The sequence below is a fragment of the Heterocephalus glaber genome, unplaced genomic scaffold, assembly GCF_053883595.1.
Source record: "Heterocephalus glaber isolate CG9 unplaced genomic scaffold, H.glaber_assembly_v1.0 deba00001729, whole genome shotgun sequence".
Classification (NCBI taxonomy): Eukaryota; Metazoa; Chordata; class Mammalia; order Rodentia; family Bathyergidae; genus Heterocephalus; species Heterocephalus glaber.
Window position 1 is genome coordinate 4,036,603 of NW_028258440.1, and position 144,179 is coordinate 4,180,781.

General features: G+C 40.7%; 1 protein-coding gene across 9 annotated transcripts; it reads right to left on the reverse strand.

The window, feature by feature from the left end:
* Window positions 1-28,389: 28,389 nt before the first annotated feature.
* Window positions 28,390-83,160, reverse strand: Arhgap36 (Rho GTPase activating protein 36). Of its 9 annotated transcripts, none has more exons than XM_087199784.1 (13): window positions 58,983-59,104; window positions 36,275-36,433; window positions 34,945-35,010; window positions 34,201-34,448; window positions 33,794-33,986; window positions 33,516-33,571; window positions 33,120-33,270; window positions 32,457-32,605; window positions 32,109-32,285; window positions 31,785-31,882; window positions 31,420-31,652; window positions 30,971-31,144; window positions 28,390-29,630 (listed from the first exon to the last, which is right to left on the reverse strand). In XM_087199784.1, exons 2-13 carry the CDS (start codon window positions 36,387-36,389, stop codon window positions 29,473-29,475), a joined length of 1,818 nt encoding a protein of 605 aa, XP_087055910.1. In that variant the 5' UTR covers window positions 36,390-36,433; window positions 58,983-59,104; the 3' UTR covers window positions 28,390-29,472. The 9 variants fall into 9 exon arrangements, with proteins under 9 accessions (XP_087055910.1, XP_021096270.1, XP_021096268.1 ...); XM_021240609.2 differs by lacking the exon at window positions 58,983-59,104 and adding an exon at window positions 83,024-83,160 and having other exon boundaries at window positions 29,282-29,630; XM_021240611.2 differs by lacking the exons at window positions 36,275-36,433; window positions 58,983-59,104 and adding an exon at window positions 36,085-36,137.
* Between the last annotated feature and the right edge of the window lie 61,019 nt (window positions 83,161-144,179).

A 144,179-nucleotide genomic window follows, 5' to 3' on the forward strand; every position in this document is an offset into this window, starting at 1 on the left:
TGTCTGCAAATAATGATAATTTGACTTCTTCGTTTCCTATTTTTATTCCTTTTATTTTTTTCTCTTGTCTAATTGATGTGGCTGATGTTTACATAACTATATTGAACAGGCGTGGTGATAATAGACATCCTTTTCTTGTTCCTGATTTTAGTGTGAAAGTTTTCAGGTTTTGACCGTTTACTATGATATTGGCTGTTGGTTTTTCATAGATGGCTTTTATCATGTTGAGATAGAGACCATCTGTTCCAATTTTCTGTAGGGTTTTTATCATGAATGGGTGTTGGATTTTGTCAAATGCTTTTTCTGCATCTATTGAGATGATCATATGGATTTTGTCCTTCATTCTATCAATATAGTGTATTACATTTATTGATTTGTATATGCTGAACCATCCCTGCATCACTGGGATGAATCCCATTTGATCAGGGTGTATGATCTTCTTGATGATCTTGTGCATTCTTTTTCCCAGTATCTTACTGAGGATTTTTCTATTGATGATCATAAGTGAGATTGGCCTATAGTTCTCCTTTTCAGTTGGGTCTTTCTCTGCTTTTCAGATCAAGGTGATACTTGCTTCCAGCAATGAATTTGAAAGTATTGCTTCCCTTTCAATTTCATTGAAGGGTTTAATGTTTAAGTAGCTCTGTTTTCCTAATATGACTATTCACTGCCATGAATTTCTCTTGTAAGACTGCCTTCATTGTTTATTTGAGCTCTCTGTTTTCCTAATATGAGTATTAACTGATATGAATTTCCCATATAAGATTGCCTTCATTGTGTCCCATAGATTCCAATATGTTGTATTATTGACATTGTCACTTAATTGTAGAAACTGTTTGATTTCTTCTTTAATTTTCTCTGTGACCCACTGGGTATTCAGAATAGTGTTGTTCAATTTCCATGTATGTATAAAATTCTCATGGTTTCTTTTGCTATTCATCTCCAATTACATCACACTATGGTCTGATAATATACAGGGGATAACTTCAATCACTTTCCACTTACTTAAACATGTTATATGAGAAAATATGTGGTCTACTTGAGAAATCGAATAGTGTATACCCAAAAAGAATGTGTATTCTGATTTTGTGGGGTGGAACACTCTGTAAACATATGTTAGGTATTTGTTCAAGAGTTTGATTGAGTTCTAGTATTTTGTCATTTGTGTTTTGTCTAGTTGATATATCTATTTGTGACAGTGGGTTATTGAGGTTCACCACTACTATTGTGTTATTGTGTATTTGATATTTCATGTCTGTTAGTATGTTTTATATAGTTGGGTGCACTAGTATTTGGTGTATGTATAATTTATGATTTTCATCTCTTCCTCTTGGATTTTTCTCTTCACAAGGATGTAGTGTACTTCTTTGTCTCTCTTAATCAGTGATGGTTTAAAATCCATTTGACCTGCAAAGAGGATAGCTACTCCTGCTTTTTTTCGAGTTCCTGTCACATGGAGTATTGTTTTCCACCCTTTAACTTTCAGTCTATGAGTTTCTTTTTGAATGAAGTGTGTTTCTTGTATGCAGCATATTGTTGGATCTTGTGTGTTGAACCATTCTGCCAGTTTGTTTCTTTTGACTGGTGAATTGAGTCCATTAGTATTTGTTTTATATAGTTGGGCACACTAGTGTTTGGTGCATCTATATTAATGATTGTCATCTCTTCCTCTTGGATTATTCCCTTTACAAGGATGTAGTGTCCTTCTTCATCTCTCTTAATCAGTATTGGTTTGAAATCTACTTGTTCTGCAAAGAGGATAGCTACTCCTGCTTTTTTTTTGGTTCCTGTCACATGGAGTATTGTTTTCCACCCTTTACCTTTCAGTCTATGAGTTTCCTTTTGAATTAAGTGTGTTTCTTGTATGCAGCATATTGTTGGATTTTGCTTCTTGACCCATTCTGCCAGTCTATTTCTTTTGATTGGTTAATTGAGACCATTAACATTGATGGTAATAACTGAAACGTATTGACTTGTCATTGCCATGATTTTTTCTTTTTGTTGGGTTCTCCCCCTTTCCATTTAATTTCTTGTCATGCCAGATGGGTTCATTCTGCTTTGCTTCCTGGGGTTGTGATCCTCAATGTCTGTTCCTAGGATATTGTGTAAAATTTTTTGGAGTGCTGGTTTGGTATTCACGAAGTTCCTAAGTTGCTCTTTGTCATGAAAGTATCTTATATCTCCATCAATTTTGAAAGATAGTTTTGCAAGATACATCAATGTGGGTTGGAGGCTGTTTTCCTTTAGAGCTTGAAATATGTCACTCCAGGATCTTCTGGACTTCATGGTTTGTGTTGCAAAGTCTGCTGTGATTCTGATGGGCTTTCCTTTGTGTGTGATTTGTTTCTTTTCTCTAACTGCTTGTAGAATTTTGTTCTTCTGAGTTTCTGGAATCTTACCTATTAAATCCCTAGGTGTAGATTTTCTTTATCATGGCTAGTTGGAGTTCTATATGCCTCACTTATCTGTATGTCAATTTCTTTTCCCCTGCTTGGGAAGTTTTCTGCCATTACTTCTGTGAACTTTTTTTATGTCATTTGCATCTCTCCTGTTTCTTCATTGACTCTGATCAGTCTTATGTTATTCTTTGCATCATCTAGCAGCTGCTGTATTGATTTCTCATGGCCCCTTATTATTTTTAAGTAATTTTTCTTTTCCTGGTTACTAATTCCAATCCTGACTTCTATATGTGATATTCTCTCCTTGCATTGGCTCATTCTGCTGCATAAACTGTCAGTGGAGTTTTTAATCTCCTAGATATCTGTTTGCATCTGTTTTATGGAATCCATTTGTTTTCTAGGCTGGGACTCCATCATATTCCTCAGCTCTATTTTTTTAATCTGTGTCTTCTCTAGTGTTATTAATTATGACTTGTACTATGGACACAATCTCTGTTGTTATCCGAGAAATTATTGCTGATTTCATTTTTTCAAGATCCTCTTTCATTGTCAGTTCAGGGAGTCCAGGTTGTTCAGTATCAGATTATTCCACCTCATTTCCCTTTGGGGTTGCCTTAGGTGATCTGAAAGTCTGGTTTTGAGACTTGTTTATGTGTCTTCTCATTTCAACAGATGCAGCCTGCTGCACCTTTATTGTGGTGACTTTTTGCTTACCCAGTGGTCTTCAATTCTCAGCAAGCCACCTACAGGCTTTTTCTCTGTTGCTCACCAGTACACTAATTCCTGGGTGACCTGCTGGATCCCTGAACTGCCCAGTTGTCTGGGTGGGGCTCTGGCTGAGGCCTGTGCATGCTTCGGATGGTATCTGGACATGCCTCTGGCTGGGCCCTAACCCACTGTGCAGCTGTTGTGTGGGAGGACCTTTGGCTGGGGGCTGTGCACCTGAGTTGCTAGTGTCTGAGCGGGCTTCTGGATGGAGTCTGCATGCATTTACCAGTGGTATCTGGGTGGGCCTCTGGATGTTGCTTGTGTACCTTTGCAGCTCTTTTACAGGAAGGCCTTTGGATGGGCCCTGTGCACCCAAGCTGCTGGGATTCTGGCAGTGCCCTGGCTGGGATCTGCCTGCACCCATGCAGCTGTGGTCCACATGGGCTTCTCACTGGGATCTGCACACACTGACAGATGGAATCTGGGTGAGCCTCTGTCTCTTGTTCTTTATTCCTTTATCTGTTGATGAACATATAGGCCACTTTCACAATTTAGATATTATTAAATGTGCTACTTAAAAGAAGTATAATTGGTACCACAAGATGAGAGTTAAAATGGAATTTTATGAAGTGGTCCATTATAATCAGAGAAACTAGAAAACACCACTGGTAAGGAATAGAAGATACTTACAAAATTGGTTAATATTAATCTAAGTATACCAACAATCATTCTAAATGTGAATAATCAAATTGTGCCACTTAAAAGACCGAATGAGTAGAAAACAAGACCCAATTGCATAGTTTATAAGAAACACACTTTAAAAGACAAAAATACGTTAAAATTTGAAGAATGGAAAAACAGGAGGTATGATCAAAATATACAATGGATCTTTAAGTAAAAAAATCTATTGCAGTAAAAAACACATTGCTATTAATTTCTCCCAAAATACTCCTGCTTACTGTGAATACCTTTATCCCCATCATTTTTGCCACTTCCTGAAGCAGTTCTGGAAGTCTTTTGTGTCTGTCTGAGCTGTGAAAAAAAACACAATGCCACCACAGAGTGCCATCCAACAGAAAGATAGTTTCATAAACACATTACAATGTGTCCTCATCCATCTTATTCACCAGGTCTGATATCATGCAACTTCTGGCTTTTCTCCAAAATCAAAATGAACAGGAAAAGTAAACATTTTGAATTAATTCAGGATACTGAGGTAGCTATGACTGAAACTAAAGTCACTCATGAAAGAGGACTTCCAGAATAGCATCAGAAAGTGGCAAGAACAATTGCTTAAGTATATTTGAAGTGAAAGGGAGTATTTTGAAGGGAATTAATGCCAGTATGTCTTTCAATGCAATAATTTCTATTTAAACATTCACCATATTTTATGTATAAACATAACTAGATTAACAATATTGGAGTCAAACAAAGCAGACTTAAGAATAATAACATTATCAGATATGAAGAGAGGCACAATGGAGAGATAAACTGGTTCATTCCTGAAAAACACATGATAGTTCTAAACGTGTATGTACTTAACAACAGTGCCAAAACACCTGGAAAACTGATGGAACTAAAAATAGAAATAGACAGATCTACAATTACATTTGGAGACTTCGACATCTGTCCCTCAGTAATTGATAGATCAAGCAGGCAGTAAATCCATAAGGATATAGATTACTTGAACAGCACTATTAGTAAAATTGGCCTATTTGATACTTACTGACTACTCCATCTGACAACAGAATTTACATTTTTTGAACATACATGGAACATTCACCAAGAGAGACCATACTCTGGAACATAAAACCAAAATGTTTTTTTATAGATGGATTGATAAATTGTGGTACATCTAGACAATGGAATATGATTCAGTGTTAAAAGGATATGATTTAAAAAGCTATAAAGAGATGTAGAAGAAACTTAAATGTATAGAACACAGTGAAAGAAGTCAATCTGAAAAGGCTATATCCTATGTTTCCAACAAAATGGCATCTTCGAAAAGACAAAACTATGAAGATAGTAAAAACTTCAGTGGCTGCCAAAGGATAGAGGGAAGGAGGGAGGGGTGAATAGGCAGAACACAAAAGAATGTCATAGTGATGAAAATAATCTGGATAATATTATAATTGCTGATAAGTGTCATTTATTTGTCCCAACCCCATAGAATGTACAACACCAAAAGCGAATGCTAATGTAAAATATAGACTTTGGGGGATAATGATGTGTCAATGTGGGTCCATCAATTGTAACAAATGTATCAGGCTGGTAAGGAATGTTGATAATGAGAAAGTTTATGAGTGTGTGTAGGAAAAGAAGGTATATGGCAAGTCTTTGTACCTTAATAACAATTTTGTTGTGATCCAAAAATTTCTCTTTAAAAAATAAGTTTTTTTAAAAAAACTCAACAAAATTTAAAATAATTGAATTCACATAATTATGTTCTTAGGTAATAATGAAATCAAAGTAGAAATCAGTAACAGAAAGATAGCTTTAAAAAAACAAAATGGGGCAGGGGATTTAGCTCAGTGGTTTTGCCACCTGCTGCACAAGTGCAAGGACGCGAGTTCTATCCCCAGTACCAAAAAAAAAAAAAAAGTTTGGAAATTGAAAAACTGACTTATAAATAACCTGTGGGTCAATAAACAGGTCTCGAGATAATTTTAAATTATTTTAAACTAAAATTAAATTAAAATTAAACTAATCAAAATTATGGAAAACAATAGAACATTGCTTATTTGGAAATTTATGACACATTAAATTCATATATTAGAAAACAATAAAATTCTCAAATCAATAACATAAGCTTCCATTTTAGCTAACTGAAGAAGACCAAAGTAAGCATAGAGCAAGTGGAAGAAATTCAATTATTAAAAATAGAGTAAAAATAGGAATGTTAAAAATGAGAAAGCCACAGAGAAAATCAATGAAACCAAAGGTATTTCTTTATTTATTAAGAATATAAGGGGGTTGTTTTTTCATCCTTTTGTTTTTGAGACAAGGTTTTACTGTGTAGTTCAGGGTAGCCTTGAACTTTCTCTGTACCTCAGACTGGTCTCGAACTCAGGGTGATCTTCCTGCCTCTGCCTCCTACGTGCTCGGACCACAGGCATGCACCACCACACCCAGCACTCAAAGGTATTCTTTGAAAAGGCCAATAAAATTTACAAATCCATAGTCAGGCTCACCAAAAATAAAAGAATGTATACACAAAAGCTTAATATCAGAAATTAGAAGGAAGTCATCACATTAAAAGATAGTAGGGGAATACTAAACACATCTCTATGCCCACACTTTTTTTCCTTAAATTCTTTTATTGGTACATTTTAGGTATACAATACATCTACATTTATCATTGGGAATGTGTACCTTTACATGATGTGTCTTGGTTCTTATTTTTTCCCTATCCCCCTGCCCTCCCTTCAACTCCCCCATCCCTGCCTACTTCCAAAGACTTTCTTTCCATTTTTCATACTTTTTCCTTTACCTTCTTTCCTTCCCACTACCCCTCGCACTTCCCCTATACTTATAGATCTTTTCTTCCTATTTCACATTATCAATTATTCATTTTAAACCTTATTTACACTTTCGATTTCTCACACCTGAGAAACTATTTGGTATTTACACATGTGTGTCCGATTGATTTCACGTAAGAGTATCACCTCAATGTGCATCCATTTAACTATAAATGTCTCTCGTTTCTCATTCTTTATGGGTGAGTAGTACTCCATTTTATTAAAAACCACATCTTCTTTATCCAGTCTCCAGTTGATGGGCGATTGGGCTGTTTTCAAGTTTTAGCTATTACAAACTGTGCCGCTATAAACATGGGTGAGCATATATCACTGTGGTATGATTCTTTTAATTCTTTTGGGAAGACGCCCAGCAGAGGAATATCTGGGTCAAATGGGACCTCTAATCCTAATTTTTTGAGGTATCTCCACATTCACTTTCACAGTGGTTGCACCAGTCTCCACTCCCACCGACAAGGGAGAAGGGTTCCTTTCTCCCCACAGCCCTGCCAGCATTTCTTATTGGCTGATTTCTTGATAGCAACCATTCTTTCTGGGGTGAGGTAGAATCTTAGTGTTATTTTCGTCTCCATCTCTGGAATGATCACTGTTGTTGAACATTTTTTCATGTTTATTTGCTGCTTTTACTTCTTTGTCTGAGAAATGTCTGTTCATTTCAGATGTCCATTTTTGAATTGGGTTTTTAAATTTGGGGGTCTGATATTTTTAAGTTCTTTATATATTCTAGATAGTAGTGTTTTGCCTGAGGTACAGATGCTAAAACATTTTTCCCGCATTATAGTGTCTCTTAGTTCTGTTGGTGAATTCTCTTGCAGTGCAGAAGCTTTTTAATAAGATGAGATCCTAGTTGTTGATTCTTTGTGCTAGTTCCCCTGCTACTGAGATTTTCTTCATAAAGTCTTTTCCTATGGCAGTTTCTGCAAAAGTTCTACCTAACATATCTTCCAGCAACTTTGATGTTTCTGTTTTAATATTTAGATCTTTAAAACATTTCAATTTTAGTTTAGTGCATGGTGATAGCTATGGGTCTAGTTTTAATCTTTGGCAGGTTGAAATCCAGTTTTTCCAACACCATTTGTTTTAAGAGGCTATCTTTCCTCCAGTGAGGATGATTGCCTCCTTTGTCAAAGATGAGGTGGCTGAGCATGTCTGGAGTTGTTTTTGTATCTTCTAATCTGTTCTTCTGGTCTTCATGTCTGTTTCTTTGCCAGTACCATGCTGTTTTTATCACAGTGGCTTTGTAGTATAGTTTCAAGTTGGGGACTGTGATACCCCCTGCCATGTCTCTGTTGCCTAGAATTGCTTTAGCTATTCTAGGTCTCTTTTGGTTCCAATCGAATTTTTGGATTGTTTTCTCTAGTTCTGTGAAATATACTGTTGGAATTTCAATCAGTATTGCATTAAATCTATATAGTAGTTTTGGAAGTATGGCCATTTTCACTATATTGGTTCTTCCTACCAAGGAACAAGGGATGTCTTTCCATCTTTTGATATCCTCATTGATCTCCTTTTTCAGAGTGCTGTAGTTTTCAATGTAGAGGTCTTTTGCTTCCTTCGTTAGATTGATTTCTAGCCATTTCATTTTTTTGGATGCTATTGTGAAGGGAATTGTTTCCCTAATTTCTCTCTCAGTGAGTCTATTATTTGCATACAAAAAAAGCTATTGATTTTTGAGTGTTGACCTTGTAACCAGCTACTCTACTGAATCTGTCAATTAAGTCTAGAAGTCTTTTGGCAGAGTTCTTTGGGTCTTCTGTGTAGAGTATCATATCATCAGCAAATAATGACAGTTTAACTTCTTCCTTTCCTATCTTTATTCTTTTTATTTCTTTCTCTTGTCTAATTGCTGTGGCTAATATTTCCAGAACTATACTGAACAGGAGTGGTGTTAGGGAACATCCTTGCCTTGTTCCTGATTTTAGCAAGAAAGTTTTCAGATTTTGACCATTTAGTATGATGTTGGCTGTTGGTTTTTCATAAATAGCCTTCATCAGGTTGAGATAAAGAGCATGCATTCCAATTTTCTGTAGGGTTTTTATCATGAATGGGTGTTGGATTTTGACAAATGCTTTTTCTGCATCTATTGAGATGATCATATGGTTTTTGTCCTTGACTCTGTTAATATAATGTATTACATTTATTGATTTATGAATGTTGAACCATCCTTGCATCCCTGGGATAAATCTGACTTGGTCAGGGTGTATGATCTTCTTGATGACCCTCTGTATTCTGTTTGCCAGTATCTTGTTGAGGATTTTTGCATCTATGTTCATTAGGGAGATTGGCCTGTAGTTCTCTTTTTTTGTTAGGTCTTTCTCTGCTTTTGGAATGAAAGTAACACTTGCTTCCAGGAATGAATTTGGAAGTATTGCTTCTCTTTCAATTTCACTGAAGAGTTTAAAGAGTAATGGTGATAGTTCTTCTCTAAATGTCTTGTAGAATTCAGCAGTAAAGCCATCAGGACCTGAGATTTTCTTCGTTGGTAAATTTTTAATTACATTTTCAATTTCACTCATTGTAATTGGGGTGTTTAGAATTTTTATATCTTCTCCATTCAACTTTAGCAATTCATATGTATTTAGGAATCTGTCCATTTCTTCTGTGTTTTCCATTTTATTAGAGTACAGCTTCTCAGAGTAGGTATTATTGATCCTCTGGATTTCTGCTGGTTCTGTTGTGACTTCACCTTCTTCGTCCTTAATTCATGCCCACATTTTTAAGCTATATTAAATGGACCAATTGCTTGAAAAAGGGCAAATATGAAAACTTACATAAAAATTAGATCAGCCTGAATATAAGTAGGTGGCCTGAATATCTAACTACCTATAAATAGAATAAATTAAATCAATAATTTAAAACCTTCTAAAAAAGGGTACATCAGTCTTACATACGTTTCTTGGTAAATTCTGTTAAACACAGAACAATTAATACTAATTCTCCACAAACTTTTTACAGAAAACATTAGAATGAGGAATATTTCCTAGTTCATTTCATGAGGCCAGCATTATCCTCATATCAAGACCAGTTAGAAAATATCACAAGAAAGAAAAGGATAATAACAAAATCTTTTGCAAAAATAGAATCCTCAATAAAATATTAGCAAGTAAAATACAGTATTATATAAAAATATTATACACAATGACCAAGTGACATTAATTCCAGGCAAGTAAAGCCGGCTCAACACTCGAAAATTAGTTAATTCATTGCTCCACAAGATAAAGAAAAGATTTTTTAAAAGGCCTATCAATTGATGCAGAAAATAATTTAACAAAATCCCAATACCCACTCATGAAAAAAATTCTCCACAAACCATGATAGAGAAGGAATTCTCTCAACTTGGAAAGAATGTGTACAAAGAGAAACTACACCTCACATTATAATTAATAAGGATAAACTAGACAATTTTCCCTAGAGTCAGGAACAAGGCAAGGGTTCCACACTCACTGCTTCTTTTGAACATGGTACTTGGTGTCCTGCCTAGTGTCATAACATAAGAAAAATATACACAAGTTGGGAAAAGAGAAGAAATACAGCGACTTTTATTCATTAATGCCACCAAAATCTATGTGGAATATCGCTTCTCGGCCTTTCGGCTAAGATCAAGGCCAAAATCTATGTGGAAAACCCCACAGGAACTTTAAAAAAGTGAGACTTAATGAAATACCCTTAGAACAAATAAGCAAGTATAGTAATCCCTAGGTTCACAAATTCTTCTGTTAGCAAAAAATTCATTTCATGAATAGAAGTATTGGGCAAAATTTTGCTCCCATTTACAAAATTCACATCGGGTGACAAACATGACAGCAGCCATCTTCCCTGCACAAACAGGAATAAGACCCCCAACACACATATGGTCATGGCTTGAGCTAGTTGAAATTGTGGTTACAGACAGACCTGTACTTACTGTGAAGCTTTTTTGGGTGATTTTTAGCACATACAGTACTGTACAGTATTATTCAATCCAGCATGGCTCCAAAGAAATTACAGAGCAAGATGGTGGTAAAAAGAAACTTCAGAGTGATAATGAAGGTGACAAAAACATGAAGAGCTGTATAAAAGGTGATGAGAATGTGCAGAGAATTAATGAAGGTAACAAGAAAAGTACAGATAAAGAATGGTAAGAAGAGTTTGAAGAAACTAACCACTGAATGAAAGAATGAAATTGTAGAAGCCTGAGCGTGGTATTCCTGTGAATGTTCTACCCTTGGAGTACAAGAGGGTGAAGTTGACAATCTCAACTATTTGAAAGAAGAAAGGTGCCATCAAAAGAGCTGATGTGGCAAAAGGAGTAGTGATGTTAACCAAGCAGAGGACACAGTGCTGGAAGAGGTGGAAAAACTTTTATTAGTGTGGTTGAATGAGAAACAGCTGGCAGGAGACAGCATTAGTGAAGCTATGGCCTGTGGAAAAGGCCAAAAATTGCACAGTAACTCACTCCAAGAAAACCCCCTACAAGTACAAGTGATGAATTAAAGTCAGGAGAAGGTGGCTTGATAAATTCCAAAAGAGAAGCGGCATCTGCGGTGTGATAAGACATGGTAAGGCTTTCATTACTGACGAGGCTGCTGCACAAGCGTACAAGAAAGATTGGAAACAGCCAAATTGTCCATCAACTGGAGGCTGGATAAAGAAGATGTGGAGGTTTTTTGTTGTTAAATTATTTTATTGGTACATTGTAGGTATACAACACAATTACATTTCTCACTGGGAATTGTACCTTTCCATAATGCATCTTGGTTCTTATTTTTTCCCCATTCCTAGCCCTCCCTTCACCCCCTCCACCCTTCCCTATTCACAAAGACTTTATTTCCATTTTTTCCATTTCTCATCATTATTCCTTCCCCTTCTTTCCTTTCCCCTGCCCCTTCCACTAACCCTACCCCTTTGGACCTTCCTATTTTACATTATCGATTATTCATTCTAAACATTGGTACATTTTAGGGATATGATATACTGACATTCATCATTGGAAATTTGCACCTTTACATAGTCTCTCTTGGTTCTTATTTTTCACCCTTGCCCAGCCCTCCCTTCAACCCCTCCATTCCTCCCTATTTACAAAGATTTTGTTCCTATTTTTCCATTTTCTCATATTAATCCCATTCCCTTCTATCCTTTCCCCTAGCCCTCCCACTTCCTTCCCCTTTACCCCTTTTCTTCCTATTTCACATGACCTATTATACATTTAGTCCTTATTTACACTTTCAGTTTCTCACACCAGAGAAACTATTCGAGATGTATACAGGTGTGTCCTGTTTATTTCACTTAAGAGTATTGCCTCAATGTGCATCCACTTAGCTATAAATGTCTCTAATTTCTCATTTTTGATGGCTGAGTAGTACTCCGTTTTATTTTAAAAAACCACATTTTCTTTATCCAGTCTCCAGTTGATGGGCATTTGGGCTGTTTCCAAGTTTTAGCTATTACAAACTGTGCTGCTATGAACATGGGTGCACATATATCACTGTGGTATGATTCTTTTAAATCTTTGGGGAAGATCCCCACCAGGGGAATAGCGGGGTCAGATGGGGCTTCCAGTCCTAGTTCTTTGAGGTATCTCCATACTGATTTCCACAATGGTTGCACCAGTCTACACTCCCACCAGCAGTGGAGCAGGGTTCCTCTTTCCCCACAGCCCCACCAGCATTTGGTATTGATTGATTTCATGAGAGCAGCCATTCTTTCTGGAGTGAAGTGGAATCTCAGCGTTGTTTTCATTTGCATCTCTCGAATGACCAGTGATGTGGAACACTTTTTCATGTATTTATTTGCTATTTCTACTTCCTTGTCTGAGAAATGTCTGTTCATTTCAGATGCCCATTTTTGGATTGGGTCTTTAAATTTGGGAGGTCTGATCTTTTTAAGTTCTTTATAGATTCGAGATGGTAGACCTTTGTCTGAGGAAGAGCAGGTGAAGATTTTTTCCCACATTGTGGGTTGTCTCTTCCCACTGCTGGTGGTTTCTCTTGCTGTGCAGATTGTTTTTAATAGGAAGAGATCCCACTTGTTGATTGTTTGTGCTAGTTCACGGACAACTGAGGTTTTGTTCATAAAATCTTTTCCTACACCAATGTCTTCAAGGGTTCTACCTAACCTCTGTTCCAACTGGTTCAGAGTTCCTATTTTAATATTTAGATCTTTAATCCATTTTGATTTTAGTTTAGTGCATGGTGAGAGATATAGGTCTAGTTTTAATCTTTAGCAAGTTGAAGCCCAATTTTTCTAGCACCATTTATTAAAGAGGCTATCTTTCCTCCAGTGAGGGTATTTGGCCCCTTTATCGAAGATGAGATGGCTGAGTGTGTCTGGCGTGGTTTCTGCATCTTCTAATCTGTTCCACTGGTCCTCAGGTCTGTTTCTTTGCCAGTACCAGGCTGTTTTTATCACAGTAGCTTTGTAGTAGAGTTGCAGGTTGGGGATTGTGATACTCCCTGCCATGTCTCTGTTACCTAGAATTGCTTTTGCTATTCTGGGTCTCTTCTTGTTCCAAATGATTGTTTGGATTGTTTTCTCAAGGTTCATGAAGTATGCTGTTGGGATCTCAATTGGAATTGCATTGAATCTATATAGCAGTTTTGGAAGTATGGCCATTTTCTCTATATTGATCCTTCCTACCCAGGAGCAGGGGATGTCTGTCCATTTTCTGATATCACCTTCAATCTCTCTTTTCAGAGTGCCATAGTTTTCAGAGAAGAGGTCTTTGATTTCTTTCCTTAGGTTGATTCCTAGGTATTTCAGTTTTTTGGATGCTATTGTGAAAGGAATTATTTGCTCTATTTCCCTCTCAGTGAGTCTGTCATTGGTGTAGAGGAAAGCTATTGACCTTTATGTGTTGACCTTGTAACCAGCTACTTGACTGAATTTGGTTATTAAGTCTAGAAGACTTTTGGTGGAGTTCTTGGAGTCTTCTATATGCAGTATCATGTCATCTGCAAATAATGACAATATGACTTCTTCATTTCCTATCTTTATTCCTTTTATTTCTTTCTCTTGTCTAATTGCCATGGCCAATGTTTCCAGCACTATATTGAACAAGAGTGGTGATAGTGGACATCCTTGTCTTGTTCCTGATTTTAGTGTGAAGGATTTCAGTTTTTGACCATTTAGTATGATATTGGCTGTTGGTTTTTCATAGACGGCTTTTATCAGTTTGAGGTAGAGAACATCTATTCCAATTATTTGTAGGGTTTTTATCATAAATGCATGTTGGATTTTGTCAAATTCTTTTTCTGCATCTATAGAGATAATCGTATGGTTTTTGTCCTTGGCTCTATTGATACAGTGTATTACATTGATTGATTTGCATATGTTGAGCCATCCCTGTATCCCTGGGATGAATCCCACTTGATCAGGGTGTATGACATTCTTGATGACCTTCTGCATTCTGTTTGCCAGTATCTTATTAAGGATTTTTGCATCTATGTTCATTAGTGAGATTGGCCTATAGTTCTCCTTTTCGGTTGGGTCTTTGTCTGCTTTGGGGATCAAGGTGATGCTTGCTTCCAGGAATGAATTTGGGAGTGTTGTTTCCCTTTCAATTTCATTGGAGACTTTAAACAGTAGTGGCAGCAGTTCCTCTCTAAATGCCTTGTAGATTTCAGCAGTGAAGCCATCAGGGCTCGGGCTTTTCTTAGTTGATAAGTTTTTAATTACGTTTTCAGTTGCACTGGTTGATATTGGGTTGTTCAGAATTTTCAGGTCTTCTTCATTCAACTTTCATAATTCATATGTATCTAGGAATCTGTCCATTTCTTCTGTGTTGTCTATCTTATCGGCATATAGGATCTGGAAGGAGGTATTGATGATCCTCTGGATTTCTGCTATGTCTGTTGTAATTTCACCCTTTTCATTACTAATAGCATGGATCTGGGCCTTTTCTTTCCTTTTTCTGATGAGGTTGGCTAAGGGTTTGTCAATTTTGTTGATTCTTTCGAAGAATTAACTCTTGGCTTCATTGATTTTTTGTATCATTCTCTTAGTCTCCATTGCATTGATTTCTCCTCTGATCTTTATAATTTCCTCCCTTGTATGAGCTCTGGGGTTGTCTGCTCTTCTTTTTCTACAAGCTTGAGGTGCAGCATCAGGTTGTTTAATTGGGCTCGTTCTGTTTTCCACATATGCATATTCATTGCTATGAATTTCCCTCATAAGACTGCTTTCATTGTGTCCCATAGATTCCGATATGTTGTATTGTCATTGTCATTGAATTGAAGGAACTGTCTGATTTCTTCTTTAATTTCCTCTGTGACCCATTAGTTATTCAGAAGTGTGTTGTTCAATTTCCACGTGTTTATGAAATTTTTTGAGTTTCTTTTGCTATGGATCTCCAATTTCATCGCACTATGGTCTGATAATATACAGGGGATAACTTCGATTCCTTTTCACTTACTTAAACATGTTCTATGTGTGAGTATGTGGTCTGATTTTGAGAATGACCCATGTGCAGCTGAGAAGAATGTGTATTCTGATTTTGTGGGGTGGAACACTCTGTAAACATCCATCTGTTAAGTTGATTTGTTCAAGAGTTCGATTGAGTTCTAAGATTTCTTTACTTACTTTTTGTCTAGTTGATCTATCTATTTGTGACAGTGGGGTGTTGAGGTCCCCCACTACAATTGTATTAGTGCATACATGACTTTTCATGTCTGTTAGTATTTGTTTTACATAGTTGTGTGCACTAGTGTTTGGTGCATAGATATTTATGATTGTCATCTCTTCCTCTTGGATTGTTCCCTTTACAAGGATGTAGTGTCCTTCTTCGTCTCTCTTAATCAGTGTTGGTTTGAAATCTACTTGATCTGCAAAGAGGATAGCTACTCCTGCTTTTTTTCGGGTTCCTGTCACATGGAGTATTGTTTTCCACCCTTTACCTTTCAGTCTATGAGTTTCCTTTTGAATTAAGTGTGTTTCTTGTATGCAGCATATTGTTGGATTTTGCTTCTTGACCCATTCTGCCAGTCTACTTCTTTTGATTGGTGAATTGAGACCATTAATATTGATGGTTATAACTGAAACATATTGACTTGTCATTGCCATGACTTTTTCTTTCTGTTGGGTTCTCCCACTTTACATTTAATTTTTTGTCATGCCAGATGGGTTCATTCTGCTTTGCTTCCTGGGGTTGTGATCCTCAATGTCTGTTCCTAGGATATTGTGTAAAATTCTTTGGAGTGCTTGTTTAGTATTCACGAAGTTCCTAAGGTGCTCTTTGTCATGAAAGTATCTTATTTCTCCATCCATTTTGAAAGATAGTTTTGCAGGGTACATCCATCTGGGTTGGAGGCTGTTTTCTTTTAGGGCTTGGAATATGTCACTCCAAGCTCTTCTTGCCTTGATGGTTTGTGTTGAGAAGTCTGCTGGGATTCTGATGGGCTTTCCTTTCTATGTGATTTTTTTTCTTTTCTCTAACTGCTTGGAGAACTTTGTTCTTCTGTTGAGTTTCTGGAATCTTAAGTATTATATGCCTATGTGTAGATTTTTTTTGATCAAGGCTATTTGGAGTCCTATATGCCTCACTTATCTGTATGTCAAGCTCTTTTCCCCTGCTTGGGAAGTTTTCTGCCATTATTTCTGTGAAGAGTTTTTTTATGTCATCTGCACTCTCTCCTGTTTCTTCATTGACTCCAATCAGTCTTATGTTATTCTTCTTTGCATCATCTAGCAGCTGCTGGATTGATTTCTCATGGTCCCTTATAATTTTGAAGCAGTTTTTCTTTTCCTGGTCACTAATTGCAATTTTATCTTCTATATCTGAAATTCTGTCCTCACATTGGCTCATTCTGCTGTATAGCCTTTCAGTGGAGTTTTTCACCTCCTGGAAATCTATTTGCATCTGTTTTATGGATTCCATTTGTTTCCTATGTTGGCATTCCATCATGTTCCTCAGTTCCTCTCTAGATTTATTAATCATGTCTTGCACTAGGAGCACAATTTCTCCTGTTATCTGAGAAATTCTTTCTGATTTCATTTTTTCCAGATCCCCTTTTGTTGCCAGTTCAGTGGGTCCAGGTTGTTGAGTATCAGAGTGCTCCATCTCATTTCCCTTTGGGGTTGCTGTAGGTGATCTGGAAGTCTGGTTTTGAGACATATTTATGTGTTTTCTCATTTCGACTGGGGGGGCTGTTGGCACCTGCCCAAAAGCCTTTTCCTCTGGGCTGGGGACAGTGGGAGGGATGGTGGTCAGGAAGCCCCTTCCTCTTGACCAGGAGCAGTGGGATGGTGGCTCAGAAGCCCCTACCTCTGGGCCAGGAGCAGCGGGAGAGATGGTGGCCCAGAAGCCCCTTCCTCTGGGCTAGGAGCAGCAGGACAGAAGGTGGCCCAAAAGCCCTTTCCTCTGGGCTGGGGGCAGTGGGAGGGATACTGGTCGGGAAGCCCCTTCCTCTTGACCAGGAACAGTGGGACTGTGGCTCAGAAGCCCTACCTCTGCGAAGGGAACGGCGGGACTCAGTACCATGGTCTGGTGGTCTGGTGTCCTCTGCGTCTTTGTAGTGTGGAACCAGGTGGCTGTACAGAGGAGCGGGATGGGGGGGTGTCCAGTGGTTTGTTGCCGGGGTACAGGCTGATTCGGCTTGTTCCATGCAACTCGCAACCTCGATAGAAGAATAATATAAGACTGATTGGAGTCAATGAAGAAACAGGAGTGAGTACAGATGACGTAAAAAATCTCCTCACAGAAATAATGGCAGAAAACTTCCCAAGCAGGGGAAAAGAGCTTGACATACAGATAAGTGAGGCATATAGGACTCCAAATAGCCTTGATCAAAAAAAATCTACACATAGGCATATAATTGTTAAGATTCCAGAAACTCAACAGAAGAACAAAGTTCTCCAAGCAGTTAGAGAAAAGAAAAAAAATCACATAGAAAGGAAAGCCCATCAGAATCCCAGCAGACTTCTCAACACAAACCATCAAGGCAAGAAGAGCTTGGAGTGACATATTCCAAGCCCTAAAAGAAAACAGCCTCCAACCCAGATTGATGTACCCTGCAAAACTATCTTTCAAAATGGATGGAGAAATAAGATACTTTCATGACAAAGAGCACCTTAGGTACTTCGTGAATACCAAACCAGCACTTCAAAGAATTTTACACAATATCCTAGGAACAGACATTGAGGATCACAACCCCAGGAAGCAAAGCAGAATGAACCCATCTGGCATGCCAAGAAATTAAATGTAAAGTGGGAGAACCCAACAAAAAGAAAAAGTCATGGCAATGACAAGTCAGTATGTTTCAGTTATAACCATCAACGTGAATGGTCTCAATTCACCCATCAAAAGAAATAGACTGGGGCCGGGTATTTAGCTCAGTGGTTTCACTGCCTGCTGTGCAAGCACGAGGACCCAAGTTCGATCCCCGGTACCAAAAAAAAAAAAAAAGAAATAGACTGGCAGAATGGGTCAAGAAGCAAAATCCAACAATATGCTGCATGCAAGAAACACACTTAATTCAAAAGGAAACTCATAGACTGAAAAATAAAGGGTGGAAAACAATACTCCATGTGACAGGAACCCGAAAAAAAGCAGGAGTAGCTATCCTCTTTGCAGATCAAGTAGATTTCAAACCAACACTGATTAAGAGAGACGAAGAAGGACACTACATCCTTGTAAAGGGAACAATCCAAGAGGAAGAGATGACAATCATAAATATCTATGCACCAAACACTAGTGCACACAACTATGTAAAACAAATACTAACAGACATGAAAAGTCATGTATGCACTAATACAATTGTAGTGGGGGACCTCAACACCCCACTGTCACAAATAGATAGATCAACTAGACAAAAAGTAAGTAAAGAAATCTTAGAACTCAATCGAACTCTTGAACAAATCAACTTAACAGATGGATGTTTACAGAGTGTTCCACCCCACAAAATCAGAATACACATTCTTCTCAGCTGCACATGGGTCATTCTCAAAATCAGACCACATACTCACACATAGAACATGTTTAAGTAAGTGAAAAGGAATCGAAGTTATCCCCTATACATTATCAGACCATAGTGCGATGAAATTGGAGATCCATAGCAAAAGAAACTCAAAAAATTTCATAAACACGTGGAAATTGAACAACACACTTCTGAATAACCAATGGATCACAGAGGAAATTAAAGAAGAAATCAGACAGTTCCTTCAATTCAATGACAATGACAATACAACATATCGGAATCTATGGGACACAATGAAAGCAGTCTTATGAGGGAAATTCATAGCAATGAATATGCATATGTGGAAAACAGAACGAGCCCAATTAAACAACCTGATGCTGCACCTCAAGCTTGTAGAAAAAGAAGAGTAGACAACCCCAGAGCTCATACAAGGGAGGAAATTATAAAGATCAGAGGAGAAATCAATGCAATGGAGACTAAGAGAATGATACAAAAAATCAATGAAGCCAAGAGTTAATTCTTCGAAAGAATCAACAAAATTGACAAACCCTTAGCCAACCTCATCAGAAAAAGGAAAGAAAAGGCCCAGATCCATGTTATTAGTAATGAAAAGGGTGAAATTACAACAGACATAGCAGAAATCCAGAGGATCATCAATACCTCCTTCCAGATCCTATATGCCGATAAGATAGACAACACAGAAGAAATGGACAGATTCCTAGATACATATGAATTATGAAAGTTGAATGAAGAAGACCTGAAAATTCTGAACAACCCAATATCAACCAGTGCAACTGAAAACGTAATTAAAAACTTATCAACTAAGAAAAGCCCGAGCCCTGATGGCTTCACTGCTGAAATCTACAAGGCATTTAGAGAGGAACTGCTGCCACTACTGTTTAAAGTCTCCAATGAAATTGAAAGGGAAACAACACTCCCAAATTCATTCCTGGAAGCAAGCATCACCTTGATCCCCAAAGCAGACAAAGACCCAACCGAAAAGGAGAACTATAGGCCAATCTCACTAATGAACATAGATGCAAAAATCCTTAATAAGATACTGGCAAACAGAATGCAGAAGGTCATCAAGAATGTCATACACCCTGATCAAGTGGGATTCATCCCAGGGATACAGGGATGGCTCAACATATGCAAATCAATCAATGTAATACACTGTATCAATAGAGCCAAGGACAAAAACCATACGATTATCTCTATAGATGCAGAAAAAGAATTTGACAAAATCCAACATGCATTTATGATAAAAACCCTACAAATAATTGGAATAGATGTTCTCTACCTCAAACTGATAAAAGCCGTCTATGAAAAACCAACAGCCAATATCATACTAAATGGTCAAAAACTGAAATCCTTCACACTAAAATCAGGAACAAGACAAGGATGTCCACTATCACCACTCTTGTTCAATATAGTGCTGGAAACATTGGCCATGGCAATTAGACAAGAGAAAGAAATAAAAGGAATAAAGATAGGAAATGAAGAAGTCATATTGTCATTATTTGCAGATGACATGATACTGCATATAGAAGACTCCAAGAACTCCACCAAAAGTCTTCTAGACTTAATAACCAAATTCAGTCAAGTAGCTGGTTACAAGGTCAACACATAAAGGTCAATAGCTTTCCTCTACACCAATGACAGACTCACTGAGAGGGAAATAGAGCAAATAATTCCTTTCACAATAGCATCCAAAAAACTGAAATACCTAGGAATCAACCTAAGGAAAGAAATCAAAGACCTCTTCTCTGAAAACTATGGCACTCTGAAAAGAGAGATTGAAGGTGATATCAGAAAATGGACAGACATCCCCTGCTCCTGGGTAGGAAGGATCAATATAGAGAAAATGGCCATACTTCCAAAACTGCTATATAGATTCAATGCAATTCCAATTGAGATCCCAACAGCATACTTCATGAACCTTGAGAAAACAATCCAAACAATCATTTGGAACAAGAAGAGACCCAGAATAGCAAAAGCAATTCTAGGTAACAGAGACATGGCAGGGAGTATCACAATCCCCAACCTGCAACTCTACTACAAAGCTACTGTGATAAAAACAGCCTGTACTGGCAAAGAAACAGACCTGAGGACCAGTGGAACAGATTAGAAGATGCAGAAACCACGCCAGACACACTCAGCCATCTCATCTTCGATAAAGGGGCCAAATACCCTCACTGGAGGAAAGATAGCCTCTTTAATAAATGGTGCTAGAAAAATTGGGCTTCAACTTGCTAAAGATTAAAACTAGACCTATATCTCTCACCATGCACTAAACTAAAATCAAAATGGATTAAAGATCTAAATATTAAAATAGGAACTCTGAACCAGTTGGAACAGAGGTTAGGTAGAACCCTTGAAGACATTGGTGTAGGAAAAGATTTTATGAACAAAACCTCAGTTGTCCGTGAACTAGCACAAACAATCAACAAGTGGGATCTCTTCCTATTAAAAACAATCTGCACAGCAAGAGAAACCACCAGCAGTGGGAAGAGACAACCCACAATGTGGGAAAAAATCTTCACCTGCTCTTCCTCAGACAAAGGTCTACCATCTCGAATCTATAAAGAACTTAAAAAGATCAGACCTCCCAAATTTAAAGACCCAATCCAAAAATGGGCATCTGAAATGAACAGACATTTCTCAGACAAGGAAGTAGAAATAGCAAATAAATACATGAAAAAGTGTTCCACATCACTGGTCATTCGAGAGATGCAAATGAAAACAACGCTGAGATTCCACTTCACTCCAGAAAGAATGGCTGCTCTCATGAAATCAATCAATACCAAATGCTGGCGGGGCTGTGGGGAAAGAGGAACCCTGCTCCACTGCTGGTGGGAGTGTAGACTGGTGCAACCATTGTGGAAATCAGTATGGAGATACCTCAAAGAACTAGAACTGGAAGTCCCATCTGACCCCGCTATTCCCCTGGTGGGGATCTTCCCCAAAGATTTAAAAGAATCATACCACAGTGATATATGTGCACCCATGTTCATAGCAGCACAGTTTGTAATAGCTAAAACTTGGAAACAGCCCAAATGCCCATCAACTGGAGACTGGATAAAGAAAATGTGGGGTTTTTTTTTATAAAATGGAGCACTATTCAGCCATCAAAAATGAGAAATTAGAGACATTTATAGCTAAGTGGATGCACATTGAGGCAATACTCTTAAGTGAAATAAATAGGACACAGATGTGTAAATACCGAATAGTTTCTCTGGTGTGAGAAACTGAAAGTGTAAATAAGGACTAAATGTATAATAGGTCATGTGAAATAGGAAGAAAAGGGGCAAAGGGGAAGGAAGTGGGAGAGCTAAGGGAAAGGATAGAAGGGAATGGGATTAATATGAGAAAATGGAAAAATAGGAACAAAAGTTTTGTAAATAGGGAGGGCTGGAGGGGTTGAAGGGAGGGCTGGGCAAGGGTGAAAAACAAGAACCAAGAGAGACTATGTAAAGGTCCAAATTTCCAATGATGAATGTCATTATATTGTATACCTAAAATGTACCAATGATTAGAATGAATAATCGATAATATAAAATAGGAAGAAAAGGTCCAAAGGGGTAGGGGTAGTGGGAGGGGCAGGGGAAAGGAAGGAAGGGAAAGGAAAAAATGATGAGAAATGGAAAAAATGGAAATAAAGTCTTTGTAAACAGGGAAGGGTGGAGGGCGTGAAGGGAGGGCTAGGAATGGGGAAAAATTAAGAACCAAGATGCATTATATAAAGGTACAATTCCCAATGAGAAATGTAATTGTGTTGTATACCTACAATGTACCAATAAAAGAATTTAATACAAAAAAAATGGTGCTTTAGCAATACACATGCAGAAGATTGAATCTAGATCCATATATTTTACCATGTACTAAACTAAAATCAAAATGAATCAAATATCTAAATGTTTTTTATTGATTTGATTGGTACATTTTAGGTACACAATACAATGACATTCATCATTAGAAATTTGCACCTTTACATAATCTCTCTTGGTTCTTATTTATTCCCCATTCCCCTGCCCTCCCTTCAACCCCTCCCCCCCCGTTTACAAAGATTTCTTTCCATTTTTTCATTTTCCCATATTAATTCCAACAGAAACACATAATCTGTTGGAAGATAGCATAGGTAAAACACTTGAAGACAGACATAGACTAGGACTTTCTGAACAGCACTCCAACTGTACGAAAAATAACATCAAGAATCAACAAATGAGATCATGTCAAGTTAAAAAGCCAAGAAAACAACCAACAAAGTAAAGAAGAGACAACCTACAGAATGGAAAATTTTTTCCAAGCTATTTCTCAGACAGAGGACTACTATCTAAAATACGTAAAGAACTAAAAAAAATTAGAACCCCCAGAATAAAAGACTCAATCAAACAATGGGCAACTGAAATAGACACTGCTCAGAAGAACAAATGGCCAATAAATACATGAGAAGTATGTTCAACAGCTCTACCATCAGACAAATGCATTTCAAAACAACACTGAGATTCCATCTTACTCCGGAAAGAATGGCCACCATCAAGAAATCAAATAAAAGCAAATGCTGGTGAGGCTGGCAGTGGGAAAAAAGGAACCCTTCTACACTGTTGGTGGGAATATAAAGTAGTACAACAACTATGGAAATCAGTATGGAGAGTCCTCAAAAATGCTAAACTAGGGGCCAGGGATTTAGCTCAGTGGTTTCGCCACTGGCTGCACAAGCGCAAGGACCCGAGTTCGATCCCTGGTACCAAAAAAAATGCTAAACTAGAAATTCTATTTGACCCAGCTATTCCCCTTCTAAGTATCTTCCTGAAAGAGTTAAAGACATCATATTACAATCATACATACATACCCATGTTTATGGTAGCATAACTCATAATAACTAAATGTTGGAAGGAACCTATATGTGCATCAACAGATGAATGGATAAAGAAAATGTGGTATTTTTACACAATGGAGTACTAGTTTTCCATAAAGAAGGATAAACTTGAGTCATTTGTAGTAAAAGGGATGCACCTGGAGACCATAATGTTAAGTTAATCAGACATACAAGCTTAAATATCACATGGTTTCTTTTATATGAGAAACCCAAAATATAAATAAAAGATCAAATAAAAGATAAGATGAAATAGGGAGATAAATCTTTTGAAAAGGAAAGGGGATCAAGAGATAGAGGGAGGGAGGGAGAATGAGAGGGGAAAGGGCCGAAAAAATAATTAAGGTGTGTTACGTACATATACCAACCCCCGTGATGAATGTCATCATTACGTACTGCAAACATGTGCCAATAAAAATTAAAATTTACAAAAAGATCTTACGGTAAAACTACAGTAGTCAATACAGCATATAATTGTCAGATCAATAGATAAACAGATCAATGAAACACAGTAAAGATTCCACACAAATATCAACTGATTCCGACTAAAGTAACTGAGTGGAGAAAGGATAGTCTTCCAACAATGATGCTGGAGCAAATGTTCTTATGAATGGATATTTCATAGAAAAGTATGTAGATGGCAAATAAACACATAAAAGGTGTTCAATCTCATTAAGAATCTGGGAAATACAAGTCAAAACTATAATAATTCATAGCTACACAACTATCAAAATGGATAATATAAAATTTATTAATAACTCTTGATGTTGAAAAGCATGAAGACCAACTTGGTCACTCATACACTGCTAGTGGGAATGTAAAGTCTTAAGTCCATTCTGAAAAAGTTTGCCAATTCCTTATTAAAAAAACATGCGATTATCAAGACCTACAAACTCAAGGCTGGATATTTATTTTAGGGAAATGATAACATATGTCCACTCAAAATTTTATACACAAATTGCTTATAGAATCCTTATCTGTAACGTCCCAAACCTTTAACAACCAAAATGTCTTTCAACAGGTAAATGGTTCAACAAGCTGTGGTACATCTATAAGATCTATACCATGAAATACTACTTTGTGATAAAAAGAGATGAAGTATTTTACCACACAACAACCTGAGTAAATCTCAAGGGTATCATGTTAAGTGAAAAAAAAGTCAAACCCAAAAGGTAACATATGTATGATTCCATTTACATATCATTCTTTTTTTTTTTTTTTTTGGTACCAGGGATTGAACTCGGGACCTTGCACTTGCCAGGCAAGTGTAGCACCATTGAGCTACATCTTCAACCCAACATATCATTCTTGAAATGACAGAAATATAGAAGTAAAAAATAAATTAGTTATCAAGATTAGGAAGAGAAGGCAGTGGGAATGAGAGGCAAGTTTGTCTATTTTGCTATAAAAGGGAAACAGGAAGGATTCTCATGGTGAGGAATCTTTCTTGTGTGTGGACTGTATCAATTTCATTGTCCTAGTAATACTACACTACAGTTCAGTAAGATGTTACCATTGAGGACACTGGGTTAAGGGTGTACTGGCCTTCTATGTATTGCTTCTTAAAACTGCATAGGAATCTACAACCATCTTAACATTTTTTTTAAAGTTTAACTGTAAAAACTCATCAAACGTCAGGAGATGATGTCACTGAGACCAAAGCGAGTAAATAGCACTGCTGAAGTTTATTGAATATATTAATAGGTTATTGATGATCACCTCTGCCACATTATTTTATTGCATTTGTGGGGAGAAGCCTGATTCATAGGGTTTGAAGAATGAATGGTATAAAAGAAAAAATTCAGAATACTCTCATCTTTTACCAAGCTTAAAGAGATAGAACCATTTGTACAATGTAATGAAGGATCAAAGAAGTTTCTAAAGATGGGACATGCTCAAGCACATGAATAACATGAGATAAGGAAGGATTCACACAGGAGAACTGCTAAGATTGTAACCAAGATGTTTTGGGGGTCATGTCAAGAGGAAAGGCTAGCGGAAGGAAGAGACAGCAATAGTAGAACAAGAATATGGACATCTAAAACTGACGGAAGGCTACACAATATGAAGTGAGAGCTAATGAAGCTGAAAAACTATTGTAGGTATAGGTCAAGGAGTTTAAATTGGTCCAAATTGTCTTTAGGAAGCAAGGGTCTATGCTGTTGCATGGGGCAAGACTGAAAGGGGGCTCTTATTTAAGGAGAGTGGTGAAGGAACTTGTAAAACAGAAAGGAAAAGAAAAGGAGAAAGAGATGGCTCAGGGCATTTGAAAGATAGCTGAGTGGCCTGAGGACTCAGCTGAAGTTGGAAATTCTGACTATTAGGAACACTGCTATGGGGGATTCAGTTCCTTTCCCCCGCAGTGGTCAGTATGGGATTGAGAATTCAAATATTTGGTGGGACATAAAACTGAGGCTAAATAGTGCAAGTGTGGTATTTGGAGGACACAGGGATGGACATACAGTTGATACTCCATATGTCATAAGATTCTGGCAGGATAAGGATAGAAGTGATTAGATAAAGAAGGGTTTGGGGCCTTGAACCTTTCAGTGAGGCCAGAGAGTAGATGATGTCAAGTCCAGCCATTGCTGGAGGTTTGGGGCTCAGTGAGATGTCAGAGTTGAGTCATTTCGAGGTGAGGCCATGCCCAATGTTGCCAAATGGCGGGAGTGGTTGAAGTGCTAAGAAGCAAGCACACAGAGAGGCATGAGGCCATGGTTTATGGCGTGCATCTCCCGTGTGGGTGTTGTTGAAGTCATCCAAAAGAGGACCTAACTTAGAGTGTCAAGTTCTTAGAGCATGGGAAAGAGTAAAAATAATGCCCACATCTATGCAGACTCTCAGGCCCAGTTTCTGGTTAATAGTCAGCAACTGGGAATGAATGTAGTAAGATCAGGAGAAAACTCAGTTCCAGGGAAGGCCAGAAAACGAAAGGAATGTGTGTTTGAAACAGAGTGCTTTCCTATTTGTTACCTGGTTGGGAAAAGTGCAGCTAAACTCCTTGTGGGTCATGTTTCACCCCACAAAGTCCTGAAAGATCTGTCTGAATCTCACCACTGCTCTCTGGCCTTGGGCAAGTTCTTTTTATCAGTCCAAGCCCTGGTAAGACTACTCATATAACAAGAAAGTTGGAATGGATGCACTCTGCATCTTCCTCTGGCTTTACAATTTGTAGATCCCAGTTACGTCAGCTGGGTCCTACCTGGGATGTCAATTTTTGTTTAATGGCTTGTCTATCTGGATAGCAAGGAAAGAAACCTGAAACTTACTTGTTGAAAGTGCAAGCTGGGTGTGGTGGCACACACCTGTAATCCTAGCACTCCAGAGGCTGAGGCAGGAGGATCAGCTCAGGTTCGAGGCCAGCCTGAGCTACATAGATAGACCTTGTCTCAAAAAAAAAAAAAGAAAAGAAAGAAAGTGCACAACCCAATCAAAAGCAAATGACCAAGGACATCACAACACATTTTTGTGTCAGAGGCAGAATCTCAAGGTCTATGGGCCAGTAAAATCTAATATTTATACAGTCCAGCTTTGAAGACTGGCTATTTTCCCACTAAGCAGCTGTGTATTGGGCATGTTATTTAACCTCTCTGTATCTCATTTACCTCAAGAATGAAATGAAGATGACAGTAACATCTATCTCATTAGGTTATTGTGAATACTAAATTAAATGATGCATGTAAAGCTTTTAACATGGTGCCAGATACTTCAGAATAACTCAATATGTGTTAGCTATCATTGAATTATTATAAAATTATTATTATAGGAGGAGCCCAGTGGTACATGTCTGCTGTCTGTAAAGCTCTAAGCAGGGAAATCTCCTATAGCCAGCTCTGTAGAAATAAATAACACACACCATTCCACTTTTGGGGCCCTGTCCTTAATATGGGAAAGTTCCAAGTGTGTCATGATACCATAACTTTTCAAGAAAAGTTGGAGGTCCATTAGTCAGATAGTAGCACATTATTTGCCTTACTCTTGTTTACCAATGTTCTAGATGTTTCTAGGTTTTCATTTTTCACAGATTCGGGGGAAATTTCTCAGTTGAGAATATCTTGCAGTTTCCCCAGTTATTTCTCTCCCTTCCCACTTATAAGACCTCCTATTAAGCTTCATTCCTTTCTCCTACTTTCCTTAACCCCTCCTTAGCCATTTGTTCACTTTAGCCCTTCCATTCTATTCATTTAATTATAGCCCTTCATCCTTTATTCCATTTACTCCCTTTTATGCCAGTTCATTCCTTCCCCATTTCCCATTTCACCTCTCCCCTTTATCCCATGTTATTTCTTCCCCTTAATTTCCCATCCTCCAGTCCCCTTCTACATCACCCCATCCCCCATATTCCACATCACCCCCTTGCTTTACCCCGTATCACACCACCTCTTCTGGAATTCTGCGTCATCTCCTCTTTATTCCACATCATTCCTTCCCTTTATCCTGGGTAATCCCCTCTACTTCATTCCATGTCTCCCCTTCACTTTATCCTGTGTCACATTACCCCTTCCCTTTATTCCATGTCATCCCTTCTTCTGTATTCCACATGACCTCTCCCATTTTTCCCATATTACCCCATCCATCCTCTTTATTCCACATCACCCTCCCCCTTTCACCCTGTCACTCTCTCCTCCTTGTTCCACACTGCCCCTCCCCTTAATCCCATGTCTCCCCTTCTTTATTCCACATTACCCCTCCCCCTTATCCCACTCCGCCCCTTTCTTATTGCACACCATCCCCTCTATTCCACATCACCCTTCCCCTTTACTCCCTGTCACCTCTTCCCCTTTATTCCACAACAACCCTCCCATTTATCCCATGTCACTTTGCCCTTCCCTTTAGCTCATGACTTCACCTCCTCTTTGTTCTGTATTACCCTCCTCCCTTTATTCCTCTTCCCTGTGTCCTTTCCCCCTCAGCTCTCCTGTCAGATTCCCAACTCACCCCAAAAATTTGAAAAGGAAAAAAAATACACAGTAACCCATGAATATGCTGCTGTCACAATACAGATGTTTATTAATGATTTAATGATTAAATGACAGAGAAGTTTTAAGAATCACAAATCTTCGAGTTTTGCGGTTGTTACCCATCATATGATCAATTTCTATCCCTCAGTACAACACATTCTTCATTCTATGGATCTTAGCAAGTGTTACCCATAAATATCAGCTGTAATTTGGATGTCATACTTAACCCATATCTGTGTGTTACCAGACCATGTCCCCAAAATTTGTACTGTCCTGCATAGAAGAACTACAGAGATGACAGATAAGAATATTTGTAATCAGGTGATTTTAGCTACTTGAAACTATTGAGTCCTTACCTAACTAGCCATTTTGCAGACATCAGCCATCTTTAAAACAAATTTGGGTACTAAAATCTAATTTTTCCTCTAACTTTTGATTAACCCTGGAAAAGCTTGTTGGACTTATACTTGAGGTTTCCCTGTTGGCATGATCTGAGCAAATCTGCACAGAATTTGGGGAGTGGCTCTTTGACAAGCTATTGGTCTAAATAATTTGGAAAAAATCCTGAGGCGGGGACATGAGTATGAGTTGGTGTGACATGGGTTAGCATTAATTGTTTGTCAGCTGTCTGTAAGCTGACCTAACGTTCTAGCATGCCTCTTGAGGGCCTTTCCAATTAAACTCTCAGGAGGAGGGTAGGAAAGTCGCAAAAAGCATGGAATCTTCCTTCAGGGAGGGAAAGAACCCCGAGATTTGTGAGCTCCTCTGGGAAAGATGTTCACTACAAATGTAATATCAATTATTGAAAAGGTTGTAGTGAAAGAAAGCCAGGATCGAGGGGTAAAAGCGATTGCAAGGTAGCACCGGAGTGCCCCAGACATAACACAGAAACAACTATGTTTTTACCTGCTGAAGAGACCTAGCATCCCCACTGAAGGGGGGCAGTGTATTTGGAACTCCCATCCTGATCCGAGCATCAAGGGGAGCTCCTTCTTACCCTCAGATGTGTGACTATCTTTAAGTTTCTCTTTAAAGTTTCCTGTGACATTCCAAGTCTACCCCCATCCTTGTCCCCTGTCCTGTGCCTTACAGAAGGAAAAATATCTAGGGAAAGAAGTAGCGGATGCCAGTTTTGGCCTTCTTTTTCCGGGGTACACGGAAGATTGGGCTTTTCTGCTCCGGAATGGGGAGGTTACCCGATCCTTCCTCGTCGTCATAGGATTGGACAGCGCCAGGGAGCACAACTGGATCCTCAAAGGAACCTGGAAAATAGTCACAATGTTAACTCCTATGTTTTTAGACTTTATTCTTTACATAGCATGCAAGCAATAAGACCCAGTTTTGACTTTCAAATAAAATACAAGGCAAGAAGGTAGGGCAGGAATGATTCTCCCCATTTAACATGTAAGAAAAGATCTTCGCACAGATCTCTAAATCTAGGACCACTGTGGAAGCTAGGGTAAGGGCTAGGTTGGGGGGGTATGGGCCCCAAGCTTAGAGTAAGTGGGCAATGCCACCAAAGAAGCCTGACTAATTTTACCAAGCAAATGAGTAACAAAGCTAGAGCGGGAAGCTTACAATACTGAGTCCAGGGGAAAAAACAGGGATTACTTATCAGTGAGTCTAGGGAAAACCTGTAGCTCATGACTTGGCCAGATTGAGATTTGTTTTTAAGGAGAGTGGTATCCACAGGTGATGCCACATCTGCATCTTCTTTAAGGAACTGAGTTGCCTTTGGATTTTGAACTTCTTTAGGGTCTACATCTTTAGGCATTGGGACGTCTTCCACATTTATAACTTCAAGATTGACAGCTAGGTCTTGTGGAGAGTCTGGAACTGTATTGAGAATGGAGACATCTTCAGTGTCTGGAGTCACAGTGCTCACTTCATCATTTTCAAAAGCATAGAGTTGGTCTTCCTGGGCATCTGGAATTTGAATTCAGGCGTCCTCAGGCTCTGGGAGCACATTGAGAGCTGAGTCTTCTAGGGCAGGGCTTTCCTCAGAACCGTGGTTTTCACCAACATCAGAGGTTTCTTCATGCAATGGAATTTCTTCATCACCCGAGGCTTCACTCACCTCTGAGGATTCTTCCTGGTCTTCAATTTCATCAAAATTGGAGACATATTCAGGGCTTGTGTCCACATGAAGTGTAAGGACCTCTTTGGGCTTGGGGGTCTTCCTCAGAGCCAGCAAATCTATTGACTTCCAGAGCATCTTCATGATTGGGAATGTCTTCAGAATCTGAAGTTTCTTCACTATTTGGGATGCTGTCAAGATTGGGATCTTTTTCAGAGTCAGAAACTTCACTAACCTGTGGGGATTCTTCCTGATTGAGGATTTCATATGCTGCAGGGGCTTCTTCAGGACTTGGGACCACATGAAAAGCTGGGACATCTTTAAAATCAAAGTCTTCTTCAGAGTCTGAAATGCTACTGACCTCCAAAGAATCTTCATGGCCTGAGATCTCTTCAGCATTTGAAGCTTCCTCACCTGTGGCTTCATCAACAGCTGGGATCTCATCGAGACTGCAGTCTTCTTCATCATTATCTGAGACATCTGCATTGTGTGGGATTTCACCAGTGTCTAGGGCTTCTTCCTTACCTGAGATTTCCTCTGTATCTGAGCTGTCTTCATTGTTTGGGATTACATCGAGATAAGGAACTTCTGCGAGGTTAACATTTTGTTGGTCTTCATAATTGGGTCCTTCCTCAAAGTCATAGTTCAGGTTTTCACCAGCATCCAAGGTTTCTTGCACATCTGGAACTCCTTTGGGGTCTGGGACCATATCAAAATAAGGTATTCAAAATCTTAGACTTCAATGAGTTTTGAAAGTTCAACATCAAATTCTAGAATATCCTCAAGTGGAGGAAGATGATCAAAATTTAGGGTATCATCATCACCTTCACTTTCATCAATCTCTGGTATACCCCCTAGATGTGGGCCTTGAATCTTAAGGTCATTTGGGATCTCAGGACCTTGAACCCCCCACAAAAAAAAACCTACTACTTTATAGAAATATTTAAATACTAGCTCTTCATTGACTGACACACCTTTCTCAGAAGACTCATCATCCTCACGGGGCCTATATTCAGCAAGGACCTGACCCAAAGGAAGGGCCTGACCTTCAGAAAAGGACTGATCAGTATCAAGGGCATGACCTCCAGTATGGAAATGACCTTCATCAAAGGGTCTGCTTTGACCAAGGACAGCAGCACGGGCCTCAGCAGGGGAATCCACTGGGTCAGAAACCAGAGCGTCCTCTTCCATCTTGATGCGAGCACTCCTGAATGGGAAGGAATTTGAAAAAAGTAAGTTAGTTTGTACTTGGATTGGTTAATTTAAAGACAGTCTTGATTTGTAAGCTCCTATTCGTGAATGAGCTTCAGGCCAAGCATAAACAAACAAAAAAACTCACTGGATTTTCCTCAGATTCCTGCGTCTGATAAAATCAAGGGCCTCAGGGCTGGAGTTCCACACACGCTTAGCAACCTGCCTCTGAATATGGGGAGGCACCTGAGGGTTAAATTAGCAATGTTAGCCTTTATTGCATACCACCTTTCCATGTATTCTTTTCTCCATCAAGTGCTCAGGCCTGAAGGGATGTTGAACACCATATATGGGAAGAATTTCTAGATGGGGGAATTTTGTGACTGCCTGCTTTGGTTGTCCACATACAACTTTTCCTTGTCTTGTGAACAGATGAGAAATGTGTGAAATGTGTATCCAAAACCTCCCCTACCTGGAAGAGAACATCCCAGTTATCAATCATGGCATGGACCACATTGACAGAAGCAACGTAGTGGTCAGTCCTCAGTTGTGTTTTCCTGGACTCTCTCTTGACAGGCTTTTCCTCCTTCAGGAGAACAGATCCAAACACCAGGGCCAAGTTGGTGGAAGTCATGCGGTTACCTGGAACCTAGGTAAAAGAAAGCAGAAAGCTAACTGAGCAAGGACTGGAAGTTGTGTAAACAGATATGTCTCCTTTTATGCTTCTCATTCTTCCCTCTCTTTGCCATCCTACCCACTCATACACCTTCACACACATCCCCTCCTGCAGTCCTTGATACCCTTTCCCAGGTATTTTTACCACTTGTCCATCAAGGTCAATGGAGTCCTCGGAGTACTCAGTGATTTTATGCAGGACCTTCAGCAGGCGCTCCAGGCTGTCACTGTGGCAGGGTGGCAACAGGTAGACCAGCAACTGCAGGGCAGCAAGCTGATCCTGGGGCTTCAGGGCTACAGGAAGAAAAACAGGTTGGGTCAGGGGCTAGCCTCGGCAGCAGCCCGATACCAAGGGAGATGAGTTTCTGCTTCAGAATTGCTGGTGGCTGTGGAGTACCCTGCAACTTGCTTTTGCTTATTTCTAAAGCATTTGAATTCAGGAGCCCTAAAAGCAAGAAGTGCCCTTCCCCACTCCCCATCAAAGTCAGATTTCTATACAACCTGGATTCATCTTTGCCCTGAGAGGGCACACACACCTTCAAGAAACTCTAGAGAAATTACCAAGCAACAAATTCATAAGGGACTTTTAAGACATGCAGAAAGTAACTTGGAGGGTTTTTTTTTAACTTCTTATTTTTAATTGACAAATCATATTTTTATTTATTCTGGAGAGGTGTTTTTCATTTTCTGGTGTTCATTCTGCTTCAGTTCCTTGAGGGTCTTGCAGCTTGAACTTTGTCATTAGCCCCCCCTAGATCCCCACAACATTTCCCATCCATGCGACAACAAGGGAGGGCACAGGACTCACTTGCCGTCAGGAGGAAAGACTTGCGCAGATCATCCGGCAACAGAGAGTCTTGCATGTCACGGAAAAACTCCTTGAGGACTACAGCCACATCATACACATTCTGATTTTCATCCAGCACTACATCCAGACCTTGATCAAATTCTTCACGGAGCTAGAACAAGGGAGAGAAAATATGGACCATCTGCCCTGCTTACCATAGGTTATCCCTCTTGGTCATTCCTTCAGAAAATCCCAGGCTTCGTTGGAGGTAGCTGGTAATGTGGTGGTGGGGGGTGCTAGACGGAAGACCTTGTCCCCCTCACCTGTCATGACACAGCTCTCAGGTCTGTGGGCGAGCCCCACTTCCATCTGCTTTTTCTTACTCAAGGAACAAACATGTAAACATAGTAGGTTTACCTGACGCACTTTCTCTGCAGAGCGTTCCATGGTGAAAATTCCCACTGCGCTTAGACCTGAAAGAAAAATCCAGATCTTTAACATCTTTGGCTCTCTTCCGTGTGAAATTTCCTTTTGCTTCCCTTAGGAACTGCACCGCAGCCTCCTCTGGTGTCAGAGTAATGTTATCCAAGCCCTTCCCCTCATGACTTTTTTCTCTCCCCATTTCTAGAACACCCCTCCCTTCTCTTTCATTCCCTCCCCTCTCCCTTTAGTTAACCATTTGTGGTCCCCCTTACCATGCTCTTCAATGAACCTGCAGCAAGTTTCAACCACCTGGGGGATTTGTTTTGCAATGGGATTGAGGCTCATCTCGGTTTTCGATCCCCAAAGCCTCTCTCCCATAGGAAATGAAGCCCTTGAAAGTTGCAGGGCCTCCAGCAGCAAGGACCCGTCCTCCAGCTCAGCCAAGCTATCCACAGACATGGCACCCTGTGGAGAAATCAGAGCATCTTTGGGGGGGGGGTGACCTTCCTGAGCACTGTGTGCCATTCAGACCCAGAGAGACTGTCTCTGTGGCAAGCCAAACACAGCCTTCCAACAAATTCTGCTCAGCCCCCTCCCCTGAGGACCCAACCCTTGGGCTTCTGCCCAACACCACTGGACCCCTCAGCCCCACGTCTGAAACCTGGAAGGTTTAACTCACTCGACGCCCACGGCGCGTGAACTCCCGGGGCAAAGCAGGCTCATTCCTAGGGCGATTGAAAAAGAGCCTGACGCGACCAAGCATCCTCTGCATTATGTTTCGACGACGACGAGGACCGCCGCCGATAGCCTCTCTGTTGGCTTCTTCAACTTGCATCGCGGCTGTCAGTTCAAGATGCTTGCGGCGGGTAAACTCATTCACCAGCACTTCTTCCAGGCGAACACCAAACGTCTGGAGCGATGACAGGGCTGGAGAGCCAGGGAGAGAGAATGAGAAACGTCAAAGCGCTGCAATGCTTAAGTGGTGGGGGGAGCACTTCTCTCCAAGCAACCACCCAGGGCCACCCCCCCACCCAACGCACCCCACCCAGACCAGCAGCGCCCCTCCCTGGGGAGCAAGCCAAAAAGACCCTCTAGAGGTTAGAAGAAAGGGCTCAGCTTCATTCAAATACCCGACGGACCTCAAGGTCCCTGCCTTAAGTCCTGCCGGGTGTCACCACCCAGATGCTTCAGGGTGTTCTGTCCAGGGTGCGTCCACTGGGAAAGCTCAGGCAGGTCTGAGACCGCCCCATTGCTACTGCGCCATTTCCCGAGAGCACCCCCTCTGAGGGGTTTCTGGGAGGGAGGGGGAGTGTCTTCGGGGGCAGTGGGCACCGCCCAGTCTCCAGTAGTTGCGGGGCATATTACTGTGGGGGAAGGGTGGAGCACTCATTTCTTTCCCAAAGAAAATACAAGAGACCCTCACCACCATCTTGTCCTCTTAAGACCAGAAAACTGTTCTCCAAGGTGTTTGGACGGTCAGTAGTGACAGCTAAGGAAAGAGAAAGAGAAAAGGTACGCACATTCACACACAAATAGGACTTGATAAGTGACTAAAACAGCGCAACGCCCCGATCCTCAGAAGAGGAAGGCGCTGGAAGAGGGGCAGCTCCGTCCAGCCCGCGGAAAGTGCTTTTCTTTCTCTCGGCTTCAGTTTCCCCACCTGACGACAGGATAGGTCCTATCTAATACCTAGAAGACTCCAAGAATTTAACCAACCCAGACCTGCTAAGCCTCAAGGAGCGCACCGCACATCTTGCTACGCACCAGTAGTCTCTCAACGCAACACTTAAAGCAGATATTCAGGGGCTCTGAGGTGCCCGGATAATGCAACAGGCAAGAGGAGGGGCTCTGCCCTCGGCGTCACCACGAGTGAGGGTCGCCAAGTTATTGCGGGCGCGCTCGCACCCGATTGCCGTCGGCTCCCCGCGCTGCGACGCGAGGAGCGGCGACACCTGGCAGTCCCCACGCTCCCAATCCCAATCCCGCAGCGGCGGCTGCCCGAGGGGTCTCCTCACCCTTAGTTTCACTGAGTTCAGGCCGTGCCGGTGGTACGCACCTAGCGAAACCCCGCCCCCTGCACTTTCCTACGCTGCCGGGACGCCCCTCGGCAAGCGCGACCCTCTCCCACCTCCCAGACTCGGCGGTCGGATCTGCCCCGTACCCCGTAGGTCTCCAGGTGCGCTGGAACCCGGTCCTGTGCGGCGTCCCGCGGGCTCCCTCGCAGACTACTGAGGTGGGCACCGCTCACAGCAGCGCACCTTCCGCCGACACCCCTCCACCCTCCCCCCCCCCCCCAGCCCTCCTGCTCTCCGCCTGGCTGGGCACTGGTCTCTCTCCGGGACTGTCGCTCGGTCTCTTCCAACCCCGTTGGCTCTGCCCGTCCCGGTCCTCTCTCAAGAGTGTCCCTCTGCGCCCCTGTCTCACTGTGCCCAATTCTTGTACTGCACCAGATGAGTTGGTCTCTTCACCTGTCCTCTGTCCCTCTGTCCACTTGTCTGTCACTGACATCTGCCTATCTTACTGCCCCTGGCCCCCCAACCCACCCAACTCAACTATTCTTTACCTCTTCTGCAATTCAAGGAAAAGCCTTCAACTCCCACTTTCTCGGTTCCCCAGACTCCTGAACAGTGGACCTGGTCCTAGATAAAGTGCAAGCCCCTCCCACTCTCCTGCAGCCCAAATCCGTCCCGCCCCGCCCCCGGGGGTCCACTCGCCCGAAGGCGAGGACGCCACACTCCGGGGATACAGCTCACCTCGGTTAGGTTTGAATCCAGAGAGGAAGTGCTTGGCCCTGAGTTCTTGGTAAGCAGTCTCCTGCAGCTTCAGACGCTCTAGCTCGGAGAGGCTGTGTATTGATACCACCTTCATCTGGGGGTCTGGACCGTGTCCTGGGGCTCCTCCCAGGATGCTCACTAAAAAAATGAAGGCAGACAACAAAAGCAAAGGGGCCATGATTCTGGGGTACATTTTCCTTGCTGCCTTCAGAAAAGGAATGTAGCCACCCCATTCTCGGATGGATGATTATCTAGACTGCATCATGCAATTGTCACTGGACCAACTGGAGGAAACTGGGGGGGGGGGGGGTAGAGGGAGAGGGAAAACTGGGAGGTGCCTTCACCCTCAAGCAGAGCTGCCTCTGGTTGCTTATTTTGAAAAAATCTAACTTTAAAAAAAATGAGCTCTGGACAGATAGTACAGAAAGGAGCAAAATCTAATTAGCAAAAAAGAAGAAGAAAGAAAGGAAAAGAAGAAAAGAAGCAAGATAAAAGGGGAAAAACCTTACAAGTTTTTAAAAGCACTTTGAGACAAGAATAAAATAGTATTTTCTATTAATTAATTAGAATATTGATAAAAAAATTTTCATGATAATATTGAATGTATGGGTTAGGTTAAAAGAAAAAAAGAATTTCATCTAATCTAGGAGCACTGTAAAATTATACAGCTCTTCCAGAAAACAAACTGGACATGTGGGTCTGGAGCCAAAATTCGTCCCCGGGCCCTTTGCCCCAGTAATGCCCCTTCTAGGAATCTATCTTAATGAAATCTTCCTATGCACAGGAAAAACCATATGAACATGAGTCATAACAGCAAAAAATTAAGGGAATAAAGCTAACCCAACAATGAGATTAGTTATATAAATTATGTAATGACCAAAGTATGGAGAATTATGCAATTCTAAAGTGATGGTTACAAAAAACTTTTTAAGAACAAATACAGAATACAGAATTGTATTATGATTACAATGATGTGAAGAAACACATGCATAAAAATAGAAGACTCAAGGAAATATACCCAAATACTAACAGCCTCAGTATTAAGTGGTAGTATTTTCTTTGCCTATTGTCTTTTCTGTTTACCAAGATTGTGCAACTTAATTATATTACTTTTCAAGCAGAAAAAATCAACTTGCACCAAAACAAACATTATTTTAACACCATTTCCAAAGAGACTCCCTATAGAGAATTGGTGATCAGAGTAAAGTTTATCTTACTATGATGGCAAACCTGTTTTATATGGCTTTCTCCGTGGTCTCCACTATCTCATACTGCTCTTAGGTTCCACATCATCCCCCATAGGGATCTCCCTGCCCCCTACACAGCATCCTTTACTAAACATCCTCTGTTACTCATTTGTTTTTCCATCCGTTCATTAAAAGAAAAAAAAAGAAATCTGTATTAATTGCCCACTTTGTGCCAAGTGCTAAAGATTCAAAGGATGAGCAAGATAATACTACTCCTTTTATAAAAGATTTAACAGTACAGTGAAGGAGATACACAGGCTAGCAACAATTTACAAAACCTTGTGATAAGTCAGTCAATGAAGATATAAACAAAGTACTGTGAGACCAGAAAGGAGAAAACGTCTAAGTCTACCTGGAGACAAGGAAGGGATTGCATCCAGAGGGAGAGAACCGTTTATGCAAAGGCAAAGAGATGAGAGAGAAGTTGTCATCTTCAGGCAGCAAAAAGGGATGGAAGGAGATAAGTCTGGGTGGGCAGGAGTGAGGTCAGAAATGGCCCTGTATGCCACAGTGGTACAGAGAAAAACTCATGGAAAGCCATGAAAAGCTTGGTTTGGATAGAGAGCTTGAAGGATGTAAATCAGCCAAGAGGCAGGGTGTGTTAATCCAAGTCAGTGACACCAAGGAGAACTGATAGGATTTAGGGGAGAAATTTAATTGTAAAGGAAAGAATTTAGGATAGCTCCCAAGTTTATGGTTTGGGTATGCTGGTTCCTAACAAAGAAGATAATTTGGGGCATGAGGATCTAAACCTTTAGACAATAGTAAAGGAGGGAGTCACGTGCTACTTTTCTGATCTCCTCTGTCCCATGGAGTTTTATAATAATAGTATATTATTTGAGAAGAATTTAGATCTCAAAAATTTGGTAATGTAGTTTTGATAGAAGGTAGGTAAGGGTTTATCATGCAATAATCAAACTAAATGATTTGTCCAAGAAATTCTTTGTCCAAGAAAATCCTCCACTTTGAATTTTATCTCCAAAATTCTATTTTGTCCATTTTCCTTAATGGCCAAGTCACAGATATCCAAAAAATGCCTGCCGGATAACTGAGATACAGCATAATAAGGGAGGAAGGTCTTTCTGTGACTTTCAGGCTAAGCTAAAAGAAAATGTCTAGCATGGATTTTTAAAGCTTCTTCAACTGCAAAGCACCATCCTCTGGATCCAAAGTGAGCAACTAAACCCAGCCACCAAACTGCAACCAAAAGATGACCATTTTAACCACAGGCATATATATATATATCTCCAACAGTAGCAGACTAAACCTCTATCAATCCCCACTCACAACAGCAGGTCTAGAACCTATTATTTAAGGGTCTCATCCTGGCACACACAGCCTATATCTGACTTCATTCTTCTAACATCACTCTTCCTCTCCCCTTACCCCAACCCTAACATTCCATACTTGTCTTGGAGTTTCAGCTATTTCTGCATCTGGAGGCTTTTCAGATCTGATCACCCCAAGAGCAGAGCTGGTTCTTCCCTCAGAAAACAGGATGAAAATTAATCCCTCCCTTCCTCAAAAAAATAAGGTGGGAACAAACAGTAAAACCTCAAATCAACACCAGCCCCAAAAAGGAGAGAGAGGAAAAAAAGTCTTTGAGAGATGAGTCAGCCTAGATGCTTACAATTCCGAAGGAAATCAAAGGCCTTAGAATAAACCGTTTGTCATTGCTTCCCTGGTTGAACATACAGGGCTAAACTTAAGAACAATCGTAAGCTGCGTTTCTGCCGGCAAAATTGACACTGTCTTGTTTGCCTCCAACCCTCTCAAGAAACCAGTAGGACATAAGACAGAAGCAGAGATAGAAAGACCCAGTCAAAAGGCAGGTGGGTGAGGTTGGAAAGGGGATGACAGGGCAGGCTTCAACACTGGGGAGAGGCACACAACAGACTCTAGAGGTCTGAATACTCTACTTGTCCTTAGGCCTGAATTTCCAAGCTGAACACAGAAGTAGGCTCCCCATAGGGAAGGAGGTGCCTAGAGACCTCTCTTGCTTCAGAGCGCCTTTCTTTCCCCTTCAGTAAGCCAAGGTACCAGCCCAAAGTGACCATGGGATCAAAAAATATTCAAGAAGGAATAGGAAAGCAAAGCAGGTAAGTTTTAGCCTAGAATTCAAGACATTTGTAAAAACAATTTTCTTTTGACAAGTATCTGTACCAGGCACTGGAGTTACAGCCAAACAGAACAGAGTTCAAAGCCAGGCTTTATGATTTCTTAGCTATATGACCTTAAGAACATCAGTTGAATTTTCTGAGCCTCAGTGGCTGACTTGTGAAATGGGGAAATGACATACTGCCTATTTCTGTGGTTCTGTGAGAACTGAGTGGGTAATGTTTCTGTGGTATGTAGTGTTGGCTTTTAATAAGCATGTTCATATTGAAGGTTCTTTGCAGAAGGCCCGAGATTCAGGAAATATCAGGCTTCAAAAATAATTAGATAAAATTAGAGTTTCTATCAGCACATTGAACAACCTACTCTGTTCAATCTCTACTAAATTTGAATTGCTTTAACACAAGTAAAGATATCGGGGAGACTACTTGGAATAGATCTTTCTTCTTCATTATTCGATTTCTTCCTGGTCAAATATTTTTTTCAAAAATCACTTGATGAAATTTATAAAAACTAATTGCATAATTCAATTTTTCCAATTTTATTATTCAGTTTAGTAAAGTGTCTACTCTGCCCACATCTAGTTCTCTTTCAAACCATCCAGTTTTTCATTGCCACTAACAAAACAACATATAATTTTATGTAGATCAGAAAGGAGTTAAGAAATCAGCAGGTTCCAAAAGGGAAGATTTGAACAAAGACCAGAGGGACACCAGAATCAAGTCCCCAACAATACATAGAGGAAAAACACACTTGGGTGGCATCAGGCCCATTCTTCACATTCTCCTGCAATGCATGGCACAGATGGAGAAACAAATTAATGTTACAGAGGTCACCGGCTTTGACACTGCAAGGAAGAAAGAAGTGTTCTCAGCTAGGCATAAATCCATAGCCTTCACAATTTGGAGGATTAATCACCCCCCTTTCTGATCCAATAGTTAGGAATGGTGCAGTGCTTGCTAGTAAACACGTATGAGAAAACAGCAAGGACTGCACTGATGCCATGGATTGAATCCCTATAAATTCAGCCCTTTGGCACCACCAGATTTTAGCTTCTGGCCACCAAGAGACCTTTGGAGTTTGAGAAATTGGCAGTGCATGGGGCTGGGTGCCCAGGAGGCATTGCATCTATGTTATTCAAATGCCTATGAGCAGAGGGAAGATGGATAAAGACATCCCCACTGATACCTTACAACATGGGACAGAGATACAGGTCTCTAGATGGAAGCATTTGGGCACCCATGTGGTCTGCTAACACATTGCCTCAGTGCTGCATTAATGAGTTAGCCTGTAAGTTGTTATCCTGTAACCTCTCTCAGCACAGGCTGCAGATGCAGTGAACAAAATGACTCATTTTATCCTATGAAGTGGTGATACCCTAAGGTAATTAAATCTGGGGACAGCTGTCTTCAATACATGCAGTCAGCCCATCAGGCCACTGCACAGAGCATAAACTGGAGATAGTACTGCTAAAATATCTTGAAAAAAAAATCCTTGGCTTAAAAAAATGTTTCAGAAACTACTTAGAATGTTAGACTGGTTCATAGATAGAAGGAACTTTAGCCATCACCTCATCTAATACTACACTTCAGAAAACCAAGGCTCAGAGAGGGCAGGGATTTTCCCAAGGCCACACAGCAATTTGACAAAAGAGTCTGGACAAGAACCCAGTTCTTCTCAGTCTCGAGACATTTTCTACTGCCTCATCCGTCCTGCTCTTAATAGCTGCAAGAGCCTGCATTGCTAAATAATGAAATCAAATGAATGCACACATAATCAAAGCCTAATTCCACAAAGCCAGGGGAGGTCATATCTAAAGGCAAGCAGCCACCACAAATTACAACATTTTTGTAAAATAAAAACAGTCGTCACCCCATTCAATGCAGGATGCCCTCCTAAAACATTATTGACTAAAGAAACAACTTAAGCTCAGGGTGGTGAAAGGCAATCTTTATGCTATGAACATTCCAAAGGATTGTGTAAACAAGGCAATGTGACATCAAATACAACACAACAGAGCTATCCTCACTGTTATCTGCAATATGTGTCAGTGCACATAATAGTACTGATATCACAAACTGTATCACATATATCATTTCCCCCTTTTAGTTGCTGATTCAATTAAATTGTAGTGGAAGGAGTAAAAAATAAGCTGTTCTATCAATAGGAAGTAAAAAATTGAGTCCCTAATTTGCCTTGTGCTTTTCATTTGCTCAAAAACTTTCCATATGTTCATACCCAAGCACACAGTAGGTGTTTGTAAGTGTTCACTGAGTGAATCATAAGATTATAAACTCTGGGGGCTTGAGAGAACATAAAGGTCTTATAAGCAAAACAGCTATTTATGATTCATGAATCCATGAATCATGCCACTTTATTCTCATAACCCCTAGAAAGGAGGTAGATTGGAGATTATCCCCCCTCCCTGCTCCTTTTACAGAAAACAACAAACTAGGGCTCTGGAGTGGCTGTGACCCAGCTAAAGTTGGACCAAAGTGCTATGAAGGAGCATTATCTGCTGTCCCTATCTATGCCTGGCCAAGCTTGGCCCTTCAAACCATTTCATAGCACTTCTTAGCATTCATCATTAACATCTGCTGCTTGGAACTGGGAAAGTCAAAGTTCAGCTACCTTTTTTTCTAAAGAGGTGGCTGGAATTTTGGGTCCTATTATGTATGCTTGTTCTGTGACATTCTTTGAAAATAGGGATCCAGAAATGGAATTATAAATGATAGATAGACAGATAGGAAAATATATATACCCATATTTGAAAAAGACTATTATGCAAGGTAGAGGAGAAGAGGGAGTAGAAAAGAAAGGCACCAAAAGCCCTCTGTATACATGGTACCATATTTCTCACCCTAGCCCACACCCAGTTTGAAAGCTTGGTGTCCCAGAAAACTCCTGAGATTATAGACTAGAACCCAGACTCAAAGCCCAGCCTTAGCCCATGTAAGTTCACATACTTACCAACTATGTGACTTGGAGTAAATAACCTTGGTTCTCTGAGTCTCAAACCCACAACCTTATGAAGTAAGAATCATGATACCTGTTAGGTGAGGCTGTAGTGATGAGGGTTTTTTTAAAGGTAGAATGAAACAATCTTCCAAAAGGTACAGTCCTGTACCAAGGTGAGGAATTATGCCTCCCTAAAAAATACCTGGGAGTCAAACTTGAGAGGAAAACTGAGCAGGACTGTACAATGAGGCAGATAGTGCCCCTGCAGAAGAACGTCCTGCTCCAGCCTTTGAAAATGAAGATGGATACTAGTGCGCTGTTGGAAGGAAGCACACTTTCAGAGGGGATAAGATGAACTATTTCTTCATTAGGTCTTTTATGATCAGAGATGCAAGCAGCTAATTTCGAGGTATGGGAAGGGGGTCGTCTAGTCTCTGAGATGTAGAAAATAACTAACTGGCTCACTAAAGAAGCCATCCAGGCTCAGGGTAGTGGGGAGAAGCAGAGAGCCATGTGGAATAGAAAGCCACAGTTCCTGTCCTTGGGATCTTAGAGCCTAGCGGAAGGTCACATAAATGTCAAATGTCTCAGGGACTGTCAAGAAAGGCCCACGGGTCTAAAATCATCCTTCCTTGCACAAATTTGAAAATATCTCTTCTTCTTTGTTTCTGTAAGGAATATGGAGAATTGACTATTCCCTCAGCCCTGGGAGCAGTGTTCAGACCCTTACTCAATTGCAGGATAAAGTATGCATCGAGCAAATTCCAACTCCTTCTACCCACCTTTTGAACTCCTTGCCCCTCCCTCCAAAGCTTCTATCTTTGAGACACACTCCCTTACACACACACACACACACACCCCAATAGCCCCCTTTAATACATTCATTACAAGAGAGGATAAGAGGAAAATGAGACCCAGTTAAAGGGAAGGCCATCAAGCATTCACTCTGTAGCCTCTACAGTGTGGACCTGAGAAAGAAAACAGCAGTGAGGACACTTTTCCCCAAAAACATCTGGACAGAGGTCCTGTCAAGGAAATCTTCAGAGTAAAGAAGTTCTCAGAGTCCTGGCTGGGAGCTTCTCCTCCCTCCTCCCCACCCCCACTCGCTTCTCCTTTGATTATATCCTTTCCACCAAATATCCAATTTTCTGTCAGTTTTCTTTCTCAAAATCCTAAGTGGCTGTCATAGGGAATAGGGACTGTGGGAGATGTTTTTCTCCCTGCAGTTTTCATGATAGCAATAGTATTTTAAAACTCCATTCAAATAACCATATTTCTAAAGTAACAATGTCTAATTGTCCACACTCCCTCAAAATTACACCACTATCTTGACTATGAAGGGGTAAAAAGGCACTAGACCAGGAGTCAGGAGCCCCTCTTGGTTACTAAGCAGGTAGGTGGCCTTGGGCAAGTCAGTGAGCATCTCCAAGCATGAAACACAACCAGCATAATTTACTATTGCCCTGTTTATCTAACAACACTGTAGATGCTCAGCCTCTCTGAGTCTGCAGAGACCTTGATTATTCTAAGGGACTTATGAAACTCCTGGATACAGGGCCACACAGCCACTACCTGCTGTTCAAAAGAGAGCACCCCCCCTAAGGGGGGAGCAGAGTGCAGTGTGGGGGGGGGGGATCTGAGCAGGTTTCCTGCACTGCCCTGGGCCAGCCCCAGCCCCGATGCTGGCCCTTGACCCTAGGCTAAGGATGTGGCCCGTGGAGTGCAGATTCTGCACCCTCCTCCTGGGTTGGGGGTGGGGGGTCTGGACCTCAGGCTGCCACTGCTGGAGATCTTGGTTTTCAGGCTGACCTGGGTAGCACTGCTCAAGTCCCAGTTCCGAGTCCTGCCCCTACGCAGCTCAAGGGAGTGCAGAATCCGCAAAGTTGAACAAAGCAGGGCATCCAGCACAAACTATTCTCTGCTGCCTGCACCCCCCAGACAAGAATCTGAAAAAGTCCATTTTTTTGTGCAAACTTTGTGCATACTTTGTGCATACTCTAAGTTTGAGCCATCAGTTCGAAAAGCTGGGCAACCTGTTCAGCACTCTCAGGCTTCCTCTCCCTCCCTCACATCGGGCCCTCCGAGTGGAGTGCCCTCACCCACCCCCTTTCACCCCCGCAGTGGGCAGCACTCAGGACCCTGGTACCCAGCCCCTGGACTACCTCTTGGTGACTCTCCTGGTCCGGCCAGAGAATAAGAGGCTTCCAGAGACCTGCTAGTCAATCCGGCATTGTGGACGCGACTAGTCTTGAGAGGAGCTGCTGGTACTGTGAGCATTTGGCTCTTCCTCTCAAATTGCCCCACTCCTTGCTTTCAGTGGTGGAGTAGGGCCTGATTCATAGCAATTTTCTATGCAGCAGCCAGCTCAGTGCCTTCTGCATACCTGTTTGCTGAATTTCCTGGGCTACTCCCACTGTTTCTCATTGTACCCCACAATCTTCTTTCCTCTTATTCAAAACAAGTTGTCTCTTCAAGACTGAGCCCAATGGTCCCTTCTTTCTGGGTGCTTCAAATGACCCTTCCCCTGCCCATGCCACACATTTTCCCATTCCATTTGAAGGAAAGGCAGAAGTGGAGGATGAGATGCTTTAAAAATGTACCCAAAAGGAGAGCTAATTAGTACCAGAGCCAAGGTAAAAACCCAGAGCTCCTGGGTCTCAACTCAGCATGCTTTTTGCTATATTGTATTGCTTCCCTTCTGCCCTGACGTGGATGGCATTCCAGGATAAGGACATCCTTTTCTGGCCCTTTGCACTCAAGGACCATACCAGGGAACAAACCTTTCCACACCTTGCCTCTCCTTTCCTGCTCCTTGTTTCCTATTTTTGTCCAGGGCATGTGCTCACACAAACTCAGGAACAAAGACGTCATTTAGCTTAATAAGTACCAAGAGCAAACAGTAGCTGACTCCACAAAGTCCTCCACTGACTTGAGTGGCAGTGACCTCAGTAATCCCCCACAACCCCACTCTCTACACACTACTATCATCATTTCCTGTCTTTTGTGTGTATCTAGAACCTGAGGAAGTCTGAAGGCTATCCTCTTAAAACTTCTTCCAAAAATACTCTCTTCCAATCATACATACAAATCTCCATTCAGTCAAGCAAAAATATACCATTTACAAGAGCTAAATATTCTCTTCTGATGCAACAAGGGCAATATGGGGGGATATCAAGTAGGAGAATTGCAAATATATGATTGCTCCCCTCCCAATTCCAATTTCCTCATCACCTGGGCCAAGTAAGTGGACAAAGGGAGAATGTTATTATCAAAGGGAGATAAGAATGGAGAAAAGAGAGAAGAGTAAAAAATGTCAAGGATTGGCTGAGCCCAGCAAGAGGGAAAGAGGAAGCAGAGTCTAGGCAAAAGAAAAAAGGAAGAGAAGGGACAGAAAAGGTGAGAGGGCAGCTGTGGGCTCCAGGTACACAGAGCCACTATGGAGGTCCAGGAAGATATGGACTCACTCATAAAAGGCTCAGAGATGTGGCTCTGAAGGGCCTAGATTGAAATGAGACCCAGAAACCCAGTGTTAAATTCTCTTACCCTCTTTAGAGTCAAAGCTTCTGGCTCTGGCAGTAGCCCTGGTGGCACTGTTTGGAATTTAAATACCATCAGCTGCCCACCATCACTAGGAGGAGTATGCCCTTGCCTCGCCCAGCTAAATAAATCTTACCCCACACAGGAGTGTAATTTTTTTTTTGGTGGCACTAGGGATTAAACTCTGGGCCCTGTGCTTGCCAGGCAGGTGTGGCACCACTGAGCTACATCGCCAGCCCCTCACAGGAGAGTAATTTGAGTGTTCAGGATTGGTGGTTCTTGTACTGAAAGAGGATATCTTCTTCTCTTGTTGGAAATGGGCTGGGTGCTGCCCCTTTGTACATTCTAGAGCATCTGATCAAGAGAGGGGGAGAGGCCTCTCTCTCTCTCTCTCTCTCTCTCTCTCTCTCTCTCTCTCTCCCTCCCTCCTTCCCTCCCTCCCTCCCACCCTACATTCTTCTGCAGCCCCTCCTTTGGCCCTGGAATCTCTGTTACCCTTCCTCACTGCATCCTGCAGTGGTACTTGCTTTTTAAGGTGCAATTTTAGACTGATGGACCAGGGAAAGATTTGAGCTGGGGAGGTGGGTGTATCACAGGAGGTGAAAAAAAATCCACCCAGGTAGATGCAACATACTGGTGTTCAGGGCAGCTGGAAAAGCATGATTTGAACCTAAGTGCATAGAAAGGCCATTTAAGCAGATGGCTGGCAGGTTGCTGGCTTGTATTACAGCGATTGCCTTCGTAACATAAAGACTCAAAGACATCATGATCTATTAGTGAACAAGTGAATCACTGAACATCACTAAGCCTCAGTCTTCTCAACTGCAAATTAGGGAAATAAATGCCTACTCCATAGCACTCCAGAGATGAATGTGTAAAATAACATAGGTAAAGTACTGAGCAGTTGCCTTGCCACTGAATCCCAGAGAGGGAAAAGTGTTTGCCCAGGGTGACAAAGTAAGTAGCAGAGTTTATTGGACCCTAGGTCTCCCAAGGCCCCTAGACTAAAGAAGGAGTGTTTTCCACTCTACTTTCTTTTCTAAGAAGGCTATCAGGGCCACCCTTGGGAACACAGTGGAGGTGGAAGTAGGGAGGTGTGTTAGGGGCTGACATTAGGCATGTGGATATAGCTACTCTGCCCCTTAGCCCCACCCTCAAATGACCAAGACTTAGGCTCCTGCCTCCTCTCCCTTCTCATCGTCACTCAGGTAATCTCCCCATGCCACCTTGGACTGATTCATTGCCACTTTAGCGCCACTACTGCTGCCCAGCTCTGAGGTGGTGATTCACTCTCTAGCTGGCCAGGGCCTCTGCCCTCCAGGAAAGAGGCTTTCTTCTTAATTGACTGCAGAAGCCTCACTGGCATTGAAACAATGCCCGTCCATGCAGGTTTAGAGATAAAGGGCTTGAAGGAGGAATAGAACAGCCTTTTGTCCAAAGCCAAGGCCCTCCACCCACACAGTGCCTGGGCTGTTGCTTTTGAAGTTCCCTCTTCAGCTTCCTAATAATCCCTGTGTACCCTCAGACCTTAGTGTTGTCCAAGGGATTTCACCCAGGCTGTCTCTTTGCTGCATTATACTGACCATTTTGTGGGTCTGGCATTGCACTAGGTGCTGGCAGGATGTGAGGTAACAGGAGACATCCCTGGCACCCAATGAGTGTTTGATACAAGTTTCCAAATATTGACGTGACACCTGGTAAGGGAGTAGTTAGCAGCAGGGAAGGTGAGTTAGGAAGTCTCTGTGAAGGGTGCAGGTGAAAGGCAGAAAAGCTCCACTCTTGAGGGCTTCTGGGAGTGGAGTTATGACCTGGAACTTCTTGGGGTCCATGAGTGCCATTACTAAATCGTCACCTGTCCAAGCATTTCCCTTAGACACAGCACACTGCCTACAAAATGGAAAATTAACTGAACCTTTGCCCATCCTTTGTCTTTCTGACCTGGATTGAGGGCATCAGCTGGTGGCCAAGTCTCTGATCCCCTTTCCCCAAAAGCCTGTATTTTTATCTTTTTAATGAGGGCAAGCGAGGGGGGGGGATAGATTTTTTTTTCCTTTTCTATCTAAACTGGGAGAACTACTTCGTATACTTCGTATTTAAGTACTTAAACCTCACATCTATCCCGTGAACTACGCTAGTGACTTGCTGAGGTAGACAGCTAGGAAATGGCAAAGCGGGATTCGAACCTCTGATATCTCCGAAGCCCGCAGGCTTTGCACAGTACTTTATACAATGTGACTCCGCCTAGTGAGAGGGGAAGAGCTCTTCTGTTCTCCGTGCAGTCCCTCTCCATGGAAGGACGCAAGCAGAGGACGGGAGCCAGAGTCTTCTGGCCCCACAGCATTCTGGAATAATCCCTGCAGCCCGCTCCAGGTGGGAGTTTCCAGGCAAGGGGGGGGGGGGGGTGCTGTGCCTCCAGTGGTGCAAAGCACCTTCAGCCTTCATGCCGCCCCCGGCCACCGGTGACTCCCGGTCTGAAGTCGCCCTTCTGCGCACGTCTGTGTGCTGAGAAAATAGCTCAGTCTTCCTGAGAACCGTCACCGCCTGGTGCCAGGCTGCAAATAGTCTTGCCAGATTGGTGATGTAACAGGGAGGACGGAACATTGACAGCGTCCTACTGTGTGTCAGGCGCGGAGTCAGTGATTTCTAAGAGCCCTTTCCTTTCACGTTTAAAAGAAAAAAGAGTTGCTATTCGAAATAGTGAGCTCTCCATTAAAAAGAAGTCTTCACGCTTGACTAGAACAGGTTTCGAAGAAAGCTTGTATGCAGACCCCAACTCCTTACTTGAAACCAATAAATCTCTAAACCCCTTCAGAGTCGCCCGCTTCGCTTTCTGGGGATGGGGAGAGAGAAGCACACCCCGGGGGGGAGGGTGCAGAGGTCGGGCCACCGAAGGGGCAGGGGGAGGGTGCGGGAGGAGGAGCCTCAGGCGGGGTCCGCTGTAGTAATCTGAGTCTGGGTCCCCGCGGAATCCTCCAGCCCGCCAGCGGATTCCCCGGACCTTCCCGCTTTCCAGGGGCCCTACTGGACCCTGCCCGGACCCAACTTACTCCCTTTACCTGGGACTGGGGAACTGAGAGGTCAAAGGGAAAAGAGCATCTGTGTTCGCCCCGCCTTGCCCGCCCACCCTCTCTCCTTTCTTCCCCGCCTCCACTCCGCGCCCCCTTCTCTTCCGCCCAGAGAAGGAGGGGGCGGGCTGTGTGTGTGTGTATGTATGCATGTACGCGTGTGTGCGCCGCGCGGGTGCAGTACCTCTGGGTGTGTTCGGTGTGTGTCCGGGTGTGTTTGGGGGTGTGTGGGGGGGGGTGCTTGGTGTGGTGTGCATTGGGTTTTCGCCGACAATTAGCATGTGCTTGTGCGGTGTTTGTGTGTGCATTCTTGTAGGTTGTATGTTTCTGCTCGATTATAGTGTGACTATGAGGGTTCGATCTGAGTGTGGGTGTGTTCAATGTGTGTTTCTGCCGGGGTTTGTGGTCGTGCTGTGGTGAATGTATACAGTATGCAGTGTGTTTGTGTGTGTGAGTGTGTGCTTGCTGAAGCTTGTGTGCATATGTATATTTGGTGTGTGCTTACTCTTGGATGCGGTGTGTCAATGTGGGTTTACAAGTGGTGTTTGCTGTGATGTGTACTGTGTGTGTTTGTGAACAAGGTATCTGTAAGTCTACTTAAGGTGCTTGTGTTCAGATTTATGTTCTATGAGAACTCGGTGTGTCTTTTAATTGTTATGCTTAGGTGTGTAGTGTAAATGCCTGTGGGACCGGCATGGCATATGGCTTGGATGGAGGGTTGACTACAGTGTGTGTCTCAGAGGAGCTGGCGTGAGTATATGGGTGCAGTGGGGCAGTGGGTGAAAGCACCAGGTTATCTAAAAAAAACCCAAAGAACAACTGGTGACTTAGCTCCTGGTTTGGGGGCGGGGCGGATGGAACGCCATCGAACCTGGACTGGGACCAGGAAGAAGGTAGGGGGCTGCGACCCCTGCAGGGACCCCTCGCTGACGCTGACCTCGTCTCCTCGGTGGAGGCCCCCGTTTGCAGTGTGCTGTGTCCGCAAGAGTCAAGTTCCGCTGGGGCAGGGTGTGAACTTAACTGGCTGATTAGAGGAACGAAGAGGAGGGCTCCGCTTGGCCAGGTAGGGTGCGCCTAGCTCGCGGTACAGGGGCTGGTGGGAGTAAGCTGGAAAGGTTGTTGGTCACTGACCTGACGCCCCAACCACCACTGGGACAGGAGATCCAAGTTTGTACTCAGTTGAACCAAACTATTTGTCCAAGGCCTGGCTGGGCTCTTTCACACCTCCTTGACCTGGTATGAGCAAATCCAGTTGCCTGGAAGCCCTTTCCCTTGGGCCTCATGGCAAACTCTTATTTTTGTAAGACCTAACTCAAGACTGACAAACTTTTTCTGCTTTTCTGCCCTCCTTCTTCCCAGTTGAGGGCTCCCTCCTGAGACACTAAAACTACACCCTTCGTACTTTTCATGACATGGTCATGCTTAAGAGCAATTATATGACCCTCCTTTTAAACTCTCAGGTGCTACAGAGAATGTCTGATATTAAATAGGAAGAATAACAATAGTAGCCATTATAATAATATTAGCATTTATTAAGCATTTACTATGTACCAGGCAATGTGCTAAGTGCTCTTACACGCATTAGCTCCTTGAGTCCTCACAAGGAGGCTGTGAGGTACAGCTATAATTATCACTATATTACACTTCACACATCAGGCTCAGAGTAGTTAGGTAATTTCCCCGAGGTCACACAGACCGTAGGAAGCAGAGCTGGTGTTTTAATTCAGGTCTGCCATGCTCCTTAAACCCTTCTTCTGTATTAGACAGCCTCACTAAGAGTCTCCTGATTCCTGCTAGACATTGAAGTCTCTATCAAACAGTATCACTTCCCAACAAATCTTTCTTTTGAGTGTACTGACAGCACCAAGAGTACTCAGCATAATTACTTTCTCTGCCTTCCAGACAGTTGATATCTTCTCCACCGAATTACCTGCTTTGTGGACACCTCAAAATTTTAATTACTCTAGGCACACAAGGACTTCACTAGCTCCAGTTCTGTAAGGTCTCCTTGGGCTGGTGCTGAAAGAAAGAGCTGGGAATGAGCATTTTTAAATCATAGCATGGTGGAATTGGGTATGGAAAGGAACAGGGGTAAGGGGTCAGGAAGGATTAAGGGAAAGATTTCTCAGTAGCACCCCCAACCCATTTTACAATATCTCCACCAGAAGTTGGTATGCAATAAATTTCAAGTAGACCAGTCATCTCCATATCAAATTGCACAAAGAAAAACAAGGAGAGCTCCCCTCAGAAAAGATTGTTGAGTGCATCCCAGTTTGTCTTATTCATGGGGAGAGGGGAGGGACAATTTGCTTGCCTAATGAGCCTCATGCTGCTGCTCAAATGCCTTCCAAGCAGACTCATCTGAGAAATTCAAATTAAAACAATACATTGCATTTGGGGAAACACATTTATGGGGGGCATAGTGTTAGCCCAGTCACAGCAAAAGGACTTCTTGAAGCACTGGCTCCCAGCTCACCCCCCAGGGAACCATCCTAGACTGCTGCAAAGAGGTCAGGGGGTGGAAAGAGATGGACAATTCAACAGTGGTGAGTCACTTTGCCACTTTTCAGGGGTAAAGTGAGAAGCATGATTTAAATTGCCACTGTTATCATTGTGCCCTTTCAGATGGTACAAATGAGACTAGTGTGTGGATGAAAAGCAGTTGGAACATCCATAAAGCTTACCCCCAGCTGGGTCTGGGTCAGCACCTCATCTTGAGTGGGCAGGAAAAGCATTGCCTGAAGTATTATGTAGTGAGAATGCCTCCTTTTGGGGGAGAAAAAGGGGATATAGAGGCCAGTGTAAGTTGTGCCAGACACAGACTACCTGAAACCTTTGGTTTTATGGCATTTTAGTCTGTGCAAGGAGTTCATGCAAATTTTTGTCACCTCCCACCCTCTGGCCTCAGCCGCACATTGTTCCGGAGCCAGTGTGACACCTCCTCACTTTCCTCTGAATCTACCAGCTTCACTTACACTTCCTCCTGGCTACTCAGGTGATGCCTTTCCTTCCTTTCATTCTCCACACACACACACACTCCTACACACACACAAACACACAGATACATCTCTGGATTACTTGCCTAAACCCTGGCAAGTCCCACTTGCATTTATAGTATCTTTCTCTTTCACTCCACTTCAGTGTTTTTGCCTATGAAATGGGGACAAGCTGAAGAAGGCAAAATCTCCAGGCCAAGGATCCCAAGATGCAGATCTGGGGCAGAGGCATTAACATCTTTACCCCACCCCCACCCCAGACCTCAGTAAATGGTGGAAGAGGATGGGCTATAGAATCACTGTCAATATAATCACTACAGTGGAATGAACACACACACACACACACACACACACACAACTTTCCTGGGATCTTAAACTTGCTACCATGAGTCAGTCAGTGACTCCCTCAACTCTGGAGTTCAGGAAATGTGTCTCCATAACAGGAGACTTATATGGGGAATTGAAAAGATGGAAAGCACTTTAACAGCTCCCTGCTCCTTATTGTCCAATATAAATAGAGACTTGCTTGCTTGTATCCTAAAACCCAGACTCTATAGGGACAGGCCACCAAAATGTGCATTTTACTGATGAGAGAAATAGTGGTCTCCGCCGGAGAGTAAAGCCCTTGAAGATCAGAGTTTTTGTCTTTTCCTTGGAGATTGTGAAAGACCACAGGCTTGAAATGAAATAGCTTTGAATTGGTATCTCCACTCCATCAGATCACTAACTTGCTGTGTGCTCTTGGGAAGGTTACTTTTCTGAGCCTCAGTTTTCTCAACTGTAAAATGGAGATATCAAAGCCTACCTTAGAATTGCTCAGATGACTGAAGGCAGTAAACCATGGAAAGTGCCAGCCAAATGCTTAACAGGCATAGTAAGTGTTCAAGAAAAGCTGGGTTAATTCCCTCCATCCCACCTGTTTTCCCCCTCTCATTAGCACCCATAGTATCTTAACCAGGTTGTTCAGGGAGTGGAGCTGACAGATTTAGCTGCCAATTTTCCTCATTACTGATTTGTCTGACACTCTTGAAATGGTCCTTCTTTTAGGATGATGTTTTGATCAGCCTAATGCAGCCCCGGAAGAAATGGAACTTACATCCAATTCTCACTCTGTAGTTTCTCCTGGCAGTGTTAATGAGGCCAAGGTTCCAGGGTAGTACTCTGCATCGAAAAATCTGAAACTTTCTGCTCAGTGTCCAGACTTGCTCCACCCTATCCCCAATCCTGCCTCCTAAATATGTGCTATTGTGCTAACAAACAAAACGAATGTTTCTTGCTAAGATTGCCCTATGATTTATGTTCCTCCCCCATCACCTCGACCTTAGAAACTAAGAAGGCTCCTAAAGCCACCCAATTACTAGCAGCTACCAAGGTTGGGAGGTAGACAGGATAGTGGGGGCAGAGGGTGGCTCTTCTGAGATACACTATGCAGCACCTAAATCACATCTCGGATAAGTTCTTATTTATTCATAGCTAAAGGAAAACAAAATCTGCCCTTTATCAAATTAGGGAAGAGAAAGAAGACCCCAGTCTGTGCCCCTTCCTGAACCTACCCAAAGCAGTTGCTTCCCTCTAGAGACAAAAGCAAGACACTATAAGCGAAAACTGCTGCGTTTGAGCCAGGAATGATGGGGGGAAGATTAAGTAGCCAGGGCTCCCAGGAAGGGGAAATAATCCAGGGAAGGATGAAGAGACTACAGAGTAGAAAGGTACTGAGATTCAGGGAGTAAGAAGCTCTGACAGGCCGGCCTTCCCAGTCTCTGGAAAACACCTTTTACTCCTTCCTCTCCAGCCCTGCCCTTCATCCTGCATGCTACCTACCCTCCCTCACCAACTCTAGACTCCATTCTGCAAGATAATCTAGTAGTGAGTCCTTCTGATGATTTAAGGAGTTTAGAAAAGCTTCTCCAGTTCTTAAGCCTGTCTGCTTCTTAAAAGATCCTGGAGCCTTTACTTGAGAAGGAAAATGGGAGAGGTAAAAATTGTGAATCAGCCACATCGTACAGAGAACAAGTGGAGCAGGGGTTCAGGATAAGTGTAGACCTTAATAAGCAGGGACCTACCAGCTGCTGGATATTGGGTGCCCACCCTGAGGTTTCTCAAGAGGTGTATATTAGAGACGTGACAGTAGCTGCCAAGGCTCATCAAACATGCCATCTACCTACTTCTGCAGTTACATGTGAGAACAAATGACACTGCCAGAAGGGAACAGAAATCATTTCCCAGTGACTCACAGCACAAGCTCTGAGGACACAGGTGGTGTTTCCATTGTGTCTTCCTGTTAAAATGTGCCCTTTTTCACAGAAGGAAATCTATAGGTAATCAAATAGGTCTAAGACCAGAATTTGGACCTAGGTAAAGTGTCATTAATGACATCATATTGCCCACACAGTAAATATCTGTTGTGCGTCAGCAGAGCTCTTGGAGCTTTGCAAAGTTCTCATCTTTAATCTTATTCAAATTTTACAAAAGGAATTGTAATCAATTGTAATCATTGCTCAGTCACTGTGTGATAGTGAGCAAGTTACTAAGCTTCCGCTAGCTTTTGTCTCGAAAATAGAGATGATAATAATAACTCAGAGAGTCGTTATGAAGATAAAATGGGGTAGTTTCTGTAAAGTGATTAATAGTTTAAAGTAGTATTTGGAGGTAAAACAAAACATAACTTTTGATATCTGAGCCATAAAAAGCATTTAAATAATGGTATCTACAGTAACAACAATAATAGCTATTTCGGTATTATTATTTATAACCCAGAAATGTAGGCATTTTTATAGTATCTTAAGAGAGGTTAGGTAACCCACTCATAGCAATATCCTAAATGCAGGCCTTGGATTCAAAGGAGTTGTGCTTCTTCCCACCTAGGATTAGGGGACATTTCATGATCACTGGGAAGTTTATGTTGGGCAGGCCTGATCAAGTCATTATATTTAAACTAAAATGTGAAGGAAAAATCCTTAGATTATGTATAATAGGATTCTAGATCACTGTACAGATTAATTGTGTAGTATGGGTCTTTCGTTAGACATTTAAAACCGTTTTTAAGTTTGTTTTTTGTTTTGAGACAGAGTCTCACTGTGTAATCCAGGCTGGCCTCAAACTCACAGTGATCCTGCTGCCCCAGCCTCCCAAGTGCTGGGATGATAGGTGTGCACCACCATGCCTGGCTCGAAATTTTAAGAATTTAAGAACAAAATTTATACAGATTTTGGAAAACAGAAAAAAAAAACTATTATCTCACTACCTTCACTGAATCTCTAACTTTACTTTGTTGCTGGATTTTCTTCCAATCTTTCAAAAATGCATGTTTGACACAGTTATAATTATACCATTTTCTATGGTGTTATATGTTCTTGCTATACAAGATTTTTATGCTAGTATACTATCTAACTAGTGGATATGTCACAGAATTTATTTAACTATTTCTGTTTTGTTGGACAGTGAGGCTGTTTTAGTGGGAAAGTGTGAGCACAAAGGCATGATGTTGCTTTCACCACTGGTATAATCACCCTCAGGGATCTGGTGTCCTGCTTCGTCAATGCTCTGTGTGCTTTCCATCATTTGATATTTAAGTTTAATGAATGTCAGCTCTCCTACTGGACCTTGAGGTACATTTGCAAAAGGATAATTTTCTGCTAGTTTTCATCACACAAATTCTGTATTTCATCCTTGTGGTGGGTAAAACGTAGTCTAACCTGGGAACCTAAGCTCTAGTAGAACATCAGCCTTTTTCTCCATTTCTCCATAAGGAATGTCTTAAAGTGCAAACCTTGGGAAGTCCTACCATTGGTGAATGTGGGTGCTTGTCTGAACCCCTGACCAGAAGAGTAGCATCCCTCATTGGCAGTCTTGTCCTAGCTCTGGAAAATGATCCAGTTGCAGCTCAACTGGGCTTGGCCTCAGCAAATCGATTGGGTCCCATCTCCAAGAAAAGATCAAATTTGTGTGTAAAGTGGGCCCCAGGGCCCCTTCAGCTTTAGAGTTCAGCTGCTTTACAGAAGTCTAATTGTTTGCAGCCAAATCCGATGCCAAGAGTGAACAGGGGAGAGAATTTAAAGTGGGTCAATCATGCTGTCCCTTTCCCTGGGAAAGAAGGCCTTTCTGGGCCCCCTTCCTCTCAGACCTCAATGATGCCACTCCTAAATTCCCCCACATGGTTGCCCATTGCTATTATCACCCTCAAAAGATTGCTCTGACATACCAACTATCTCCAGGAGAAGGGAGATGGGGTAAAAATACATGTAGAGTATTTCCCCCACTCTGCTCAACAAATGCTACTTCCCAACACTGTAACTTCTGAGGGTTTCTGAGAGGCATTTGAAGAGAGACACTAAGAACAATTATAGCCTCACAAAATAGCAATACTTATCCACACAAGTAACACTGCATTTCTAAAGGGGAGTACAATGAAGTGGGCTCTCACCTGATTGAAAGTTGCATACAGATTGATTTAAAATGATGTGTGACTTAGATAAGATCATACATATAGGGGACTGAGCCTAAGGACCCAGAATTCAGGCTATACTTTACATATATCAGCTGCTATTGTATGAATAATAGAGCTGGTGTAGGCAGTGGAGGCTATATAGGGGGACAGATCTCACCAAGACTGGAAATACAGCAGCAAATATAAAGTGTTACACTTGTGTTCAAACACAAACTAAATACCGAATGAAGAGTCTGTAAAGTACTAGGGTCTACTTCTTTTTTAAAAACTGCCTTTAGTTGAAAGTAATTCTGATGTAAATAATGTCTTTGTATGATTTGTGTGACATGTGTGTGGGATCCGTGAGTGGTGCATGCATGTGTGACATGAGTATATTGTGTTTGTATATGGAAACTTTGCAATTCATGTAAACCAGAAGTATTTGCTCATGGCTTGCACATGGGCATTCGTGGGTGTGGGATGTATTTATGGCTATGTATACGCATACCTTGGGTGTGGCATGCGCTTCCAAAAGAGGGAAAGTCAGCCATCCAGGAGTATATTTATAGGGACACAGCTGGAAATCTTCATTTGGCCAGGTCACTGGGCATTTATAACTTCAAGCCTATTCAAAGAAGAGTAGCTAGATGTGATTAGGGGCCTTGCAGCCATGTCACATGTTAAATGAAGAACCAAAGAGGCATGGACCAGATAAGAACAGGGGTAAGTGGGGAATGGGGGAATGGGAAGATTGGCACTGTTTCCTGGGAAGGGGGAGCATGAAGGTCAGTGCTGAGGCCAGAAGGTGGAAGATCCCTGGATTAGACATTGCTGTGCTTAGATGCAGGTGGGCATCCTTGTGTGATACGGACTCCTCCCATGGACTGATTCATAAAGGAGACTTCATATCCTGGATGTCATGGGCATTCCAGGGCAACTTTGTAGGCCAGGCAGGAGTGGAATGATTCCCCTATGTCCTTTTCAAAGATAGGGTGTTCAAACTGCAAGGCCTTAAAAAGCATCTTATAAAACTCCTTTTTTTTCCTCTGTACGAGGATCACATAAATTTAATTTGCAAAAGAAAAAATTAAACTCCCTGTACCTATGCAGATTTCTTCCCTTCTCAGAGAGCTTGTGGCCTCCCAGAGACTGTGCTTGAACTGGCTGGGCAGGCTGCAGTCTCTTAGCAGGAGCTCAGACTCCGGGGATGGTTCTCAGTGGGCGCTGGGGCTAGCAAGACCTAAAATCAAGTCTGTGCTGAATAAAGTTGCTGAGGCTCCTCCTCTCTCTGCCTCCCCTCCCTTGCCTGTGAGGGAGCAGAGGAAAGAAGAGACAACACAGGTTTGGTCTATGGCTGATGACCAATGACGCACTCTCACCAATATAGATTTTGGAGGTGGAGACTATGGAAAAACAGGTGGCTGTGGGGGCAGGTGGCAGCCTGGAGGGAGTGGAGCCTATCAAGGGGGAGCAAAGGGCAGTGTGGGTCCTAGTGAAGCTGGAAAAGAACGTAACAGTCTCCTGAAATTTTAAAGAGGAAAAGTAATCAGTTTCCAGAATCTGCTTTATAGAAGCAGTTCCAGAAAACGGTTGCAATGTGACCCACATACTTATACCCATGCCATGGTCGCTGCGCCCTTGTCCTCTCTCTATTCCGGAGAAAAAGGGGAACCAAGCATTGATCACAAGCAGGCAAGGCACAAGCCAGACTAAGAACCCCAGGTCACCGCCACCGGGCAGTTAGGGGCAGTGAGCAGTTAGCAGAACCTAAGCTGTCCTAGATCCCTGCCAACTCCTTGGGTGACCTTGCGCAAGCCTTTCCGGTCTCAGGGCTTCAATGTCATCATCTCTTGGATGGAGGGGTTGAATTCGACGGATGCGTGCTGATATTCTGTAGTTGGGATTGGGACAATAGGACAACCTTCAGGGCAAAAGGAACTCCTGCCTCCTTATTCAGGGGCCCTGGGCCCTGGCTGCCCTGCCACGAACATTCATCCTAGGGCCTTTTGAGCCTTTGGATTGTGGGACGGTGCTCCTGTGCGTCTAGCCCCAAAACTCTGGCTGCCCCTGCAGGCGGCGGAGCCAGGACTCCGCCCCCGCTCTCGCCCGGCGTCCCGCTGAACCATTAGCGCTATTACTCTGGGTACCCGGCAAAGCTGGTGATTTATGCGGGTCCTCGACGGGGCAGTCCCTTGGGCCAGGAACAATTAGCTAAAAGCCAGCGGGAAGGGAGGCTAGGGGGCAAGGAGCCAAGCCTCAGGGCGCCCAGCTGGGGCTGCAGCCACTGGCCGCCCGGAGCCGAGCCGAGCACTCCAGCCCCCCGACTCCGCGGGCCCCACTCACCACGGCGGGGGCGGGGCTCAAAGGCCGACGCGAAAAGGCAGTCCAGTATCCACGCCAAGACCCACTCCGAGCGCCCGCAGCCTCGCAGCTAACCTCCGTGCTGTCCCGCGCACCGCGGCTCTAAGTAGCCCCGGTGACCACGCCCTGGGCCGCACCCTGCACCCAGCTCTGAGTGTCTTGGTCACCGGACACCTCGAGCCTGTCACTGAGAGGGCAGGGCCTCAGGGGAGCCCCCCTCCCGCCGGAGGGAAGCACCGCTGGTCCCGCAGCCCCTTCCCCCAGCAGAGAGGCCAAGACCCAGCTCCAGCCCAGAGAAGCTCTGACTCTTGAGTGCGGGACCCTGCCCCTACCCTAGGAAGTCCAGAGTCTGAGGGGAGGAGACGCCATCTCAGCATTGGTGAGCCCCAAAACTGAGAGGGAGGGAAGGTTCCTCGCCTGCCCCCGACCCATTCGCCCGACACACAAGCGCTTCTGTACCCCAGACGGTACAACTTGAGGGCGAGGTGGTGCACCCGTCCCAGGGACCTTCAGACCGGAGAGAGACCATACTAGCCCTAGGAAATCCTGGGTTTTAGCTAAAATATCATCTCACCCCCCAGGAGGCCTAATTTAATTGGGAAGTGGTGCTTACCCCAGGACCCCTGAATCTGAAGGGGAGGCTCTGCCTCAGTCCTTCGAAACTTGCTCACCCCTACCCCCAATGCCCATCTTAAGAGAGGCATCAACTGAGCTGTGAGCAGCTCCAGGTCTGATTTTAAGCTCTGTCCTAGAGGACCAGAAATGTGAGTGAGAAATGATTTTTGCCAGGCAAGGGACCCTGAATCTAACAGTGATTTTTATTTCTCCTGCCCTGGGACTCTCTCAGGAAAGAAGGGATGCCCTCTTGCCTGAGAACCTTTGTTTTAAGGGATTTGGCCCCCAAATGAGGTAGAATACAATGTCAACTATATAGAAAGTGAGGTGCTCACTTCCCTGTTGCTGCTGACTTACAGATTCCACTGCCTATGCTTTTCTCCAAAGCATTGACAGGGAATGGAAACCACCACTTATTTTTAGAAAAAATTTGCTATTTGATATTGCAGTGAGGGGTGGTACTGTGCTGGATTTTCTAACACTTTTATGGCTTTGTATTTTTTAATTTCAAATTCATATGAGGGCACATGCCACAACCAATTCAGTGTTTATAGCTTCTGGTAGAGGAAAGCCAACCCTGCCCCCCAAATCCTGGGTAGAAATCACCACCAGAGACCGACCACATTGGGCATCAAGGGCTTTGAAAGGAAATTTTCTTTTTCTCTTCAAGTCCAGGGGCCCAAATTAATTTTTCCCCAATTCTTCATTGATAGCTGTACAGACATAATCATCATGTTTTTCTCTACTGGGAAAATGGGGCTCTGACGATCATAATGCTAGTGAGGTGGGAGAAAGAAATATAGAAAATCCTCTTTCAACAGCTCCATTGCAGGCCTGAGGAGTGCAAGCTGTAGCCATGGGTCTTTGGGGAGAGAAGCTATTACATTTGTTTTCCTAACCACGGATATTAACATTACATGGCAAAGGGGGTGCATAAAATGGAAAAATCGCCTTGCTTTGGCATACAATTCTTAGCAAAGTAGAGCTATAGGCAAGAGTTTAAAGGGCTTGCAATCATTTTTCTTCCTTTCTGGGAAACATGCTCCCTCCCTTTTGGACCAATTTCTAAATCATTTCTAGTTTTCTAAAAGCAATCAAAGACAACAAACATTCACCAGACCTGCTTTTACCAATTTCTGCTGTACAAATAAATACCCAGTCATCGAAGCCAAAGAAGTCTGACATCTAGAAATGTCCAGCTTCAGGAGCTGGATATTGAAGTCTCAGCCTTACCTCTTCCCAGAGCTTATCCAGGACCAGCTGTGGTAATGCTTCCAGAGTAGCTCTTCCTGAGGCAGAAACCTATGGTAGCTCTCTATATTTGTTGCCTTTTTCTCAAGAGGTGTACTATGGTAGAGGAACAAGGCTAGAGGTGCTTATAAACCTGAATTGGAAGCTCAATTGTGCTATATAATAGTATGTAATCTTGGGCAAGTTACTTTAACTTCACTAAGGTTCAGTTTCCTCATCTGATAATGGGGATATTAATAGTTATGAACAGCCTTGTGCAAAACAAAGCATATACTCTTTTGGGGAAAAAAATAATTCTAAATAGATAGGTAGTTAGAGAGATAGCCAAGCTGACAGTTCTTCTTTATCCCTTTTCTTTGACTTGTCTACTGTATCACTTAATTACTTAATATTAAAGTTCCCTTTGCAAATCTTTAAATGTCACACAATAGAGGAATGCATTCATCCATCAATTCTTTAATTCATTCAACAAATATTTATCAAGTGTCCTCTAGGTGCCAGATGTTGAGCTATGCAAATAATGTTGACTCATTGAATGAATTATTATGCAATTATTTTCAAATGTATAATTGGGAAGATTGTATGAGAACGTGAAGATACACTTATGATACTTTTAAATGGAAAAAAGTCTGGATTCAAAATGTATACACACTGTAATACAGACAGTACAAATAAATAATATGCCTATACATAGAACAAAGAGACTAAAAGAAAACACACCAGAATTTTAATCATGATTGTATTTAGGAAATTCAATTATAGGCAATTTTAACTTTTATTATTTTCATATTTTCCAGTTTTTCTTTAGTAATCATATTATTTCCTAGAGTTAGAAAATACTACTTATAGAAAACTTTGTCTCTGCTGAACAAATGACTAAGCTAGTTAGAATGACTGGGCCCTGTAGGTTTGGGTTGTGCTGGTAGCACAGGGTACTTGGGCATGGCTTTGGTGACTCAGAAAAAAACTGAGGAATCTAGCCTACGAGTAAAATGCAGAACTCACTTCTTGTGCAGGGACACATAACAAGTTACAGCATCTCTTTTCCAAGGATACAAGAGGTCCTTAGCATCCTCATCAGAAACCTACTATGGGGCTGGGGATTTAGCTCAGTGGTTTCGCCGCCTACCATGCAAGCGCAAGGGCCGGAGTTTGATCCCCGGCACCAAAAAAAAAAAAAAAGAAAAAGAAACCTACTAGCCTGGACTTGCAACCCCTCATGCCAACGAGCTGATAATGGGGCACAATGGGCATCTTTGCTCTCACCCTGTCAGCCTAGTCTAAAGCTCTACAGCTAGCTGACTGCCTAATAAGAACCTCCTGTTGTAACTCCAACTGAGTAAGAGCCAACTTGCTCCTAACTTAACTCACTGTGTACTATAAGTTCTGTAGCCACTTTCCTTTCCGTTCCTTTCCCTGAAGACTAAGAGTGACTGGCACACAGGCAAACAATCTCTAATTAAATGGAACACTAAATCTTGAAGGTCTTTCAACCTCATAACTGATGGGTTTTTTGCAAGGCATGATCCATTGGACCAGGTGCATCAGAATCTCTTGGGATGTGCTATAACAATGCACATTCCATTCTCCCACTCCAGTCCTACTGAATAAAACTTTCCCAGAAAAAAAAAAAAAACTTTCCCAGTATGAGTACCAAATAACAGCATTTTTAAAAGACTCTCTGCTGGGGCTTTTATGTCCACTATAGTTAGAGAAACTCTGATAGAGAGGAAAGAAGTCCTTCCCTGTAAACCTTTCCATCACTGTTTCTTCCCATTGCACCTCAGTTACAAGGAACATTGGGGCAACCACCTGGAGAGATCGATCACCCTAACTCAACTCTACTTTCTTAGGGTAAGTGGGTAGCACAAGAAATTGACCAAATTTTGAAACCTAACTCCAGGTAGGGTCTAGGTTTATTCAAAATGAGCAAATTCCATACAGAGTATACATTTGGACTTTCTGAGAATTTTGCATATATGACTACATGGCACTTCCCAGTCAAATTATTTTATTTGAGCACACTATTTGTTGGGTTCCTTGCATGAAGAAAGAGGCAGATCACAGTAGAAAAGAACAGAGTATTTCAAGGTAAAAATATGGAGTGAGGCTGAATTGCTGGCTGACCTGCTTAGTGAATGTGAACAGATCAGCTTCCCAACCTCAGCTTCTACAAAATGGGATTCTCAATCCCACTGACCACCTCCCTTTACAGGTTGTCTACAGGTCTCAGCATTTTCAGGAAGGAAATAACAAAGTCATCTATCTATTCCTTGGTCTGTGGAGGAAATTAACAGATTGTCTCCCAATACCTCCTTATGAGAACTCCTATCAGAAGGTCCACATAGCATGCACAGAGAACATATGTACTCACGTAAAGCCTAGTTCCTCAAGACTCTGCCTTCCAGCTTTTTATTTGAGAAGAATTTATCTGAGCTCATGATGAATCTACCAGTGAAGTCATGGGGGATTATTGTGGAAGTATGAGGGCCTCTTCATAACCCAGAAGGGCCTCAGTTTCTTCATTTCTCAAGTGGAATTGTACAAGGTAAGTTGGAAGTCCCTTTCCAACTGTTTAATAGCACTCTTAGGGTACACTATTCGCCTAGCACTTTGTTTTTCCCTAGCTCTCTTACTTCCAAACTTTTTTATATCACCAAGGCCTAACAAAGCCCTTGCACAATTTTCATGAGGTAGAAATGGAGAGAAGTATTCCCATTTTTTAAGTCAGAAAAGTAAAACAAAGTAAGGAACTAGTCCAAAGGCACCCAAGGGAGGAGAGATGAGCTGAGACCAGCCTCCAGATCCCCCACTCTGTTTTTTTCCAGTACTCCTTGCTAGATCCCAGGAGCTGTCTGTCAGTGTGCTGACACCACTCAGGAAAATGCAAGTTTTATCCTGACATCAGAAAGACAGAGCTACGATTACACTTCAGTCCCCAAGGAGGCAGAGAAATTGCTTTTAGTTGACAAGTGCATCTCCCACACACATACCCCTCTGGTTGAATGAAAAGAAAAAATCAAGTTAAAACTCCCAAATGCTGACTTAATTTTGTAAAGCATTTTGTTCTTTGAGGTAGGGGGTAGGCAGGATAAGAGAATTTTGCAACTCTACAAGTCTCGACAGGGTGGGGCAGGAAGAATAGTAGAAACTGAGGGAGCACACAAAAAAATGTCAAAAAGAAGAAAAAGTGAGGAGATAATGTTTTGCTTTTGTGCCATAATCAATGAAAGAAAATGGAGTTATCTGACCAAAAAAAAACTGGAGAGAACTGTAGTGTTTTTAATGCCATTTAAAAACTGCAAGAGATTCAAGTCAATGAAATTTCCATGCTAGATGAAAATTTTGTGGCTTCCAGTAACAAGTGGTTGAAGGATGAGCAGTGTATAGGGGTATCACCCACTTCCATGTGTTACCAGAGACTGCCAACCTTGGGACCAGAGAGGCATTGCTCCAGGACTTTACTAGCTCTGAAGATCATCTCTACAAATCAGTTGTCATTTTGTGTTTATTGTGGCAGCTCCCAAAGTGCTCTCATACATATTTTCACATCCGAACCTCATACAGCTTTGGGAAGCTGGCAGAATAGATATTATTTTATTTCATAGATGAAGAAGCTGAAGTTTGACAAAAGGAAATGACTTATACAAGGTCGTTGCATTTAAGAAAAAAAAGCACCTGTACTTGAACCATTATTTGTGACTCCTTCTCTTGTGCTGAACTCCTTCTCAAACTACAGATACCCTATCTGGTCTTTAGACCTCATATACCTTTAGTCCCAGAGACTGCAGACTTTTCCTCTGATGAGAATTCCAAAGCACTTATGAAGACTGAAAATCTTCCCAGTTAAGAATATTCTTATTTTGGGGATATGCATTCCAAAGTGTTTAGGATTAAAAGATTCGTTTCTGCAATATACTTCCAAATGGACAAAGAGAGAGAGAGAGACAGAGACAGAGACAGAGGCAGAGAGACACAGAGAGACAGAGAGACACAGAGGGACAGCTCTGTGAACACAGAGAACATAAATGTAGCAAATTGCTAACAAGGGTTTGTGCATTTTAAATTTAAATTTATTTTAGTCGGTACATAAAAATGTAAAAGTTGTACATATTTGTGGGGTACCATGTTATATTTTAATACATGTATATACACTGTGCAATGTTCGAATGGGGGTAAGCATATCCATCTCCTTACTTATTTCTTTGTTATAAAAGCATTCAAAGTTAGTTCCTCTAACCTTTTCAAATGTACAGTACATCATAGTTATCTTTAATCATCTGACTGTAGAATGACACAACGGAACATCTTACTCTTGTTTAACTATAAATTAGCACCCATTCACCAACCTTTGCCAAGCCCTCCCTTCCCTCCATACTCCTCAGCCTGTAGTGATCAGCATTCTGCCCTTAACTTTCATGTTTTAATATTCTGTACAACTATTTATTATGTCATTCTTTTAACTGCAAAAAAGTTTGATAATACAAAGTTGAGTGAAATCTCCCGCTAGGCAGCCACCTCACCTGGCTGAGTTAAAATCTGGGTTCCAATGGTGCATCCTCTCCAACAGGGCTCCATTTCAGGAGTCCAACAGCCCCAAGTGCAAAGAGGGGCGAACTAAGCAGGAAGGGAAGGCTAGACCTAAGAGGTCTTGATATCTTAGATGGACTTGGGTGTCAGAAAATGGCTGCATGTACAGAGTGGGAGTTTAAGGTGAAGGGTTTAGGGACAAAGCATCTAAATTAGAGACCTACTTAGAAAGCGAGTCCCCAAACAAATTCCAAATAGAACTGGAAGTTTTCCAAAGGTAGTGGATTTTTTAAAAAATCAATTTGCTTATCAGGGCTAGAAGTGTCATTAGAGGTAATCTAGTCAAACTTCCTCACATCACAAGGGAGACACCAAGATCCGGAAAAGGGAAAGTGACTTACCCAGCATCTCCTAGCAAGTTAGTGGCTGCAATGGGACTGGAAGCCAGATATCCAGCCTCCTAGTCCAGGGCTCCATCCATTATGTCACACTGTCGTCCCTCCTTGAGTTCCAGAGTTCTTGAAAGGTCATCTGCCCACCCTAGGGCTTGCTCTCTTCAGACCAGCATTGCACTTGGGAGATCTACAGTCAGCCATAGTCCCTGCCGCTAGGAGCAGAGCCAAGCGCCTGAAGATGGCACCTGTCACATCCCATTGGAATGAATGACCTCCCTCTGAAACTGAGAAACGTCAGGCAGAATTTGGGAGTGGCACCTTGAGTGCAGAGTCATTCTGGCTCTAGCGGCTGGTGTGCCATGGACATTGGAGGCAGAGGAAATCACAGAAAATCTTCTGAGCACTGTTTACTGGGGAGTTTTCCACCTCTCTTGGACCCCAAGTGATTTATTGATTACTTTAGGGGCAGCCACTCTGGCTCATTGGTTTAGCTGCCGTTACCCCCTGGGGTGAGCAGCCTGCCTGCTGCTTCCCCTGGCCTGTCTGCTCACAGGATTGGTTCATGGGACAGCTTAGCTGGACCCTTTCGAGCCTGTCGGGAATAATGGCATTTGACTGTAGATCATGAGAAATCACATCAGAAGCTCCGGGTGGGGGGATGGAGCCAGCTGGAGGAGGGCAGAGGAGAGGGAGGGAGAAGCACAAAGGTGGGGGAAGATAAAGGAGGGAGAAGGAGGAGAGGAAATCGAAAGGAAGGAATTCTCTTGCACACCAACTACTGACATTTCTGAGTCTGTAGCTTCTCTCATTTTGAATCATCTCCTTCGTTAATTGGCATTTGTCAATGCAAATAAGTCTTTATCCACTATAACTCAATCCTGGGATAAGCTAAGCCTTTAACAGAGATGCTAGGCTAGCTTCAGTCTGAGTTTCCACTAGCTAGCAAGTTGTTTGCCCTCTGTCTCTGTGTTTTCCTGTCCCAGGCACCTTAGAGGTTTGTATGTGAACACCAGAACTGCCCTAAGGATAAATGATGCTGAGGACTGTCTTTATCCTGTGTGCATCTTTGGGTCTGGCACCTGCCTATCCCCTTTCCCCCCTTGGCTTCTCGGGCCCAACATCCTCTCCTACTTACAAGCTCCTAGGGGTTATACTTGACCTGCTCTTCCACCCTCTAGATTCCAGAAAACTTGACAAACTAGAAGCTAAGGGGCAATGTAGGGAGCGGCCATGAGAAATAGATCTGCTGAGGCCAAGAAACCAGCCATGCTGCAGAAGGGGGCTATAGCTGGGGCCAGGTCAAGTAGCTGGAAGGTCATCTGAGGCATCCAGGAAGTTGTGTGCGCCTATCAGAGAGCTGAAGACAAGGCTAAATTCACCAATTAGAGAAAGCATTTATCCATATTACAGAACTCTGGGCCCCTAAGGCTTTAACAAATAACAGGAAACTTCAAGTTTCTAAGTGACTGTGGACCCTGACTGTCTTCAAGGCCAGCTCTGCGGTGGAAATTTCAGCAAGAGGGAAGGACAGAAAGTGCCACCAATTTATCATTCAAATTACACACATTACTGCCCTCAGAGAATGTCTTTCAAGTCTGCTCAATGGTAGTGAGATGCCTTCTAAATGAAGCTGAAATGTGGTGATGATAGTGTCCAAGACCAGGTACAAGGACCGAATGCAGAAACATGGTCCCATTGTTGTTTTGTGGGTTTTTTTGTATTAAATTCTTTTATTGGTACATTGTAGGTATACAAAACAATTACATTTCTCATTGGGAATTGTACCTTTACATAATGCATCTTGGTTCTTATTTTTTCCACATTCCTAGCCCTCCCTTCACGCCCTCCACCCTTCCCTATTTACAAACACTTTATTTCCATTTTTTCCATTTCTCAGCATTTTTTCCTTTCCCTTCTTTCCTTTCTCCTGCCCCTCCCACTACCCCTACCCCTTTGGACCTTTTCTTCCTATTTTACATTATCGATTATTCATTCTAATCATTGGTACATTTTAGGTATACAATATAATGACATTCATCATTGGAAATTTTCACCTTTACATAGTCTCTCTTGGTTCTTATTTTTCACCCTTGCCCAGCCCTCCCTTCAACCCCTCCAGTCCTCCCTATTTACAAAGATTTTGTTCCTATTTTTCCATTTTCTCATATTAATCCCATTCCCTTCTGTCCTTTCCCTTAGCCCTCCCACTTCCTTCCCCTTTGCCCCTTTTCTTCCTATTTCACATTACCTATTATACATTTAGTCCTTATTTACACTTTCAGTTTCTCACACCAGAGAAACTATTCGGGATTTATACATGTGTGTCCTATTTATTTCACTTAAGAGTATTGCCTCAATGTGCATCCACTTAGCTATAAATGTCTCTAATTTCTCATTTTTGATGGCTGAGTAGTACTCCATTTTATTAAAACACATTTTCTTTATCCAGTCTCCAGTTGATGGGCACTTGGGCTGTTTCCAAGTTTTAGCTATTACAAACTGTGCTACTATGAACATGGGTGCACATATATCACTGTGGTATGATTCTTTTAATTCTTTGGGGAAGATCCCCAGCAGTGGAATAGCAGGGTCAGATGGGATTTCCAGTCCTATTTCTTTGAGGTATCTCCATACTGATTTCCACAATGGTTGCACCAGTCTACACTCCCACCAGCAGTGGAGCAGGGTTCCTCTTTCCCCACAGCCCCACCAGCATTTGTTATTGGTTGATTTCATGATAGCAGCCATTCTTTCTGGAGTGAAGTGGAATCTCAGCATTGTTTTCCTTTGCATCTCTCAAATGACCAGTGATGTTGAACATTTTTTCATGTATTTATTTGCTATTTCTACTTCTTTGTGTGAGAAATGTCTGTTCATTTCAGATGCCCATTTTTGGATTGGGTCTTTAAATTAGGGAGGTCTGATCTTTTTAAGTTCTTTATAGATTCGAGATAGTAGACCTTTGTCTGAGGAAGAGCAGGTGAAGATTTTTTCCCACATTATGGATTGTCTCTTCACACTGCTGGTGGTTTCTCTTGCTGTGCAGAAGCTTTTTAATAAGAAGAGATCCCATTTGTTGATTGCTTGTGCTAGTTCAAGGGCAACTGAGGTTTTGTTCATGACAGAACGAGCCCAATTAAACAACCTGATGCTGAACCTCAAGCTTCTAGAGAAAGAAGAGCAGGACAACCTCAGAGCTCATACAAGGGAGGAAATTATAAAGATCAGAGGAGAAATCAATGCAATGGAGACTAAGAGAATGATACAAAAAAATCAATGAAGCCAAGAGTTGGTTCTTTGAAAGAATCAACAAAATTGATAAACCTTTAGCCAACCTTGTCAGAAAAAGGAAAAAAAAGGCCCAAATCCATGCAAGTAGGAATGAAAAGGGTGAAACTACAACAGACCCAGCAGAAATCCAGAGGATCATCAATACCTACTTCCAGAACCTATACGCCAATAAGATGGACAACACAGAAGAAATGGACAGATTCCTAGATACATATGAATTACCAAAGTTGAACGAAGAAGACCTAAACATTCTGAACAACCCAATATCAACCAATGAAATAGAAAATGTAATTAAAAACTTATCAACTAAGAAAAGCCCGGGCCCTGATGGCTTCACTGCTGAATTCTACAAGACATTTAGAGAGGAACTGCTGCTGCTACCATTGAAACTCTTCAATGAAATTGAAAGGGAAGGAATACTCCCAAATTCCTTCCTGGAAGCAGGCATCACCTTGATCCCCAAAGCAGAGAAAGACCCAACCAAAAAGGAGAACTATAGGCCAATCTCACTAATGAACATAGATGCAAAACTCCTTAATAAGATACTGGCAAATAGAATGCAGAAGATCACCAAGAAGATCATACACCCTGATCAAGTGGGATTCATCCCAGGGATGCAGGGATGGTTCAATATACAAAAATCAATTAATGTAATACACTATATCAATAGAGCCAAGGTCCCACTGTTTTATTGTCCTTCTCTCCCCCACACCCAAAGGGTGAAGAATCAATCTTGTCTGAGGTCGGCCCTTGTCACTGATGTTCGAGAGCTCAACCCCTATTGCTGCTGCTACCTGGGCCACCAGAGATACCTGTACCTTCAGCCTCTGCCCTCCTCCCCTCTGACTATGTGCATTTTAACCTCTCCCAAATCTTTCCCTGACTTTGGGGCTATAAGGCTTTTCCAATGTGTGGTCTCTGCCATCCACTCACTATTTTACCTCTTCCCACTCTGTACCAGCTATGGAAGGCCCTTGTAGCTTCCTAAGTCTAGATGCAGTGGCTCCCTCACAGTTCTGTCCTCCTGGTAGCATTTGCTGCGCCATGGTGCCTTTCTCCGTATTGACAGAAAGCCCGTCTTCTCTCAATGGAACCTCCCATGTCTCATCTCTCAGATTTCTTCTTGTGCCTGTTCAATAAGCTGCTTATTCGTTCTCTCTTTCCCTATGGGCTTATTTTCCCCATTGGCCCTCAGAGCCACTGAAATGCTTCTATAGCATAATGGCTTTCCTCTCCCGCCAAGTGCTGTTCTAGCTATCATCCAGCTTTCCACTCTCAGTCTCAGGCTTTTTATCCAATTTTTATTTTTTCTTACCACATGTTTGCAGCACGAAATCCCTTGTGGGGAGGTGGCCCAAGTACATAACACATCTGGATTCTTTTTGCTTTCCTGCTCCCCTCCCCCCTCCATCTCTTGGTCTCCCTTCCCTTTTACAAAAGATCTATCTCCCTATTTCATATTATCTATCTTTTGTTTTGCTCTCTATTTATATTTTGAGTTTCTCATATAAGAGAAATCATGTGCTATTTAAGCTTGTGTGTCTGATTTATTTCACTTAACATTATAGTCTCAAGGTGCATCCATTTTCCTACAAATGACTCAAGTGTATCCTTCTTCATGGCAGAGTAGTACTCCAGAGTGCATAAATACTCAGCCTTAATCTTGAGTGCCTTCAAAGTGGGGTCTAGAGTGTTCTCCTCACTTTTCCCTGTATACTCCTTTCTCTGTCCACAGTAAGATGGCTCCTGCCCCTGAACACATATATAGGCACACTCAACTCTTCTCTGTACAAATCAATATCCTTTTGGAGACCTAATCCAAGGGACACATATTTGTCCTAATTTGATCTACCTTCTCTGCAGAATCCCACGCCATGAATCTCTTTATTGAAACTCTCCTTTCTCTTGACTCTGAAGACACTGTACTGCAGTAGGATTCTTACTTCCTATTTCTCTTCCCCTCTCTGTGTTCTTCTCTGGTACCCCAAATGGGAGCATCCCTCAAGGTCTTGTCCTTAATGCTCAATTCTTGGATGGGGGAGCTTAATCTCTCTAATGGTCTTTATCTCTCTGGATCACTCACAGTACCTATAGTACACATTTAATTAATGTTAATTTAATTGACTAACATTTGTTAATTGCACAGTGCCTGAGAAATAACAAATCTTCTGTTCCGCCTATTACTGGGTTTTACAGTTTGCAAGCATTTCCTGTGTATTTACTTAACTTCATCCTCATAATAATCCTGTGAAGTTGATTCTTTCTTATTCCTATTTTTAAAGATGAAAGCAGTGGAATGGAGCTGACATTTGTTTTCCGCCTATTCTATGCCAAGTGCTTTATACACATTTTAATTTAATTTTCACAAAAGCACTATGAAGTAGGTGTTCTTAGCCACATTCTACAGATGGAAAAACTGAAACTCAGAGAGGAGTCTAAGATCACAAGGAGTATATAATTTGCTTCCTCTGTGTTTCATTGTTCTGTAAATTTGATCATATGAAATCTAGTGAGCAATACTGGAGAACCATATAAAAGGTATTATAGAGTGATTTTATAATTATTGTTTATGTATAAGCTTTTTTGGTTTGTATTTCTGTGAAATTTAATGTCAGGCATATAAAGAGCTGAAAAGGAAAATAAAGCCTTTCTATTTCTAAACATTCTCTGCTTTTCCTGTTGCACATTATGATAAGAAGAAATGATTATTGAGTGCTTACCATGTGCCAGGCATTACTCTTAGTGATTCACATGTATGCTTTCATTAATGTTCAATATAACCCTATGAGACAGGGGTTATTATTGTACCCCAATCTGCACATAAGGTAATTGCACTTCATAGAAAATAAGTGATTTGTTCAGCGACCCCCAGTTACTTTGTAAAGTAATTGAAGTTTTAAGTCAGGTTGGTCTGACTCCAAAGTGAATGTTTTCTCAGCTGCCTTTCTGAAAGAATGGGGAAACCAAGGCTCAGAAAAGCTGAGTGAAGTCAAGTCTCCCAACTATTTTCTCACTTTGCTCCAGCTGCTTGCATCTCTTTGTTGAAGGGACTGCTTTTTGTTGTCAGTAATCTTTATTTGTCTGTGGTCTGTCTCCTCAACTGCATTGTCAGCTGGGCCAAACCTCGTTAGATCCCCCACAGAGTGTTCTCACTAAATACTTGTCAATTGATAAGCATGGGGCTTTCTTCAGTGGAGAGAATTATTAATAAACAATCAGACTTTGACAAACCCCTTCTTGTCTCCAAAGGAGTTGAGCCCTTGGTGCTTAGGAGATGTATCAGTTCCTCGCCTTCCTGCAGCTTGAGGTCAGGAGCCCACACTCCTGCCTCTGCACAGCATCCATTCTCCAGGGAGCCTCAATAGCATCAGAATCATTTCACTGAAGGCTAAATTATGTGTGTGACTCTGGGGGGGGTGAGGTCCCAGGAAAGGAGGAGAAGACTGTGGGCTGAGATTCTGCCTGCAGGTGGACCCTGGGGATGTTTCTCACCATCTGAGATGATGAGTCAACCTCTAGGAGCCACACTCTGTAAAACAAGGTCTAAAGACTGATTGTTACTGCTATTATTAGGAATATTAATAATCACTCTTATATTTGTACAGTGAACTTCCATTTATGCAAAAATCTTCTGCCCAAGATTTTTTTTTTTTTTTTTTTGGTACCAGGGATCGAACTTGGGTCCTTGTGCTTGCACAGCAGGCCGTGAAACCACTGGGCTAAATCCCCGGCTGATTTTATTATTTTTAGTTTGTGCTGGCCTTCTGGAAAAAAAAAAGAAAAAAACCTTTTAGGCTTCAATATTCCCCCAAAGAAACAATTCTCTGTCCAGCTTTTGGAGTAGGAAACCGCCCCAGAGAAACAGAGATAGCTGAGTATCTGAGAAGGGGAATCTTCACTGGCTAGAATTTAAAGCCAGCAATTGATCCCGCTGAGCAATAAAACATGTTGGAGGTCTGAAGATAGATGCCCAAATGCTTTTCTTCTCTTTTCCGGTTTCCAGAGCCAGCAGGACCTGCTACTCCAGGCAGAGGCCTTAGGTCCTCCCACCATCAGAATTCCAGGTTCCTCCCCCCCAGCAATGGCCTCAGGGACACTTCTGTGTAAGCTAGCTCATCAATTATCTCTTCTCCTCCAGACCAATTTTCTCATGCATTTGTATGAGTTCACTTAGCATCCTGCAAAGAGGCAGGCAGTAGTAATAACCATAGCTAACAGTCATGGAGCTTTTACTATGTGCCAAACACTATCATAATCACTTTACCTGCATAATCTCTCTTCATCCTCATAATGGTACTCTGAGGAAGGGTTATGAAGATCCCCATTTTATGGAGAAAAATGTTCAGGTTCTGAATAAGCAAGCAATCTGTCCAAGGCCACATATCTAACTAAGGCAGAACCAGGATTCAAACCCAGGTCTGTCTATGAACCCCTCCTGTATATTGTCTCTTGATGTTGGGATACATTTCCTAGACACCAACAGTGAGAATCAAAGATTGGAAGGCCATGTGGTGTTCAGAGGAAAGAGTCTCAGGAAGTCAGAAAATAGTTTTCCTCCCATTTCTGCCAGTAACAGGCTAGAGCACTCTTGGGAGTCATGTGAACTCCCCTGCTTCTGAATCTACAAGTAGGGTCCACAGGGTGTGAGATTCAAGAGAGAAGGTTAATCTCCTTCAAATTTATAGAGTTTAAAAGCACCATGCAAATGCAAAGTGTTCCTTATCATAATCTTTAACATTATTATTCCAACCTATTCATCTACCAATGAACCTAGGATAGAGTCCTGGCTCTGTCCCTGGATTCTGGTGCCATTTAAGTGCCAAGACAAATGGTCTCAGGGAGTCAGGGGTGATCCATTATCCAGATATGGATTATTTCTCAGGAGTAAATCGTTAGCCCTGTCGGGCTGCTGATGAATTCTCCCACTGCACCTGGGGGCTCATTGCTCTGCAAGGGACGTGCGGGGAATGCAAGCAGCTGGAGTTGCAGTGTGACTCTGCAGATGGGGTTCTGGGGGCAGGGAACAAGCATGGGAGCATTAGGTTCCAGGGAGCAGCAACAGTTCCACCCACCTGTAAGGGACAAGACTGCTAATGAACTACCCGCCCACAGCCCAGCACAGGGCAGAAAGGGGAACTCCTGCCCTTTCCTGCAGCTTGAAGCATGTTTGGGGAGAACAAAGCACAAAAGAGACAGACATATTTGTACAGCAGGAGCTACTGTCAGAGACACAAGAAGGATGGGCAACAGAAAGATAAACAGAAAAAAAATTGGAGAAAGACAGGGATAATAAAAGAGGAACAGGGAAAAAAGAGGAAAGCTGAATGAAATAAAAGAGCACAGAAGAGTCACCAGAGTAAGATGAATAGAACAAAAAGAGAACCTAAGCAGAAAGATGGAAAAACAAAATCAGATCCAGAAAGAATTTTTTTAAAGAAAGAAAGGAAATTATATGGAGAAAGATAAATTTAGAGAGAAAACAAATAGCAACAGAAGAAAAGGGGAGAAATTAGTAAAATAAAAAAAGAGACATAGAGAAACAGAAAAAAATAGAACCATCAGAGACAGACACAGTGAAAGAAAAAGGAATAGGGATGGAAGGATGATGAACAATAAAAATTAAGAAATTTGAGAAAGATGGAGGAAGAGAGTGCAGTCTATAAAGGGATCCGATGTGTTTTCTCCCCTTTTTGTGTTTTTTTTTCTTTGGCTGTAGGGCACACATGGCTTCAAAGTGAAGTGATACATCATTTTTTTAAAGTGGAACTGGGAGTTGAACCCAGAGCCCTCACACCAAGACACATCCCCAGCCACATATGATATATAATTAAGACAAGGCCTTGCCGTGTTGCTCAGGCATTCTTGTAAGGTAAAGCACTGAAGGCAGAAAAAGAAAAAGAAAGACAGAGACAATCACCTAGTGAAATAAAGACCACAGACGTGGAGATCTATACACATAAAAGAACACATGCGCACATGTATGCACACGCACACACACACACACACACACACACACTGCCAGACACATTTGGAGGCAAACGGGCACATGAAGGTAGCCCAGCTGGCTGCATCAGTGCTAAAAGATTTGATACATACCCACAGCAGACAGGTGTCAGCAAAGCCGACCTGACTGAACACCAGGAGGGGAAAAGGCAATAACTGATAAGGAACTAGATATACTGCTGCAGAAGGTGACAGTGGCTCAAGAAAAGGTGGACATATGAAGAGACAAGTACCACAGCCAGGGTGGGAGGAGAAGGTGCAGACTTAGCGCTGTTCCTCTTCTCTAGTCTTCATGAAGTAGCCTAATAAAGGGCATTTACCTCCCTGTGTCCACTGCCCTTGGGACTTCCCTCTGGGCTTTCACAACAGTTTGTAACAATGTGTTTATTTAAATAAACTAACTTCTATTAGTTACCTCATCACCCCATGGGGAGGGGCAGATGTCCTGTGCCAGTTTAAATGACTCTTCAAAGGTCCCTTCGGACATAAGCAGAAATGGTGAACTCTCAGGCCCTGTGGCTAAGACAGAGTTGGAGCCTGCCGGGACTCCTGCTCCAAGACTAGGACCTTTCCCCTTATCATGTTGTGGCTCTTCTTAACTTCATGGACTTGCCTTTTCTCCTCTGCAGTTTGAGGCAGATGAGAGGGGGAGGTCAAGCCCAGGGACCTATGCCCCCACTTGAAGGAGAAGAGTATTATAACATTTCCCTGGATGAAAAGTGTTTCTCACTAAAGATCAGTTTGAAAACCTACGGGTTACATAGAGCCAGATGAATTCTAAGGGTCCTTCCAGTCCTGACATTCTGAAATTCTATGACTAAGAGGTAATTCACTCAAATCTAAACCCATAGTAATTGGACAGAACTTGATTGAATTTTCTGGGCAAACATGGCGTCACTGTCTGCCCCAATAAATATTTAGCGGTGGCCCCAGTGTATTGATTTTGTGCAGTATCAATATTTCCTTGGCGTAGTTTCTAACACTAACTATAGACCCAGGATAATGTGTAACACGCAGGCTCAAAAGGCTCTCCCAGGAGAGCCACAGGTGGCAGTTGGTGAGACACAGACTGTGCCACCCCCTCTGGCTCATGCTGGGCACAGTGGGGAAGTGAGACAACTCCCTTGTAAAGGGGTGTACTGTTTGGTAGGTAGCTGTGGTTGGCCTAAAAGCTCAGGGATGCTGTAGCCAAATGATCATGAAAAGAACCTAAGTGTTCAGGGCTTGCTTTATGCAGCTCTACTTTGGAAATGAGTAACATCTGCCACCCTACTTATTCTTTCATTCATTCAACAGTGAGTGCTTTCTCAGTGCCTAGTTCTGTGTTGGAGCTATGGATAAAGACATGAACAAGATAGAGTCAAATGTCTCTCACATACCTCATCTGTGAAATCAGAATTGTGGTACATTTGGGGAGGCAGTATACAAAGTAAATAAATCAAGTAATATTGATGCCATGCAGCATCAACAAAGTTAGGCTATGGATAAATATTTATGAGAAAAAATAATTTGGTAGGAATATTAGTGTACATGGACACTTTTAATTATTCCCACTGGCCAAACTGATGAATCAGAGACCTTTTTTGTATGCAGTACTCAAGATGCACAGAAGTCTTATAATTAGTCCCGGTAAAATAACTTGATTGTTTCCTAAGTACAATTCTGAAACATACAAATTAACTTAATACTTTCTGATGATCTTTTAGTTACACATTCTCAGTGACAAGGTTTCATTTGTTGATAATGGTTTGAGAGCCTTGTGTTTTAGAGAGAATTAAAGCATTTACTGGAAGAGAGGGAAGATTAATTCCTCTCCTTGATTTTGCCATAGCATTAACCCTGTCATTCCTAATCAGAGATATATCTGTGTAAGTCGGTCGGTTTGTTCTTCTGGTCATTCATTCATGTGCTTATTTAGTCTGTCATACAGCCACCAGCCATATACCAAGCACCTTTTGTGACTTATGCCCTGAGCCAGGTATGGGGATATTGAAAAGGTTCAGGCATAACCCTGCCCTTGAAGGGCTCATGCTTCACAAGAGAGACCAACCGATGACTTGAGGGCTTTATGATGAGTGCCGCAACAGAGATGTGGACAAAGGGAAGCTGAGAAGAACTGAGGCCATTGGGGGCAGTCGAAGAAGCTTTAATGGATGAAGTGACCCATGGTAGGGCATGGTGAGGGAGGTCTGAAGCACAATCCTGCTCAGCACTGTGGGGCTACACAGAGCCATCCTCATTCCCCAAGCTCTTTGTAAAAAATCAGCAGAACATATTTGTAAAAGCCACAGAGCTATACAACAAGCAGATCAGTTTGTGGCTGGGATTAGCCCAATAGTTTGCTTTGGTTTAACTGCTTCAAATTAGCATGAAATATAACATTCCTTTTTAAAAAACGCAATGGGAGAGAAGCCTGATCAGAGACTGGTTCCTATCCCCTAATTCTAGTTTTTTGACATCAGTCTTTCCCCACATATCCATCACCCCCTACCTAGTAGAAATTCTTCTTTTACAGGAGCAAAAAGAGTTTGAGTGATACTGGGTGCTGTGGTGCTTTTCAAATTATTCACATTCCAAAAGAGCCTTAATGATTTCCAAGATAATTGGTTGTAGAAATAAGTCCTTCTAAAAACCCAGCAATAGAACGTTCGTGATGCCACAGGATGATTCAGAGCATTTGGCCTTAATTACTTTGATTGACCGCCAGGATTTAATATATGAATATTACATTCCGATCTTCAATTTAATTTCTTGTGTAAATGGATTGTGGCAGAATCCTGTAGTCCTGGAACTGGCACATAATTCAGCGTGGGAGACACTATCTTAACTCATCTCATTACTCAAGCCATTTGTTGTCCTTCAGGCTTTGACAGCCACGGGATGGGAAAGTAGAAAGGTGATGTGATCTCTCAACCTGGATCCAGACAGACATGAGCCATAGTCTCTACCGATTACGTTGTTACACAGACACAGGCAGCACTTATTTTCAGAAGGAGAAAAATACTCCAGTCAGTGTTCAGCTATGCTCTGATCTTTCTGAGCATAGTGGAGTGGAAAAGGCTGGGATATCCATGCAAGAGACCTGAGGGCTAGTTCTAGCATAGCCACAAACTTGCAGTATGGTCTTAGGCAAGTCCCTTAGTTTCTTTGAGCTTCCAATTCCGCATCACTGAAGAGAGAACTGTATAATCTCCTAGTTCTTTCCAGAGTGAAGTTTTCTTGACCTATTAGTGGCACATGGAAAATCTAAATAATAAGCAGGCCTCCCCCAAAGAGTAAGGTTTGAAGAAATGAAGGAAGAAAGAGAAAGGGAGATCAATGGAGAGAGGGAAAAGGAAGGAAAGTTAGAGGCCAGAACTCTGCAGCCTTAGTGAGGAGCCTCCCACTGTCTGGGCAAGCTTGTTAAGGCAGAACAGGGGTCATTTGAACCTGGGAAGCCTGCTGAAAATTAGGCTGACAAAATGAGACTCAATGATTATTAAATGAGAAGGCTTAGTACTGGAGAATTTATTTGTATCACCTATTTATTTTTTGAAAAGAGCTTGTGTCTAAAATCTGTAAAGAACTCCTACAAGTGAATAAGAAAAACACAGTTTGCAAGGAAAAAAGGGACAAAAGATTTAAATAGGAATTGTGCAAAAGAATATATACAAAAGGCAAATAAATATATGAAAAGATGCTCGACTTCATTAGTCATGAGAGAATTACACATTAAATTACAGTGAGATACCACTGCACACCCACTAAGATAATTAAAAAATTTAAATCTGGCGATTCTTAGTGTTGATAGGGATTTGGCCAGTGGAAGAGTGTAAATTGGTACTCTTAGGAAAACTGGCAGTATCTACCAGAGTAGGGTATATGCAGATCTTATGATTCAATAATTCCACTACTAACAGAAATGCAGGCACATATACACCAAAAGTCAAACAAAACTATCAATAGTAATGTTAGCCTTAACTGTCCCAACCTGGAAATGGTCTGAATACCCATCTACAGTAGAATGGGAAAATAACTTGTGGCATATTCACAAAAATGAATATTATATAGCAATGAGAATGAATAACATAACCCTCAGGTAACACCATGGATGACTCACAAACATAACATCAAGTGAAAGAAGCCATACACCAAAGGACACCATACTGAATGATTATATTAAAGTCAGTAACTGACAAAACTGTAGTGATTATGAATGCATGCTAAGATGTACAAAGGTAAATAAAAGGAGAAAATTGATTTATATAAAAATCAGAATACTGTAGTTGTTACCTTTTAGGAGGGAAGAAAGGAGTCGTGATTAGGAAAGGGAGCGTGAGTTGAACATCAATTGTGCTGGTAATTTTCTATTTTTTTGAACTGAGTAACAGTTAATACAGGTGTTGCATTGAATAAGTTCTACATTTATTATTTATACACTTTTTCTGTGTGGAAGATTTTTAATTTTTTCCAAAACTCTTTTAAAAATATAGAGGTAGGAAAAAGCCAAAGAAATCATTGTCTCAGACTATCCATCCTTTCAGGACCCCACTCCTGTCTAATCTGATTCTAGACTTTAGGCAAAGAGAGGGCAGAGATTATTTCTCAGTCTTCTCTCTATCTATCTGCCATTATATTTTATCTTTAAAGCCAGCCTGGCCCAAACTTACACCTAATAGGTGTCAGCCAATTGACTGGAGTAATAGACACCATGTCCCTTCTGTACCTAGACCCTTTTCATTTCCCTTATTCTCAAACTGTTCTTGTTCTGTGTCAGTTCTGTCATTCTCCTAAGCTTATTTTGTCTTCTATTTGCAGCCTGGTTCATGCCCTTTGGATTAATGGCTGAATGTCCCAGCTGGATTTTCTTGGCTGGAACCTCAACAATCCCTCCCCTCTAAAGGTTTGAACACCTACTCCCTGCACTCTGAGACTTGCTCTGTTCCTGACCAACTCTGGTAGGATATCCACCAGATTTTCAGTGCTAAAGTGCCTTGTATAAAGTTCTGGGGGCCACATATGTTTTATAATTTGGAGTTTTATTTATCAAGATAATCATGTACGTTTGCCTGTATCATATTATACCTTTAGCAGATTATGGCATAGCTCCCTGTAGTCAAATACATTAATATTTCTTTCATGAAATATATGAATATTCATACTAAGTAGGATAAAAGCTATCAATATTTTGATATAAGTTAAAATAAGTTTACTATCAAACCTATAAGAAAGCTTTTGGTTTTCAGAGTTTTGTGGCTTAAGAAGTGAAAATAAGAAATTGATGGTTCATAGTAGAAGCCCAATGTTCATTTGGTAAATGGATGGAATTATGGAGGGATACAGTGCATTACATGTGCTTATTCTCCCCAATAGGTGACCAAGTGCATTTAAAAAGAGTGCTCATAGCATTAACCAAGGGTACATAATTATGAGTATGTTAGATTCCACTGCTTGCAAGAGGAACACTATTACAAAAATTCACCACATAGGTCTGCTACCAAATCACGAATGGGCTACCTTGGATAAGATGGTCATCTCAGGGCCAATCACTGGCTACTCTTTTGCATAATACAGCCAGTCTTTCTCCCTGACTATGGGTGAAGTAGGCCAAAGTGGATGGGAAAGGTGGACATGGCAGGTACCTATGGCTCTGGTGTTGGGTCTAGCATGAAAGGAATGGATGGGCTGTGTGCATCTCTTCTAGGTGGTCTTCTTTCAATAGTATTGCTCTTAGCCTGGCTTTGCAAAGGTGTTGAGTGGCAATCAGTTTGAGATCCCCTTCCCAGCAAGTACTCAAGAGTCATGAGTTTATATTGCTAGTTAAGGGTAGAGCTAGGTGTTTTTTACTTCCAGCCACCTGGAGGCAGAGGTACTGTGTCCTATCATTCTGGGGTGTTCCAGAGGCAAAAAGCAGAAAGTTTCATAGGAGGCTAGCAAGGGACTAGACCATGAGTCAAAGCCAAACCTTCAGGCTTTCCCACCCAGGAAACTCCAAGGAATCATGGGAAAACTCAGCAAGAGAAAATCATGCAGCCACTTTCAGCACCAATACCTAGAGGGGAAAACCAGTGGAGCAGGTGGGTTTCAGGAAGGTTAGGAGGTTCAGCCTGAGAGATCCAGGACACTGTGCTGTTTTCTCCTAGAGAGTGGAGACTGTGAGTTACCAGCATGTATCACCCACACAAGTGCCCGAGGCTTTTCAACCTTAAAAACAAGGTAACAGACTTACATGAGCTCTATGATTTCTTCCTGTTCTACTTTTCTGCACCTATGAATCTATGATTATATTTCAAATAATGCTTATTTTTTCCCATAAGAGTAATAATGCTCCTTGATAAAAATTTGGCAAATCAGATGAACACATAAAAGGTTAAAGTCACCCATCACCCCACCTCTTACACACTTGAGTGTATTTCCTTCCTGCCTGCTTGCTTTTATTTTCCATCTCTTTATAAAATTGTGATCACAGATTTTTATACCTTGAGTTACACTCGTGAGCATATTGGGATCATTTCTCAGGTCATTACAAAAGGTACAAGTCTACTCTAATTTGGATGCCCACCAGATATTGTGGGGCACACATAGCAAGTATAAAATATGTATCTTGCCCTTATGGAACTTACAGGCTGCCTGAGAAGATGAGGCTGATATAAATGAAACCAATGGTGAGAAATGCAAAATGGAATATAGTTAAATGTCCTTTAGGGGGATAGGCTGAAAGAACAGTGAGAATACAAAGGAGGAAGAGATTGATGTGGGCAGCACCAAAAAGGGTAGTCTCCCTGAGAAGACAGGACATAAATTGGCATTTAAAAGATAAGAAGAAGAAGAAGAAGAGGAGGAGGAGGAGGAGGAGGAAGAGGAGGAGGAGGAGGAGGGAGAGGGAGAGGGAGAGGGAGAAGGAGGAGAAGGAGAAGAAGAAGAAGGAGGAGGAGGAGGAGGAAGAGGAGGAGGAGGAGGAGGGAGAGGGAGAGGGAGAAGGAGGAGAAGGAGAAGAAGAAGAAGAAGGAGGAGGAGGAGGAGGAGGAGGAGAGAAAGAGAAAGAGAGAAGCTGAAGCGTCAAGGAAACAGAAGCAATGAGGGGAAGCTGGATTGAGAAACCAAAATCCCTTTATCCTTTTTGTTGTTGTTGTTGATGATATAGAGCTACCCCAGGGCCAGGATTTCAGAACTTTCCAAACGTTCATCTTACATATGAACAAATAAACCCAGATCTCTAACCTAAAGAGAGTTTGAAGGATAAATCCACGAAGAAAAAAAGCACTCATATTAATGTGGCAATAGCTTAGGGTCAAACCTTTTGCCATTTAGTAATTGACTTGCTTCTTTGCTGCATCTTGAACAATAATGGCTCAAACATCACGATGCTAGTGACTAGAGGCCCTAGTTGGATGGTTTCCTAAGTAAACAGCTGGTTACATGGCTGCAGAGCCCTGGCCACAGTCAATTCACTACTGGATTGGTAGTCACGAGAAGAGAGTAAACAATGAGAGAAAGCCCACAGTGCAAGCCTCCTTCTTCATCTATTGAAGATACCGTTAAAAATATGTTGGGAAAGTTAATAAGCTACATTTATGCTCTGAAGATCTCCTCAGTGGAAACAAGAGTTTCCCAGAGGCAGAAATCCTGTGGTTTAAGGAATAGAAAGGCACATGAAATACTATAGCTCACAATTCATTTGTGATGATTCAGAAATGCCCTTGCTAGTGGTCAAGAGACCTGCCACTCATGAGCTGTATGACTTTGACCAAATTCCGTTACCTCTCAGAGTTCACTTCAGTTCTCTTCTTCAACTGCAAAGTGAGAACAATCAGAGTTCCCTTTGGGCACCAGGATTTTATGAACCTATGATTTCTTTGGACCATCACAGCCTCTCAGGTTTCGGGAATCCTCTACAACAATGCAAATAACTCTGAGAAAAAGCTACATCTTACCCCATGTTGCCAGTCACCACCATACCTGGGAATTGAAGTCCTGTGGGGGAATTGGATCAGGAAAGCAAGCAGGCCCAGCCCGAGGGGAAAGGCCCAGAAAGGAGAAGTGGATGGACCCTCACGAAGTCACCAGTTAAGCAGAGGGAGGCGCTTGATACTTCCTCCTCTATCTGCCTCTCCCCTGAGTGCCCAGAAGCAGGCTGTGCCCAGCTGCATGTCTACGTAGGTGCTGGCTCCCCACAGGGTGATCTGGCTGCCAGCATTCTGTTCCAAGCCAATGAGAGAGTCCTGAAGTGAGGTGCCCTGGGGCCAATCATAGGTGGAAGTTTCTCTTTAATGGCTACAGAAACTGTATCTTTGGATTCATTTCATTGGTTCAGGCCAACTGAAGGCTCTCCAGACTCTCATCCAATGCTGAGCCATAAGCCAACAGAAGTGGGCCCAGCTACTGGATCTTGTTTCTATCTGGGGCTGATGGGTAGCCCTGCCTCAAGGGCTTGTCTCACCACTGTCATCCGGACTGGAAACTTTGGCCATGAACACAGAAGATATAAGCAGTGGGACCTAATCAAGGCAGCCTAATGAGAGGAAGGCATGCTGGGGTCCAGGAGTCTTGCCTGGGTCCAGCCCCTGCAGGTGAGTGCAGGTGATCCAGCAAAGGGACAGCATAAGCAGGTAGAACTAGTGGCAGTGGGTGCTGTGAAGCTGAGAGCAGATCCTGAGAAGTGGAGCTCTTTACTTACTTCCCACAAGCCTCTGAATCTGAGTGATTTCCAAAACCTTACAGTCCCCTCTCTACTCTTACCTTGTAGTTTCAGTCACAGCCAGAGAAGGATTCCTCCCAAAAGAGTGAAAGAAGTCTGTTGGGGAAGATGTGCTGGCTCCAAAATGGGATCTGCATTCCCTCCATTAGGCTGCCCACAGTACTCAGAGATGCATTGGTGACTTTGAACTCCAAAGACACATTGATCTCCTGGTCTTTGCTTCTAAATATCTCACACTACAATCTGACTAGCTCCTCATATGCTTCGAGGAAAGCTAGTATTATGGGTTCAACCATGACAGTTGACCCAATTATTAGTCCTGCCCAAAGACAAAGTTCCTAACCTGTGGAGCTATCTAAACAGTCTGTACACAGGAAGTAGAGTGAGAGAACAATGACTGGGAGGGGAGGGGCTCAATGAAAGGCCTTCCCTATTTCTGGAGAGATTTAATCTTTCATGAAACATTTGCTGGGTGCTGTCTATGAGGCAGGCACTGTACTGGGTGCTAAGAGGACAGAGAAGAATCAGATTCATACTACCAAGGCAGAGTCAAAGGGAGGATGTGTTTTGAGCATTGACCACGTTCAATTCCTTTAATGACTGATCTGCTGTAACAGTTGGCTTTGTAATACTCCAAAAGCGGCCCTTAATAAAACTGGTACAAAAAATCTGTCTTCAATGCTCCCCTATTAAAACTTTTAGAAAAGAATTTGCTCCAGATTATGTTGGTCACTTCTCAGTTCCCTCCTCAAAATAGAGTTTGGACTCAGGCATGTGAAGCTCTTTCCTAATTTAATAGACCAGCTAAGAGTCTGTAATACTAGTCATTTACTCCTTAGTATAAATTTAAATATCTGTGATCCTTTTTCCTGGATTTAGCTGCATTTGAGGCTTTGTCTCCAATTGTGGAATGAAAAAGGCTTTGTCATTTAGTAAAGGCATTGCAGGGATCTGTCTACAAGAAGGAAAAGTATTTGTGGGAAGGGATCAAGGAGGAAAGGGATCCTAATAAACCTGTTAAATAATCCTAACATCTTCTTTCCTCAGGCTGTAGGACACTGCATTCAGTTGAGGCTAATCCCAACAGACTACTTGGTTATTGATAAAAGAATAATTAGAAATAATCCTTCTTTGGGGCTTACAGAGCTGGAACACCAAGGAACAGAGTGCAACAGTGATCATGAAAAGCCTCATAAAAAGCTCCGAGCACCTATTTCATGGGCTCAGGATCCAGGGACTGCAATGGCATTTGTCCAATTTCTCTTCCCTCCTGCCTGTTTCAGATTCCTTTGGAGCCCAGATCTCAGTCCTACTGGCCACCGATATTTTAAATGGTACAATTCAGGAAAAGGGACAATTCAGAAATGCGCATCGTTCCTTAAGTGCGTTTAATTGTAAAAGACACTTAATCAATTGGAGCTCCTGTCTGAACATGGTAGCTCACAGAGGTAAAGCAAATCTTTTATATTTCACTCTAAACCAAAATAAGAAGCCAAGGGAGGGGGAGTGGGTGGGATCAATGAATCTAATCAATGGTCTATATTAATGTTTTTGATATACTAGTGCTGATTTGCAGCTCTCCAGGTGCCAAATGGCATCTGGGAAACATGACTCCATCCCCCACTTGATGTAATAATTAGATTGCATAAATGGCTCCTCTGCACTCACTGCCAGCCCAAGAGACAAATGTTATTTTTGAGCCCGTCAGTCCCCTCCCCTGTTAAAGTTTCACCCTGCATCAGCAGTTGTACTGTGGAGGTCATTGAAAACCACCCAAACAAGTGAAAAACTGGCAAGGGTGAATTTCAGGAGTGGATTATACTGAACTGTGTCCCATTAGGGTATGCATGGTCAGGACCTGGGATGTACAGGAACAGATCCACCACTGAACATGCCACCAGGCCAGAAGCACAGAAAACTAGTAGCGCCTCCTGCACGACTTTGCTTTTCTCTATTCCAGTCCGTAAGGAGGCAAACCAAGGGGCTGAGGAGAGCTTGGCAAGGGAATGCATTAGTCATTTGGCATTAGTCCTTATTCCAGGCTAAATAACAACCCCCACCCAATCTATGTTTTAATGATCAGAACCTGCAAATATTACCGTCTATACGACTTTGCAGATGCTATGAAATGAAGGTTCATAAAATGGAGAGATTAGCTTGGGTTGTCCATGCAATTGCAGGGGTCCATATGAGGCCCAGTCAGTGGGAGATTCCACATAGAAGAAGGGGAGAAGGCAATGTAATCACAGAAGTAGAGATTGCAATAATACAGCCACAAACCAAGGAGTGTCAGCTGCTACCACAACCTAGAAGAGGCAAAGAACATATTTTCCCCTAGAGCCTCTGGAGGGAGGTTGGCCCTGCAAACACCTTGATCTTGTCCCAGTAAAACTGCTAAGAGACTTCTGGCCTGCAAACTGTGAGATAATAAATTTCCATTGCATTAAGCCACAAAGTTTATGTTCATTGGTTACAATGGCCCTAAGAAACTAATATGGTCCTCCAATACTATGCTCAGATCACGAGCAGAATGATATCTTTCCTGTTGTAGTCCAAATCCACTTCTAGCTAAAATACACCATTCTTTTACCACAATGCAGTATCTGGCAATAGGAATTCAAAATAAACACGTGCATGTCAACATTTTGAAATTAGGGGCAACTTTTTCTTGCTGCTACATTGTAAAGAGTACATAATGCCCTTGTTTTCCATTAGACCTTTTGCATGAATTTATATATCCAATTACCTCCAGCCACCAGGCAAGCCTTGAGGGGACAGGGAGGGACACTGAGCAGGTAGGGAAATACAGTAAATATGCCTAAATTGAAACCACAATTGGACTCAAATCAAATCTCTTTTAGTAATAACACTAAGTAGGGCCTTTAGGAAAACAAGTCATGGCAGAACTAACTTAATTTACTCCTCTGATAAGGTTATAAGGCTTGTAGATCAGGAGAATGTTGTAGACAGGATGCATCTGGATTTTGACAAGGCTTTTGACTTGGGGTCTCAAGAGCTCTTTGTAGACCAAGTGAAGAAATACAGACTGCAGGTGAGACTCCAGAGCTAGCAAGTGGCTGCTGATAATGTAGATCAAGTCCTCCAGTGACAGGTCATAGGTCTCTACATCAGTTCCAGTCAAGTCACCATTCTTATCCAAGGGCATACATGAAAATCAAGACAGATGAGATGTTGCCTGAGGAGGGAGGATGCTGGGAAGCTAGAGGGTCCAGCTAACAAATTGGATGTGAGAGTTGGGATCCAAAACAATCTCAGTAGGCTGGAACATGAGCTGACCTCTGTGAAACAAAATAACCAGTATGAGGTATCCAAAATGCACTTGTAGAAACATACATTTATATACTGAACAGTTGTCAGGATACAGAAAGCAGAGGGGTCAGCAGGCAGTATGCTCGATGAGTCAGAAGAATGGTGAGGTTAGCAGAAGGAAAAAAAAAGCTAAACGTGGCCAGAATGTGCCTTTCCAGAAACAGGAGAGAACAGGCCATGCTCCCATTTGATTATTCCTCACAATTGGGCCATGTTGGGATTCAATTCCTTTTTCCCCAATTTAAGGTTTGAACCCAGGGTCTTTGCACTGAGCTATATCCTCAGACCTTTTTTATTTTTTGTTTTTGAGACAGGTCTATCTAATTCACTACATTGCTCAGGCTGGGCTTGAACTTTGGGTCCTCCGCATGTGCCACCACGACGGACTCAGATTAAAAAGGAAGGGTAGATGTTGATCAAACAGCACAAACTTTCAGTTAGACAGGAAGAATAAGTTCTTTAGATCTATCGTACAGCAATGTGACTGTCGTTAATAAAAACGCATACTTGAAAATTGACTAGAGATCTTTAAAAAATATTTTATTAGTGCATATGAGTTTTATAAAACATTGAGTTCCAATGTGGATTTCCACACCTGTGTATAACATTTTAGCATGCCCATCCCCTCTATTGCCCTTCCTTATACCCCCAACTGTTACCCTTGCCCCTTATTCTTTGCCTCTTGTTTCATAGGCACTGAGAGATCTTAAATAGCCTCAGCACATACACAAAAATTAAGTATGTGATGTGATGGGGATGTTAATTAGCTTGATTTAGTCATTTTGAAATGTATACATATATCAAACAATCATAATGTATGCTGTAAATATATGTATATACAATTTTTATTTATCAATTATACCTTAATAAACTTGAAAGAAAAAAACCAAAAATCTCACCAACGTAGATAAAGTAAAAATTGACCATCTCACTTCCCCTCAACACTTGACCCTAAGGTCATTGTTCTTAACAGAGTCATGAATATCCTTCCAAACTTGTTTTTCTATTGAATTCTTTATTGTATACACTTTCTTAATATAAATGAAAGTATGATATACATATTTACTGGTCTTGCTTTTCATTTAAAAATACATTGTGGGCATTTTCCCATGTCAGTGATGATAAGGGCTAGTAATTATTGAGCATTTTCCATGTGCTAAACATAATTCTAAAACTATATTTTCTTTTATTTACAATTCACAATAACTCCCATGAGATGGGCACCATTATTATTCTCATTGTAGAGAAAAGAAATCAGGTTCAGAGAACTCTCCCAAGATCACACAAGTATTAAATGACACAGGTTAGATTCGAGTTCAGGACTCTCTGGTTCCAGAGCCTGTGCTCTTAACATCTACACCAAGCTGCTTCTGAACACTTTGAAGACTAATTCATTTTTATAGTTTAGCATAGAGATTTATTGTGTCTGTGTCATAATTTATTTAGCTAATCTTGTATTTATGGGAATATAAGAATGTTTCCTTATCAAAGGATATTTTAGCCTTTTAATACACTAATATTCATTATGAATCTCCCAAGAGTAGGACATAGTGAGCAACATGTCTAAAGCTTCCTTAACCGTAGAATCCTCTTTTTTTCATAGAATATTTGAGGAACTGACACACTGGAGATAAAACAAAAATTTTGGTGTGCAACTGCATCATCTGAGATGTTTTTCAAATGCAGACTGCTGGGCCACAACTGAAGTGTTTCTGATGTAGGCATTTCAAAGACTACACATTGAAAAATACTGCTGTGTGCTATGGGATTAGTCTTTGCTGTAAAAAATTAATATGAGTAGCTACATGACCACAGTTGTTGACAGACCAAAGGCTGGAAGAAAGGATCACTCTTTCCCTTCCTCCTTGGGGTAATTATCACTCATGCCAGTGTTCAAGGAAGCATTAGCCTGGGGTTCTGAGTGATCTAAGTTCCCAGGAGTCTAGGCCAACACCAGTAGCCATCACCCCATTCCACCTCCTTTGATCACTTACCAGTCCAATTATTTAAGTATAGGATGATCAAAATTGCAAATTTTTTCAATAATTTTTATAAGATAATATAACAGGTAATATAAGAACAATTTTATCAGACTTATTCAATGCAAGAGTCGAGGTTGAAATGATACCTGCAAAAGTCAGTAGGTAAATGAACACTCTGCCCAAGTGACATTTGGGGTAAACTGTTAAGTGGTTAATAAAGAACTGTGCCAATAATGAAAATATAAGTTCATAACAGGTGAGAATTTCTAGAGGGTTTCTTCCATATAGATTTGAACTCTTACTACTGAGTCCTCTTCCTTAGGAATGGTAAGTTTCTAGTCCAAACAATTTAAAACCAAAAATTAAACCAAGGGGGAAAAACATATGGGAGAAAAATTGTTGTTTCTGTTTTTAAAACTGTGAGCTTAGATAAGTACAAGATGATCTGTTCATGTTCCCAAGTTGTATTTAATATCATCAAATCCCTTTTACCTTTGTAGAATACTGCTTAAGGGTCAACTGAGATCAGATTGGAGACAGGAGAGAGAGGACCAAGGGGGAAATATGATGGGGGCATAGTTAGACTTCCCAAAGGAGTTGTTTGTAGGGAGGCTATTGGAAATGCTCGTCTCAAGTGAGTAAACAGGAACCTACCACAGAAGGAGCCAGAGCTGCTTCTTGCTGTCCAACTGCAAGCCTTGCACTTGAGATCCTCTCCACAAATCACATGGTGAAACTGCCAAAACACCTTTACCTTTGGAATCTCAAAGCATCCTCACTTCAGCTGCAAGAGGCTATTGGGACATTGTTACAATGGGAGTTTTGAAGGCTACAGGGGCTTGGAAGTGGCTATGCATAGTGGTAGGAAGGGAACTACAGAAATCACCATGCAGTGGAACACATATTGGAATACACACAATTTTATATTTACAGAATCTTAAGCCATTTATATTGCATAAGGAAACATGGATCCAATATCGACAGTTACCTCTGGAAGGTTAGATTATGGGTGAACTATGTTTTCTTCTTTACACTTATCTAGGCTACTCTCTCCCCTCAAATGTTCTACAGAGAGCATTGTTATTTCTATATGCAGGCAAAAAGGTAAATATTAAAGAAAAATAACATCCTAAAGTTCAAGTTCTAACTCTACCACTTGTACAAGTTGCTTCACTTTCTGAGACTCATTTTCCACAACTGAATTCGGGGTCCTAATGTTAAGTGAAAATATTAGCTGAGAGGAGAGGAGAGGAGGGGAGGGGAGGGGAGGGAACAGAACCGGACAGGTCAGGACAGGAGAAGAGAGAGAAAAGGTTCAGACTGAGATGCTTCTCTAGTTGAGATTATCTTGGAAAGCAGAAATGCTGCTTTTTACCTCAGAGATGGTTGCTATGAAAATGATTTTCAAGTTGTCAAGGGTTATTATGGAGATGAAAAGGGTTGTTGCTATTAAAGACCCTATTCCTCTCTCAGACATATGCATGTGAATGGGCATGTGTACACACACACATACACACACACACACACACACAGCTTTCCCAAACTGCTTGAAAATCCACATATTGTCTCAATTTTCTCTTTCATTTTCCTGCAATATTGTCTCAACGTTCTCATTACCAACTCTAAGTAGGTTCAGTTTTCTGTTACTAGCCAGTCTGGATACTTTGGACTCCCTACCATGTCTGAGCTCTTCCATCTATATATTGTTGTGTCATTAACAAGTGTCATTTACATAATTCAAAGTCATGTCCCAGGGCTCTGCAGCAGCCAGCAGAGTGATTAAAAAGCAACCTGGTCCAACCAGGACAGGATCCGGATCTCCTTATTCATTCTGAGCCAAATTAATTGCCTCATTAGTGATAATCTTTCACCTGTGTCCAGAACTTATCTTTGCAAAGAACCTGTATGAGCCATATCTTTCTGCACCTCCAGTAGTACTCTGAGGGAGGCAAGGCACAGATGGACACTTGTGCTTACAGAGAGGGCAAATGGCCCATGCTAGTTTTTCATAGGGTGCATAAAAGACAATGTTAGGACTTGAACCCAACAGCATCCCATACCCAGGCCAGGCTCTGTCCCTTACACCATGGCATTGATTCACAATTGCACTTGGAGAAATGAAAACACAGAAAATGAGTGTGCACTTGACCAATGAGAAATTTGGCATAATATATACCAAAACCTTTTTGTTACTGTACCAATGACTTGTACTAAGACTACATTTGGATCCTAAGGGCCAGAGATGGAAAAGTTCTTTCTCTGAGATTAGCACTGGGCACTTCCACAAATCACTTATTCCTTTCTCCACCCATCCACTAATTCATTGTCATAAATATTTATTGAACATTTTATATGGTCAGACACTGTGGTTAGCACTAGCAGATAAGACACAAGCAAGGATGGGACAAATCCTCTCAGAATCCATCATCTACAGGAAGAAATTGGCAACAGATATGACTTACTCCAAATACATAGCGAAGTACAATTCACGTCATGAGGGAATAAAATGCTACAGTAGTCTAGAGGAAAATTCAGACCTGTTTGAGGTACGTGGGATGATTTCATGGTGTATGAGACCAACCTACAAATGCTAACAAGAACTTAAAGAGATAGGAAATGGGTGGGGGTGGGAGTGGGCTGCCAGGAAAAGAGAACAGCATGACATAGGCACAAAGGTAAGACATCAGATGCATTAGATAATTCTATTTTGATGGATCTGCGACTAGATATAAGAAAGGAAAGATAAGATGAAAAGAGATACTTTGGGCTACACTGTGGTAACCTTTGAATACCGTGGGCCCACCCTCAGCTTCCATCCTTCCTGGAGTCCAGCAACAGTGACTGCCCAAGGGAGAATTTGGAGAAGGCATAAAGGATAGATGCTGCTCCCTGGAATGCAAAGCTCAAGGAAAAGGAGATGATTCCTACATGGGCTCCAGAATGGGGTAAGCCACACTGAGTCTCCTTGCCAGGGTGGGTAACAATGGCAAACTGCTTTGACAGAAAATCCTTAACTTCATTCACTGAAATCTCTGCCTCATTACCTTCCCCAGTTCATCTTGACCTGTGCTAAACTTTAAACCTGTAGTGTTTTTCTCGGCCTCTCTCGCTTTAAGCCTGCTTATTCAGAATGCTGATTTCTTTCTTTTTTTTTTTTTTTTGAAGTGTCTTCTCTGCCTTTTGCTTTAATGGTACTCAGCTCCCCATAGTAATACCACTGATCTGTGTTTCTGCCCAGTCTCTTTCCTGGCTCCTCCTTAGACCACCCATTTAGAGTTGGTGTTCCCCAGAGTTAAGTCTTTGGTCTTCTTCTCAGAGGGGAATTTAAAATGTCATTCCTGTGCAACATAGTCTATATCCATGGCTGCAACTACTATGCCACTTACCTCTAAATCTTCATCTCCTCTGTTTTGATTCCCAGACTCACATATTCAGTTGACTACTAGACATCTCTACTTTGATGTTACACAGATAGCTCCAATCCCAAATCTCTTCTACGATTCTAGAAAATATAATCTCACCACACAAAATAGGTTTTTCATCTAATTTAACACAATATACTTTATCATTCAAATTAGGCATCTGCAAATTTTCCCTAGTTCTCCCCCTCATTGTCCCCCAAACATCCAATCAATTGGCAAGTCTTCATTTTCTACTACTTTCAAATTGACTGAATATGTCTGCTTCTCTTCATCCCCAACAGTGATATCTCATCCGGATTCCTAAAATAACTACTAAATTTCCTTGACCCCAAACCATGTGACACAATTCTGCTACAAGCCCCGAGTCTATACTCTTCTCAAATATCACCTCTTCCAAGAAGCATTTTCTGATCCTTCTCAACCAGTCCTTTATTCACATAGATCGTGCACAGGAAATATTGGAATTAAATAGAAACCCATAGGCAAAGAACCTTAGAAATGTTGCTATTGTTCCCTATTTCTGTAAGTAGAAATGAAGGCCAGGGAGATAAGTACTTCAAATAAGTCCTCCCGGTGAACACTGTTTTGAACACTTCTGGAGTACATGTGTGCCAAGGGATCAGGGGCTCAGGGGTTGGGAAGAACCTTGTGGGGAGCAACCATTGCTGAATAGTTTATGCTAATCCACCTCTAAACACTCTGAACATTCAAATTTTATCCTTTTTCTTTGGCTTGCTCACCAAAATGTGACCCACTGCTATAGGGATTTGGGAAATAAAATGTATCATTAATCAAAAATTATTCTTCCCCAAAATAAAATATTAGCTCTGTTGGTTACTTAATTGCATTATCAGAATGAATAGCTCATTCTCTTTTACAAGGGCTTTAAACCCTGATTGCCTAATAAGTGCAGGAATTATAGTTAATCTAGTTCAAAATTTAATTATGATGAGTCATACATCACAAAGCAAAGCACACAGGGCTAAAACCTTGGTGAAGTCATGTCCAACTGACCTTGACCCCAGGTCTACTGGCTCTTTCTAAGTGGGAAATTGGAAATACTTCTTGTTTGTGAGATACCAGGGCCATCCAAACAAGGCCCACCACAGTCTACTTCAGAGGTCTTATGGGAAAGCCTGCCTCAATAAAATCTTACCATGAGAAAGCCCAGAAACTATTCTCCTTCTGGACTCTGCTTTTCCACATATTGTCAGAGTATTATGCAGTTAGGTTTGAAGAACAATACTACACTGGATTCAGGCTGGGACAAGATATTGAAGAATTGTATGAGACATTCAGAATTTGAAGAATGCTTCTAAGTATAGTTTTGGAGATTCTCGAGATCTACAGGGACCTCAAAGGTCAATAATTTCTCCCTCTGATATGGCCATGTCCTCAAATTCTCCCACTGCTCAAAGAATTGAAGACAATCTTCTTTCGTGTTTTCTGAGTAAAAAAAAAATAATAATGATCAGCCTTCATTTGGAATTTTCCACTTCTAATAGTGTAGTTTAAGAAGTTATTATCTCTCTGTGCAGCTACTGGCACCTAAATTATTTTCTCAATGGTCATTCTAATTATTTACTTTTATACATATGCAGGTTGGACTCAATTGCATCACTTTTCATTAATGCCTGCTAAATGATATCTTTTATATTTAACCCATTATTCCAGTCTGTCTTGACTTTGGGGAACACACTCCTGCCTTCCAAAATAGCTGCTGCCTTTTCTTCTTTCTTGTCATCTGTACTATTGAAAATAATCCTTTTTTCCTGCTTGTTTAGAAGTCATTTATATTTTTTTCTCATTCATTTCAAGGGATATCAAGCTCTATATGTTTATTTACTGATAAGAGTATTTAAAGGCCAACTCATTTGTCCTTATCTCTAAGTTGACTTTCTTTTCTTAGTATTTTGGGGCTTAGGGAAAAAAGTCTTGATTTAAACCTCCGGTAATGCGAACAGGTATTAGTCATGTTCCCCTCTCCTTTGATTTGGTTATCTGTTGCTGTGTAACAAATCATTCAAAATTTCATAGCCTAAAGTAACAATTTTATTTTATTCACAATTTCATGCATCAAGAATTTGGAAAGTCTTAAGCAGGTGGTTTGTCTGTCATTCTCATAGAGTCAGCTGGAAAGGCAGAAATGGACATTCTACTCTTGATTTAGTTCTTTAACCTACAAGTTCAGGCACCTTGATCTCTCTCTCTCTCTCTCTCTCTCTCTCCCTTTCTGACGTCTTATCATCCAGAGCCCTTACACATCACTTAAGCTTGTCAAGCAATGGTGATCTCAGGTCAGTAACATGTTGGCTGGCAATCAATAAACAGGAAGTTGAAATTGCCAGACTAGTTAGGAACTATTCCAAGAACTGTTGCAGCATTTATATTGTATTTTATTGTCCATAGTATTCACAGATTCCACCTAGATTCAAAGAGGTAAAAAGATAATTAGCTCTTGATGGTGGGGTGGTATTGCATAACAACACGTAGAATGTAGGACATTGTTGTAACTATCTTTGAAAAATACAAAGTTCCATATTTTCTGTAGATTTCCACACTTAAAAGTTTCATTCTCTAAAATATATGTGGGAAAAAGTGGACAAAAAAGAAATGAACTCAAGAAAGAAAGATTCAACAAATTGGGGTATTTACCTTGACAATAGTAACATGTGGATGAAATAAGGATTTGAATTCATAAAAATCTGGATTGAATCCTATGATACCTGCCACCAATTTATAATAATGGAAAATAACTATATATCAATAGACATTTATTAAGCATTTTGCAAAGAAATGAAGGAATACAAAATGATTAAAATAATAGTTAAATCTTAAAAGAGATCGAAATACAGTAAGAAAGCCTTTCATGAACAAATATTTGCAATAGAATGTAATAAATGATATAATACCATGTACCATGTACTTTGGTAGCTCAAAGAAAGAAGTTGTTACCCCAACTGATTCAAGAACTCCTTCACAGAAAAATGAATCCTCGAGCCAGGACTGAAAGGGAAAGTTGAAGTCCGTCTTACAAAAAGGAAAAGGATATTTTTGGCAGAGAGAACATTCTAAGCAAAGGCATAGAGGTATGAAACAACATAGCTTCTTCTTCAAGAAACAGCAAGTTGTTCATCAATGATTATGTGCATAGAGGAGGTATAAAAATTTACAGTAGTGAAGTATACAAACAATCACAGGAGTCTTTATAACCTGGGTGAAGAAGTTGGAACTGTATCTTGTTGGTCATAGGGAAATCAAAGAGTGACATGATCAGATTTATGAAGGCAAAGAGACTGTTGTGATAATAAGAGGAGAAAGACTCACAGCTTGAAGCAGTGCAGGGGAAGTTTTATTTAAGAAAATCAGAACCACCTGAGTGATGTTAAGACACCGGAATTGGCGAAAGGGAAGATCTTGAATGTTTCATGTTTTGGTGACCAATTATTTTATGTGGTCTCTCACTGTGATAAAACCTACAGGAGGAGATAATAGTTTCTGTATGAGCTGAAGGGCCTTGGGGTCAGTCTGGCAAAGACGTCATATAGACTGTCAGAAACATTGGAATGTTGAATGGTCTGGGTTAAAGGTAACAATTTTCAGTAGTGATGAGAATAGAAACAGTAACTAACACCCTGGAAGTAGATAAGTGTGCAGACCACAAAGGAAAGACCCTGGAGGAGTATTTGTGTGTAAGGAATAAATGAAGAAAGGGAAAACTAAAGGGAAAAGATTATTCAATTTGAAGACATATCATTAGAAAATATTGAGAATTAAAGGCGAAGGAGAAAAATAAAAAATATTAGCATAGTCTTAGAGAGCTGCAAAGACAATTTTAATCTGCCTAATGGACACATACCTAGAGGACTCAAAGGAGAAAGGAGGACAGAAAAATATTAAAAAGAAATAACAAATGAATATATTCCAAATTAGATAAAAATTATGAACTAACAAATCTAAGAATCTCAAAAAACCCCAAGCACAAACAGCATGAAAACAGACACCAGAGCACAACACAAATTAATTGCTTTAAATTAATGGTAAAACTTGGACGTGGTGACACACTTCTGTAAATCCAGAACACTGGGAGGCTGAGACAAGAGGATTTCAAGCCTGGTCTGGGCAACTTAATAACTTAAAAAGATCCAGTCTCAAAGTAAAAAATATAAAGGTCTGGGGATGTAAATCGGTGCAAAGGCCCTGGGTTTAAATCTCAGTACCACAAAAAATAATGATAAAAGTAAAATTTTAAAGGAAGCCAGTGCAGGGGTGGAGGAATGAGAACACATTGCATAAGAAGAAATGAATATTAAAATGACAGCCAATTCTCCTTTGGAAATAATGCAAATAAAAATATATCAGAAAAATATCTTTAAAAGCACTGAAAGAAAAGCTAGACTGCTTAAATGTTTAAATTTTTTTAAAAAGTTGCTACAGTAAAAGTCACATTGCCATTAATGCCCTTCAAAATACTGCTCCTCACTTCAAGCACACATATCTCAATTATTGTCATTTTCTGAAGCAGTTCTAGAAGTCCTTTTTTGTGACGGTCTTTAGTTGTGTTGTGGCTTACTTGACATCTTGAATCCATTCAAACCATTTACCTTTCATGGTCATTTCAGCTTTGGAAAAGAGCCCGAAGTCACACTTGCCAGACCTAGTGAATAAGGTGGATGAGGGAGCACAATAATGTTTTACAAGCATGACTTTCGGTTGGATGGCCCTCAGCTTTTACAGTAATGGCAATGTCTCCTTTACTGTAATAAATTTTTAAAATTTAAACATTCTCTATATATTTTGATTATATCTCATATAAATTCATTAAAAGTAGATTTCAGACCAATAAGGGGCATTTCCCAGTGTTAAAAGGGTCAATTTATCAATGTATAATGATCTTGCATATCATTCACCTAACAGAGTTTCAAAAATATTTCATATAAAAATTAATAAAGCTTAGACAACTCCATGATTACAGTTGGAGATTTCAATACCTTTCTCTTAATAGTTGATAGAAGAAGTAGATAGAAAGCCAACGAGATTAGAGAAGACTAAAAAAGTGTTTTCAATGAAATTGACCTAAATGACATTTATAGAACATTTCATACCTAAGTGACAGAATAAATATTTTTCAAGGACATGTGAAACATTTATCATGTTAGATAATATTCTAGCTTATATAAAAGCTTGAACAACTTTTTAAAATATTAAAATCATACTAACATGCTCTCTGACAAAATAGAAATGAACTAGAAATAAGTAACAGAAAAATATCTAAAAGTCCCCCAATACTTAAAATTAATTAAAACAAATTATGGTAAGACATCAAATTTTGTAGATAGCAGCTTACAGGGTAATTTATACCATGAAAGATTATATTAAAAAGAAGAGAGGTCTCATATCACTGTTCTAAATTTCCACTTAAAAAATATAAAGTAAAACCTTTTTTTTTTTTTTTTTGTGCCGGAGATCAAATTCAGGATCTTGCATTTGCGAGGGAGGCGGTAGCACCACTGAGCTAAATCTCCGGTCCTAAAGTAAAACCAATTTAAACTCCAAGTAAATAAAAGGAAGTAAATAACAAAGATATAGGTAGAAATAAATGAAATAGAAAATAGTAAAACAATACAGAAAATCAATGAAACCTAAAGCTAGTTATTTGAATAGATCAATAAAATTGATAAATCTGAGGTCAGACTGATTAGGACATAATAAAGACACAATTGGGACTCCACTGCAAGTTATATAGATAATAAAGGCTAATAAAATATTTAAATAATTTATAGTTTGTGTTTCTCACACAAGAGAAACTGCAATATTTAAATGTGTGTGTCTGATTTATTTCACTTAAGATTATGGTCTCAAGGTGCATCCATTTACCTACAAATGCCTCACGTTTATCCTTCTTTATCGCAGAGTATTACTCCATTGTATATAATTACCACATTTTCTTTACCCATTTGCTTGGTGGTGGGCATATGAGCTGTTCCCAAGATTTAGCTATTATAAATTGTGCTTCTATAAACATGGGCATGGGCATGCAGAGGTTATATATTAGAAAGTAAGAATTTTTTCAAATGGTAATGAAACAAGAGATGAGGGGAATGGGGAGGGAAGGAAAGGAAAAGTATTTAAAGGAAAACATTGAAAGAAAATAATGGAAATAGAGCTTTCACAAATGGAGAGGGGAAGAAGGATTGGAGGGAGGGGAAGGGAAGGGAATAAAAAAAGAATTAAGATGTGTGATGTACATGTACAAATTTCCCATGATGAATGTAATCATTATGTACTGCAAATATGCACTCATAAAAATATTAAATAAATCATTTTAGATCAATAATCTCAAGAACTTAGAGGAAATGAATAAATTTCTTAGAAGGCATAAACTACCAGAGCTCACTGGAGAAGAAAAAGATACCTTAAATTTCCCAATATCTATTTAAGACATAGGATTTGTAGTTTAAAACATTTCCATAATGAAAATTCTAGACCCAGATGGATGGCTTTTCTGATAAATTCTACCAAACTTTGTAGAAAGAAATAACAGCAGTTTTACACAGACATTTTCAGAAATTCAAAGGAGAAGAAATACTTTATAATTCAGTCTGTCAGCCAGCATTATTACCTTGAGACCAAAACAAGTCAAAATCATTCCAAGTAAAGAAAGCTATAGACTAAAATCTCTTTCAAATATATACACAAAAAATCTCAGAAAATTTTAGCAAATCAAGCCCAATAATATATTTAAAAGTTATTGTATCATAAATTAAAAGACCTTATATCATTACATATTGCATCATAATGCAAAGTTGGGTTACTATTTGAAAATAAAATCATATTAACATACTAAAAAGGAAAACCCATATGATTATCTTAGTACATGCAGGAGAATGCATTCCACAAAATTCAATATCCATTCCTGATGTTAAAAAAAAAATTTATGCAAAATTGCCACAGAATATACCCTCAAATCTGGAAAAAGGCATCTATGAAAATCTGACAACTCAAAATTGCATAGTGAAAGACTATTTCCCCCCAGATCAGGAATAAGGCAAGAATGTCCACTGTCACCCCACCAATTCAGTATTTTACTGACAACCCTATTCATTGTGATAAAATGTGAAAAGTGAATAAAAGAGTACAGATTTAAAACAAAGGTATTTTATTCACAGACTACAGGATCATTTCTGTAGAAAATCATAAATTATCTGAAAAAAAAGGGAGGACAGCCTCCCTTTAGCAAGGTTGTAAGATACAAGGTCAATATTCAAAAATCAGTTTTTGGATCCTAGCAACAAACAAAAGGAAATTGAAATTTTAAAAATAGTATTTCCAATACAGCATCAAATGATATAAAATACTTAGGAATAAATTTGACAAATGATGTAAAAGACATATATACAATATTTCTGAGCAAAATTTTAAAAGACCTACATAAATAGAGAGATTTATTGTGTTTATGAATCAGGTGGCTCAATCTTGTTAAGATACCAGTTCTCTCCAAATAGATCTATAGAATCATAATAATCCCATTCAAAATTCCAGCAGACATCCCTGTAAATACTGACAAGCTGATTCTAAACATTTCCAAGGAAATTCAAAGGACCTACATGTGCCAAAAAATGAGTATAACAAAGAGTAATCAACTACCTGATTTTAAGATTTATTATAAAGGTTTAATAAATAATATAGTAAAGTATTGGTATAGAGACAGACATATATAACAATGGAGCAAAAAGAAAATCCTTATTTCACCCTATATACAAAACTTAACTCAAAATGGATCAAAGACCTAAAAGTAAGAGATAAAAATAAAAAACTTCTGGGAGAACACATAATAGAAACTCTCAGTGCCCTGGCATTTGGCAAGAGTTTTCTAAATAAAATAACCATGATGTATAAAAGCAAAATTGATCTTTGGATTTCATTAAAATTAAACTTTTGTTCCCCCCCAAAATAGTGTTCTAAAATAATAATAATAATGATAAGCCAGATTGGTAGAAAATATTTGAAAATCACATATCTGATAAAGGACTTGTATCCAGAATATATAAACAATGACTAAAACTCAATAATAAGGGCTGGGGATTTAGCTCAGTTGTTCCACTGCCTGCCTCGCAAGTACAAGGTCCTGAGTTCTATCCACAATAACAAAACAAAAAAACTTAATAATAAGAGCAGGGCATGATGGTGCACATCTATAATACCAGTACTCTGGGAGGCTGAGGCAGGAGGATCACAAATTGGTGCCCACCTGGACAACTCAGCAATTTAGCAAGATCCTGTCTCAAAAAGGGGTTAGGAGAACTAAGGATGTAGCTTGATGCAAACCCCTGGGTTCAATACCTGATGTCACCAAAAAAACCCAAAAAAATCCTCAATAATAACAACACAAATAACGAAATAAGAAATGGACAAAAGATTAGAACAGAAACTTCACAAAAGAAGAAATACGGGTGGCAAATGTGCACATGTAGTCATTAAAGAAATGTAAATCAAAACCACAAAAAGATTATCACTATGCACTCACTAAAAGGTCTAAATTGCAAAAATACGAACATATCAGTGTTGCTGAGGATGTGGAACAACTGGACCTTTCCTTTATTTCTTGTTGAAATATAAAATGATATATTCATTTTTTAAAAAAACAGTCTGGCTTTTTTTTTAAATTAAACATACACCTACCTTACAACCTACTAATTTCTCTCCTAGGTATTTATCCCAAAGAAATGAAAGCATAAGCCCATGCAATAACCCACAAGTATTCATTGCAGCTTTATTAAAAACACACTCAAACTTTAAACAGACCAAATATTCATAGACTGGTGAATGGATAAATAAATTGTGCTCTATTTGTACAATACAATGTTACTCAGCAATTTAAAAGAGCTAACTGTTGATGCACGCACAATATGGATGAGTCTCAAAATAATTATTTGAGTGAAATTAGCTAGGCAAAAAGTCCATACTGTCTGAATCCATTTATATAAAATTCTAGAAAATGCAAATTAACCTACACTGACAAAAACAGATCAATGGTTGCTTAGAGACGGTGTGAGGGATGTTTAGTATATACAAAGGGGTACCTTGAAACTTTTGTTGCTGGAAAGATATATTATCTTAGCTGTGGCGATATTTTCATAAGTGTATGTATCACAGCTCATCAAAATATATATTTTAAATATGTGTAATTTATTTTAAAAGTCAAAAAAAGTGTAGTGAATAATAAGGTTAGGACTAAAGGAAATCATGGTGAGTGCACAGTAATGGAGTGGTATAATTGAAAGCCAGATTACACTGGCTGAGAAGAGAATAGGAAGTGAGGAAGCAGAGTATAGACACCTGATTTTTAAAACTTAAAAGATGGGGACAGTTTTAACAGTAGACGAAGATGGTAATGATACCAAGAAAAGATTTCTGAAGGAAAGAGATAGTTGAGCACATGGATCACCTGAAGTAAGGGAACTAGTAGGGAGGGAAGAAATAAAGATTTAAAGAGCAAGGTTGTAGGCAAGACGGTGGGGTGATAGGATTAGATAAGGAGATACAGAACAAGAATGGAGAAACTAGAAGATGAGGGCCAGTTCTCCTGAAACCACAGGAGAAATATAAAGTGAGAGCTGATGAAGCTAAAAAGATATTTGTAGATTTGGGGACAAGGAATTGAAGGTGGTTTCAATGTCTGCTGGGAAGTAAGAATCTAAGTAATTACTGGAAAGCTAAGAGAAAGTAGAATGAAAGGGGCTCTTATTCAGTGGAATGATAAAGAAACTTAGAATACACTTGAGGGGGAAGGGAGAGAGAGATGACTTGGGGCAAAAGAGAGATGGCTGAATGGCCTGAGGAGCCAGCCCTAGCTAGAAATTTTAACAGTTAAAAGCACCAGTGGTGATGGGGGGTGCTCCTTTATCTCATGGTGATTATTATGGGATTGGAGGAATCAGATGTTTGGGGGTACAGAAAGCTGAGGCTAAGTAGTGTAGACATGATATTTGGAGTGCACGGGGATGGAGATGCAGTCAATTCTCAATATGTCCCAGCATCCTGGCTGGATAAGGAAAGAAGTGAAGAGAAAAAGAAGGTCTCAGAGCACTGAACCCTCAGCAAGGCCGAAGAGTAGATGACAAGGGGCCCAGCCATTTCAGGGAGATTTGAGGCTCTGTGGGATGTTGGAGTTAAGTCATTTAGAGCTGAAGCCATGCCCCGTGATGCCAAGTGACGGTGGTGATGGAGGTGCTGAGAAGTAAAAAGGCAGAGAGGTGCAACACATGGTGCATGGGATGGGTCTTCTGTGTTTCCCAGGTAGAGAAGAGGATTTGGAGCATTGAGGAAGTCTGTGAACTGAGGTCCTTAGAGTAAGAGGAAGAGTGGCCTTCATAAGGGTGTAGACAGGAGTATAAAAAGTGCCCTACTACACCTAAAATGTGCTTCATACTCTCATATCTAGTGGGGAAAACTTCTGCTACTGAGAAGATTCACCTTAATTTTATTAAACTGAAGAAGCAATGTTTTTCAGTGCACTTAATTTTGTTTTTCTCTTCTGCTAGTTTTTTGGTTTTGGTTTTTTGGTTTTGGTGGGTTTTGGGGTTTTGTTTTGTTTTGTTTTTTTGGTACTGGGGATCGAACTCAGGTCCTTGCTCTTGTGAGGCAGGCGGTGGATCCACTGAGCTAAATCCCTGGCCCTTCTGCTAGTTTTTTGGAAACATTGGTTTGAATACTTGGCTCATTGCACCTCAGTGGTAGAATATGTATGTATGCTTGAGTGGAAAGAGTCATTGGGTGACTTCTCTCAGACAGATGGGTGCCTCTCCACGGGAGACTGAGAAAAGAGTCACATTATGTTCCCTTGGTTCCTATTTAGAAAAGTCTCTTTCTCCCCTTTAGCCTCTCAATCTAATTTCCAGGTTTTCACCCCATCAATTCAATCTCTACTGTCATTCTTCTTATCCAGAACCATTTTTATCCATCCTAATTCCCCTGTTGGAAGAACTTTCTCTCTACCCTCAAATAACCCCTCATTTTCAGCTGTGTCCCCTTCCTTTCACTTCTACTCCTAATTCCCTTTCCTTCTAACTTTCCTCCTACTCCCTAGTACATCCGCAGTGTGCATCATGTATCTGCCCTTTCGAGCTAGCTGCTCTTAGATTGAATTGAGAGGCTTTTCTGCAGAGATTGTTTTCCTACTTATATACAACACTCAACCATTGCAATGTCTGGGAAAAAATTATACCCCCACTGTACACATCATTCTCATTCTCAAAATAAAGTAAAGCTTGGGTTTTATAATCCTGCCCCTCATTTCCATTGAGGTCATCTTGACTCCCTGCATGTCCTTCAGATGATTCTGAGGTAGGCACAGAGATTTTCTTCTTTTGTAGAATAAAAACCACATCAATAAAAGGCTACATTTTAAAGGCCAGAATGTTTTGTCATATATTTATAAGAACTAGTATTAAAACACAGTAATGGTCTCTTTAAATTTATAAATATTTTCTCATTAACCTCAACATTCATAGATTTGACTTAGTTGTAGTCCTTCATTTGTAGCACACAGTCTTTATTACTGGGACTCCCATTTCTTATTTGTTTTCTATTTCTTTTTTACTAATTTTATTGGTACATTTTCGGTATACAATATAATGATATTCATCATTGGAACTTTGTACCTTTATATGATCTATCTTGGTTCTTGATTTTTTCCCCATTCCTTTGCCCTCCCTTCAACCCCTCCACCCCTCTCTATTTACAAAGACTTTGTTTCCATGTTTTCCTTTCTCATATTAATTCCATTCCCTTCTTTCCTTTCCCCAATCTCTCCCATTTCCCCTTCCCCTTTGGACCCTTTCTTCCTATTTCACATTATCTATTATACCTTTTGAACCTTATTTACACTTTTAGTTTCTCACACCAGAGAAACTATTCTGTATTTACATGTCTGCCCTATTTATTTCACTTAAGAGTATTGCCTCTGCATCCATTTAGCTATAAATGTCTCTAATTTCTCATTCTTTATGGCTGAGTAGTACTTCATTTTATTAAAAAAAAAACACCCACATTCTCTTTATCCAGGCTCCAGTTGATGGGCAATTGGACTGTTTCCAAGTTTCAGCTATCACGAACTGTACTGCTATGAACATGGGTGCACATATATCACTGTGGTATAATTCTTTTAATTCTTTTGGGAAGATCCCCAGCAGGGGAATAGCTGGGTCAAGTGGGACCTTTAATCTTATTTCTTTGAGTTATATCCATATTTATTTCTTTCTTTTACATCACTAGGGAGTAAACCCAAGATAGTCACACTGAACTACACCCCCAACCCTTTTTAATTTTTAATTTTGAAACAGGATCTCATTAAGTTGCCCTGGTTGGGCTTGAACTCACAATATTCCTGCGTCAGCCTGCCAGAGTGCTGGAATTACAGGTGTGTGCCACTATCTTTTTATTTTAAATAATTTTATATTTGTCATTACTCCCATCCCCAACCCCTTTTCTCTTCTACCTCCCATAGATATCCATCCAAATGTACTTAAAAATATCTTTTTGATCAATTACTCCTATATTTATTTAGATACATATGATACTAAAATTTTATAGGTTTTCTACATAAACTATATTATACTATGAAACTTCTTTGACTACTCTTTTATTCAACATTATGTGTTTTTAAATATCTGTTCATATTGGTATAGATGCATTGTCATGAACTGAATATTTGTCCTGCTCAAATTCAAATGTTGAAGCCTTGCTGGCTTCATATGTGGAAGCTCCAAACTGACTAAAACAGATCAGGTGTGATATTGGTGTGGAAAGTAGCTTTGGAATGAGGTAATGGATAGAGTCTGAAAGAGTTTTGAGGTGCATGCTAGAAATATGGACATTAAGGGCAATTATGGTTAGTCTCAGATGGAGATAAGGAACATGTACTGGAAACTGTAGAAAAGACAATCACTGCCATAAAGTGGCAAAGAACTTGACTGAACTGGTGTTTTGCAGGAGGTAGACGTTGCAAGCAGGCATTGGATACTTACTTGAAGATATTTCTAAGCACTATTAAGTGACTGATTGGTTTCATTCTTTCATTCTTCCTGTCTATACTAAAATGTGAAAGGAGAGAGGTGAATTGAAGTAATTGTTAAGCAAAAAGGAACCGAACTTGGAGAATTGGGAAATTCTCAGGATATCCATATTGCAAAAATAGGAAAAATTGTTCTGAAGAGAACACTGAGGGTGTGCATGAATAATGATAAAAGGCCATGAGTGTGACTCATGGGCCTAATCAGTCTTGTAAACAGATGGCAGTAATTGAGATGCAGTTACACCAGCAGAGGCCCTGCCACTTTGGACTAAAGGAAACAGAGGATGCAGTTTGGAATGAAGGAAGGCTGTCATCCTTCTTGGATCTGACTTTAAACATACATAAATCGTCCAAAAAAGGAAAGACTTAGCACAAAGGCAATTTGGATGTCATCACTGCTACCCCCTCACTTTCAGAAGGTGTTGCCATTGCCTTGATTTCATCAGTACAAATGTCTTGTCCCTACCTTGGAGGTGGGACTGCCCTGCCAACACTTGGGGGGAAGGGTATTGGAACATTGGAGACAAGGCCCCTACCCCAGCAGAACCTTTGAGGCATGATCTCCACCAGGCAGGACACTGGGAGAGAATCACCACCTCAGGGAGTCCAGAGGGAAGAGCTTCCAATCAAAGAGGATTATTGAGGGAGGGAGGGGATTGAGGGGAGAGAAACGGAGTGAAAAAAGGAATTGGGGTGTGTTGTGTACATGCACCAACTCCACACAAGGAATGTCAACGTTATGTGCTGCAAACATGCCCTAATAAAAATAAGTAAACAAACAAATAAATAAATAAGTATTTAATACCTTACTAAGTTCTGAACTTGCTTGGGCCCAATTACCCTTCCCTTCCTATTTCTCCCCTTAGAATGAGAATGCCTATCACATGCTAGTCTCACTTTAGTATTTTGGAAGCACATAGCCATGAGTTTTTAGTTTCATAGGTTCATGGGTAGAGAGAAATTAGACTCAGGATGAATTGTGCTCTGAGTTTCACTCATATCTAATTGATTTTATTTTTATTAGTACATGCTTGCAGTACATAATGGTTACATTACACGTCTTAATTCCTTTTTTCATCCGCTTTCCCTCCCCTCCCTCCCCATCCCTCCCTCCATCTCTTGATCCCTTTCCCATGTGAGAAAGATCTATCTCCTTATTTCCTATTGTCTATCTTTTACTTTGCACTTTATTTAGATTTTTTGTTTCTCATATGAGAGAAACCATGCAATATTTCAGCTTGTGTGTCTGATTCATTTCACTTAACATCATGGTCTCAAAGTGCATCCATTTTAATGCAAATGATTCCAGTTTATCTTTCTTTATGGCAGAGTAGTACTCCATTATGTGTAAATACTATATTTTCTTTACCCAGTCATCTATTGATGGACATATAGGCTGCTTCCAATATTCAGCTATTATGAATTGTGCTACTATATTCATGGGTATTCATGGATCACTGCAATTTAGATGAAGCTTTAAACTTACATCTTCAGAGTTGATGATACAATGAGTTAAGACTTTGGGGGCTGTTGGGATAAAATGAATATATTTTGTACATGAGAAGGACATGAATTTGGATGATATTGTGCAAAATGTTATGGATTGAATGTTCATATCCCTCAAAACTCATAAGTTGAAGCCCTGACCCCCAATATGACAGTAGTTGGAGAAGAATTGGCCTTTGGGAAGTAATTAGGGTTAGATGAGTCATGAGAATGGAGCCCACATGATGGGATTAGTGTCCTTATTAGAGGAGAGGCAACCCAAAAGCACAATCATAGTGGCACCCTGATCATGGATTTTTGGCTTTCAGAGCTACGAGAAAGTTTGTTTCTATCATTTAAACTATCCAGACTATGGTATTTTTTTATGGCAGACAGAGCTGACCAAGACATATGTCTAGAGTTCGAACATCCAATAGCATTCTTAGCATGTGCATATGTTACATTTTACTTATAAATCCCCTGGTGATGGATATCCAGGTTGCTTTCATTGCTGTCATAAACAATGATTCCATAAACATTATAGCATGGATCCTTAATGGATCAGTTCCAAAATTATAAACTCATTCATAAAATTTGTGCATAATTAATTTCATTAAGCTCCTCCAGATTGCTCTCCAGATTTGTTCTACTAGTTTACATTCCAGCCAGCAGTACATGAGAATATTTGATTGCCCATATCATCACCACCTCATAATATTACCTAACTTTCTAATTTTGCCAATTGAATGTGTGTTAAGCAATATCTCTTGGGTTTTCAAATTTGTATTTATGAGTATTACTGAAATTGGCCATATTTTTATAGATACAGATGTCCTATTCTGTGAAATAGTGGTTCAAATATTTTTCTCATTTTCTACTAAGTAGATTTTTATTTGTAGATATTTGAAATATTTATGTCTTGTATGTCACTACTATATCCATCTCAATTGAAAATGGATTGGAAACAAATTAACATCAAAATTCAGAGAAATAAAGCAGATAAATAAAACCAAAACAGTGATATAAAAGCTATGTAGAGAAAGGAAGAACCAAGGATGCAAATGTTACCTCTGTCTAACGTAGCTCTGAGTTTCCTGGCAGCCAAAATGAAAATGAAAGGATGATTCATTTATTCAACATATGTTTTATGTTGAAGCTTTAAGGTTTTAAATTTTCCTGGTTTCTTGACTGAGCATGAAGATAGAAAATAAATATGTTTTTGAGAAAGTAATCTAGCTAAATCAAGTCCTAAAACTATAATCATCAGAATATTACTAGAGAAAATATTCATTTGAGCTGAATCATCTCAGTAATCATCATATCTACAAGAAGGTTTTGAGACATTTGTTTCAGTCTGAAAAATATTTTCAAGACATGTTGAGCTTCAAGGTTTTTTTAAAACTTTTGTTTTGAACAGTGGAAAGCAGATGCATAAAACCGTTTTGAAAATGTTTTCTCAAAACAATGTGTTGCTGAACAATGTTTGAAGAATTTTGGTCTCTGAATATAGGCTTCAAAATAACTGTGAAAATTTGTACTTTTCAGATAAAACTACAGATACAGTAAAAGCATTTGTGCCTAGCATGGGTTGGAGGGAAGGAGAAATGTATAGGAGGAGCACAGCTAATTTTAGGGCAATTGAAATGTCCTGTATGACGCTATGATGGTGGATGCATGTCATCATACATTTGTTCAAGCCCACAGATATACACCATGAAGAGTGACCCTAATGTAAATGATGGAATTTTAATGATAATGCTGTGTCCATGTAAGTTCATCAAATGTACCACTGTGATGAGGGATGTCAATGGGGGGGTGCTGGATAAAGGGACATCTGGGAAATTTCTATACTTTCTTCTCAATTTTGCTTTGAATCTCCAACTGCTCTAAAAATTGTTTTTATTTTTAGAAGTTTTTTTCTATTATTTGGTGACAAAAGAATGCTGTGCCAGGGTTGGGCTACCGTGGTTCCCACTTGAGTGCTGCACAGGGTCCCAGCTAACAGCCTTGGTTACTGAATGTTAAGCTTGATGCACAAGAAAAGTGAAAGTTTAGGGGACGACAACGGCAGAGTCCTCAGCTCAGAGATCTCTGGGATTGTTATGGGTATCTAACAAAGCAGGGCAGAAGGTTAAATGAAGAAGTGGCTCCCTGCATGTCAACAGTTACCAGCAAAGCTCTGCTACATGTTCAGCTGGAGTAGGTGAGGCAGTGCAAGCCCCTTAAGCTAATTCTGTTTGACTGGTGCTTCTGGATCTCAGTGAATCCTGGTATTGCACAACAGCAGAAGAAAAACTTCATCAGATACCGTTGTTCCATTGAATGCTATGTTCCAGGTGCTGTGCTGGGCACAGTACATATGTTGCTGCATTCAGTGTTCTTGGTAATCTCATGAAGTGGGTAATAGTATCAGTCCCGTTTAACATATAAAGCAACTGATTCTTAGAGACATTCTGTGACATCCTCAAAGTTGCACAGCTGGTAATTGGGAAAACTGGGACTAGAATCAAAGTCCAAAGACTCTAAAACCTGTACTTTTTACCATTTCCTTATATTGCCAGTCTCCTCTTCACTCAACAGTGTGATTAGTAATTGATATTATTATATTAATTATGTTAATATCTCATTTCATTTTATCTTTTACCACTTACCAGCCACTTTACTTCTCTCCCCCTCTAGATTATTATCTCCTTAAGGGTATGAATTGCCTTTTATAATTCCCTTGTACCCCAATAGTGCCTAACATAGCTCTAGGAAGTTAGAAAGGAAAGAAAGAAGGAAAGAAAGAGGAAAAGAAAGAAAGATAGAAAGAAGGAAAGAAGGAAAGAAGGAAAGAAAGAAAGAAAGAGAAAGAAAGAAAGAAAGAAAGAAAGAAAGAAAGAAAGAAAGAAAGAAAGAAAGAAAGAAAGAGAGCTAATTATTCAGTATGCTCTATGTCCCAGGCACTTTCCAAAGTATTTTATAAGCTTTATCATCTTAGATCTTTACACCTTCATGATATAACTGCTGTTGGTATTTCTGTTACAAAGACAAGGAAACTGAGGCCTAATGAGTTTAAGTTACTTGCTCAGAAAGAATCCAGCCATAAAAGAATGCATTCTGCATAATTCCATTTACATGAAGATTAGGAACAGGAAAAGTGCTCCATGGTCATAGAGGTCCTAATGGCAGCTGCCTTTCTGGGTAAGGGGATGAGGGAGCCTGCTGAGATGCTGGAAGGGCTTGATAGTCTCATCTAGCAGATGGTACATGAGTGTGAGCATCTGTGAAATTCTGCCTACTGGTATACTTGGCATTTTTGTACTTTTTGTATATAAGCAAATGAAATAGCTAAAACAAATGCCTTGCTCAGAACTCCCGAAGTAGTAAATGGAGGAGCTGAAATGTGAACCCAGGTCCATATGCTTCAACTCTCATGCTTCTCAAATCCCTGCCTCCTCTTCCTTCTGCCTTGTTTATAAGGAGCAGACCAGTCTTCCGCTAGATCATTTTCCCTCTTCTCACAGCTTCCCCAGCTGAACCTAAGTGGAGAGAAGAGGATTCACCAACTATCCCACCCTCCAGCACTCTCTGCACCCCTCACTCAACACATGAGCTCCCTTTTAATCAGGGGACCACATTTTAATTCTCATGATGTCAATAATTCAAGCAGAGTCATCTGCCAAGTAATTAAAAGCTGGTGATGTTGAAATAATTCTTACTTCAAATTCAAATTCTCCTTAAAATGATTGGAGAGTTTTGCCATCATACACAGGAAGTAACAATAAACAGTATCAGTTTAGTTAATCTAGTCAATCTCACAGTGTTTATTGGTCAACTATTCTGCACAAGTCATGTGCCGGTTCTGGTGAAGAATGCAAAGATAACCTGTGCAGAGGTAGCTTTGCTCTGCAGAGGGTGGAATGTGCCATTAGCATCACAGAGCTGCAATGTGCTGTGAGCATCCGGTGAGAGATACTGATTTGCCTGGGGGGAAGGTAGGGAATGTTAAGGAAGGCTTTCCAGAGTAGGTGGCTTTCAAGCAAGCCATAAAAAATGGAACTTGGATTGCATAAAATCCTCAAAATCATCCTAGATTCCTCCCTGTCTTTCTCTCCTACCCAAATGAAACTATCCACAGGTCTGTTGGCTCTGCATTCAAAATATATACTGATCCAACCATGCCCACTTCACTTCCAGTTACTAACACTGTTTATCACCTGATCTATTGCACTAGCTTTCTAACTAGATTCTCTCCTTTCACTCTCACATCCAGGGCTTTATTCGCTAGGGTTCACAGGTCTATTAAAAACATAAATCAGTTGTTGTACATGCCTGCCTAAAATTTCTTTTGGTGACTTTTTATTTCACTTAAAATAGTTTTTCAACTCTTCCTTATGGCCTTCACAATTCTACACAGTCTATCCCTCACCCTCCTCTCTAATCTTCTCCCCTACATCTCATTGCTCACTATACCTTGGCCACACTGGTCTCCTCATTATTCAGGAAACTTGCCTTGCACATTTCTGCATCAAGCTCTTACTCTCTTAGTCCCCTCTGCTTGCAATGCTTCATCACTCAGCTCATTCAGATCTTATTCATGTCACCTCCTGAGCCATCCTCCCTGAAGTCTCCAGCTAAATCAGGAATTCCCTCCATCACCTTCTACCCCTCTGTTCTGCTTCAGTTTTCTTCTTAGCACTTATCACTACTTGACATTTATGTATATAAAGATACATCCATTGATTGACTGTCTTTGCCTCTAGAATGTAAGCTAAATCAAAGCAGGGGTTTTTATTTGTTTTGTTCACTGCTAAATTTCGAATGCTTTGAATGATGTTTTGCACATAGTAGGTGCCCAATAAAAAATAGCTAAATGAACAATCAGAGATGGAGGAGAAAATGTATTCCCAGCACAAGATTCATTTATGCATTCATTCAACACAGTACAGGTTGATAAGTGGGAAATGTGTCAGGGAAGGCAAACAAGACAGCTGTGGTCCAGATCCTCATCAAACTCCCAGTCTAACACACAATTAAGCAATTATAAACTGTAAGAGAAGTTCGTTGATAGTAGCTAACACCGTGGACTGGTGAAGAACACAGGAGGACCACTGTGCAATGACAACCACAGTGACCAGCCTATGGTATTGATTCATTAATTGATTCATCTATCAAACATTTATTGAGCACCTCCTTTATGAAAAACATAGTGCTTAGCAAGAGAATTAGACAATTAACAAAATGACTCAATGCCTTCTTTCACATAGCTCATAGTCAAGTAGAAGAGATACCTGATCAATGTTGAGATATAAAGGTAAAAGGGAAGGATAGGTGAATGGAGCAGAGCAAGGAGATGGAGGCAAAGAGGCCTAGGAAGAGACTATTGCAATAATCCCAGTCACAGAGGTAAAAGAGCTAGTCTGGGCCAGAGGAGTTGGAGGTAAAGAACAGGAGATTAACCTTGCCTATAGCAGTCAAATAACATTATGGCCACTTTTCTTTAAGGCCCATGTAATTGGCCTGGATAACCCCATTTATCAGGCCTTTCACTATCTCCCCTCCTTGGAGCATGCATACTACTTTCTAAGTTGGAAGTCCCCATTAAGCCTTCCTGATATTTCATGAGGGGTCTGAGACACTGGTGTATTACATTGCATATAACTGAGACTTCCCACCAGAGATAAAAATGGGGTGTGGAGGCCTTTCCCCTACTGCAGAGAGGGCTACATCAGCCCTAGTAAGTGGTGAGGAGAAAGGGGAATGGAAGGCAGGCAGGAGGCAAACAGAAGCCAAGAGAGGTCAGTATAAGAGGTGGAGGGACCCTCCTGGAAGCCAGTCAAACTGGGCCAAGAGAACCAGACTGAGGACTGAGTTTCCAGGGGCCCATTCCACTTCAGTCAGTTTATTCTAGCATTACTTTATTTATACCCCTGCCTCATTCCACACTGCCTTCTGGTCTGATCTGTTGATCCCCTCTCCTCCCCTCTCTCTTTCAAATTAAAGGTTATCAGGATAAATTCCCTTGGGGCCCCTGACCACACCTGTTTCTCACACGTGCTCAAGTGGGAAAGTGGCCAGGGACTAAGTACAACCACTTCATGATTAGGGAGAAAATTGAGACCCAGAGAAGTTGATGAAACTGCTCAAGGTCACAGAGCAAGCAAGCAGCTAAATCTTGATTCTGGCCTACACACCAGATAGGTCTTCTGATAGCCCTAGTTTGGGACAACGTTTTCTTTTCTATTTTATTAAGTTTATTGGTAAATTTTAGGTGTACAATACAGTTGCATTCATCACTGAGATATTGTACCTTTACATGATGCATCTTGGTTCTTATTTTTTCCCCATTCCTTTGCCCTCCCTTCAAGACCTCCACCCTTCCCTATTTACAAAGACTGCTTCGATTTTTTCCTTTTCTATTTTTTCCTTTCCCTTCTTTCCTTTCCCGTACCCCTCCCACTTCCCCTACTCCTTTAAACCTTTTCTTCCTATTTCACATTACCAATTATACATTTTGACCTTATTAACACTTTCAGTTTCTCACACTACAGAAACTATTTTGTATTTACACATGTGGGTCCTATTTATTTCACTTAAGAGTATGGCTTCAATGTCCATCCATTAGCTATAAATGTCTCTGGTATCTCATTCTTTATGGCTGAGTAGTACTCCATTAAAAAAAAAAACACACATCTTCTTTATCCAGTCTCCAGTTGATGGGCAATTGGGCTGTTTCCAAGTTTTAGCTATTATACACCGTGCTGCTATGAACATGGGTGCACGTGTATCGCTGTGCTATGATTCTTTTAATTCTTTTGGGAAGATATCCAGTAGAGAAGGTCAAATGGGACCTCTAATTCTAGTTTTTTGAGGTATCTCCATATTGATTTTTACAATGGTTGCACCAGTCTGCACTCCCACCAACAATGGACAAGGGTTCCTTTCTCCTCACGACCCCTCCAACATTGATTATTGGTTGATTTCTTGATAGCAACCATTCTTTCTGGGGTGAGGTGGAATCTCAGTGTTGTTTTCATCTGCATCTCTCCAATGACCAGTGATGTTGAACATTTTTTCATATGTTTATTTGCTGATTTTACTGCTTGGTCTGAGAAATGTCTGTTCATTTCAAATGCCCATTTTTGAATTGAGTCTTTATATTTGGGAGGTCTGATTTTTTAAAGTTCTTTATATATTCTAGATAGCAGTCCTTTGTCTGTGGAACAGCTGGTAAAAATTGTTTCCCACATTGTAGGTTGCCTCTTAGCTCTGTTGGTTATTTCTCTTGCAGTGCACAAGCCTTTTAATAAGATGAGATCCCAGTTGTTGATTCTTTGTGCTAGTTCCCATGCTACTGAGGCTTTCTTCATAAAGTCTTTTCCTATGCCAAGGTCTTCAAGAATTCTATTTAACTTATCTTCCAGTAAGTTTAGTGTTTCTGTTTTAATATTTAGATCTTTAATCCACTTCGATTTTAGTTTAGTGCATGGTGATAGCTATGGGTCTAGTTTTAACCATTAGCAGGTTGAAATCCAGATTTCCCTAACACCATTTGTTTAAAGAGGCTATCTTTCCTCCAGTGAGGGTGGTTGGCTCCGTTGTTGAAGATGAGGTGGCTGAGTATGTCTGGAGTTGTTTCTACATCTTCTGATCTGTTCCACTGGTCCTTGGGTCTGTTTCTTTGCCAGTACCATGCTGGTTTTCTCATAGTGGCTTTGTAGTATACTTTCAAATTGGGGATTGTGATACCCCCTGTCATGTCTCTGTTGCCTAGAATTGCTTTTGCTATTCTAGGTCTCTTTTGGTTCCAAATGAATTTTTGGATTTTTTCTCTAGTTCTGTGAAGTACATTGTTGTTATTTCAATCAGCATTGCATTAAATCTATATAACAGTTTTGGAAGCATGGCCATTTTCACTATATTGGTTCTTCCTACCCAGGAACAAGGGATCTCTTTCCATTTTCTTATATCCTCATCAATCTTTTTTCAGAGTGCTGTAGTTTTCAATGTAGAGGTCTTTTGCTTCCTTCGTTACATTGGTTTCTAGATATTTCATTTTTTTGGATGCTATTGTGAAAGGAATTGTTTCCCTAATTTCTCTCTCAGTGAGTCTGTTATTTGTGTACAAGAAGGCTATTGATTTTTGAGTGTTGACCTTGTAACCAGCTACTCTACTGAATCTATCAATTAAGTCTGGAAGTCTTTTGGCTGAGTTCTTTGGGTCTTCTATGTAGAGTATCATATCATCAGCAAATAATGACAGTTTCACTTCTTCCTTTCCTATCTTTATTCTTTTTATTTCTTTCTCTTGTCTAATTGCTGTGGCTAATATTTCCAGAACTATATTGAACAGGAATGGTAATGGGGGACATCCTTGTCTTGTTCCTGATTTTAGCGTGAAAGTTTTCAGTTTTTGACCATTTAGTATGATGTTGGCTGTTGGTTTTTCATAGATAGCTTTAAACAGGTTGAGATAAAGACCTTCTATGCCAATTTTCCATAGGTTTTTTATCATGAATAGGTGTTGGATTTTGTCAGATCCTTTTTCTGCATCTATTGAGATTATCATATGGTTTTTGTCCTTGGCTCTGTTAATATAGTGTATTACATTTATTGATTTATGAATGTTGAACCATCCCTGCATCCCTGGGATGAATCCCACTTGGTCATGGTGTATGATCTTCTTGATGACCCTCTGTATTCTGTTTGCCAGTATCTTGTTGAGCATTTTTGCATCTGTGTTCATTAGGTAGATTGGCCTGTCACTCTCTTTTTTGGTTGAATCTTTCTCTGCTTTTGGAATCAAAGTAACACTTGCTTCCAGGAATGAATTTGGAAGTATTGCTTCCCTTTCAATTTCATTGAAGAGTTTAAAGAGTAGTGGTAATAATTCTTCTCTAAATGTCGTGTAGAATTTAGCAGTGAAGCCATAAGGACCTGGGCTTTTCTTTGTTGGTAATTTTTTAATTACGTTCTCAATTTCACTGATTGTAATTGGAGTGTTTAGAATTTTATATCTTCTTTGTTCAACTTTGGTAATTCATATGTATCTAGGAATCTGTCCATTTCTTCTGTGTTTTTCATTTTATTAGAGTACAGGTTCTCGAAGTAGGTATTGCTGATGCTCTGGATTTCTGCTGGATCTGTTGTGAGGGGACAATATTTTCTTATGGTTCAAATTAGAGAAACTCTAATGAAAACTTTTCCTAAATGAAGTGAAAATCTTATTCAGTGGAAAAGAAGATTCTCTTTACCGGTTGGGTTGCGGTCAACTTTGACAGGAATGAGAGTATGGGGAAGGGGTATACACATGCCTTTGTAATGGGTTCTTTCAACCCTGCACACACACACACACACACACACACACACACACAACACATATCTATACCCTTCAGTGGCCCAGAAGACTGGGCCCACTATCAGTGCAAAGATCTACCTTTAATAGGATGCAGCAACCTATTTGAAGCTTGATTCCAGTGTTCTGTTGGGCCCCTAACTGGATGAACTCTCCTATCGACCTACAGACCTCAGCCTTAACCTTTTTCTTCTCACTCCCTTCTCATTTTGTTGGTCTCATTGTGCACTGTTCTCTGTCACACTGTTTCTGCCTCCTTCCTCTCTATGTCCTGCTCTGTTTTGCCACCTCTGTCTCCCTTCTCTGTCTCCTCTCTTCTCCCTTACTCTGTCCCCTCTTCTTCCTTCTTTTCTCTCTCTCTCCACTTTCCCATTTTTGTTCTCTCTCTCTCTCTCTCTCTCTCTCTCTCTCTCTCTCTCTCTCTCTCTCTCCCTCTCTCTCCTCATTCTCTCACTTTGTGCTCTTTTACTCATCTGCCCCACTCCCCCACCACTTCTCTTCCTCTCTCCTCCAAGAACCCCTCAAAGAGTCCCAGGCTTCTGAGCTTACCAAGCAGAACTGCTATGCTGTACAGACCTTAACTTTTCTCTTCTTTAATCTAGCCACAAAAATAAATTCTATTTTCAACCTAGATTAAAAGCCTCCCTGGAAAAAAAAATCTGGGTCTTTGACTATTCCTAGGTACCTTCTCCCAGGACCTGGCATACCATCAGGCATATATTGTACCAGGTGGTCAAAGAATACCCATTCCTCTGCCATAGCCCCCCCCCATTGACTGTTCAGCAGTTACAAAGCTACTCATAATTCCACTATCTGCTCTTTGAAGCTGGGATCAGTCATGGCAAGTGGAAAGTAAAACAGCCTTCTAGAATTCAGTGGGCACATATGCCTAGAGAAGTCTCATCATTCATCCCTCCAATAACCATAACATCATCAGCCCAGGGCCTGGGCCCCTGGAAACAAAACAGGCTGGTCACAACATATACTGGTCTGATGCCCAGAGCACCTGTGCACTCAACCCCCTTACCCTCCTTCCTACAGCTTGTTCCCTACAGTAGATCCCAATTCTAGTCTTCCTGCTTACTAGTACTGTGAGCTCAAGTTTAATGTTTGTCTCCCCCATTAGCCAGTAAGCACCCCAAGGACAAAGTGTGTGTCTCCCCTTTTTCCCTTATCTCCAATGCCTAGCCAATGCTTAGCACAGTGCCTGGCACAGAGTGAGCATGTAATGTACGTGTATTGAATAAATCAGCAAATAAGGCACTTATGCTCTGTAAGCCTCAGTTTTCTCTCCTATGAAACAGAGAAAATACCAACTATTTCCTAAGATTCCTAGAGATATGATAACATACGTAAAGCGACATAGAGCAGATGCTTAATAAATGTGAGAACCTTGTAATGCTGTTTGGGAAACAAAACAAGATGACACAAGTAAAATTAACTAACACAGTGCCTGGCACAAAGGAGACCCTTAATAAATGTTTGTGCCCTTCTGTGTCTTCACCACAGCCCACAGCCAGAGCTGCAGGAGATGAGCTGAGAATGAGTCCTCTCCCAACTGCCTTTCAGAATGGGGCCCTGTGCCCTCTGGTAGCCTCCCTTAGCAGCCCTAAGTGGGTGGACACTTTGTCGGTAATCCCTAAAGCCCCATCTTCATCCCCTGCCCAGCCTTTCCTGCTAATTAGATGAGTAATGGTGTTTACTGTCTCTGGCTGGGCAGCTGACGGATGGTCGAGGCTGAAGATCATTAACCTTTCCCAGGTTCCCAAATGTTCTCATTAAGGAGCCCTGTCCTATGTCTTTTTCCGGCCCCAAGCTGAGAGCTGTGGGGCTGGCTGGCATGGGGAGTTAGCATCGGGCCGGAAGTAACTGCAGCAGTTCTGGGCAGAGTCATCTGCTATAGCCTCGGGATGATTTCTGCTGTTTATACCCCTTAGCAATTCCTTTAAAACGTGCCTGCTCCCAGAGATGTATGCTCTTGGACACATACCGCCCACACACCATGAACACATCAGCTCTTGCCTACTCTATATTTCACCAGCATGTGAGGGTAGATTTGGGACTCAAAGGGCTGCTAGGAAGACTCTCAGAACTCCAGAATGGAGATAATGGAGCCTCAGGACAGCTGAAGCTTGCCCTGATTCTGTCTCTAATTTGCTGTATGACTTTGGGCCAACTACATGGCCTCCCTCTGTTCTGTTTTCCTACTCTTAGAATGAGCCTCTTTGCTCTTTAATTGCTCTTCCAGCTCTTTATGTCTGTTTCACAGACAGCCATGGTGGAAGAGTATTGTAAAATAGGACTCAAAATGGAGTTTCCAAATGGGAGCCCTACTCCTCCAGCCACCAGCCAATCTCATTTTTTTCTAAATGAATGCTGGTGCTACTTAGAAAGACTCTATGCAGGATCCCTTGGACTCCCAGAGGCATACACTCTTGTGTTCGATGAGAATGAATGAGTGAACGAATGAATGAAATTCCCTAAGCACTAATGGCACACACGTTTCAAGTTTTGCATTGGACTAGTTGTATCAGTCTAAATGAAGTACTTAACTTTTCTGGGCCTTGGTTTCTTTAACTGTAGAATAGGGAAATAACAAGCAAGGTGGTTTGGGATATTAAATGAAACAATGTGTAGAAAATCCCTAGCTCAGGGCCTGCATTTTCCCAAAGGGAGTCAGGACTTGTTCCATTTTGTCTTGATCAGGCCATCAGCACCTGCCTGAAGTTGAAGCCAGGTGAAGTTCTAGCACAGCTTCTTTCAACCTTTCCCCACTAATCAGCCACAAAGGCTTAAACTACCCAGCAGAGGAGTTAGTCTGAGGATCTGCACAGTGTACGTAGTTTAGCCAGGTGAAGGCATCAGAAGGAGATACAAAACAGAGCGAGCTAACACATTTACAGGAAGAAGCTTCTGTGATTAACCCATTGGTACCCCACAAACAGTGATGGTACCAAAACTGTAGAAATGAAAGTGACCAAGATAAGAGACATGGAAAGACTGAAATGTGGGACATAAGAGAAGAAAATCCCACCATGCCTCTTCCTCTCCTTTTCCCCTTACCATATCCAATCTGTTGTGGAATCTTTTCTGTCTCCTTGAATACTCATTCATCATAAACTCAACATACCCACAACTGAACTTACACTGCCACCCCGACCTATTGTTCTTCCTTCAGGGCTCTGCATTCCAGTGAATGGTATCATCACTTACTGTAAGTCCCAAGTGAGACACTGGGCCACATAGTTTTCTCCTTGCTCTTTTTAGAGTCCATAAAAATTCTCCAAAATCAGTATATTCTGCTCTCAAAATGTCTCAAATCTGTCCAGTTATTACTGTCTTTGCTTCCAATTCTCAGGCTGCATTCCAAGCCAAACCCATCAGAATCTAAGGAGGTAAGACTCAGGAATCAGTGTTTTCAAAGCTCCCCAGGTGAGGTTAATGTGCAGCCAAGGACAAGAAACATTGCTCTATACATTAGCCAAAAGCAAGTCATACTGTCACCTGAGTTAAAGACAACATATTACAGTGATGTATGTATACACATATTTATAGAAGCATAATTCATAATAGCTAAATCTTGGAATTGGCCTATGTCCATCAACAAATTAATGGATAAAGAAAACGTGGTATTTACATACAATGGAATATTACTCTGCCATAAAGAAAGATAAACTTGAATCATTTGTAGGAAAATGGATGCATCTTGAGACCATAAGTTTAAGTGAAATGAATCAGACACACAAACTGAGATATTTCATGGTCTTTCTTATATATAAGAAACCCAAAATATAAATAAAGAGCAAAATAGAAGATAGGTAATAGGAAATAAGGAGATAGATCTTTTGCAAAAGGGAAGGGAACTAAGAGATGGAGGGAGGGAAAGGAGGGGAGGAAAAGGGGATGAAAAAAGGAATGAAGATGTGTTATGTAGATGCACCAACTCTCCATGAGGAATGTAAGCATTATGTACTGGAAAAATATACAAAAAAAGGAAGGATATCAAGAAAGGGGGGGGGGATGAAAAAAGAAATTAAGATGTATTATGCATCTAAAATAGTAAAAGCAATTCTGAACAACAAGGGCAAGGCAGGAGGGCATCACAACTCCAGACCTCAAGTTATACTACAAAGTTACAATAATAAAACCAGCATTACATTGGGAAAAAACAGACTTGTTGATCAATGGAACAGAATAGAAGATACAGAAACAACTCCAGGCACACAAAGTTATGCTATCTTTTTTTTTTCATTATGTTTATCAGTACATTTTAGGTGTACAATACAGTTACATTCATCACTGGGAATTTGTACCTATACATGATATATCGTGGTTCTTATTTTTCCCCATTCCCCTGCCCTCCCTTCAACCCGTCCATCCCTCCCTATTTACAGAGAGTTTGTTTCCATTTTTTCCTTTTCTCATATTTTTTCCTTTCCCTTCTTTCCTTTCCCCTACCCCTCCCACTTCCCCTTCCCCTTTAGATCTTTTCTTCCTATTTCACATTATCAATTATACATTTTGATCCTTATTTACACTTTCAGTTTCTCACACCAGAGATATCACTTCAATGTGCATCCATTTAGCTATAAATGACTCTAGTCTCTCATTCTTTATGGCTGAGTAGTACTCCATTTTATAAAAAAAACCCCACATTTTCTTTATCCAGTCTCCAGTTGATGGGCAATTGGGCTGATTCCAAGTTTTACCTATTACAAATTGTGCTGCTCTGAACATGGGTGCACATATATCACTGTGGTATGATTCTTTTAATTCTTTTGTGAAGATACTCAGCAGAGGAATAGCTGAGTCAAATGGGACCTCTAATCCCGAGTTTTTTGAGGTATCTCGATATTGATTTCCACAATGGTTGCACCAGTCTGCACTCCCACCAACAATGGAGAAGGGTTCCTTTCTCCCCACAACCCCACCAGCATTTGTTATTGGTTGATTTCTTGGTAGCAGCCATTCTTTCTGGAGTGAGATGGAATCTGTGTTTTTTCCGTCTGCATCTTTGGAATGACCAGTGATGTTGAACATTTTTTCATGTGTTTATTTGCTGCTCAGTTATGCTATCTTTGACAAAGGGGCCAAATCCCTTCGCTGGAGGGAAGATAGCCTCTCTAATAAATGGTGCTTGGAAAACTGGCTTTCCACATGATGAAAGTTGAATTTAGGCCCATATTTCTCACCATATACTGAACTAAAATAAAAATTGATCAAAAATCTCAACACTAGAAAAGAAACGCTTACTCTACTGAAAGACAAAACAGATAAAACTCTCAAAGACACAGGTGTAGACAAAGACTTTCTGAATAAAACCCCAGTTGCATGAGAAATGATACCAAGAGTCAACAAATGGGATCACATTAAATTAAAAAGCTTTTGCACAGCAAAGAAAACTACCAACGAAGTGAAAAGACAAACCACAGAATGGGGGAAAATTTTTTTTACCAGCTACAACTCAGACAAGGACTAACATCTAGAATATATAAAGAACTCAATAAAATTAGACCCCCAAAATTTAAAGACCAAATAAAAATGGGTACCTAAAATGAATAGACACTTCTCAGATGAAGAAATACAATTGGCCAATAAATACATGAAAATATATTCAACATCACTGGCGATTAGAGAAATGCAAATGAAAACAATGCTGAGATTCCACCTCACCCCAGAAAGAATGGCTGCTATCAAGAAATCAACAAAAACAAATGCTGGAGGGGTTATGGGACAAAGGAACTCTCTTCATTGTTGGTGGGAGTGTAGACTGACATAACCACTATGGAAATCAGTATGGAGATTCCTCAAAAAACTATTATCTTGTCTACCTTCATTAGTCTTCAAAGAACAACCATTTGCTACCAAAGTAAATCAGTATTTTTGAATGTGCTTCTCTTGGTTTTTATTTATTAGCTGATTCCTGTAAGTATTTCCACCAGAACTTGAGGCGAATGATGAGGAAGCTGTTTCTTTTAAAATAAAACCACCACCAAAAATTTAAATGTACATACTGCTTAAGTATTTGGCTTTATTTTTTTAAAGGTATGAACACAAAAATATTTAACACTGTAGGAAGATGGAAAACAATAAGATGCCTTTTCTGTAACTTTGTCTACACATTTCCATTACTAAGTTGTTGAATCCAATTTGAATTGAATTCGTTACAGGATTTCTTATTAGAACAATTATATGGTTTAAAGTGTATACATACTGTCCAGTGGCCTCTCAAAGGCATATTGTAGGCACTGAAAATAAAAGGAAAGAAAATGCATCTTCAAACACATTTTATGGAATTCCTCATCACATATACTGTTAGATTTGTGTATTGTAGGGTGTTTGTTTTGTATTTTTGTACTGTATATGGACTTTTTAAATGTGACAGTTAAACACATCTTTGAAAGCATTGTCACAGACAGAAGAAAAATGATACAATGATTTCCTTCAGATTCCTACAATGTTAAATTTGGAGGCAGCTTCAGACTATTTTATTGGTGGTAGTTACTTGCTGATCTTTTTAAATAAGTAGTAACTCCAGAGAAGAAACCTACTTCTGCCTAATAAGTTGTCCTTTTACATTAAAGTTTAGATTAGTCCACAAGTAAAGCAATAGAAATGTATATAGAACTGTCTATTACTTCTTACATGATTTAATTTTATCAGCATACATGAATTTAACCTTAACTTACTTTTATGTAGGCAAATTATGCATTTTTGTCCATTTTACTGTTTGTTAAAATAACATTCTTCACCTACATACTCTTTTCTTGATGCAAATGAAATACTAAGCTAAGGTCAGGATGAGGAGAGAGAAATGATTGAGATGAATGTCTCTACTAAAAAAAACACTAAAAATAGAAATTCCATTTGACCCAGCTATTCCTCTTTTAAGTATCTTCCCCAAAGAGTTAAAAACGCCATACCAAAATGATGTATATATACCTAAGTTTATAGCAGCACAATCCATCATAGCTAAATTGTGGGAAAAGCCTATATAGGCCAATCAACAGATGAATGGATAAAGAAAAATATGGTGTTTATACACAATGGAGTACTACTCTGCTATAAAGAAAGATAAATGACATATTTGTAGGAAAATGGATGAATCTTTTTTATATTATTAATTTTATTGGTACATTTTAGGTATACAATATAATGAAATTCATCATTGGGAATTTGCACCTTTACATAACCTCTCTTGGATCTTCTTTTTTTTTCCCTATTCCCGTGCCCTCCCTTCAACACCTCCACCCCTCCCTATTTACAAAGACTTTGTTTCCATTCTTTTTTCCATTTTTTCCATATTAACTCCATTCCCTTTTTTCCTTTTCCCTACTCCTCCCATTTTCCCTTTCCTTTTGCCCCTTTTCTTCCTATTTCACATTATCTATTATACCTTTTAGCCCTCATTTACACTTTCAGTTTCTCACACCAGAGAAACTATTCAGTATTTACACATATGTGTCCCATTTATTTCACTGAAGAGTATCGCCTCAATGTGCATCCATTTAGCTATAAATGTCCCTAATTTCTCATTTTTTATGTCTGAGTGGTACTCCATTTTATTAAAAAAAAAAACTACATCTGCTTTATTCAGTTTCCAGTTGATGGACACATGGGCTGTTTCCTAGCTTTAGCTATTACAAACTGTGCCACTATAAACATGGGTGCACATATATCGCTGTGGTATGATTCTCTTAATTCTTGTGGAAAGATACCCAGTAGAGGAATAGTTGGGTCAAATGGGACCTCTAGCCCTAGTTCTTTGAGGTATCTCCATACTGATTTCCACAGTAGTTGTACCAGTCTGCACTCCCACCAACAATGGACAAGGGTTCCTTTCTCCTCACAACCCCGCCAGCACTTGTTATTGGTTGATTTCTTGATAGCAGCCATTCTTTCTGGGGTGAGGTGGAATCTCAGTGTTGTTTTCATCTGCATCTCTCCAATGACCAGTGATGTTGAACACTTTTTCATATATTTATTTGCGGCTTTTACTTCTTTGCCTGAGAAATGTCTGTTCACTTCAGATGCCCATTTTTGAATTGGGTCTTTGAATTTGGGGGTCTGATTTTTTTCAATTCTTTATATATTCTAGATAGCAATCCTTTGTCTGTGGAACAGCTGGTAAAAAAAATTTTCCACATTGTAGGTTGTCTCTTAGCTCTGTTGGTTATTTCTCTTGCAGTGCACAAGCCTTTTAATAAGATGAGATCCCAGTTGTTGATTCTTTGTGCTAGTTCCCATGCTACTGAGGTTTTCTTCATAAAGTCTTTTCCTATGCCAAGGTCTTCAAGAATTCTATTTAACTTATCTTCCAGTAAGTTTAGTGTTTCTGTTTTAATATTTAGATCTTTAATCCACTTCGATTTTAGTTTAGTGCATGGTGATAGCTATGGGTCTAGTTTTAACCATTAGCAGGTTGAAATCCAGATTTCCCTAACACCATTTGTTTAAAGAGGCTATCTTTCCTCCAGTGAGGGTGGTTGGCTCCGTTGTTGAAGATGAGGTGGCTGAGTATGTCTGGAGTTGTTTCTACATCTTCTAATCTGTTCCACTGGTCCTTGGGTCTGTTTCTTTGCCAGTACCATACTGGTTTTTTCACAGTGGCTTTGTAGTATACTTTCAAATTGGGGATTGTGATACCCCCCTGTCATGTCTCTGTTGCCTAGAATTGCTTTTGCTATTCTAGGTCTCTTTTGGTTCCAAATGAATTTTTGGATTTTTTCTCTAGTTCTGTGAAGTACATTGTTGTTATTTCAATCAGCATTGCATTAAATCTATATAGCAGTTTTGGAAGTATGGCCATTTTCACTATATTGGTTCTTTCTACCCAGGAACAAGGGATCTCTTTCCATTTTCTTATATCCTCCTTGATCTTCTTTATCAGAGTGCTGTAGTTTTCAGTGTAGAGGTCTTTTGCTTCTTTTGTTAGATTGATTTCTAGATATTTCATTTTTTGGATGCTACTGTGAAGGGAATTGTTTCCCTAATTTCTCTCTCAGTGAGTCTGCTATTTGTGTACAAGAAGGCTATTGATTTTTGAGTATTGACCTTATATCCAGTTACTCTACTGAATCTGTCAATTAAGTCTAGAAGTCTTTTGGCTGAGTTCTTTGGGTCTTCTATGTAAAGTTTCATATCAACAAATAATGACAGTTTCACTTCTTCCTTTCCTATCTTTATTCCTTTTATTTCTTTCTCTTGTCTAATTGCTGTGGCTAATATTTCCAGAACAATATTGAACAGGAGTGGTAATAGTGGGCATCTTTGTCTTGTTCCTGATTTTAGCCTGAAAACTTTCAGTTTTTGACCATTTAGTATGATGTTGGCTATTGGTTTTTCATAGATAGCCTTAATAAGGTTGAGATAAAGACCTTCCATGCCAATTTTCTGTAGGGTTTTATCATGAATGGATGTTTGATTTTGTCAAATGCTTTACGGCATCTATTGACATGATCATATGCTTTTTGTCCACAGCTCTGTGAATAGTGTATTACATGTATTGATTTACGGATGTTGAACCATCCTTGCATCCCTGGGATAAATTCGACTTGGTCAGGGTGTATGATCTTCTTGATGACCCTCTGTATTCTGTTTGCCAGTATCTTGTTGAGGATTTTTGCATCTATGTTAATTAGGGAGATTGGCCTGTAGTTCTGTTTTTGGGTTGGGTCTTTCCCTGGTTTTGGAATCAAAGTAACACTTGCTTCCAAGAATGAATTTGGAAGCTTTGCTTCCCTTTCAATTTCCTTGATGAGTTTAAAGAGTAATGGCATTAGTTCTTCTTTAAATGTCTTGTAGAATTCAGCAGTGAAGCCATAAGGACCTGGGCTTTTCTTTGTTGGTAAATTTTTAATTACATTTTCAATTTCACCCATTGTAATTGGAGTGTTTAGAATTTCTATGTCTTCTTCATTAAATTTGGCAATTCATACGTATCTAGGAATCTGTCCATTTCTTCTGTGTTTTCCATTTTATTAGAGTACAGGTTCTTGAAATAGGTATTAATGATCCTCTGGATTTCTGCTTGTTCTGTTGTGGCTTCACTTTTTTCATTCTCAATTGCGTGGATTTGAGCTTTTTCTTTCCTTTTTTAGATTAGGTTATTTATCTGAGTTCTCTCTGTTTTCCTAATGTAAGCATTCACTGCTATGAATTTCCCACACAGAACTGCTTTCATTGTTTCCCACAGATTCCTGTATGTTGTACTGGCATTATCATTTACTTGTAGAAACTGTCTAATTTCTTCTTTAATTTCTTCTGTGACCCATTGGTTGTTCAGGAGGGTGTTATTCAATTTTTATGTGTTTGTGTGAGTTTTGAAGTTTCTTATGTTATTGATTTCCAATTTTATTGCACTATGGCCTGATAATATACTGGGGGTAACTTCAGTTCTTTTACATTTACTTAGACATGTCCTATGAGCTAGCATGTGGTCTATTTTGTAGAATGACCCATGTGCAGCCGAAAAGAATGTGTATTCTGATTTTTGGGAGTGGATCACTCTGTAAACATCTATTAAGTCCATTTGTTCATTAGCTTGGTTCAGTTCTAGAATTTCGCTGTTAATTTTTTGTCTAGATGATCTGTCTATTTGGGATAATGGGGTATTGAGGTCCCCCACTACAAATTTATTAGTGCTTATTTGGTTTTTCATGTCCATTCATATTTGTTTTGTATAGTTGAGGACATTCATATCTGGTGGATATATATTTATGACTGTCATCTCTTCCTCTTGGATTGTTCCCTTCACAAGTATGAGTGACCATCTTTGTCTCTCTTAATTAGTTTTGGTTTGAAATCTACTTTGTCTGCAAATAAGATCACTACCCCTGCTTTTTCCTGGATTCCTGTCACGTGGAGAGCTGTTTTCTATCCTTTTACTATCAGTTTATGAATTTCTTTTTGAGTTAGGTGTGTTTCTTGAATACAGCATATTGCTGGATTTTGCTTCTCAATCCATTGTCAGTCTACTTCTTTTGATTGGTGAATTGAGGCCATTAACATTGATGGTTATGATTAATAGATATTGACTCATCCTTGTCATAATGTTTTACTGATGTTGGCTCTTTTATTTCTTATTTTTCCCCCTTTCCCTTTAGTTTCTTACCTTGCCTGGTGGCTTCACTCTGTTGGGCCTCATGGAGTTGTGACCTTCATTGTCTTTTTATAGGAAATTGTTAAGAATTGTTTGGAGTGCTGGTTTGGTGTTCATGAAATTTCTCATGTGTTCTTTGTCATGGAAGATCTAATTTCCCCATCGATTTTGAAAGATAATTTTGCAGGATACAACAGTCTAGATTGGAAGTTATTTTCTTTTAGGGCTTGAAATACTTCACTCCAGGCTCTCCTTTGATTTGAGGTTTCATGTTGAGAAGTCTGTCATGATTCTGATCAGCTTTCCTTTGTAGGTGATTTGTTTCTTTTCTCTAACTGCTTGTAGGATTTTGTTCTTCTGTTGGGTTTCTGGGACCTTGACTATTATACGTCTAGGCATAGATTTTTTTTTTATCATAACTAGTTGGAGTTCTATATGCCTCAATTATCTGTATGTCCAATGACATCTGTATGTCCAATCTGTATGTCCTATTTCTACTATTACTTCTGTGAACAGTTTTTTTATGTCAATTGTACTTTCTCTTGTTTTTCATGGACTCCTATCAATCTTATGTTATTCTCCTTTGCATCTTCTAGCAGTTGCTGGATTGATTTCTTGTGGTCACTTACTATTTTTAAGAAATCTCTGTTTTCATGTTCCTTAACTGCAATCCTGTCTTCTATATCTGATATTCTATCTTCAGATTCTCTTCATCTGCTCTGCATGCTTTCAATGGAGTTTTTAATCTCCCGAATCTTTTTCATGGGTTCCATTTCTTTCTTATGTTGCGTGATCATGGTTTCCATTTCTTTTTTATGCTGGGCATTCATGGCTTCCAGCATGGTTCTGAGCTCATCTATTTTTTATCTGTTTCTGTTCTAGAGACTCTAGTCATGTCTTTCACTCTGCTTACCATCTCTGTAGTTATCTGGGAAATTACTTCTGCTTTGAATTTTTCTAGAGCCTCATGCATCTGCTTTGTTACTTTCTGTGCTATCAGTTCAGGGTGTCCAGGTGGTTGATTATGAGACTTTTACACCTCATTTCCCCCAGAATTTACCTTTTGTGGGGTGGAAGTCTGAGTTTGTGCCTTCCTTAAGTGTCTTCTCATTTTTGCTTTTGGTACTGTTCTTGGTTTAGTTCCTGGGTTTGAACTTTGAAAGCAACTTTGAAGTTGCTTATTGTAAGTATCTTTGTTGATATATTTAGAACCCTTAGGAATGACTGCTTCTCAGAGGTGTCTTCCAGATATAGCTGGTCTTTAGGTTTTGAGTCTCTAATGGCTCTGAGGCTATCTCATTTTCATTATACCAGGAAGGACAACTGATTAAATCAATCGCAACACCTTAGCCCAAGTGATACAATCAGCAACACAATAGCATCAAGTATCTCTTAGAAAATGACTATTTGTGGTAGTTGTTAATCTCTGACCTTTAACTGTGTGAATTAAGTCAAAATCAAGGACCAACCCAACACATGTTTATAGTGGATAAACTCTTCAATATAACAACTTTACTCTTTGGGATGGGGAGTTAGAAGGAGTTGGGGAGGGAGAAATAGGTAGGTAGAAGGACAGGGGAAGATTAGCAGTGAGGCTAGAGGGCACAGACAACAGAAGGAAAGAGAAGAAATGACAAATAAAGAAGAAATACAAGTTAGAGCCAGAACAGGAACACAATGGGGAAATGAAGAACAATGTGGGACAGCAAGGGAGCAAAGCAGAGAAAGAGAGAAAGAAAAGAGAAGAGAAAGAAAGAAGAGAAAGGCACAGAACACTCCGAATCAGCCCGCTGCAGACAGGCAGGTCTGTGCACGCCCTACCGAGGTCCTGAGTCACGCAGAAGACACCGAATCACCCCGCTGCAGACAGGCAGCCCCCTGATTCCACACTACAAAGACGCAGAGGACACCAGACCACCAGACCACCAGACCAAGGTACTGAGTCCCACTGTTCCCTGCCCAGAGGTAGGGGCTTCTGAGCCGTCATCCCACTGCTCCTGGTCCAGAGGACGGGGCTTCCTGGTCACTATCCCTCCCACTGCTCCCAGCCCAGAGAAAAGGGCTTTTGGGTCACCTTCTGTCCCGCTGCTCCTGGCCCAGAGGAAGGGGCTTCTGGGCCACCATCCCTCCCACCACTCCAGGCCCAGAGGGAGGGGCTTCTGAGCCACCATCCCACTGCTCCTGGTCCAGAGGAAGGGGTTTCCCAGCCACCATCCCTCTGGCTGCTCCCAGCCCACAGGAAAGGGCTTTTGGGTCACCATCCCTACCACTGCACGCAGCCCCTGTCCCACCTCACCCAGCTCAGAGGAGGTAATCCGTGCAGGTGCTAACAGCCCCCCACCCCAGTCGAAATGAGAAAACACATAAATAAGTCTCAAAACCAGACTTCCAGATCACCTACAGCAGCCCCAAAGGGAAATGAGATGGAACACTCTGATACTCAACCACCTGGACCCACTGAACTGGCAACAAAAGGGGATCTGGAAAAAATGAAATCAGAAAGAATTTCTCAGATAACAGGAGAAATTGTGCCCCTAGTGCAAGACATGATTAATAAATCTAGAGAGGAGCTCAGGAACATGATGAAATTCCAACATAGGAAACAAATGGAATCCACAAAACAGATGCAAATAGATTTCCAGGAAAAGAAAAACTCCATTGAAAGTCTACACAGCAGAATGAGCCAATGTGAGGACAGAATTTCAGATATAGAAGATAAGATTGCAATTAGTGATCAGGAAAAGAAAAATTGCTTCAAAATTATAAGGGAACATGAGAAATCAATCCAGCAGCTGCTAGATGATGCAAAAAAGAATAACATAAGACTGATTGGGCTCAATGAAGAAACAGGAGAGAGTGCAGATGACATAAAAAAATCTCTTCACAGAAATAATGGCAGAAAACTTCCCAAGCAGGGGAAAAGAGCTTGACATAAAGATAAGTGAGGCATATAGGACTCCAAATAGCCTTGATCAAAAAAAATCTACCCATAGGCATATAATTGTTAAGATTCCAGAAACACAACAGAAGAACAAAGTTCTCCAAGCAGTCAGAGAAAAGAAACAAATCACATACAAAGGAAAGCCCATCAGAATCACAGCACACTTCTCAACACAAACCATCAAGGCATGAAGAGCTTGGAGTGACATATTCCAAGCCCCAAAAGAAAACAGCCTCCAACCCAGATTGATGTACCCTGCAAAACTATCTTTCAAACTGGATGGAGAAATAAGATACTTTCATGACAAAGAGCACCTTAGGAACTTCGAGAATACCAAACCAGCACTCCAAAGACTTTTACACAATATTCTAGGAACAGACATTGAGGATCACAACCCCAGGAAGCAAAGCACAATGAACCCATCTGGCATGACAAGAAATTAAATGTAAAGGGGGAGAACCCAACAAAAAGAAAAAGTCATGGCAATGGCAAGTCAATACGTTTCAGTTACAACCATCAACGTTAATGGTTTCAATTCACCCATCAAAAGAAATAGACTGGCAGAATGGGTCAAGAAGCAAAATCCAACCATATGCTGCATACAAGAAACACACTTCATTCAAAAGGAAACTCATAGACTGAAAGTGAAAGGCTGGAAAACAATACTCCATGTGACAGGAACCCGAAAAAAAGCAGGAGTAGCTATCTTCTTGGCAGGTCAAGTAGATTTCAAACCAACACTGATTAAGAGAGATGAAGAAGGACACTACATCCTTGCAAAGGGATGAATCCAAGAGGAAGAGATGACAATCATAAATATCTATGCACCAAACACTAGGGAGCCCAACTATATAAAACAAACACTAACGGACATGAAAAGTCATATATGCACTAATACAATTGTAGTGGGGGACCTCAACACCCCACTGTCACAAAGAGATAGGTCAACTAGACTAAAAATAAATAATGAAACACTAGAACTCAATCGAAATCTTGAACAAATGAACTTAACAGATGGATGTTTACAGAGTCTTCCACCCCACAAAATCAGAATACACATTCTTCTCAGCTGCACATGGGTCGTTCTCCAAAATAGACCACATACTCACACATAGAACATGTTTAAGTAAGTGCAAAGGAATTGAAGTTATCCCCTGTATATTATCAAACCATAGTGCGATGAAATTGGAGATCCATAGCAAAAGAAACTCGAAAAATTTCATAAACGTGGAAATCGAACAACACACTTCTGAATAACCAATGGGTCACAGAGGAAATTAAAGAAGAAATCAGACAGTTCCTTCAATTACATGACAATGACAATACAACATATCGGAATCTATGGAACATAATGAAAGCAGTCTTACGAGGGAAATTCATAGCAGTGAACACGCATATTAGGAAAACAGAACGAGCCCAATTAAACAACCTGATGCTTCACCTCAAGCTTCTCGAAAAAGAAGAGCAGGACAACCTCAAAGCTCATCCAAGGGAGGAAATTTTAAAGATCAGAGGAGAAATCAATGCAATGGAGACTAAGAGAATGATACAAAATATCAATGAAGCCAAGAGTTGGTTCTTTGAAAGAATCAACAAAATTGACAAACCTTTAGCCAACCTTGTCAGAAAAAGGAAAGAAAAGGCCCAAATCCATGCAATGAGGAATGAAAAGGGTGAAATTACAACAGACCCAGCAGAAATCCAGAGGATCATCAATACCTACTTCCAGAAACTATATGCCAATAAGATGGACAACACAGAAGAAATGGACAGATTCCTAGATACATATGAATTACCAAAGTTGAATGAAGAAGACCTAAAAATTCTGAACAACCCAATATCAACCAATGAAATTGAAAATGTAACTAAAAACTTATCAACTAAGAAAAGCCCGGGCCCTGATGGCTTCACTGCTGAATTCTACAAGACATTTAGAGAGGAACTGCTGCCACTACTGTTTAAACTCTTCAATGAAATTGAAAGGGGAGCAATACTCCCAAATTCATTCCTGGAAGCAAGCATCACCTTGATCCCCAAAGCAGGGAAAGACCCAACTGAAAAAGAGAACTATAGGCCAATCTCACTAATGAACATAGATGCAAATATCCTTAATAAGATAATGGCAAACAGAATGCAGAACATCATCAAGAAGATCATAGACCCTGATCAAGTGGGATTCATCCCAGGGATGCAGGGATGGTTCAATACATGAAAATCAATTAATGTAATACACTATATCAACAGAGCCAAGGACAAACACTGTATGATTATCTCCATAGATGCAGAAAAAGCATTTGACAAAATCCAACATGCATTTATGATAAAAATCCTACAAAAAATTGGAATAGATGGTCTCTACCTCAAACTGATAGAAGCCATCTATGAAAAACCAACAGCCAATTTCATACTAAATGGTCAAAAACTGAAATCCTTCACACTAAAATCAGGAACAAGACAAGGATGTCCACTATCACCACTCTTGTTCAATATAGTTCTGGAAACATTAGCCACAGCAATTAGACAAGAGAAAGAAATAAAAGGAAGATAGGTAATGAAGAAGTCAAATTGTCATTATTTGCAGATGACATGATACTCTATATAGAAGACCCCAAGAACTCCACCAAAAGTCTTCTACACTTAATAACCAAATTCAGTCAAGTAGCTGGTTACAAGATCACCACACAAAAATGAATAGCTTTCCTCTACAATAATGACAGACTCACTGAGAGAGAAATAGGGCAAATAATTCCTTTCACAATAGCATCCAAAAAACTGAAATACCTAGGAATCACCCTAATGAAAGAAATCAAAGACCTCTTCTCTGAAAACTATGGCACTCTGAAAAGAGAGATTGAAGATGACATCAGAAAATGGACAGACATCCCCTGCTCCTGGGTAGGAAGGATTAATATAGTGAAAATGGCCATACTTCCAAAACTGCTATATAGATTCAATGCAATTCAAATTGAGATCCCAGCAGCATAATTCATAGACCTCGAGATAACAATCCAAACATTCATTTGGAGCAAGAAGAGACCCAGAATAGCAAAAGCAATTCTAGGTAACAGAGACATGGCAGGGGGTATCACAATCCCCAACCTGCAACTCTACTACAAAGCTACTGTGATAAATACAGCATGGTACTGGCAAAGAAACAGACTTGAGGACCAGTGGAACAGATTAGAAGATGCAGTAACAACACCAGACACACTCAGCCATCTCATCTTCGATAAAGGAGCCAAACACCCTCAATGGAGGAAAGATAGCCTCTTGAATAAATGGTGCTGGAAAAATTGGGCTTCAACTTGCCAAAGATTAAACTAGACCTATATCTCTCACCATGAACTAAACTAAAATCAAAATGGATTAAAGATCTAAATATTAAAATAGAAACTCTGAACCAGTTGGAACAGAGATTAGGTAGAACCCTTGAAGACATCGGTGTAGGAAAAGATTTGATGAACAAAACCTCAGTTGCCTGTGAACTAGCACAAACAATCAACAAATGGGATCTCTTCTTATTAAAAAGCTTCTGCACAGCAAGAGAAACCACCAGCAGTGTGAAGAGACAACCCACAATGTGGGAAAGAATCTTCACCTGCTCTTCCTCAGACAAAGGTCTACTATCTCGAATCTATAAAGAACTTAAAAAGATTAGACCCCCCAAATTTAAAGACCCAATCCAAAAATGGGCATCTGAAATCAACAGCCATTTCTCAGACAAAGAAGTAGAAATAGAAAATAAATACATGAAAAAATGTTCAGCATCACTGGTCATTCGAAAGATGCAAATGAAAACAATCCTGAGATTCCACTTCACTCCAGAAAGAATGGCTGCTCTCATGAAATCAACCAATAACAAATGCTGGCGGGACTGTGGGGAAAGAGGAACACTGCTCCACTGCTGGTGGGAGTGTAGACTGGTGCAACCACTGTGAAAATCAGTATGGAGATACCTCAAAGAACTAGGTCTGGTATTCCCATTTGACCCTGCTATTCCACTGCTGGGGATCTTCCCCAAAGAATGAAAAGAATCATACCACAGTGATATATGTGCACCCATATTCTTAGCAGCACAGTTTGTAATAGCTAAAACTTGGAAACAGCCCAAATGCCCATCAACTGGAGACTGGATAAAGAAAACGTGATTTTTTTATAAAATGGAGTACTGCTCAGCCATCAAAAATGAGAAATTAGAGACATTTATAGCTAAGTGGATGCACATTGAAGCAATACTCTTAAGTGAAATAAATAGGACACACATGTGTAAATACTGAATAGTTTCTCTGGTGTGAGAAACTGAAAGTGTAAATAAGGACTAAATGTATAATAGGTAATGTGAAATAGGAAGAAAAGGGGCAAAGGGGAAGGAAGTGGGAGGGCTAGGGGAAAGGATAGAAGGGAATGGGATTAATATGAGAAAATGGAAAAATAGGAACAAAATCTTTGTAAATAGGGAGGACTGGAGGGGTTGAAGGGAGGGCTGGGCAAGGGTGAAAAATAAGAACCAAGAGAGACTATGTAAAGGTGCAAATTTCCAATGATGAATGTCATTATATTGTATACCTAAAATGTACCAATGATTAGAATGAATAATCGGTAATGCAAAATAGGAAGAAAAGGTCCAAAGGGGTAGGGGTAGTGGGAGGGGCAGGAGAAAGGAAAGAAGGGAAAGGAAAAAATGCTGAGAAATGGAAAAAATGGAAATAAAGTCTTTGTAAATAGGGAAGGGTGGAGGGGGTGAAGGGAGGGCTAGGAATGGGGAAAAAATAAGAACCAAGATGCATTATGTAAAGCTACAATTCTCAATGAGAAAAAAAAAAGATACTATATGTGCAAACATACATCCATACCCAAATACAGTATGCATGCCTTACAAAGGTCTCAGTTCTTCTGGAGTTGTCCACAGTTCCTGGATTTCACTCCAGTATTTGAGCCTTTGTTCAAGGTGGACCTCTGCATGGATTGTCTTCACCTTCTGTCGATGTAGTGAGCATTTTATCTTTTAGGGCTAGCTCAACAGTTATCATTTCTGAGAAAGTTTTCCTTAGTCTTTTAGGTGAAACCAACTGCTGTTTTCTTTGTGCCACCACGTGTCCCTGTAGACACTTTATGTATAGCCAGCCACTCTCTATTTGTGATTATTTGTTTACATATCTCTTTCTACCTGAGGACCAGGATTATGTTCCATCCATCTTGGTGTTCCAGAGCCTATCATGGGACCTGGAAGCTGAACAGATATTTATGACATGAACCCCGTCTTCCGGATGATGCGGTTCTAGGGAGAGTTCTAGCCAGCTCTTGAGTGATAGGCATATAGGGGAGCCAAGTCTCTGGCACCCTGGGTCATTTGGAAAGAGGTGGCCACAAATGTCAAGAGTAAACACATCCTTCCATACCTCGCATACCTTTGGTTCCAATCTAGCAATTCTGCCAGTTAGGTGCTATCATTGTGGGTCTAGTGCTGCTATGCCTATAGATGTTCATATAAACTGTGGTTGTTAAAGAAAACTTGATTTTTTTCCCCATATGATTTCCAGGTTCTTCTACTATAGCTTTAAAAAATAAGATATCTATTGAAGCATGAAAAACAAAAGAAAAAAGAGAAAAAGAAAAATTTTTAAAGAGTAGAAAAGAAGAAAAAAAATAAAAATAAGAGCAAAAAAATAGTGGTAATTTTGCAAATAACAAATAAAAGATACAAATGCAGGAGGGCCTCCTTCAGGGTATGTCTCTGCTGTCACAATGGACAACATGGGCAGCAGTGTGCAGTTATAGGTCAACAAGTCTCTGTAAGCCAGTAGCAGACCCGTGAGATTCAGGCAGATTTCTGGCTGCAAGTCCCAAGTTGAGCTCCCTGTCCTCCTGCAGGGTTGCACTCTGCAAGGTTCTATTGCAGATTCCAGCTGCCTTTCCCCTGAAGATAGTCCAGGTTCCAATGGGAGGTGCTGATCCCTCCAACTTACCAAGCACGGTGGTCTGGTGTGCCTTTATTGCAGAGATTCTCTTCACTTTTCCAGTGGGCTTGTTTTCATCAGGGAGCCTGAGAGAGGACTTCTGTCTGTTGTTCACTTCTGCAGCTCAGGACAATGGCTTTTTTGTCTCCCTGTGCCTCTGTAGTATGGAACCAAGTAGCTGCACAGCCAAGAGTCCAGAGGCCGTGGGGGGTGGGGTCTGTTGTTGCAGGCGCTGTACTGCCAAGCTGGTGGCTGGTGGGTGTGCCCCGGTGGTCCTCACCGTGTCCTGGTTGCAAGTGGGCAGAGCGAGCAGGTTGTAGTCAGTCTGCAACCAATCTCCCCACATGGCCAAGTTGGCCGTTGGTCTAGTTTTAATCTTTGCCAAGTTGAAACCCATTTTTTCCAGCACCATTTATTAAAGAGGAATTCATCTTGAAACAGTAAAGTTAAGTGAATTAAATCAGACACACAGGTTTGAACATCGCATGGTTTCCCTTACATGAAAAATTTAACATATAAATAAAGTACAAAATAAAAGACAGATATTAGGAAAAAAAAGAGAGAGAAAAATTATTATATTCTAAGTATGTTTCTGCTTTTGGTTTCTAGTTTCACTCCAATAGCATGTGAGAGGGAGCTCACTTTGCAGGGTTAGCATTTCTTTGGATATGTTAAGGTCTTTATTTTTGCTGTGAGAATGGTCTGTTTCGAGTAAAAATTTCCAGGATAGGAAAATCTATGAAGATAGAGGGTAGCTCGGTGGTTGCCTAGATTTAGTGGGGAGGGATTGGGAGATAATAGCAAGGAGGTTAGAGTGTTTTGCTTTGGCATAAAAAATGATCTAAATTTGATTGTGGTCTTGGTTGTACAACTCCGTCAATATGGTGAAATCTACTAAATCATATATTTTAAGTTTTTATTTTGGTACTGGAGATGGAACTCAGGTCCTTGCACTTGTGCAGCAGGCAACGAATCCACTGAGCTAAATCCCTGGCCCCATAAGTTTTTAAATTGTATAGTATGTAAATTTTAGTTCAATAAAGTTATGATTTTAACAATTTTTAATAAAAAATGAAAAATATATTATAACATGTACCAACTCCTCACAAGAAATGTATTATGAACTACAAACTTGTACTAGTAAAAATAAAATTTTAAAAAGCCTTTACCAGATTCCTACTGTGCTTAGAATAAACTCTGAGCTCTTTCCTGTGGCCTATAAAACCTTTAAAAGATGTTCTCTCTACAGAGTTATCTAAAAAATAACTGCAGATGTCCATCAAAAAACAAAACACGTACAAGAAGGTTCATACCAGCAACATTATTCATAATAGTCTGTAACTAGAAATAACTCAAATATCTAACAGTAGGATGAATAAATAAAATGTCATATAGTCCTATAATGAATCACTAAAATTTACAGCCAAAAATAGAAAATAAAAATGAACTACGGTGACACTCAATGACATGGATAAATTTTACTGACATCAGGATGAGTAAAGAAGGCAGATACAAGCATACACTGATGAACAAGCAAACCTGATCAATGCTGACAGAAACATGAGGAGCACCCAAGAACTTGTTACAAATGCAAATTCTTGGACCTCCCCCAGATCTGTGGAATCAATCTGTAAGAGTGGAATCCAGTCATCTGTACCTTCACAAGCCCTCTAGATGATTCTGGACTACTGATTACCACTCAGGAAGGTATTCACTGGATGGGCCCATGTGAAAGCCTTCTATGACTCTTGACATGTTTTACAGCGTCTAAGACAATAGGTAGAACAACAGCGGGAAGGACAAATAAAATTTTAAAATAAAATAAAATAAGCAAAGCAGTCAAATTCAGAAAGTAAGGGCAGTGGGCTGGGTTATTGAAACTAGAAATGGAGCTGCTGAGTGAATATGAAGTGGAATGGAAGAAGTGTGGCCAAAGGTAGGCCAACTGGTGCTAATGGAATTTACCAGGCTGGTGCTGTCCATCATAGCTCAGCTGCCTCCTTGCTCTCCATCCTCCACCACTAAGCTTGGAGAATCCCCTCATTTGTTCTCCCCACCAAGTAGTGTTTAGGCATGGTCCTTATTTGCTGACCTGTCTGCCTTTCAAACTTTCTTCCCAATTAATAGGACTCTCATCTCCTTAATGGATCGAGTCAATTCTGTTCCAAAAGACATTTCATTTGGCTGTGGCTCTGGGTGGTGGGGGAGGGGGGCTGAGCTCACTGATTTTGCCAGAGTCATCAGTTTGCTGTGCACTCCACCAGTCCACTTACTTTAGGAGCCTGTCAGGAAGAAGGTGAGGTACCCAAGCCAGTGCTGTGTCCAAAGCTGGCTGCTTGGGTGCATGGCTCTGACGACTCTGACCTGGGAGCTGGTCTGGGAAATTCACAGTACTCAACAGGTTAGGGGCCAATTAATGTTGGCTTCTTCAGGACCTAGAACTATAGATGGCTCAAATTAGATGAACTTTATTTTTTTAAATTAATTTTATTGGTACATTTTAGGTATACAATATAATGACATTCATCATTGGAAATTTGCACCTTTACATAATCTCTCTTGGTTCTTATTTTTTTCCCCATTCCCCTGCCCTCCCTTCAACCCCTCCATCCCTCCCTATTTACAGAGGCTTTGTTTACTTTTTTTCATTTTCTCAAATTCATTCCATTCCCTTCTTTCCTTATGACTTCCCCTTCCCCTTTGCCCCTTTTCTTCCTATTTCACATTATCTTTTATACCTTTTAGTCCTTATTTACACTTTCAGTTTTTCATACTAAAGAAAGTATTCAGTATTTACACATGTGTGTCCTGGTTATTTCACTTAAGAATATCACCTCAATGTGCATCCATTTAGCTATTAATGTCTCTAATTTCTCATTTTTTATGGCTGAGTAGTACTCCATTTTATTAAAAACCACATTTTCTTCATTCAGTTTCCAATTGATGGGCATTTGGGCTGCTTCCAAGTTTTAGCTATTACAAACTGTGCCGCTATGAACATGGGTGCACATATATCACTGTGGTATGATTCTTTTAATTCTTTGGGGAAGATACCCAGCAGGGGAATAGCTGGGTCAAATGGGACTTCCAGTCCTAGTTCTTTGAGGTATCTCCATACTGATTTCCACAGTGGTTGTACCTAGAAGAACTTTAGAGGGTTTCTGCTGTCCTCTTATTGCCTTCATGGGGAAACTGAAGTCCAGGACCACAAGGCAAAGTAGGGCTTGCAAGAAGGGCGTTTTGTAAATATTCCAACAATGTCATCCATGTTTCTCCCAAAAGAGGTAAAATAAGTGGCTGCATTTCTAGTTCCTACTCCTGCTTATTTTTTAATCAGTGAAAGTTGTCTCTCAGAACAATGAGCTTATAATGGAAATATGTTTCTATTGAAACCCCACTTTATTCCCAGAGAAGTAGTTTTCCTCCTCGAGCCTTAGAATTCAAGATGCTTACCTCAGAGACCTGAAGAGTCAGGGCCATATATTTCACAATGGCTTGCCACTCCCTAGGACTGCATTCAGACCAGTACCTGGCCCTAACATTTGAATTGAAGCATCCCAATTTTCATTCTCCAGTTCATTTGGGCCTTGCACTAAGCACCATGATGGCACCATGTGCCATGGGAGACACAACCTCCTACTTCGAGAACTCTGCCTGAGAGACAAAGATACTCTGTGGAGTAGACTTACAGACAGAGAGACATGGATTCACAGCACCAGGTCTACCACTTCCTAATTACAGGATATTAGTCAAGTCATCATCTCTCTTAGCCCCATGTCCCTCCTCTATAAAATGGAGATGGTAAAATCTGCTTTTCAGAGTTGTGTAGACAAAATAATGTTCATAGAGTATATACACAGTGCCAGGCACATGGTAAGAGCTCATTAAATGATGATCTGTGATTTTCATTAGCCAACTCAGTCTTAAGCAAGTACTTTCACCTCTGGAACCACCAGGTATCTTATCGTATTTCAAAAGGAGATGATAACCCTATTTGCTTGATAGGGTTGTAATGATTATTCAGTGAGACTGTGTCTCTGAAATGATTTGCCCCATGCCTACCCACCACATGGTGGGCATTCAGCACCTGTGTGTTGAACTTGAATAGAGACCAGAGAGGACATCCACGTAGGCAAAGGTTGGATAAAGAGGGCCTGAGCCACCACTTTCCCAAAAGCAAGGGTCTTGGCATTCAGTTAGAAGAGCTGGTAATTACAGGGCTATCAGCACCAAGTCATTTATCTTAAAGACAGGAATCTGATCAGGGTTTGTTATAAAAAGATTTTATCCAATAACACTAGCTTGTTCAACATCAGTTCCTGTCACCTGGATTTTCTACATTTCTCAAAGTCCCTGTCAGAGTTCATTTTGAACTCAGTGACAAAACAGGAAGAACAGAGTCCAGGACACAGTTCTGCCATAGCTGGATACCTTGATTCTATTTCTTGTACCATGGCAGCTTAGTCTGAGTACGGCAAGGGGGTGAGAAGCACTTGGACTGGTGAGATACATAGACTTATCTTTAAACAACACTTAGATAGCAAGAGCAGTGCTGGACATGGATCCTTGATAAGTGCTATGAGAGCATAAAAAGCACCAAAACATCTTCTTGGGAGGCACAGAAAGGCCTCCCAAGAAGAAAGGAGAATGCTTTTTTCCCTTTGTTACAAGGGGTGGAACCCAGGGCCTTGTGCGTGCTAGGCAAACACTCTGCCACTGAACCATACCCCAAGCCCAAGGAGGGTAGATGTAAGTCTCACTTTGGATGAGTAGTTCAATAGGTAAAAGTAGAAGAAAGAAACAGAACATACAAAGGGGTAAAGAAGTGAAATAACATAATATGTTTGGGTAAGGGATTTTCAATGAGGCTTGAATGTACAATTTTTTGTTTTGTTTTTTTAAGACTCACTGTACAGTTTACTCACTAATCTCACTGTGTTGTTCAGAGTGACCTTGAACTCACTATGTAGCTCATGTTGACCTTGAACTCATGTTGATCCACCTCACTCAGCCTCTCCAGTGCTGGGATTACAGGCATGTGCCACTACATCTGGCAAGTGCACAATTTTTGAGGAGTGGATAGGAGGTGAGATAAGAAAAGCATGATGAATTTCCTTGAAGGACAAAATAAGGAGTGTGGACTTGATCCTGGAGGAAATTGGGAGTTTTGGGAAAGCTGAAGCTGGGGCACAGTGCCCTGATAAGATTCATATTTTACGAAGCTTGTCTGGGCACTCTGTGGAGGGGAGAGCTAGAGGCATAGAAAAGAGGTTTATGCTTTTAGGAGGTTGCTGCAATAGTCTGAGTGGAAAATGATGAGACGGTGTACTAGGGTGGAGGGGATGCTGGGCAGTAGGGATGGAAAAGAGGAACTAGACCTGGCCAGCTCACTGTGGTGGTTGAAGGAAAGTAGGTGACTGAGGATGACTCTGAAGTTGTAGTTTAAGAAACTGGATTAATGGTGATGCCATCAACTGAAATAAGGAGCACAGAGTGGGGACATAATGAATTATGGCAAATTTGAAGTTCCTGAAAGAGATCGAGATAGAAATGAGCAATGCTGCCATTCATTTTGTATCTGCCAAACATGGCACATTGTTTGTCTTTTCTAATTTAATCCTTAAAGCAACCTTCTGAGGTATACACTATAATTAAGCCCACTTTATGGATGAAGAAAATAAGACTGGATGACATCCCAAGTGTAGTCTAATTCCATACATCCAATGCATGCTCTTTATCACCCTGCCAAGAGACTGTGGCATAAGAATAGTGGCTACTGCAGAGCTCCTGTACACAAGCTGTATGGTACCATCATTACTCCTGAGATGGCCACCCAGCACCTAACCTGGTGCTGTGGCAGTCTACAAAGTCATTTCCTACATTCTGCTGGAAACATTTCCTGGGGCTAGTCTGAGGAAAGGTACCTCCAGCAGGGAAGGCACTAGGCCACTTGGCTGTTGACAACAGAGAAGATCTTCACATGCCCATCCACCTGACCAACATCCAGAGGCTTTCATGAGATGATGTACATAGCTCCTTTCATTTGCTCTGGACCTAAGCCCAACCCATTTCCATATCAGGAAAACAGCTATGGTGGGCATCACACCATTTCAAGAAGCACACAAGTGCTGGGGAGTTTTTGTACCCAGCGAAGGTATATCAGGGAAGTTGTTTTGTTTTGTTTTGTTTTGTTTCACTGTTGCAGTGTTTTGGCCTTTTACCTTTTTCCTGAGCTTTGCATACCTCTCCAAGCAAGAGATAACCTTTCAAAGATTACCCCCTGGATGGTCTCTCTCAGTTTTATTCCTGATTTGCCTCCTATGACCACTTCCATCCTCAGGGGCTTTTCAGAGTCACTCTAAGACCTCTGTGGTTTTAATTAACCAAGTGGTTTGATGCCATCAGCCTCCTTCTATCAATTTATTAGTCATTTCCTTCTTGGGCTCATTAACGAACGTACTTAATAACACTGTTTCCAGCCCCAAATCTCCAGGGCCCTCCCCACCCCTCCCCAACCCTCCCCACCCCTCCCCACCCCTCCCCACAATGCCTTTCTCCTTGCCAGGAACTGCTGGACATTCTTACCCTGACCCCTTTCTTCTGTACCAGTTTGAAATTCATAAATAAAAACTTACTCTCCAGGGCTGGAGATGAGTTTCTGGGCATGTGTGTGGGTGTGCAGATGCATATGCATGTGCAAGGGAGGGGGAGCCTGAGAGGAACAAACATAAAGAGAACAAGGAAAGATAATGAAAAATGTTCCATAATAGAATTTTTATCCACAATCCTTTTGAAAATCAGTCAGTTACATATAATTCATATTCTTTATCCTCACATCCACAACCTGCTGTCACTGTGCCCCTCTCCCCAAACCCATGAATCACAGACTTATAAAATCTTGTGACCTTAAAGACCATATAGACCAAATTTATTATTATGCAGATGAGAGAATTAAGGCTCCAAAGTGGCCAGGGTAATGTTCATCTAGGCTCACTACAGGCATTACGCTTTCATCCTCCTTGTCTGAGGTTTCCCAATGACCTTTTCTACCTGGGTATGAAAGATAGTAGAGAAGAGTTCAGAAGACAGACTCAAGGCCCTAATTGTTTAAGTTCAAACCTTAGCTCTGTAAGTTGTTGCATTAGCTTCCTGGAGGTGATGTGACAGGTCACCGCAAAATGAATGGCTTCAAACAGTGTAAATTGGTACTCTCACAGTTCAGGAGCTCAGAAATGCGAAGGCAAAGCATCTACAGGTTTGGTTCCTCCTGGAGGCTCCAAGGGAGAAACCTTCCTTGGCCTCTCTCCTAACTTCTGCTGGTTGTCTAAAGTCCTTGGCATTCCTGGCCATATAGACAAAGAGCTGTAACATGTGACTCCGTGTTCACATCACCTTCTTCCCTGTGTATTTGTGTATCCTCTTCTTGTTTTATAAGATCATCACCCTAAATCCAAGATGATTCCATCTCAGGAACCTTAACTAATCACATCTGCAAGGATGTGTTTCTGAATAGGGTCACATTCTGAGGTTCTGGGTCGACATGGAATTAGGGGACTCCTATTCAACTTACTTTATCATGGAATCTTATCTGAGCCTTAGTTTACTCATCTATTTAATGGGGATAATGTTATTTTTATCTTCCTTATGTCATGAAGTTTTAAAGATTACATAAGTAAATAGATGACAAAGGACTCAGAATAGTGCTTGGCATGTAGTAACCACAACACCAACACTTTAGCTCCATTCAACACTGTGCTCCATACAGAATTCCATCTTTTTTTCCCCTT

Excerpts from the sequence above, each read along its gene's own strand:
- Arhgap36 (XM_004860066.3), bottom strand. The coding sequence starts at position 36,488 with ATGTACCCCAGAATCATGGCCCCTTTGCTTTTGTTGTCTGCCTTCATT. Across the intron at positions 31,653-31,784 it reads AGGAATCTGAGGAAAATCCA|GAGTGCTCGCATCAAGATGG; the intron begins GTGAGTTTTTTT and ends CTTCCCATTCAG. Across the intron at positions 31,145-31,419 it reads TGATGAGTCTTCTGAGAAAG|ACCCCAAAGGAGTTCCAGAT; the intron begins GTGTGTCAGTCA and ends ATATGGTCCCAG.